Source organism: Apodemus sylvaticus, chromosome 4 (genome assembly GCF_947179515.1).
Source record: "Apodemus sylvaticus chromosome 4, mApoSyl1.1, whole genome shotgun sequence".
Taxonomy (NCBI): Eukaryota; Metazoa; Chordata; class Mammalia; order Rodentia; family Muridae; genus Apodemus; species Apodemus sylvaticus.
In genome coordinates, this window is record NC_067475.1 from 127,661,359 (window position 1) to 127,805,537 (window position 144,179).

At 41.5% G+C, this 144,179-nt stretch overlaps 3 protein-coding genes across 7 annotated transcripts in view; all 3 read right to left on the reverse strand.

Moving 5' to 3' along the window:
- Nucleotides 1–18,336: 18,336 nt before the first annotated feature.
- LOC127683382 (la-related protein 1B-like) lies at nucleotides 18,337–85,118 on the reverse strand. Its single transcript, XM_052180581.1, has 7 exons — nucleotides 84,999–85,118; nucleotides 37,186–37,292; nucleotides 25,040–25,197; nucleotides 24,499–24,643; nucleotides 23,035–23,144; nucleotides 22,082–22,209; nucleotides 18,337–19,128 (listed from the first exon to the last, which is right to left on the reverse strand). The coding sequence occupies exons 1-7, from the start codon at nucleotides 85,041–85,043 to the stop codon at nucleotides 19,066–19,068; spliced, it is 756 nt and encodes a 251-aa protein (XP_052036541.1). The 5' UTR covers nucleotides 85,044–85,118; the 3' UTR covers nucleotides 18,337–19,065.
- Nucleotides 85,119–94,562: 9,444 nt separating this feature from the next.
- On the reverse strand, nucleotides 94,563–127,968 carry Larp1b (La ribonucleoprotein 1B). 3 transcript variants are annotated; one of them, XM_052180577.1, is made up of 10 exons: nucleotides 127,105–127,968; nucleotides 113,199–113,257; nucleotides 112,671–112,730; nucleotides 110,753–110,927; nucleotides 106,103–106,243; nucleotides 103,498–103,641; nucleotides 102,912–103,077; nucleotides 99,746–99,890; nucleotides 97,638–97,812; nucleotides 94,563–97,130 (listed from the first exon to the last, which is right to left on the reverse strand). In XM_052180577.1, the coding sequence occupies exons 1-10, from the start codon at nucleotides 127,628–127,630 to the stop codon at nucleotides 97,111–97,113; spliced, it is 1,611 nt and encodes a 536-aa protein (XP_052036537.1). In that variant the 5' UTR covers nucleotides 127,631–127,968; the 3' UTR covers nucleotides 94,563–97,110. The 3 variants fall into 3 exon arrangements, with proteins under 3 accessions (XP_052036537.1, XP_052036539.1, XP_052036538.1); XM_052180579.1 differs by lacking the exon at nucleotides 127,105–127,968 and adding an exon at nucleotides 126,831–126,979; XM_052180578.1 differs by lacking the exon at nucleotides 127,105–127,968 and adding an exon at nucleotides 126,756–126,979.
- Nucleotides 127,969–139,003: 11,035 nt separating this feature from the next.
- The window catches only part of Abhd18 (abhydrolase domain containing 18), a 38,296-nt gene continuing 33,120 nt past the window's right edge, over nucleotides 139,004–144,179 (reverse strand). For all 3 annotated transcript variants that reach the window (XM_052180585.1, XM_052180586.1, XM_052180587.1), the window contains 3 exons: nucleotides 143,121–143,499; nucleotides 141,983–142,145; nucleotides 139,004–141,644 (listed from right to left, as the gene is read on the reverse strand). In XM_052180585.1, coding sequence (XP_052036545.1) covers nucleotides 141,593–141,644; nucleotides 141,983–142,145; nucleotides 143,121–143,499 — 594 coding nt within the window. In that variant the 3' untranslated portion in view covers nucleotides 139,004–141,592. The remainder of the gene's footprint in view (nucleotides 141,645–141,982; nucleotides 142,146–143,120; nucleotides 143,500–144,179) is intronic.

A 144,179-nucleotide genomic window follows, 5' to 3' on the forward strand; every position in this document is an offset into this window, starting at 1 on the left:
AGAAGTTAGACCCCAGGGAACCAAATAACCCTATTAAAAATGGGGTACAGATCTAAACAAAGATTTTTCACCTGAAAAAATTCAGATGGCGGAGAAGCACCTTAAGAAATGCTCAACATCATTAGTCATTAGGGAAATGCAAATCAAAACAACTCTGAGATTTCACCTTATACCAGTCATATTGACTAAGGTTAAAAATTCAAGAGACAGCAGGTCTTGGCGAGGATGTGGAGAAAGAGGAACACTCCCTCACTGTTGGTGGGGTTGTAAGATGGTACAGCCACTTTGGAAATCAGTCTGGCAGTTCCTCAGAAAACTGGACATGACACTTCCGGAGGACCCTGCTATACCTCTCCTGGGCATATACCCAAAAGATTCCCCAGCATGCAATAAAGACACATGCTCCATTATGTTCATAGTAGCCTTACTTATAATAGCCAGAAACTGGAAAGAACCCAGATGTCCCTCAATGGAGGAATGGATTCAGAAAATGTGGTATATTTACACAATGGAATACTACTCAGCGATTAAAAACAATGAATTCATGAAATTTTTAGGCAAATGGTTGGAACTGGAAAATATCATCCTAAGTGAGGTAACCCAATCACAAAAGAATACACATGGAATGCAATCACTGATAAGTGGGTATTAATTAGCCCAGAAGCTCTGAATACCCAAGGCACAATTAGCATAAGAAATGACTCCCATGAAGAAGTAAGGAGAGGGTCCTGATTCTGGAAAGGCTTGATCTAGCATTGGAGGGGAATATAAGGACAGAGAAAAAGGAGGGAGGTGATTGGAGAATGGGTGGAGAGAAGAAGATTTATGGGACATATGGGGAGGGGAGAACTGGGAAAGGGGAAATCATTTGGAATGTAAACAAAGAATATAGAAAATAAAAATATATAATTAAAAAAAAAACCTTGGGTGAGGCCCTGAGCATCTTGTGAGTCTCACGCACTGCTTCAGCCGGATGGGCCTTTTATCTCCCAAGTCTTGTGATGGCAGTGCTTTAATTTGGAAGAAACTGTGACACCGCACCAGCTCCTCAGCCAACAGACACCCTCACACAGCTTCACTCGTGTGCCACAGGGCCTTCGGGAAATGTGGTGCCCAGGTTGTCATCTGGCTAGTGGGTGTAGGCATCTTGAAGTGCATTCCCTAGCTAAGCATTGCCTTATGTGTGCATTGTTGGGAGAGTCTTTTCCATAGCAATTGCTTGTTGGTGTCATTTTCTTATGGCCTCCCTGTCTTTCTGGATCATCTATATTTTCTCCATCATCCTTCTTTCCCTCCCTTCCCCTTCCCTCTTCCTCCTTTCCTTCTTTCTTTCATTTTTGCAGTGCTGGAGATAGAAGCCACAGCCTTGGGCACGCCCGCCAAGTGAGCTATGTCCCCAGTACCCTTGTCAACTTAAAACCACTGCAAATTCTCCTTCCAATCTGTCAGCACCAAGTACCTTTGTCCATGATGTGTTTCATTTTATGTTGTTAATACTTTTTGGCACTGCATGCCTTGTAATCTTTAAAACTTTTTATTGATTCTTTTTTATTTTTTATTTATTTATTTATTTATTTTTTGGAGGGGATGGACCAACGTAATACGATAGGCAAGTCACATCTTGAGTCCTTGAGTCACACCTCTAGATCAATAGTTTTTTTGTTGTTGTTTTTGTTTTTGTTTTGATTTTCAAGACAGGGTTTCTCTGTATAGTCCTGGCTGTCTTGAAACTCACTCTGTAGACCAGGCTGGCCTTGAACTCAGAAATTCGCCTGCCTCTGCCTCCCAGCGTGCTGGGATTACAGGTGTGCACCACCACTGCCTGGCCTTTTTATTGATTCTTTGTGAATGTCACATCGCGAACCTCAATCTCACTGATCTCCCCATCCCTTCATGTCTACCCTCTGTTCCTGCAACCTACTTCCCTAAAAGAAAATGAAAAAAGAAAAAAAGAAAAGGAAAGGAAACATTAAAAGAAAAATCTCACCGAAGGAAGCTGCGGTGTGCCGTGGTGTCACACAGTATGCCCTTTTGTCCAAAATCTCTACTTGCAAATCGTCATTGCAATGAGTCAATGGTTTGGGCCTCCGGCTTCTGCTACATTATCAACACTGGATCCTCACCAGCGTGTTGTTTGTTGCCCTGTGTCAGGAAGATCTTGTCGCTTTGAGTCTGCATCAGTGGCCCCATCATGTGCTCCAGCAGTAGATACTGGGGTGGGACAAATCAAAGCCCTGGGTTGGGGCCTGGGTGGTAGCTGAGTTGGTCAGTCCACAGGCTCCCCTGAACCCACACTTCCAGGGCCAGCTCTCCAGAACTGTGAATGTATAGCCTCTTAAACATTGGGTTTTAGTGTTCTGTTGGATTTCACTTTATTGCTTGTTTTTGTGAGATGGTGAATCGTTATTTTGTCGGGCTGGCCTCAAATTTGGGTTCTAGTGAGCCTCCTGCTTCATTCAGCCTCTTGGTATCTGAGGCTCAGGCCTACACCCTCCAGCAGTGCCCTCCTTGGTTTCCAAGACAGGATCTCACCCTGTAAACCAAGCTGCCCTGGAACTCCGTAAGCCAGGCTGGCCCTGAACGTGCAGTTTCTTCCATCCAAACCTCCCAGGCACTAGAATTATGGGCAGGAACCACACCTGGCTTCATGTTGTCTTTAAACAAGTGTGAACAACACGAGATTCCCTACCCCACTATGCATTAATAAGCAAACAAAAGAAAACAATCATCTAGGCAGATTTTAGTATCTCCTGGTTTCCTCTGCCCTAAATATTGAATCTCATTCCTTTCCTCAGACTAGTGAACACATGAGAGTCCTAGACAAGTCCTCGATTCAGCCAAGATATATTTGCAGATTTGGGATTTGGGGAAAACCAGTGAACGAGAGGACGGAGACCATTAAAGACAGGCCCAAAAGCAGGTTGGTGAGCTCAGGCTGCTCCGTGCCTGCCCGGTCTGGACTGCAGAGCTCACAGGCTCCGGCACGCTCCGCTTTCCTTTGATTCAACAGACATTCAAGCATTGTATCCCAACTCTGGTTTCCATGTTCCCAACATGCATTTCTCCACGTCTGTTGAAATCCTTTGTGTGTATTAGAGTTGGCCCTACTATTGTTGGTTGTTTTGTTGTTGTTGTTGTTGTTTTTCTTTTTTTGGTTTTTTTTTTTTTTTTGAGACAGGGTTTCTCTGTTTAGCCCTGGCTGTCCTGGAACTCACTTTGTAGACCAGGCTGGCCTCGAACTCAGAAATCCGCCTGTCTCTGCCTCCCAGAGTGCTGGGATTACAGGCGTGCGCCACCACCGCCCTGCAAAACACTTTGTTGATAAACGAGGGGCGGGCGTCTAGAGAGATCTCCACCTCCTGGCCCTACTGTTGTTGAGTTACACCTCTCTCTGTATTCTAGAGAGTGACTTCTTATCAGATGTATGATTTGAAACAATACAGATGTCTCTCAATAGAGGAATGGATACAGAAAATGCAGTACATTTACACAATGGAGTACTACTCAGCTATTGAAAACAATGCCTTCGTGAAATTCGCAGGCAAATGGGTGTAACTTGAAAATATCATCCTGAGTGAGGTAACGGAGTCACAAAAGAACACACATGGTGTGCACTCACTGATGAGTGGAGATTAGCCATTCAATATACAGTCACCAAACCAGGACACTATTGTGGATGCTGGGAAGTGCTTGCTGACGGGAGCCTGATATGGCTGTCTCCTGAGAGACTCTGCCAGAGCCTGACAAATACAGAGGCAGATGCCTGCAGCTAACCATTGGATTGAGAGCAAGTCCCTGAAGGAGGAGTTGGAGAAGAGTCTGAGGAGCTGAGGGGGCTTTCAGCCCCATGGAGGGAGCAACAGTGTCAACAGGCCAGACCCAACCCCCCACAGAGCTCTCAAGGACTGGACCACAACCAAAGAGTACACATGGAGGGACCCATGGCTGGCCTTGTCATCAGTGGGAGGAGAGGTTGGGCCTGAGGGTGTTCGATGCCCCAGTGTAGGGGAGTGCCAGGGTGGGAAGATGGGAGTGGGAGTGGGAGCACCCTCATAGAGGCAGGGGGAGGGGGGATGGAATGGAGGTTTCTGAAGGTGAGACCTGGAAAGGGGAAACCATTTGAAATGTAAATAAAGAAAATATCCAATAAAAAATGAAAAAAAGAAAAAAGAAAATGTTTTCTACTGTGTTTGTTTGTTTCTTTTTCATTTTCTTTATGGTGTCCTGTGATACCCAGATGTTGTTTGATTCTGGTTCCTCCACAGGCTCACATGTCTGAGCATTTCTTTCCCAGACAGTGGCACTGTTTTGGAAGACTCTGGATCCTTAGAGGGTGGGTCTAGCAGGCAAAAGAAGCAAGGCACAGGGAAGGCCTTTGAAGGTTACATTCTGCCCCAGATTCCGGCGCCACGCTGAGTACTGCCCCTCTGAGATGTGAGAAGCCTCCCTGCATGTCCCTGCAGACCTGCACTGAGCCGTTCTGACATCCTGTCCCTACCATGATGAAGCGAGACTCTGCTGAGCCAAAGTCTCCCTTTTCCTCCATTAGCTTAGTCAGTTCAGGTTTTAGCCGTGGCGCTGTACCTAACACATCACTCACAGACTTGGTAAAGTCAACCTGCTGATTTTTCTTTCCTTTTGCTGCCCTTGCTTTTGTTAAGATACTATCGTTAAATCTAAGGTCACACAGACTTTCCTTACTCTTTGTTGCGAGCGCTTTATGCGTTAGTTCTTTAGGTTTTTACTCCATTAGGAGTTAACTTTGTGCCTGGTGTCAAATGTCCAGCCTCACTCTTGTGCCCACAGACCAGCTTCCCAAGCACTGCCGCCAGAACTCACTGTGCATGTGGAGATTTCCTTCCGGTTGTCTGTGCTTATCTGTTTGCATGTCTACATACCATGCACCTATAATGTCCAAAAAGGCTGGAAGAGAGCAGAGGGATCCCAGGGACTGGAGTTAGAGTTGAGTTGCCACGTGGAATCTGGGAATCAAACTCTGACAGGAGTCAGTATGATCATAACCCCTGAGCCTGTGGTTAAGATCAAAAAACAAAAAAACACTTCTAGCCTTGAGCTTTCCACCTTTTGAAAGAGCCAATCAATGTCTGTTCTCAGTATGATTCACACTGCACTCCTAGAAGAGTAAGGGAGCTATGTAATGTAGTCACGGTCACATGGGTGTGGCTAAGGGTTGTGTGAAAATTTATAACAGTAACAAAACTACAGTTATGAAGTAGCAAGAAAAATAATTTTATGGTTTTGGGGGTCACCACGACATGAACTGGGTTAAAGGGTCACTGCTTTGGGAAGGATGAGAACCACGCCCAGTGAAATGGGAGAGTGTGAACACTAGCTAGAGTTCTAGCTAGCCGTGTGTCTGAGTCAGGGTTGCATTGCTGGGAAGAGACACCCCGGCAACTCTTATAAATGACCACAGTTAATTGGGGCTGGCTTACAGTTGCAGAGGTTCAGTCCACTGTCGTCATGGCGGGAAGCGTGGTGGCATCCAAGCAGATGTGGTGCTGGAGAAGGAGCTGAGAGTTCTCCATCTTGATCTGAAGGCAGGCAGGCAGAAGACTGTCTTCCACACTGGGTGGAGTCTGACCTCAAACCCGCCCCTATGGTGACACACTTCCTCCAGCAAGGCCACACCCACTCCAAGGCCACACCCCCTAAATAGTGCCACGCCCCATGGGCCACACTGATAGCGCATGCTTGTTACTCTAGCACTTAGGGAACTAATAAGGTAGGAGGATTGTGAGTTGGAGGTAGCCTGGGACACACAGGATAACTGTCTCAAAAAAAAAAAAAAAAAATCCAAAGCAGAAAATGAGGACAAGTCTCAGTTCTTCACTGAAAAGGAAACCAGGCTTGGATCTGGAGAGGTGGCGCATTCAGTAATGTCACTGCTGCAAAAGCACGAGGACCTGAGTTCAGAATCCTGACACCCATGTAAGAAGGCAGCACGGAGTGCTTATGTGTGGTCCCAGCTCTAGCAGGGTGAAGACTGGGAGACCCCAGAGCTTGCTGGCTAGCTGGTGCTGCTGAGTCGGTTCCTGGCTCAATGAGAGACTGTCTCAACACATAGAGTGGGGAGTGAGAGGAAGACACCCAACATTCACATCTACCTTCACACGCGCGCATACACACACACACACACACACACACACACACAGAGAGAGAGAGAGAGAGAGAGAGAGAGAGAGAGAGAGAGAGGAATGAGAGTCTGAGTAGCTCTCTTATTTTTATTTCATTTCATGATCTATTCTATATGGAGGTTATATTACATGCTCCGCCTGCCTCCCCAAAATACACTGGTGCCCACCTGACACCCAGCATGTGACTGTCCTTGCAACACCACGGTGAAGCTTGCTAACTTAGAAGTTGATCTCATCCACATTGACTATTGATCTTCCATCTCTCCAGTCATGAGGCATTTCTGGTCAGCACTTTGACGACTGTTAAGTAGGCTTTCTGGTCTCCAAAGTTCATTGCTAAGAGTTTCAGCTGACAGGTTCTGACTCAATCAACTCAGGTGGATAATCAAGAAGCCACACTGTCACACACTGCTTTCAATCTTGTCACACAGCCAATGGAAGACCAGGGAGAAGCTGGGAAGTCTGAGGGAGAGGAATTTCCTGGTCATCTGGGGAAAGGTCCCTTTCCTCTCCTGAACCTGTGAGGAAGAGTATTAAGCTATTCATTTACCAGGCTGATGATGTGGTGGCTGGTGACGCCACAGCTGTGGTGTGGTCCCAACAGGAGGTCCTTTGAAAATAATCAGGCTGGACAGTGGTGATGCATACCTTTAATCCCAGCAGCAGAGTCTATGAGATCGAGGCCAGCCTAGTCTACAGAGCTAGTTCCAGGATAGGCAAGGATACACAAAGGAACCCAGTCTAGAAAAACCAAAACCAAAACCAAAACAACAGAGGTTAGAGAAATGACTCAGTGATTAAGAGCACTGACTGCTCTTCCTAAGGTCCTGAGTTCAAATCCCAGCAACCACAGGGTGGTTCACAACCATCTGTAATGAGATCTGATGCCCTCTTCTGGTGTGTCTGAAGACAGCTACAGTGTACTTAAATATAATAATAAATAAATCTTTAGAAAAAAATTCTCCATAAAACAACAACAACAAATACCAAACCTCAGTCAGCCCAAACAACAAATACCACCCCTATTGGCTGTCGGCCTCAGAGCAACTGCCAGGGCTCCTGAAGTCACTTTGGGTCTCTTGATAGGATTCTCGCCACCCACAGAAGTAAGGAGAAATCTCTTCATCTCTGCACGTTAATTAAGGAGGACAGATGGCCCGGTGATTATTCAACCATATGTAGGTCATGACTAAATGAATTAATAAGCAACTTAATTCTTAGCCGCCTCCATGAGCTTACGGGCATCTATGGACAAACAATTGCAGTGTCCTGGGAGACCAGCTCAGTGGGCAGAGGGACTCCATCTCCCTCTCACACACCTAAAGTCCCATGGCCTAGGACGGGACATCTTTGCCTCTCCACCCCATGTTTCCTGCTAAGTAATATCTGGGATATTAAAATAAATCAAAGTTGCGCATTTCAGCTGTCCACTTATAAACCGCATAACTGCAGCTAGCATGGGGTCTCTCTCTCTCTCTCTCTCTCTCCCCTCCCTCATTTTTCTTTCCTGTCTATATGTTAAACTTCCCTTTATTGATCACCTAAAAACAACAAATGTCCCAGAGCCAAAAAAGCCTAAAACAAATGAACAAAATAATCCCAAAACTAACACAAAGTCAGCATAAAGAAAGGTGAGAAATCCCCAAACGCTCAAAGGACAGGAAGCTGGCAGCTGCGGCCACTGAAGGGCCATTCAGAACAGAGGGCCATAACTAATTCTTGCTTTGTTTTGATATTTTTAATTCTTCTTTGTTTTGACTTTTTTTTTTTTGATTTACTTATTATATGTAAGTACACTGTAGCTGTCTTCAGACAGTCCAGTAGAGGGCGTCAGATCCCATTACAGATGGTTGTGAGCCACCGTGTGGTTGCTGGGAATTGAACTCAGGATCTCTGGAAGAGCAGTCAGTGCTCTTAACCACTGAGCCTTCTCTCCAGCCCTGATTTTTTTTTCAGACAGGTCTTGGGATACAGCAAGGCTGGCTTTGCAGTCATGGCCCCTGATCAGGACTTGGATGTGGAAGGCGGGAAGCTGTGCCAGACACGAAAGAGGCAGGGGCACAGCTGAGGCGGGCATGGCGTGGCGTGGGTGCGGCTCAGCAAGAGGAGCCCTGCATGGCTGCAAGGCTGAGCCCTGCAAGGCTGCAAGGCTGTATTCAGTGCGACTCCAGCTTAATTCCACAGGGCAGAAACTTCTACCCCTCTTGGTATCTTCTGGGACAAGAGTCTTCCAGCGTCATCTGCCGTGTGTGTGTGTGTGTGTGTGTGTGTGTGTGTGTGTGTGTCTTTTATTGCACTCCATGTCTTCAGACATTCTTTCTATACCCCTGTAGCTAAGTTCTCTTCTGTCTGTAGGAAGTTTTTCGTTCATTTTCAAACACATGGGATCTGATTCACTTTTGCCTGAGTAGATACTTGTTTTACTTTCTAGAAGTACCCGCGGTATTTTAAACACCAAAGCCAGTTACTGTCAGATAGAACTTTATGTGTATTTTTTTAAATTTTGGAGCAGAATAATACCCATTGGAGTAGCCTGTTATGGACACGGTGCTTCTCAGCGCCAAAGTTCCCTCTTTCATACTGCTGCTACTGTGTCAAAAAGAATGTAAGGGTTATTTAAAAATAATGTATTTTATAGACAGACAATCAGAAAAGATGACATAAGGATTCACAGTAATCAAAAGATACTTGGGCTGGAGAGATGGCTCAGCGGTTAAGAGCACTGACTGGTCTTCTAGAAGTCCTGAGTTCAAATCCCAGCAACCACATGGTGGCTCACAACCATCTGTAATGAGATCCGATGCCCTCTTCTGGTGTGTTGATGCCCTCTTCTGGTGTGTTTGAAGACAGCTACAGTGTACTCATGTACATAAAATAAATAAAACTTTTTTAAAAAGATACTTAATATGATCTGATTAAGACATGCTTTGACCCACTCCCCCTTGTTAAATAAATAACACAGTGAACACAAGCCAAAACTCCACAAAGCTTCCTCCAGCACTGAGATATTCATAAAGAGAAACCCATTAACTCTTCAGGTGTGGCAGCTGCACACCTCTGTGGGCCTGGAACACTGTCAGGAAAACCGACCTTAGGAAAGCAGAAGATGTAGAAATGGGCGGCTTTAGAACATCTCTGCTCTTAAGTCTGTTCTGGAGAGTCTTATGCTGCTGTCGGAAGATCGTCCCTTTAAGACCCTCTATTAAACTGAGCTGACTTGACAACCCACAGCAGTAAGCCAGTGTGGCATTTCATTGCTGCTGTTGCCACTGTTTCTAAGACATGTCCGCTGTGCTGTCCCCTCACTTACAATCCTCCTGCCTCAGCCTCCTGAGTCCTGAGATTAAAAGTATGGACAACACAACAGTACTAAATGGGAGGGCTTTATTACATTGATTCTCCCTCTCTCTCTCCCTCTCCTCTTCCCCCTCTCCCTCTCCCTCTCTCTCCTTGTTTTCCTCCCCACTCCTCCGTGTGTGTGTGTGTGTGTGTGTGTGTGTGTGCGTGCATGTATGCACGATGCATGTGCTAGTCAGAGGGCCACATGCATGGAGTCAATTCTCTCCATTCACCATGTGGTTTCCGGGGATTGAACCCCAAATGGGGATTTTTGCCCCCACCTGTGAGGTATTCTGATGTCTTCCTTTGTCCCTTAACTTTGACAGTAGCTGGTTTATTCATTGTTATATGTAAGTACACTGTAGCTGTCTTCAGACTCACCAGAAGAGGGCGTCAGATCTCTTGACAGATGGTCGTGAGCCACCATGTGGTTGCTGGGATTTGAACTCAGGACCTTTGAAAGAGCATTCAGTACTCTTAACTGCCATCTCTCCAGCCCTTTGTCTTTTATCCTCTGCAGTCAGGTTCTGGTTTGAGGATTCTCCAAAGACAGAATCTTTGCCACTGGTGGTGCTGCACACAACAGCTGAATGTGAGTCTCGTGAGTGCTTCTGAAAGGATTTCCGCAAAAGCACTGCTATCTCTGTGCCACTAAGTTTGCCTCTCTCTGGCTGCTGTTTTATAGGTCGCGGTGGTGCTTGCAAATCCTTCGACGGTTTAAGAATGTATACAGGATACGGCCGTGTACGTGGCACATGGATTTCAGGCGTTCTTTCTTCCCTTTCTCTTCGTGCTTTGTGGAAGCAGCTGTGGCCAGAGACAGCACTTCTGGCCCTTACTTGCAGTGGTCAACTGTGATGGGAAACCAAGTTTTGCCTGGACCATAACTCTCCTGATAATAATTCTTCCTCAAAACACCTCTGTTGTGGCTATTTGAGCTCATACTTGGCATGATTTAGCCATTAATAGATCAAACCCAGTTAAGATGGGAGAACAAAATGCTTCAGAGACAGTCATTAAAAATTGTTTCTAGGAAACTGATATTTTAAAGTGAAGAGGCTGCCCACATAGCACAGCAAGTTTGTATTGTGTAATCTATAAACATTAAGAAGACTTGAGAAAATTGTGGAGATGCGTGCTTATAAGGCCAACACCCAGGAAGTCTTGAGGCAGGAGGGTCAGAAATTCAGGGTCATCTCAGCTAATAATAAATTCAAGGCCAATCTAGGCTGCATGAGACCCCAACTCAAAGAGAAAAGACAATGCTTACTTCTAGTGAACTATAGAGCACATGAGACTTCACCTGGGCCTCCTTAAAGTCTATATGATAATTTTGAACATTAACACCAGCAAGGCTTACTAAAAAGCAATACAATGGGAATGAAGCAGGCTGGGGCTGGTCATGACTTAGCCAGGGTGTCTGTTAATCAGTTAATCAGAGGAAAAGGCAGGTATACGCTGAACTCGATAAAACTGATTTACAGAGGACAAAAGACAACTTCTGTGCCGGAAACCAGCTACTGTTAAAGTTGTTATAAAAGTTGTAAAAGGGGCTGGAGAGATGGCAGTTAAGAGCACTGACTGCTCTTCCAAAGGTCCTGAGTTCAAAAGCCAGCAACCACATGTTGGCTCACAACTATCTGTAAAGGGATCTGACGCCCTCTTCTGGCGAGTCTGAAGACAGCTACACTGTACTTAGAAATAATAATGAATAAATCTTTAGGCCGGAGCCAGCCGGGGGGTGGGGGTATAGGGGGTGGGGGAAAGTCAGAGCGGGTGGGGCCAAACAGAGTGAGCAGAGGTCCTGATTTCAAATTCCTAGCAACCACATGATGGCTCACAATCATATACAGCTACAGTATATCCATATACATAAAAATAAATTAATAAATAAGTTTTTTTTAAAAAGTTATAAAAGCTATAGAAGAATTCCTGGGACAAATTCTCAAAAACAATTTCTGTAAAGCAGGAGAAGTCCAGGCTGGAATGTGTGGTGCCCCAGCTGGGTGGGAGAGGCAGTCTCCCGTCCTGCTCCCGGAGGGTGGCTGCCAGGCACGGAGAGTGGCGGTGTTTCAGATCGATAACCCAGTACCCACGCTTCACAGAACTCACCCTGGTCAGCTGTTCAGTCCTGCTTCTGATAAGCAGGTGAACCTGCCACAAACGAGGCAGGAAAACCAGTCCTAACATCATCTGTGGGCAAGTCCAGCACAAAGAACCGGGGCTTTAAGTATATTGATTCCACAGAACACTTAAAGGGACAAGGGACGTTTGTAACTTCCTAGAGGGAGCGAGCCTTGGCCAGCGAGCGCTTACTCTCAGCAGCTGTCTAGATGGGGCTCCCTGACTAAGGCGCCCTGTCAATTGCTCTGCTTGGGGTCTGGCCACACCCAGATACGCAGGACCTTGGTAACAGAAGGATGGTTAACAGCACGGAGAGCCCGAACTCCACAGATGAGCAGTTTCACAGTGGCGGCTGCTAACGTCTGACCTTCAAACTGCAGGAGTCTGCTAATTTATGTGGATTGTTCTAGTCAAAGCCCATACCTTAGTTTATACAAGCAACTGCAAACCAATTTGAACATTAAACATTAAACGTGGACTGAGGCATCCACGTTATAATAAAAATCAAATACCTTTTAAAACACTATGGGTGTGGTGCCGTGTGTGTGTGTGTGTGTGTGTGTGTGTGTATGTGTGTGTGTGTGTGTGAATGTGAGTGTGTGTGAGTGTGTGTGCACACTCGCGCTGGGGGGCTGTGGCTATGCAGAGGCTGGTTGGATTCAAGTCCAGCTTACACTGTGCAGTAAGGCCCTGTCTCAAACAAAATACCCACCTTGAAAAACAGACTCTGTAACCCCAGAACCACCTGGAAAAATCAAAAATCAATGGCACACTCTGGCTTAGAACTTACAGCAGTAATGTGTGTTGTAAGAAAGCATTCTATTGGCAACTCTTTCTTTATTGGCCAAGAGAAAAAAAATATTGGAAGTAGGGCTGGGGATGTGGCAAGACGTAGAATATTTGCTAAGGGGGGGCGGGGCTCAGGCTCAATCCTTGGTACCATAAAAGAAATTAAAAGTCAAACTGGCAAACAGTAAAAGGCTACGGATGATTCTTTTTAAAAAGTATTTTATTCTTAATACTGTGTACATGTATGCAGGTAACCCCAGAAGCCAGAGCTGGAGATTCAGGTAGTCATGACATGCGTGCTGTGGGGTCTGAGGACTCAAACTCTCTTTATCTGTGAGAAATGCCGCTCTCAACCAAGCATTTCTGCAGCCAAGCATGGTTCTTAATTAAGCTTGGAACAAATTCTTCATACCTTAAGGCCAGAAAAACATTACTTCTGAATAGTCTGGTATAAAAAATGGTCATGTTTGGTTTGTATTTTTTGGGGAAAATCGGGATTCTATTCTTTTCTAACAATTATGTCCCCAAAGACTTATCTAAGTCCTAGACATGCCTGCATCAGAAGCCACTAATCAGACAAAATGCCGTCTTACTAATGAGCACCCCGTCTTGATTTCCGGTTTCAGGATTGCAGCCCTGGCAGCCTTAACCGCCTATCTGCCTAGCTGGGCGATAATTTGCTCATTATAAAACAATGCTCTACTATTAGGTTCCTCATGTCCCAGGCAGGACCTCGTTGCCAATGATTTAATTATGTAGTTTGTGTTGGCCAGATATGGAAGCGAAAATTTAACATTTACTCTATCAACAATAAAATAGCTCAGTCTAATTTACTAATAACAGGGAAATGTATGTGAATATTAGTAATTCAAGTCATTGATATAATTCGATATCACCACAAGATGGAGTAAGAGTTCAACACACATTCTGAGTACACACACACACACACACACACACAGTTAGGTATGTCCTAAGTCTATAGCTCTGATGTGTTCTACTCTGCCATCTAGTGGTTGTACAATTGGGTATGATTCTATTGGATCTGTCTCCCATGAAAGAACAGAATGATTTAAGTTTCTAGGACCTAAGGAACTCGTTGCAGGAAAAGACTGAGCACACCCAGAAAGTGGCAAACATCACAGCATGACGGCAAGAGGCTAAGAAAATGCCAGGCTCGGGTTTCAGCTGTCAAAACAAGTTCAGAAAAATCAGGATCAAAGCTACAAAAGACAAGGTGGTCCACGGTGCCCCCCCCCCCCCCAGTGGAGGAAGAGCAGGAGTCAAAGAGCATCTTCAGCTACACAACCTGCTGGGCCTCGTGCCTGCCCCAGGAGAGGGAGGGCAGGATCTCCAGAGACTTAAATTGTGGATCTGATTTCATAGTCAGTCTATAGTATTTTCTTCTCATCAAACACCAATGTTTTGGGGGGTTTTTTGTTTTTGTTTTTTGTTGTTGTTTTTTTGTTTGTTTGTTTGTTTGTTTTTCCAGACAGGGTTTCTCTGTGTAGCCCTGTCTGTCCTGGAACTCACTCTGTAGACCAGGCTGGCCTTGAACTCAGAAATCCACCTGCCTCTGCCTCCCAAGTGCTGGGATTAAAAGCGTGCCACCGCGGTCACCACCACCACCACCACCACCACCACCGCCCGGCTAACACCAATGCTTTTATTGCTAGAATTTTACATTTAAAATTAAGAGAACATAATATTAACCTTTATAAAAAAATGTGCTTGGGGCTGGAGAGATGGCTCAGCAGTTGAGAACACTGGCTGCTCTTCCAGAGGACCTGGGTTCAATTCCCAGCACCCACATGGCACCTCACAACTATCTGTAGCTCCAGTTTCAGGGATCTGCTATCTTCAGACATACTTGCAGGGAAAAACACCAAAGCACATAAAATTAAATAAATGGTTTTAAAATGTACTTAAACATAAAATCAGACAGCAGAGGGTCAATATTCTTGGTAAGTAAAAATGTCACATAAATCAATCAATTAATATAATCATTCCCTCTCTGATTGCCCCTGGCAGCGAGATAGCAGCCCTGCTGTCATCAGTGTTAGCCAAGGGAGCGGAGACAGCAGCCACCCTGAGGTAGTGGCACCCTGCAGAGATTAAGCAAGAGGCAGTCCTGTCCTGCACAGTGGTCAGCAGGTCCCTAGAGGCCCACTTGGGCGCTGGACCCCAGCTCAGCAATGGCCACCGGCCTGACACACAGGACTTCCCCTGAGGCTGCAGCTCCCCACTAGGACCTCCCCTACACTGAATCCCGAGGAACTGCTCAACAGCAGGGACTGTCATCACCCTGGCCTGCCTCTTCCAGCCCCAGGATTCCATCCCCATCGGGGACCAACTACCCTTGTTTCCTGCCAGACCAGATGCAGTCCCAAGTCCCCTCTCTCCATTATCAAGAGCTCATGCCACAGGGTTGCTGCTGGCCGGAGGAGCCCAAGCCAAACAGGGGAAGAAGGTCGTGGCCCCAGAAAGCAGCCACCCACACTTGTGACTGTGCAGGCTGTGGTAAAACCTATGCAAAGAGTTCTCATCTCAAGGCACACCTGCGAACTCACACAGGCGAGCAACCTTACCACTGTGACTGGAAATTCGCAGGCTCAGATGAACTGAGCAGGTGCTTGGCAAACACACAGAGCACCGGCCCTTTCAGTGCCAGAAGTGCAACAGGGCCTTTTCCAGGTCCGACCAACCTGTCTTACACATGAAGAGGCACTTTTCAATCCCACATACTGGGAACGACCCACACTGCCAGGAGAGAGAGTTCAGTATTTGTTGTTGTTGTTGTTGTTGCTGTTGTTGTTAACCTTTCACACTGTCTTCCCACGACGGGAGGAGCCCAGCTGGCAAGCCCTACAATCATGGTCAAGTTCCCAGCAAGTCAGTTTCTGAATGGATAATCGGGAGAAAGAGTCCCAGAAACAAAACAAAAATACTAAAAACAAAACAAACAAACAAAACAAAAGAAAAAAATTATAGAACAGATGGGGTCTGAGACTGGATCTTCTGTCATGCCAATACCAAATCCAATTTGAACATGCCTGGACTTACAAAAAGGCAAGGGGTGACTGGAAGTTGGTGGATATCGGTGAGCTGGGGGGAGGGAAGACAGGAGTTCCCTTGAATTGTGTTTCGATGATGCAGTATATAAGTAAAGATCACCTTGTATGCGCTTTGCCTTCTAAAAAGCCATTATTACGTCAGAGGACGAGGAAGCAACTCAGTACAGAACATGTTCTAACAGCCTAAACGATGGTGCTTGGTGAGCCGTGGTTCTAAAGGTCCCAAACGGGGAGCCAAAGTTCTCCAACTGCTGCATACTTTGACAAGGAAAATCTAGTTTTGTCTTCCAATCTACATTTATGACCTAAGTCAGGTAAGTAAACCTGGTTTCTTTCTGTAACACTTTTATGCTGACAGTCTTTTATACACTGTGGTTTCAGAAGTACAATAATTTGGATAATGGTTTGTTATGCCTTTTAAGCAGAACAAATGTGTTTTTCTATATAGTTCCTTGCCTTAATATGTAATATAAATTTAAGCAAACTTCTATTTTGCATATTTGTAAACTACAAAGTAAAAAAAATGAACATTTTGTGGAATTTGTATTTTGCATACTCAAGGTAAGAATTAAGTTTCAAATAAACCTATAATATTTTATCTGAAAAAATATATATATAATCATTCCCCTAAGGAACAAGAGAGACATGACAAAGCCACCTACAAATAATATCATCAACAGGCAGTGCAGGTTGTCGCTCAGTAATTGAGCGAGACAACAACAGGGTCGGCAAGACTTTCAGGAGGTGGAGGCCTGCCAGCCGACCCCCATGACCAGAGTTCAGCCCCCAGACCTACATGATGCCGCTTGTCCTTTGACCTCCACATGATGCTCACTGTGGCATGTGTCCCCAAAATGTAAAAAAAAAAAAAAAAAAAAAAAAAAAAAAAAGATGACATGACAAGATGAAAACAATCCAATTTCCCCCAGTTTAATGGAGAGAAACTTGTAAGTGGTGCTCACAAGGATGGAAGGAAGCACACACAGCTGGACCCCAATATCGGGTATTGGGAAGATGAGATGCTTTGGATATAAACTTCTGGAGATTTGAAATTTCCTCTACATAATAACTCCAAACTTACACACATAGATCAGTCTGTGATAAGTTGGTTGGTTGTCTATAAAAGCCAAACCTTGGCCATAGCTGAGTTCAACAGGCAAATTGATGCATAAATTCAGTGCACAATATACTAGGACACTGTGTAAGTAATGGAGGTAACTATACAAAAATATATAAGTCATTACAAGGCAACTTCTCTGAGTAAAAACCAGCACTTTAAAATTCTATATGTGTAGCATAATACCAATTTTGTTTCCTGTTTTTTAAAAGGTTATTTTCTCTTTTGAGCTTTTCTGAATTTCTCAAAGTACAGGTATATGCAAAATAAAACATTGCAAACTGACTGCACCTCCACAGATAATAATGCATCATCACCTGAACAAAACGACTGGCTTAGGATCCCCTGAAGAACAGGACAGCGCCCACTTGTGTCTACAAGACCACGGCTTGCTTTGTACCCTCCCTATGACATAGGTCAGTAAAAATGCTTTTTTTTTTTTTTTTGAATACTTAAAGTTGTATTCTAAAGTTAAAACTTCAAAACAGTCACAGTAGTAATTATTATAAACTGCATTTTATTAGTATGCATGACGACCTAATGAAAAATTATTTATGAATCAACAATCCTTTCTTAAAAGATTGTGTTACCTCTGTCTTCGGTTTTCCTTTCTCCTCCTTTTCTCCTCTGCTCGCACCCACTTTCCCTTTTCTGTTAGGGACACAGTCCAGGCCTCACAACGCTGTGCAAGCATTTTACCCCAGGGATATCGCTGTATCTAGGTACTTTAGGGTTTTTTCCCCCAGTGGTGAGGATTGAACTCAGGGCCTGATAAATGCTATGGTAAGTGCTCTTCCATTGAGTCACATCCCCAGAGTATTTTAATATGTAACCGTATGAGAACAAGATAAGCTATCCAGTCTCCTCAGAAAGACAATAATCGATTTCATCATTGAAACTAGGTGCTTCTGCTAGTGCAATGAAGTACTTCTGAATCCTGCTGTGCTCCGTACTAAATGACCCCTAAGAACTTTGTCACTGGGAACTTCAATTAATGAAACATAGTGACAACTGAGGAACTGTAGAATTCAAACACCACAGCATTTTAAATATAGCATAAATAAAGTTTAAAAGTTGATTCAAAATAATTTATTTATTAAATTCCACACAATCAAAACTAGTATTTATTAAATTCCACACAATCAAAACTAGTGTTTATTTACATCAGTTACAATAGCACTAAGAATTATCAATCAATGTGTTACATCTCTTGAAAACCAATTATGACTTTAGGACAAAATGGAAGAGAAGCAAAGGGAAATACCAAGCACGTCCTCCTAGGTGAGCAGTTGTGTGACTGCTTGTGACACACCAACATGCACATGTAGTAAACAGCAGGCACATTCAAAACAAATTCATTTACTTACATGACTATTCCAGTAAAACTTAACTCCATTTTCAAGTACATGTGCAAGTTTTTGTAGAATCACAAAAGTCAGGTCTGTCTGAATATACATACCCAGCTTATGCCGGTTCAGAAAGTTCCACATCTACACAGCAGCGGTAAAACGGGGGTCTGACACGGGGAAAGCAGTGTCCAGAGCCACGGGCCTCACTACAGCTACAGTCGGCTATGCATTCCTTTGTTGAAGAAGAAAGAAAGAAAGAAAGAAAGAAAGAAAGAAAGAAAGAAAGAAGAGAAAGAAAGAAAGAAAGAAAGAAAGAAAGAAGGAAGGAAGGAAGGAAAGGAAGGAAGGAAGGAAGGAAGGAAGGAAGGAAGGAAGGAAGGAAGGAAGGAAAGAGAGAGAGAGAAAGAGAGACAGAGAGACAGAGAGACAGAGAGAGAGAAAGGGAAAAAAACTTTCCTTTGAATTATGCATATACAAGAATAAAATAAATGTATGTTTCATATCCATTTCTGAATTTAAAGCCTGCATACATATCCTCCCTTTCTTTTTGACATGTTCAAACATGGATCGACAGGGAGACAACAGACTCTGAGAGTTTAACAGAGGAGATGAATATAATACACATTGTTTGTCCCTGTGAGAGGGATGAGCTGAAACGCCAGAGACCGTGTGTGTGTGTGTGTGTGTGTGTGTGTGTGTGTGTTTAGATGTCATAAAGACATTTTGTTCTTGTAAACAGTAAATGAAAACCTGAGGGCAAAGCAGACCTTGTTTGTAAAAATCAGGGAAAACATGTGGAATTCATCTTGCTAGAAAAAAAGGCTACAATTTTTCTTCCTTTTTGTTTTTCTGATTATCACAATTAAACATCAAGAAGATCTACCCACAAACACATTGAAGCCAACGTTGATTTCAAGAACACATGGTGTCTGTGTGAGCATCTACTTCCCTGGTATTTCAGCCCTGGCGGTCAAGGCAGCATGGTCACTGTGGGCTTTTCCCCAGGCTCCTGTGGCTTTCTCCCCTGATATGCACAGTGAGGCAGCAGTTCCCCAGCAGATGCAGGCTCAGCAGCACCTGGTGGTGGTGTCGAAGGGAGAGATGGAAGTGTATGGTGACTACTCTTCTCCCCAGACGTAGATGAATGTCTTTTTCTTCCAAATTCCCTCGCTAGCAAGGGGCTGCAAGGCATGAAAAACAGCAGAGCAGTCATTTCACTACTCCTCGCAGAGCTGAAGCCAGACTTTCTAACGGGGCATTCCTGTTGGAGCTCATAGACTTTAGCAGTAGAATATGTTCTTACAGCAACTCACAGCACTATATTGGCATCGCTCTGGCAGACTGGAACTAGCTTGTTTGGTCAACGCAACCTGAGAAGCGGCTCCTGTCTATGGCCAGGCTGTGCTCAGGGTGTGAGCACAGAGGTTGGGCCCTCTCGCTAAGAAAATGTTTCAGTGAGGCCACTTCTTCACTGGCCCTTCTTTAGCTTCTTGTCCCTTCCTCACCGCCAAGCTCCTGTTGTGGGCTTCTCCAGTGTCCATGGCTAAATAACAGCTGAATGGAACCAGAAAGGGGGAAAAGGTGCCAGGTCAAACAGCCCCCAGCCGCTGTGACATTTCACCCAGGATTCCTGTGCTAGAGGGACTAGACAGTATTATTGAGGATACGAAAGTTAAATCCATTTATAATACAGGAATGGGGACATTTAAAATGTCTGCTATGGCCAGGCGGTGGTGGTGGCACACGCCTTTAATCCCAGCACTTGGGAGGCAAAGGCAAGTGGATTTCTGAGTTTGAGGCCAGCCTGGTCTACAGAGTGAGTTCCAGGACAGCCAGGGCTATACAGAGAAACCCTGTCTCGAAAAACCAATAAATAAATAAATAAATAAATAAATAATAAATAAATAAATAAATTTTAAAAAAAGGTGTTGGCGAGGATGTGGAGAAAGAGGAACACTCCTCCACTGCTGGTGGGATTGCAAGCTGGTACAACCACTCTAGAAATCAGTCTGGTGGTTCCTCAGAAAACTGGGCATTGACACTTTCAGAGGACCCTGTTTATACCACTCCTGGGCATATACCCAGAGGATTCCCCAACATGCAATAAGGACACATGTTTTACTATGTTCATAGCATCCTTATTTATAATAGCCAGAAGCTGGTAAGAACCCAGATGTCCCTCAATGGAGGAATGGATACAGAAAATGTGGTGTATTTACACAATGGAATACTACTCAGCAATTAGAAACAATGAATTCACAAAATTTTTAGGCAAAATGGTTTGATCTGGAAAATATCATCCTAAGTGAGGTAACCAATTCACAAAAGAACACACATGGAATACAGTCACTAATAAGTGGATATTAATTAGCCCAGAAGCTCTGAATACTCAAGACACAATTAGTATATCAAATGATTCCCAAGAAGAAGGAAGGAGAGAGAGGTCCCTGGTCCTGGAAAGGCCTGATGCAGCAATGTAAGGGAATACCAGGACAGAGAAGTGGGAGGGGGTTGATTGGGGAACGGGCGGAGGGAAGAAGGCTTTGAGAACTTATGGGGAGGGGGGAACCAGGAAAGGGGAAATCATTTGGAATGTAAACAAAGAATATAGAAAAAAATGTCTACTATGGAGTCTGTTTCAGTTTTGCAGTTATAGATCTAACCGTTAATATTCTTTTATCTGAAAAATAAATTAAAACAACAGCCATCTTCCCTTGTCCTCTGTTGTATTTAGAATTGAGGGTCTACGTTTGTGACTTGCATCAAGGCAAGCATAACATCTTTTTCTTTTCTACTTTTTAGGGTTCCCCTCCTAGTATTCTCCTTCTTTGTGGTTATTTTCTTGATTTAACCTTTTCTTTTCCACTTGAAATCAAACTACTTAAGGTACCTGCAAATTAAATCTTGTATTACGTTTTGATGCCAGGCACCCATCCAATCCAGACTACACATCCAGCAACATGCACACTAGGCTTGGCCTGACACTAATGCTCTTATGAAGAACCTCTAACTGCATATATCATCACACACTATATAAAACATTACATGGATAAAAGCACATTAGAAAGTAGACAGTTGCTACCAGGCAGTGTTCATGTTTTAATCCCAGCACTCTAGAGCCAGAGGCAGGTGGATATCTGTGAGCTCAAGGCCAGCCTGGCCTGCAGAGAGCAGAGAGTAGGACTGTTGCACAGAGAAAACCCTGTCTCGAAGAACAGAAACAAAACAACAACAACAAAACAAAAAAGAGGGGGAGGAAGAAGAGGACAAGGGGGAAGGGAAGAGGAAAAGAAGAAGGAAAGAAGGAAGAAGAAAAAGAGGAGGAGGAAGAAGAGGAGGAGGAGGAGGAAAGTTTGAGCCAGAAAGACGACTCTCTCCAGCAGTTAAGGAACTGGTTATTCCTGCGAAGGACCAGAGTTGAGATGCTTAGCCCCCACATCAGGCGCTCACACCCTCTGTAACTACAGCTCTAGGGGATCCAAAGCCCTCTTTTGATGCAGATCAGATTGTTTGATCTGCATCAAAACTCAAATGCAGTGACGACTGTAGCATCATGTGAGACGTTTCCTTTTGGAAATCCTGTGTGTGTGTGCGTGTGCATGCGTGCGTGTGTGTGTGTGTGTGTGTGTGTGTGTGTGTGTGTGTGAGAGAGAGAGAGAGAGAGAGAGAGTTCATGTGGAGACAGGAAGTTGATGCTCGCGGCCTTCCTCTGTCAGCCTCCGCCCTGTCTTTGCAGACAGGCTCTCACTGAACCTGGGGCTTACGGACTGGGGAGGGCCTGCTGACCACTGAGCGTCAGGAACACACCTGCCCCAGCACGCACACTCTCCCCAGTGTCAGTGTTACAGATGCACACTCAACTGTGCTTAGCTTTCACACGGATGCCAGTGATGCCTGATGTATGCTTGGCAAGTTCTTTACCAGCTGTGCTCTCTCTCTCTCCCCAATTTTTGGAAATCTAACTTAAGAAAGTATGTGTTAATTTTCTGATCTGTTTTTGGGCTTGTTTTCAAAGTTCAATGTCAAAAGTTCAAAATTATCACCCCAAAATTTTAAGATTAACATTATGAAAATCTGTTAAGTTATAAAGTAATACAAGTGATAAAACAATAGAGAAAGGAAATTAAAACTTACATCAACACGGAAGTCTTCTAACTTCTTAAAACTGCAGAGGTATTCCTGAAGTTTCGGGTCGACAGACTGGGTCTGAGACTGAGAATATTTCAGATAGGCCCAAAATTTTTCCAGTCCATATAGCTGGCCTTAATAACAAAAGAATATATGTCATATGGAACTAGCAAACCTATTATGCATATGGTCACACCAGCAAAAAACACACACAATGAATTAGCAATGGTGGCAGTTAATATCTGACCCTTCATTATATAACAGGGACTACTTAAGTTTTTATCAGATATCAAACTAATCTGAACCACATGTAACCAGCCTGGTGGGATCGTTCCTCCCGTCCACATTACAGATGGGAACCCTGGAGCTGGCAGGGTGGAGGAACTGGCCTAAGTCACATGGCTGCCGAGAAAGGGAAAGGTGCTGAGGCCTAGGATCCGGACCGCAGCCTCGCTCCTCAGAGTATAACTCTGCCTGGCCAAGCACACGTTATGATGCTCGTGAGAAGGAACACCGATGGGCAGCCATGTTTGTTGCTAAGTTAATGTTGACACACCTCTGTAAGGTAAAGGCACCTTACAGTCGGACCCTTCTCACTGCGGGGTACCCCACCCTCGTCAAGAACTACAACAGTGGGTGATCTTAAGTGATTTGTTCCAAAGACAAAACTCTGAACATTCCTTTCTTGTTTTTTAAATTACATGTGTGTTTATGTGTGTGTGAAAGAGTTTGCACACACACACACACATGTATGGACATGCAAGTATGAGCAGGCAAAGATGTATGTGGGAAGATTATTTTCAAAGGTGGCTCTTCCCTTGCACTGTATGGGTTACAAGGAGGTTGCCAGGTTGGACAGAGAGTGTCTTTACCCACTGAGCCATCCTGCCAGCTCTCCTTTCTATCTATTGACCGAGTCAAGTCTACAGCTTCCAAAGAGAGCTAGTGTTTGTTTTTACCAGATTCGTAGTCTTTTTTGGTTTCTTCTTGAAAATCCTTAAAAATTTCTTCTCTGAATTTTTTTTCCAGTCCATAACTATAAAACCTGAACAGACACTCTAACCCATACCTGTGGAAAAGGAAACGAGGGCATGACATTGTGGCTTTGCTACAATAATTCAAGCCCCTCCTAGTTAGACGCCATACAAGTGAACGTGGCGCAGACCGTAACAAGAGATCAGGTCAGTAGCCATTTGTTTTGTTTTCTAAGACGGGGTCTCACTCTGTACCCAAGGCTACCCTAGAACCCACTGCGCAGTCTTAGCTGGCCCTGAACTTGCCATCCTCCTGCCTCGGTGTTGTGATTGACGGAATGGTACACAAATTTCTAACTGATGTGCTAATGAGGGAAAGCAGTGTTATTTCCTAGGAAGTAGTGAAAAGATTCAGGGACATTTGAAGTGTTTTAGATTTTTCTTAAAGCAGAGTTTAAATGGTGTGCTTGTCTTCCATCTGGAAAAGTCCACGTTTACCTCTTCAAGTATAATGTTATAATGTAACTGGATGGCGCCTGATGGTTATAAACTACATTCATAGCAGATCTATTGACAAGGGTGCTATAAACTCACTTGACAAATCAAGAGGGCATTGCCCTGTATCTTCTTATAACCACTAGAGGACCTGGACCTAGATGACTGTGGATCAAAAACCAACAGGGACTCCACCACTCGGGTGGAGCCACTGAGGACAGCAGGACACACTGAGAATGAGGACATCCGGCAGGAGGAGTCTTGCTTGCCCCCATCTCAAGAAACCTTAAATCTGCATTGGCTCTAAGCATGCATGAATGTGGGGCTATGCATTCATGTGCAGGGGAGTCCAAAATAATGGGATCATAAGAGAACCGTTTTAACATTCCTTTTTTTTTTTTTAGGTGTGTGTGTGTGTGTCTGCTTGGCCGTATGCACACCCCATGTGTTTGAGCACTCTTGGAGGCCAGAGAGCATCGGATCCTCTAGGACTGGAGTTACATTTGTGAGCCACTTGATGTGAGTGCTGGGAACTGAAGTATACTGAGAGTTCTGCCTTAGAAGCTGATATTCTTTCTTGGATCACTGCTCTGTGAGTAGCTACAGTAAAAAATACTCTATCAAGAGGCAGCCAGGAAATGATACCCCAGTCAGTGGCCAAGGGGAGAAACCTGTGAAGACCCCGCAGAAAGGCTAGTCATGGAATTCAATACCTTGAATGAAACCTTATGAGGGGGCTTCAGGCTGGGGCTACCTGGTGAGATGGGTCCCAGCATCCCCTCCCCTTTAGGAGTTAACAAATGTTTGTTTTGAGTTTGGGAGTTATTATTTAACAACAAAAAACAAATATGACCCTCATTCCAGTTACTCTGTGGTTATCTTTACAGCTCAAAACCAGACTACTTGAAATTGTGATTAAAAAAAAAAAAAAAAACGCATCAGGAAGTGTTTGACCTGTACTTCTCCTTTGCGTCTTCCCAAGCAAGCTGTCTAAATTCCTCATACATTTTCCTATTGAAGTGTTCTCTGAGGAAGAAGGACCAGAAACGGAAGAGAGTATTCATTTCCTGTGACTGTCCAATTCCCAAGCGGTTTCTCTCTGGAAAGAGTTAATAAAATAACATCTTAAAATTAAACATGCCTTTAAATGCCAAGAGCATTTATATAACTCACAATGAAAACAATAAAAAACCCCACTAAAACCATAACAGATTGTCTCAAACAGAGGATATTAAATCCAAGACACACTGTTCAAGTTATAAATACTCGTCAATGGTAATAAGCTGAACATACTAAACTCATTTACTAGTGTGTTTGAATTTTAAAAAAGCAAAGGAAAACATAAATGAAAGGTAAGACTATCTTGAGATACGACAATTTAATTTTTAGAATCTCCTGTAACAGCAGTACAGCTAGGCAGAGCACAGACATCTTATCACTTAAACTGAGCGTTACTGTAACGTCAGTGCAGCTGGGCACAGGACAGGCATCTTACCACTTAAGCACCTTCGACGATACTTGTGGTACACTTGCTGGGTGAAGCCATTTTCCTTCAGCAGTTCATAAGAAGGATGCTGGAACCTTGGGAGTGAATGAGGCATGCTTCTGCTTCCTGTGAGTGGTTCATCTTCTGAAGGTGAAGCGTTTGAACCGCTGTTTGAGGAGAGGAAAAGGCCTTCAAAATGAAGTCTCAGAGGTTCACCCAAGACAAGAGAACTCATGTGAATGCTGAGGACTCGGAAGCTGCCTGCCCTTCCAGCTTCAGAGGTGGACACAGAAGGCCCCGTCCAGCAGCCTAGCAGCATTCGCCATATTGCTGATTCTAGGTTTGACCAGGAAAGCTCTGCCTTCATGAGTAGGTTAGAGAGTAATTGCAGAATAGTCCCGACATCCATTCCCATCCTTTCTGTACCTGTGCACGCAAGCACACATGTGGAAAGGAGAAAAAGGAAACCCCAAGAACACAAAGGAATCTGTACCGATCCTTCTCTATTACTGGCTGCCTGAGTGGTGCGAGCTAGCCTTAACTATTGGCACAAGCAGACAGAGGAATGATGTATAGGGCATACATAGGTCATATACATAGGATTGAACAATGTCACAAAGTCACTAAGTTCATTTACTCTCCAAGGCTAATCGCCAGTTTATCTGAGATTAGGCTTTGGTCGGCATTATAATACTGGAAAACCTCAACTTAATAAACTAGATTAAGATGGAAGATGGAAATGTGAGAAAACATCGACATGGTAAAACCAAAAAGTTCACCTTCTTAAAGTCACTCCTCCAGCTGCCTGAACCAGTCTCCCTCAGAAGCGCCTGCTGCCTGGCTCTGTTTCCATGTGAACCTCTTCTTCCACTTGGACTCACACAGAAGTGTGGATCCACCTCTACCTTGCCACCAAGACCTTCCTAAGACAGTAAGCCACATCAGCAGTTTTCAAAGTGGCCCCTGTGGGTATGGGGAACCCTTCCCAAAGCCAGCAGACCCAACTGTTTCCACATGACAGGGCAAAACGTAATGATGTGCTGGCATACGCTGAGGCTGTGCTCAAAGTTTACTAATGACTACTCTCTCCTCCTGTGTGCTTCCAATGAGGAAAAAGTACATTCACTTTTGCATGTTTTTGATTGAGTGGAAAAATTAACTTGACACAACGCCATAGAGCACTCATCTTTTCTGCCTGACAAAGGCGCAGGAGCTTCCGATTTATATGGTGAGAATGTTCTGAAAACCGTCATCAGGAAAACAGGCTGGGCTGGAGAACCGGCCCAGGCAGGACAGCGTATACATCCACAACCCCAGCACTTCAGGGATTGGGAAGCCAGGCCAATCCTGGGTGCCTGCTGCCCGACAATGTGGCCCAAATGACGAAAGATCATGTCAAAACCAGGAAAAGTGGAGAGCGACAGAAGAAGGCAACCAGTACTGACCTCTCCCTTTAGACACACCTACCCACACATGAATAGTTAAGACAATCAACTTTCTTGGTTTGTTTGTTTTTAACCACAATCTAAAGAAATGAAACAGAAACACTGCTTTTGTGGTCTGTTAAAGAACAACTGTCTTGCGGTAAAGCACTCGAGAGTAAGCTATGAGGTAAAGCACCAGCTTTCTCACGGAGCACTGCCTTTTAAAAACACGTATGTATCACGTGTGTGGGGGCTTCCACGGTGCGTGCATGCTGCAGTCCACAGGGAGGGCTCAGAGCATCATGTATTTGAGGCGGTTCTTTCTTTCCACTAAGTGGGTCCTAGGGGTAAGACACAGGGCAGCAGCGCTCGTGGCGAGTGCCTTTATTTGCTGAGCTATCTACCTGCCACAGCACCGTCTTAATTAAGTGAGCAGTGACTATACTCCCCAGGCTCCATTGTCTGTGAGATGCTGCCTTGGCTGGTTATTAACACCAAGAAAAATGACTGAGTATTGTCAATGATAAAAATGAATTTTCAAACAAAAATGAGACTTTACGAACTTGGAATTTGTTGGAGGCTAGTACCTAATGATTTTTTTTTCCCACTGATACATAAAGACCTTTCTAATAAGGTAATGGCCTTTTTATGTTTATGTTAAAACATGTATAATGTAGATGACCATGTTAAACACTATTTGGAAGCTTTTAATTCATTGACATTGCATATACAATCCCACACTATCCTGCCCCAGACTCCATTAGCATGTTCACCCTACCTACTAACCAGGAACTGTTACTCCCCTTCCTACCCCCAAAGTTATTTGGTTTATTTCCATGTTACTTTCATCAGACCAGTATGATAAAAAAAGATGTTTTTTAGGACTCCCAGAAAGGGCTGACCAGACCGCCTTTCGGCAAGGAGCTTGCTGAGAAGCACGACGGTGTGAGTTCAATCCCCAAACCCACATTAAAGAAAAAAAAATCAAGCCACAGCACATGCTTGTAATCCCAGGGGTGGGAGGGAAGGAGGGAGGGAGGGGGGAGGGATGAAGGCATATCTCTGGGGCTTACAAGGGAACCAGCCTGGTGAAGTCTATAGAAGTTTAAGGCTAGTCAAAGAGTCTGTATTGAAAATGGGCAGATAGTGCCTAAGGAATAATAGCTGAATAACTGAATTCCTGACCATGTCATGAGTGGAACACACTTACAAACACCTACATGCACACACAAACATGTACACATGTATATATACATATGGAATACCTCTGGGTAGACATCGAGGAGTAGTATAGCTAGGCTATACAGTAATTCCATATCTTAACATTTTGAGAAAAATGCTGAACTCAGCATTTTAGGTCTCTACTAGTGATGCAAGAAGATTCCAAATTTGTCTGTATCCTCACCAACATTTTCAGAAAGTTTCATACCTCTATCATCACCTTGGGCTATCACAAGACAGAACAGAATGGATTGGCTTAAACCACAGAAATATATTTTAGTTCTAGAGGCTAGATGCTAAAGAACAAGATGGGCAGTAGAAAAGGTATTCTGGTTTTCTGTCAACTTGACACACACTAGAGTCATGTGGGACGAGGGAGCCGCAACTGGAGAGTTACCTCCACCAGGGTCTATCTGTGGGCAAGTTTGTGTGAGCATCCTCTTCTTCAGTGATTGATGTAGAGGGGATCAGCCCCCCGGGTACATGAAAGCAAGCCAGTGAGTAGCATTCCTTTGTGGTTTCTGTTTCAATTCCTGCCTTGAAATGTCCTGATGTCACTAAGTGATAAACTATGACCTGGGAGTTGTATGATGAAATAAATTCTTCCTCTGCTTAGTTGGTCTTAGCCAGTGTCTTATCACCACAACAGAGAAACAGACTAGGACACTCTGTGTCGTGGGTGGCTCACACCTGTCTTCCTAGCACGCAGAGACAGAGGGAAAACAGGTCACACGTTTGAGGCCAGCATGTTTTATATAGTATGTCCTAGACTGGCCTGGCTTCCATTATGAATCCTTGTCTCAGAACCAGTGGTATGGAGAGAACTCACTAGCAAGCAATTGTCTAGTATGCATGGGGCCCTGGGCTTGGTCCTCAACATCTTCCTATCCCCCAGGCAACCAGAGCTGATTTCTGGTGAACCTTCTCCTGACTTGCATGTGACCGCCATCTTGCTACGTCCTCTCTTCTGTTTAGGCCTGGTGTCTCTACGTCTCCTTGTAAACCTCCTTATGTGGAAAATGCATTTCACAACAGGACTCTGCTTTCAGGGTCTCATTTATCACCTCTTTAAGGCCCTGTCACCAAACACACTCACACTAAGGGTTCGGCTTCAATACACAGATTCTGGGGCGCACAGCTCAGTTTTCTTGACCTAGTGGTATCTCATTGTAGGTTTTTTCTTTCTTTTTTCTTTTCTTTTTTAGCTTTCATCTAGCCAAAGACTATGTCACCATTTGTTTCATGTGCGGGTTTTCACTTGTATACCTTACCTTTTCTAGAGAAATGTCTATTTACGTTTTACCTAATCTAAAATTAACTTTCTTTTTTCCTTTAAGGATTTTCCTTTAACTGCGCATGTGTGAGTGCAGGTGCCTGGAGTGCAGAAAAGAATACAGGCTCCTGGGCAGCCTGGAGTTCTCGGCAGTTGTGAACGCTCATACACACTAAACTTGTGTCCTCTGCAAGAGAGGGCACCGTCAACCACTCAGCCAGCTCTCCAGCCCCTCAGACCTTAAGTTTATGTATTATTTATTTATTTATTGTTTATTTATTTATTTATTTTTAAAGTTATATTGTAGTTGTTGTTGAGTTACAAGAAGACTTTGTACATTCTGGACTTAAATTCTTAATCAGATACTATCATTTCTCCACTAAGGTATATTATTCTATTGATGGCTGCATAGCTGTTGATCATCTTGATATGGTCCATTTACCTTTTATCTTTTTATTGTCTGGGTTTTAATTGTCACATTCATGGAAATGAAGCCAAACCCAATGTCATGAGATTTTCTATGCTTTCTTCTTAAGAACTATGTAGTTTGAGTTCTTAAGATCAGGTTTTTAAAATTTAACTTTTGAGGTTTTTAAAAAATATGTTATACATAGGATTAGGGGTTGGGGTTGGGGGTTAAGGGTTAAGGGTTAGGGGTTGGGGGTTGGGGGTTAGGGGTTAGGGGTTGGGGTTAGGGGTTAAGGGTTGGGGTTAGTAGTATATCCATAGTATGCATGTGGATATTCAATTTTCCCAACACTATAAACTGAAAAGATAATCTTTTCCCCCACTGAATAGTTTTGACACCCCGTCCAAAAAAAAAAAAAACCAAAGCAAAAAAACCTCCAAGCTGACCACACATGTGAGTGTTTATTTCTGGGCTTCTGTTCTGTTTCGTTGGTCTGTGTGTGGGTTACTGACCAAGGAACTGTATGTAATGTAACATATGTATGTAAGAGTGTTACATCTTTCCACCCGTGAACATGGGATGCCTTTGCATTACTTAGGACTTCTGCATTTCTTTCACCATGTTTTTTTGAAATTTATTATTGTATGTATAGTGGATGCAGGGGCGTTCTCAAGCATTTGTAAAGTTCCACAGACTCAGATTTCTCTGTCTGTCTGAGGCTTGTGTAATACGTGCTTTAAGCACAGAAGCATCTTTCTTCTCCCATTCTAACCCCAATTTGATTTTTGTTTTGGGTTTCTCTGTGTAGCCTTGGCTGTCCTGGAACTCACTCTGTAGAGACAGCTGGCCTCGAACCCAGGGATCCGCCTGCCTCTGCGCCCTGAGAGCTGGATTAAAGGTGTGCGCCACCTCACCTGGCTGTTCAGAGTCATCTCATAGGCTTCATGGTTTGCAGTTTTGAATATACAAGTTTTTCACATCCTTGGCTAGATTTATTCTTGAATACTTAATTTTTGGATGTTAATGTAAATACTAATGCTTTGTAAATTTCCTTTCTATATTGCTCATTGGGGCTATTTTGAGAAACTATGAACTTTTTTTTTTAAAAGACAGTATTTTTCAAAAATGAACCTAAACATTTTTCTGTGGATTCCTGAGACTTGCACTATCCATAGCAGTTGTGCATCTCCCTTTCCAATTCGATGTCTTTCATTTCTTTGTCTTCTCCTCTGCCTCTGGCTAGCCCCTGTGGTACAGTGTTAAGGATCAGCAGGGAACACACACTTCCTTCCTTTCCGTGGTGAGAAACTCGGCATGACTCACCACTGAGTACGATGTTCTGATCTCTATCTTTCAAAAACACCTTTCCTCACACTAAGGATACTTCATTTTACTCCGAGTTCTCTGAGTTCTTAATCATGAAAGGCCACCTCAACTGAAATGGCCAAGTATACTTCTTTGTTCTTTAGTTCTATTAATAACATGGATTATATAGATTTATTTTATGTTACTGGGATGCCACTCTCTTGGCCATACTCAATACTTCTATTTATATGCTACTGAATTTTATTTTCTAGAATTTTTTTAAAAATTACTTTTGTGGAGAGAGGAGAGAGAGAGAGAGAGAGAGAGAGAGAGAGAGAGAGAGAGAGCTAGTTGTAATTTTATTTTCTTTAAATGCATGGTAGAATTCACTGATGTAGCTATTTGGTCCAAGACTTTTATTGGGAATATTCTGATTAGCAATTCAATCTCTTATTATAGCTTGGTTGAAATTTCACTTCTTTTTAATTCAGTTGACAGTGTTGCTCTAGTTTGGCTATTGGGTGTTTCTGAAGGCTTAGTCACTACCTTTGGGAGTCATGGGACCTTTACGAGGTAGATTAAGTGGAGAGCTTTAGGTCATAAGCCTGTGCAGGGAATTAAGGGACCCTGGCCTTCTCTTTGTTCTTCTGCTTCCTGGCCATGGGGAAAATGGCTTTGCTCTGTCACGATGTGCTTGCTGCCTCTGCCCACAGCCCAGGTCCATCTCAGACCACAGCCCAGGTCCATCACAGCCCACAGCACAGGTCCATCTCAGACCACAGCCCAGGTCCATCTCAGACCACAGCCCAGGTCCATCTCAGACCACAGCCCAGGTCCATCACAGCCCACAGCCCAGGTCCATCTCAGACCACAGCCCAGGTCCATCTCAGACCACAGCCCAGGTCCATCTCAGACCACAGCACAGGTCCATCTCAGACCACAGCACAGGTCCATCTCAGACCACAGCACAGGTCCATCACAGCCCACAGCACAGGTCCATCTCAGACCACAGCACAGGTCCATCTCAGACCACAGCCCAGGTCCATCTCAGACCACAGCACAGGTCCATCATAGCCCACAGCACAGGTCCATCACAGCCCACAGCACAGGTCCATCTCAGACCACAGCACAGGTCCATCACAGCCCACAGCACAGGTCCATCTCAGACCACAGCACAGGTCCATCACAGCCCACAGCACAGGTCCATCTCAGACCACAGCCCAGGTCCATCTCAGACCACAGTACAGGTCCATCTCAGACCACAGCACAGGTCCATCACAGCCCACAGCACAGGTCCATCTCAGACCACAGCACAGGTCCATCTCAGACCACAGCACAGGTCCATCTCAGACCACAGCACAGGTCCATCACAGCCCACAGCACAGGTCCATCACAGCCCACAGTACAGGTCCATCTCAGACCACAGCACAGGTCCATCTCAGACCACAGCACAGGTCCATCTCAGACCACAGCCCAGGTCCATCACAGCCCACAGCCCAGGTCCATCTCAGACCACAGCACAGGTCCATCTCAGACCACAGCCCAGGTCCATCTCAGACCACAGCACAGGTCCATCTCAGACCACAGCCCAGGTCCATCACAGCCCACAGCCCAGGTCCATCTCAGACCACAGCCCAGGTCCATCTCAGACCACAGCACAGGTCCATCTCAGACCACAGTACAGGTCCATCTCAGACCACAGCACAGGTCCATCACAGCCCACAGCACAGGTCCATCACAGCCCACAGCACAGGTCCATCTCAGACCACAGCACAGGTCCATCTCAGACCACAGCACAGGTCCATCACAGTCCACAGCACAGGTCCATCACAGCCCACAGCACAGGTCCATCACAGCCCACAGTACAGGTCCATCTCAGACCACAGCACAGGTCCATCACAGCCCACAGCACAGGTCCATCTCAGACCACAGCACAGGTCCATCACAGCCCACAGCACAGGTCCATCTCAGACCACAGCACAGGTCCATCACAGCCCACAGCACAGGTCCATCTCAGACCACAGCCCAGGTCCATCTCAGACCACAGTACAGGTCCATCTCAGACCACAGCACAGGTCCATCACAGCCCACAGCACAGGTCCATCTCAGACCACAGCACAGGTCCATCTCAGACCACAGCACAGGTCCATCTCAGACCACAGCACAGGTCCATCACAGCCCACAGCACAGGTCCATCACAGCCCACAGCACAGGTCCATCACAGACCACAGTACAGGTCCATCTCAGACCACAGTACAGGTCCATCTCAGACCACAGCCCAGGTCCATCTCAGACCACAGCACAGGTCCATCTCAGACCACAGCACAAGTCCATCTCAGACCCACAGCCCAGGTCCATCTCAGACCACAGCTCAGGTCCATCTCAGACCACAGCACAGGTCCATCTCAGACCCACAGCCCAGGTCCATCTCAGACCACAGCACAGGACCATCTCAGACCACAGCACAGGTCCATCTCAGACCACAGCACAGGTCCATCACAGCCCACAGCACAGGTCCATCTCAGACCACAGCACAGGTCCATCACAGCCCACAGCACAGGTCCATCTCAGACCACAGCTCAGGTCCATCTCAGACCACAGCACAGGTCCATCTCAGACCACAGCACAGGTCCATCTCAGACCACAGCCCAGGTCCATCTCAGACCACAGCCCAGGTCCATCACAGCCCACAGCACAGGTCCATCTCAGACCACAGCACAGGTCCATCTCAGACTCACAGCACAGGTCCATCTCAGACCACAGCACAGGTCCATCACAGCCCACAGCACAGGTCCATCACAGCCCACAGCACAGGTCCATCACAGCCCACAGCACAGGTCCATCACAGCCCACAGCACAGGTCCATCACAGCCCACAGCACAGGTCCATCTCAGACCCACAGCACAGGTCCATCACAGCCCACAGCACAGGTCCATCTCAGACCACAGCACAGGTCCATCACAGCCCACAGCACAGGTCCATCACAGACTCAGAGCCCAGGTCCATCTCAGACATGTCGTCAGAAGGGAGCACACACCTTTAATCCTGACACTTGGGGAGACAGGAATAAGGTGATCTGAGTTCGAGGCCAGCCTGGGCTACATAGTACGACAGTTTCTTACATCCACCACCACCACTACCTATTCCCCTTCCTCCTATTTCTCCTCCTTCTAATGGAAAGGTGAGTACCACATGTAAACAGAGAACTTGCTGAGGAGAGAATAGTATGTGTAAATATAGGTAAAAAGTGTCCAGTGACTATAAGGAGAGAAGAATAGGAAAGTTAAACACCAGAGATCCAAGCGCGCTGAGACATTATTAAATGCTATGACATGTGTATTGTGAATCTGAAATAAAAGCAGTAAGAGGTGAGGAGGGGCTGGGGAGGTGGCTCAGAGGTTGAGATCATTGGCTGCTCTTGCAGAGGTCCTAGGTTCAGAGCCTAGTTCCCACATGATGGCGCACAGCCACCTGTTCCAGGGGAGCCAAGCCATCTCTTGTTCTACAAGGGCTCCTGATCATACATGGTACACAGAAACTCACTCTCACACACACATAAACAAACAACAGATTAAAAAAATACTAAAGGCAGACCTATCAGAATCACACCAGACTTCTCACCAGAGATGATGAAAGCTAGAAGATCCTGGGCAGACCTCATACAGACCCTAAGAGAACACAAATGCCAGCCCAGGCTGCTATACCCAGCAAAACTCTCTATCATCATAGATGGAGAAACCAAGTTATTCCATGATAAAACCAAATTTACACAATATCCGTCCACAAATCCAGCCCTACAAAGGATAATAGATGGAAAATGCCAACACAAGGAGGGAAACTACACCCTAGAAAAAGCAAGAAAGTAATCTTCCAACAAACACAAAAGAAGATACCCACACAAACATAAAAATAACATCAAAAATAACAGGACACAACAATCACTATTCCTTAATATCTCTTAACAACAATGGACTCAACTTCCCAATAAAAAGAAATAGACTAATGAAATATTTCTCATGTAAATCTTCAGTTTTATCAGAAAATGTTTGTAATTTCCCTTTTAATTAATTTAGTAATTTATTTTATGTCTACCATTTTATCAGCACTATTTTTCATGATAATCTTCAATTTTAATATGTCTTTCTATATACTTCCTCTATTTTATCAGAAATGTTTTCAATGTAAATCTTGGATTTTATCACAAATGTTTCTAATTTCACCTTCAATTAATTTAGAAAGAGTTTTTACATCAACCATTTTTTATGTAAAATTTTCCATGAAAGTCAATTTTAACATGTTTGTCTATATATTTCGTGAATTTTACCAGAAGTATTTTCCATGTCAATCTTCAATGTTATCTGAAAATGTTTATAATTCCACCTTCAATCAACTTAGAATTATCTTTATGCCTATCATTTTATCTATATAATTTCTATGATAATGTTTAATTTTAACATTTTTTCTATATATTTCTTCAATTTTATCAGAAATATTTTCTATGTAAATCTTCAAGTTTATCAGAAAATGTGTATAATTCCACTTTTAATCAACTTAGGAATACTTTTATGCCTACCAATAGTATATCTATATAAAATTTTCCATAATAATCTTCAATTCTAACATGTTTTTCTGTATTTTTCTACAATTTTACCAGAAATACTTTCCACATAAATCTTCAATTCTATCATAAAATGTTTCTATCCCATATTTCAATTAATTTAGCAATGTTCTACATGTCTACCACTTTATGCCTTAATTTTCCATGAAAATTGTCAATTTTAACTGGTTTATCTGAAATATTTTCCATGTAAATCTTTAATTTTATTATAAAAAAAGAAAATACGAATCAAATATCTATAACACATTGTATCTCATTTGAGAAAGAAAAATGTCTTGAAAAGGCTTAAATATTTTATATTAAAAGCTTGAAATAGCAAAAAAAAAAAAAAAAAAAAAAAAAAAAAAAAAAAAAAGATACTGAAGACAGTGGGAAACTTTCCTTACCGAATATAATAAACCAGAACTATCAAAGAAACATAACAGGGTAAATACTACGTGCGTACAGATGTATGTCTGCGTATGTGTGTGACTCTAAATGCCTTGGAGAATATGGCTAAGCCAGGGTTAGTGGCTTGTAACTGGAATCTCATACAAGGAGGCAGAGGTGTGAGGACAGTCTGAATACGCGGTGAGAAAACCCCATAGTCCTGGTGTGGTAAGACAAGCTGGAGGTCAGTGTGAGTGCACAAAGGGATTTCAAAAATAAGGCAGAACACCCCAAATAAACAAAAGAAAACCCAAACGGCAACAGCTACAGTAGTATATGATAAGGCAGCTAAAAAGAGGAGGCCAGCCTGGTCTACAACATGAGTTCTAGGGCTACACAGTCCAGGGCTACACAGTGAAACCCTGTCTCGAAAAGCCAGAGATACTGGTCTGTAAAGATGCTGTAACAAAGCAACAGATAGACACCAAAACACAGGAACAACCTGCTCGCAGAACAAAACCCCTTCAAAGCCGTGGGTTGAACAGCACGCATTTTATCTGTTAAGGACCCTGTGCCCAATGAGTGCAGCGTACTCTAAGTAGGGACTGAGAAAAATATGTTTCAAGATTGCGAGTTTAAGGTGAAACCCCAGCACTTGTTTTCATAAAATTAATCTTCCCTAGGGCCTGCAAAATGCCTCGGCAGAATAAAATGTAAAACAGAAAAAATGATCAGGCAGCGATTCTGAAAATATCTACTACCAACATGAAATAGTTTTTACTTAATTTTTTTTTAACTCTTTATCGTGTGTGCAGGCACACCTGGAGAACAGATTAGGAGATGTTGGTTGTCCTTCACTGTGTGAGTTCTGGGGGTTAAACTCAGGTTGTTAGCAGGGGCCTTTACCCAGTGAGTCATCTCAGGGGCCCATGAAATAGGTTTTAATTACACAGCACTGTAATGGTTTATATTTTCACCTACTTTTGAGATAAATAATTCTTTTACAGTTAAAGCTAAAAGAAAAAAAAAACACATCCTGCTAATAGGTTATCTAAATGGTTTCTTCCTGAGAGGAAAACAAAATTCAAAATATTCTGTTCCTAAATTTTTAATATACTTTGAGAAAACCATTTAAGACAAAAATTCTCTTAACAATACCTCCGAGGAACCTACTATATGCCGTGAAGAATCTAGGTTCTTACTGAGGGAGATTTCCAGGACTCATGCCATTTACAAATCTGACACTTCCCCTTTATGAGAAAGATCTGAAGTGGAAACACATCCCACTGAAGCCTCGCTCTGCGCACCCCTTGAAGAACCATCCTGAGGTCTCTCCTGCGCATGCTCCGTGTGGACCTGCGCTCCTTTCCTGCTCCTGCGCATGCTCCGTGTGGACCTGCGCTCCTTTCCTGCCCCATGGTTGCTCACTCTCGTGTAATTTTCTAATATATTAATTTCCAAATGCTTCCAATAGCAACTTAGTACTCTTCAGAAAACTTGAAATGGGTGTGAGAGACAGTGCTGACAACCAGGTACCTGACAGAGGGTGGTCTTGGCCCCTTGTCCCTCGACTCCATCACCCACCCAACGTGATACTCTAGAGGGGGGTTTGTGGCGTGACTCGTCTTCCTCTTTCGTGGACTCTAAAAAAAAAGAAGGCAAACATTGCAATTTCTTTTGGTAGTATGAACTTCACAAGTGAATTAAAACCCTCTGACTGCAAACCCACTCACACATTTTCACACTGCAGATGGGACATTGTGAAATCACATGAAGTCACAAAACCCAAACATCTCTCCCACAAGGTACAGAGCTGAGCATGAAGGACTCGGATGCAGTCTGAGTACACGGCTACACGAAGTCAACACAGAAGAGCCCACTACATCCTGATTGTCTTTAATCACATGACTCCATGAAAAGGGGCACAGCTCAGCCTAAAGACATCACAACCGTGTGGTAAATACCATTGTAAAGTGAATGGTTACAGTTTAAAGATGCGCGTGTCGAAAAGCCACCTCTTGCACTGTTAGGCGTCATACAACTCAAGCCTCATATTCCTGAGTGTTCGTACATTCATGTTGGTGGTTCTCGGCTCTTTGACAACAGTACAAAATCTTGGTGCTTTGTTAGTGTCTTGCAGCCGGGGTATTTGATGTGCTGTGGGATGAATCCTGCGAGAGGCGGGCACTGCAGAGGGCATTGCGCGAGCCGCTGTTGCTGAAGTCATTTCTGAAAGATCAAACAGCTTCTACTCTCACTTATTAACCTCATCTGCAAAGTGGCTCCTTAAATTATTTAGATGCTAGGAAGTTATTTTACTTTGAAAGTGAAGACAAATCTGAAAAACTCTAGGCCCAAGAGTTTTTTAGTCAAATATTTCAAATATCTTGAAAAGAATTAAAAAAAAAAAAACCCACTTGGTAGTGTTAGCTAGGGTTACAGCATTCTTTTGTGTTCTATAGTGAGTGGGTAAGATGGCTCAGCAGGTAAATGTAACTTCTGCCAAGGCTGACAACCTGAGGTCTGCTGCAGGAGAGAACAGACTACAGCAAGTTGTACACACACACACACACACACACACACACACAGTACATAATACAGCTTTCGAGGGGAAGCTTATATCCCTGTTATCATTTGTTTCCATTTCCTTCCTCCTCAGAGAAGACCAAGCTCTAAGCAGTGTTTTTAATCTGTTACTACATGTATACAATATTTTTTCCTAATTGGCTATATATATGAAATCATACTTTCTCTATCATGCTCTTCACTGTTTGTACTTTATTCATTTGTCAATCTTGTGTTTTAGTAATGAAGAATATGCTGCTATATAAATGTGTCAAATCTACTGATTCTCCTACTGATAGACATGGCATTTCCAATGTTTTGGCTGAATCAGCAAGACTTGTAACACTGTTGGTGAACGTGTCTCTTGTACTGGTAGACCTTTCGTCAGGGATTTTATGAGTGGAAATGCCATCAAAGCAGATCTTCTGACTTCTCAAGACGGTCCTCACTATTCTACAGTGGCCTCCAGCTGACACTCCCAGCGGCGACCAACACATCAGACTTCTGCTGATTTCACATCCAAGTCAAAACCGCTTTTTCTTCAGACTTGAGAACTTTCCCACTATAGAATCTGAATGCTGCTTGTATTTCCTGGGTAGTCACAGCGACCTGGGGCATGTGGGCATGCACCTACTCTTCTGTGAGCTTACCCCTGACTTCTACTCTGCTGTTCGCCCTGTTGATCTGTTCATGAAAATCTCACAGCAAGACAAGGGAGCCAGAAGACGGAGCAAGCGGCAGGGTGTGCATGCAGGCTCTATTTCTGTGTCCCTTGTGAGTCATGAAAGTTTCTTCTTTCAGTCCATAAATATTATCAAGTGCTCGCTATCTGCACAGACTCGCACAGGTGCAAATCTCTCAAGCCGACACCAGACTTCCACGCATGCCACTGTCCCTCCTACGACCTCTCTCCCATTCTCCGGTTATTCTGAAGAGCCAGGCCATGAGCCGGCTTCCACTCAGAGCCCTGTGGAGCAAAAGCCCATCTGTGCTCTCCTGCCCATCTATTGCCTTTCTCCATTATTTCTAGTTTCCGGGCAGCTGTCCTGCTTCCCTGCTGTGCAGCTCTTCAGGCGAGCTTTCCCTTCTCTCTGAAATCCTGGCCTTCATCTTGTGTGCCACAGTTGGCCCTGGGTCTTTCAATGCCAGGCACAGATCCCGGGGCACAGGAAACACCTGAGCACCTCCTGCCAGAAGACTCAATGGTTTTGAGTCCTCTGGGTGTTATCCATGTGTTGCTTCAGCCGGAGCTTGGATGTGGAATACCTCCCGGAAGCCCATGTGCGACTAGCCTGGTACTCAGATTGGCACTGCTGGAAATGGTGGAAGCTACGACGGAACAGCCTAGTGGAAAGTCAGGCCACACAGGGGCATGCCTCTGTCCCTCCCCTTTCCACACAAGCTCCTACCACAAGTCCAAAGGCAAAAGCGCTGAGTGGCCATGGAAGGGATTCTTAAAAGTCTAAGCTTAAACTTCTCCTTCTTATAAGTTTCCCAGATATTTTGTCTCAGCACTAGAAAGATGAGTCGGTTTCATTAGCCTATTAATGTTTACTCTTATTTGTCATCTCATTAGGTCCCTGAAAACAGCAGCCGCAGTCTCACAGGACACTGGTGTCTGCTACAGTGGCTCTCAGAAGGAATGTCAAACTTAATTCAAGTGTGTTCATGCTATTTGACTTCTACCAAAATATCACAGAATCTTGAAAATAAGAATGAACAGAAATTGGGAAAATGTCATATTGAGCACTAAGGTGAAGGAAATTCCAAACACCTAGGATCAACAGTGATCTCTGATTTTGATTCGCACTCATCAGGGGCATTTGGCCAAGGAAATAATGTTGAAGTATTAAATAATGTAAGCCTCAGAAAGCCTGAGCCTAGAACCCAATAACATGAAATTATGAGAAACATATGTAAGTAGGAAGTAAGAACATTTGTCAAAGGACAGGGGGAAAGTTTAGAAATCCCACCAATTAGCAGCACCATGACACCTAAGAACAGTGGCTGAAGCAGGCTACCAGGAAGCAGATGAGATATGAATTCACGAGTCCACAATGAAAAGTTACTTCCAAAGGTTGTTTTGAATTTTTATAAACTGAATCACAAGAAACAAGGGTCTGTCCTACAAAAATTTAGTTTCATACTGAACAAAGAGTCAATAGAGATCTCCCCCCCCCCCCACCCTTTATTTTGTGAGACAGAGTCTCACTATGTAGCTCTGGCTGGCCTGGAACTCCCTATGTAGAACAGGTTGGCCTTTGAGTTCAATAGAAATTCGCCTGCCTCCGCCTTCCCAGTGCTGGACTTAAAGATATTTTGAACCGAATAATTCTGTGTAAGAGATGCAAAGGAACTGGGTTACTATTAACACGTGACCAAAGCGGAGGGTGAGGATATTCCCATGAAGCGCTACTGTAAAGGCCAAGCAAAGCCTGTGTCCCTCAGCCATCGGCATCCTGTGAAGAAGTCTTTCCAGAAAGATGATGCAACTGCGAGACTGAGTCTGAAGAGCGAGAAACAAGTGGTCGTGGAGGCGGAACGAATACGGAATGAACGCCAAAGCTACGAAATAGGTGACCTGGCACATGGCAGCCTCCGTGCAGCCTCCAAGGCTTTATCTGTATCTGTCTCAAAATCACATGGCAAAGCCTTTTCATTGCTTCTGCTCGCTGATGCGTAAGGGTGTGGGGAATGGGCAGGTGTGGACTGCAGAGGGCAGCTGGGGCTCCGCCCTCTCCTTCCATCACATGGGCTGGAACTCAGGTCATGAGGCTTGCTAGCAAGCACTTTTACACAAAAAGTTATCTCAACTGCCCCACAAAGAAAAGATTTTTTTTATTTCATGTTTTAACTTGATTCAAGCGTTAATGTTAATTTAATATACCAATAAGGATATAGCAATTTTATGAAGACAATGATCTAGATTTTTTTAACTTAAACATTTTTAAAATTTGTATAGCCTATTCTTTATAATACATTGACATAAAATTATTAAGAATAGTTCAATCCAAATAAAATATTTATAGCAGGCATTAAAATATTATTAAAATATGCATAATAGGGACCAGGGAGATGGCTCAGTGTTTAAGAGCACTGGCTACTCTTCCAGAAGACCCAGGTTCAATTCCCAGCACCCACATGGCAGTTCAAAATTATCTATAACTCCAGTCCTAAAAGATCTGACACTTCATTTTGGCTTTCATAAGCAGCAAGCACACATGTGGTGCCATACACATACAAACAAATCAAACACACATACAGACAAAATTAATCACTTAAAATATGTATATATAAGCTACTAGCCTGAAATAGATTAACATTAATTACTGTTAATCAAAACTATAGGTCTTGTCATATACATGATCATAATAGTATTGTTTAGAATAGACGAAACTGGAAACAATCCAAATATCCACTATCAATCAAACAAAATGTTTATACATACATTTTAATCCTTTTTATCATAGGCAGTGATAAAAAGGAGGAAAACGCTGGTCTGTATAATGGTCCTCAGTTGTAAGATTGGCTCTTGTATGAAGGCTGCCCCATAGCCACCTATAGTATGATCCACCAAGATGTTTCCTGGGAACTGCGAAGCCCCGGAGAAGCAAGTGTGTAGCCAGTGTGTGCTGCCCGGGTGCTGTTTGTATTTTGATATTAATCCTGCTTCCTCAAGACGGGCTGCCCCGACAAGGAGTGGTTCATGCACTCAGGTGATTCCATGTGAACAAAGACGGCAGAAGTCAATCACTGGGTGAAGGATAAGGTGGGATTTCCGGGTCCCAGGAGGAAGCGGAGGAAAGAGAGGGAGAGGGATTCTGATGAGACTGTGGAGGGGCTAGGACGTAGCAGACATGTAACTTTCTGGGACCAATAGTCTGTAGCCTCTGCAGCCACCTATGGGAGGATGGGGCAAGATATTCGATATTCTTCGCCCAGCCATTGAGCATCTAGCTGGTTTTAAATTATAAAGGCTTCCTGGTGTTTCCCATCTGCGGCGACTCAGGTGGGCCTGAGAAAGAGCACTGACTGGGCGGTTGTTAGTGGGCTTGGCGAAGCTAGCCGTGGGAACTGGGTGGGACGGCCATTGCCAGCAGCTGGACAGAGCAGGCTCTCATGTTAAAATTACAGTTACCTGCTGCCAATGGCTGACGGCAAGTGCTGACATCCCTAGCAGCGGTAAGAGGGAGCGCTCGGCATAGGGGCCCTACTGACCCCGGGAGGGCTGCGGATGTGCAACCAGAGCATCTACTGGAAGGCAAAGGATAGCCTTAAAGTGGGCAAATGTTAATGATATGCAAACTATACTTAAAAAATAATAATAAAAACCTGTAAAAACTAATCAGGCCATCTGCTCTTTAGTATACCACACTACAAACCAGCTACAATTCATCCAGATTTTGCTAAGAGCTTATGAAAGAATTAATATCTCATAAGTTAAATAGTGGCTAGCAAAATGTGACCCTAACAGCACCCCTGAGGGACGCTTGCTAGCCTTGTGCATGCTGGGATTCTACCTATAACTTACTATACCTTATATATGCATATATACCTATAACTTACTATACCTTATATATACATATATACCTGTAACTTACTATACCTTATATATACATATATACCTGTAACTTATTGAACCAGGAACTCGATGGAGAGCCCTGTTTTTGCAAGTTTCCCAGTGAATAACCCGATGCTTGCTAAATTTAAGGACCACTGAGTCTATGTTTCTACAAGTTGAGTTTTACCAAATTTTACCTTTGCCAAATCAAAGCACAGTCCAGTGCCATCCCTTCCCACGGTGCTGCTACCCACAGGACCTGCCTTGTATTAACAGCAACAACACATTCATGAGAGACAGCTTCAAAGGTTTTGTGTTTGTCTGTTTTTAAATCAATAAAGATGTCACTAAAGCCAAGTTCAGCAAACAACAGAGTGTAAATATTTTCAGCTTTTTTGGTCAGAAGATCTCTGTTGAAACAACTCAGGCTTTGCCTCTGTGTCATGAAAACAGCCTTTAGTCTTAATAATGGAAGGTATGACCAACTGACTGACCCACAGGGTCCATGGGTCAGAATATGCTGACCACAGGCTGAACTAGAACAGCGAGGAACATTGGACTTGGACTTTGCTTGTTAAAGAAAAAACGATGCTGGGTGGTAGTGGCGCATACCTTTAATCCCAAGCAGGCAGAGCTCTGAGCTGGAGGCCAGCCTTGTCTATAGATCAAGTTTCAGGACAGCCAGGGCTACACAGAGAGACAGACCCTATCTCAAAGAAACAAAATACAAATAAAAAGTTATGACTCTACTCCCTTAATTCAGTAAGGTACTAGGCAGCATGAGCACAGTAAAGAGAGACAGCATGCGGACCTGGCCGGACTTGAAGGGTAGAAAACCACAGCTGCTGAGACTAAAACCTCCAGTGGTACCCTGAAGCAGAGAGAACTGAGGGTGGAGGAGCACAGAGCAGGGCCTTAGTAAGGAACAGCTCTTTCAAAGCAGGCTGATTTATACATAACTGGGGTCTGCAAAGAAAGGAACAGAGAAAGCTATCAAATTTTCACTTGTCCTTTTGAGACGGGATTGTTATGTAGCCCACACCAGCCTGAAACTGGAGACCACACTGCATTAGCATCCTGAGTGCTTGGGTGACAGGATGCTTATCACACCTAGCTTAATTTAATTTTGCAACTTAAAATAACGGACGCTTCCTAAAATTTATTTAAAGATATATAATTATGTAAAAAATATTTAATGACCAGCATTTGGAGGCAGAAATAGGCAGATGTCTGTAGAATGGTCTACATAGCAAGTTCCAGGCCAGGCTAAAAAAAATAATAAAAAGCCTAGTAAAGGTACAAGAAGTACAAAAAAGGAAACTATGGTACCTATTATCTACCTATTACCTAAATATCTTTAAATGGGTGATAAAAATCAATTAAAAACAACCCTCCTCTAAACCAAGCAAATCAATGGAAACTGTCCAATTGCAGAGAAAAACAATTAGAAAACACTCGCAGAGCCCTCAGTAATTCCTAAGAAGCCATCCGGATGACTTCTCTCTAGAAAAGCCAGAGAGAAAGAATATTGTCTGCACTGAACAAGTGATTGAATGTCTGTGTCCAAAACCATGGAAGGTAGAAGGAAGTGGCAGAGCGATTGAACGCACTAAAAGAAAGAACTGCTAACCCAGAATTCTATAGCAGTGAATAGACATGTCCGCAGAGAAGGGAGGGACTGAGACACTGCCGAATGCACTAAGAGAGTTTCTCATCCTGAGTTTTGCAGGCAAATGGATGGAACTAGAAAATATCATCCTGAGTGAGGTAACTCAGACCCAAAAGGACATGCATGGTATATTCTCACTGATAAGTGGATATTAGCCAAAAGAAAGAAAGAAAGAAAGAAAGAAAGAAAGAAAGAAAGAAAGAAAGAAAGAAAGAAAGAAAGAAAGAAAGAAAGAAAGAGAGAGAGAGAGAGAGAGAAAGAAAGAAAGAAAGAAAGAAAGAAAAGAAGGAGAGAAAGAGAGAAAGAGAAAGAGAGAGAGAAAGAGAGAAAAAGAGAGAGAGAGAGAGAGAGAGAAAGAAAGAAAGAAAGAAAGAAAGAAAGAAAGAAAGAAAGAAAGAAAGAAAGAAAGAAAGAAAGAAAGAAAGGTTCAGAATACCCAAGATACAGTCCACAGAACTCAAAAAGTTCAACAAGCTGAAAGGCCCAAGTGAGGATGCCTCAGTCTCACTTGGGAGAAGAAAACAATCACAGTGGGGAGGGAGGAAAAGAGGGAGGGACCTGGGAGGAAAAGTGGAGGGGGGAGGGAGAGCTGGGGGGAGGGAAGAAGGGAACCTGATCTGGTATTAGGTGAGGGAATAGGACTGAAGAAGCCCTGAGGGCCTACAGAAAGAAGGGAAACAGGCAACTTCAGGAGATAGAAGGTTGGGGGAACTCTCCAGAATGCACCAGAGACCTGGGAGGTGAGAGACTCTCAGGACTCAAAGGGAGGGACCTTAGATGAAATGCCTGTCAGTAGGAAAAGGGAACTTGTAGAGCCCACCTCCAGCAGGAAGACAGGGCTTCAAATGAGGGAGAGTGGGGCCATCCCACAGTCACAACTGACCAATAATTGTTCCTGTCTGAAAGAATTACAGGGATGGAAATGGAGAGGAGCCTGAGGAAAAGAAGGTCCAGTGACAGAACCAAAGTGGGATCCAGCTCAAGGGGAGATCCCGAGGCCTGACACTATTACTGCGGCTACAGAATGCTCACAAAAGGAGACCTAGCATGACTGCACTCCGGAAGACCCAACAAGCAGCTGACAGAGTCAGATGCAGATATTTGCACCCAACCAATGGACAGAAGCAGCTGACCCCTGTTGTTGGATTAGGGAAGGCTGAAAGAAGCTGAGGAGAAGGGAGACCCTGTAGGAGGACCAGCAGTCTCAATTAATCTGGACCTCCGAGATCTCTCAAACACTTGACCATCAAACAGGCAGCATACACCAACAGATATAAGACCCCCAACACATGTACAGTAGAGGACTGCAGGGTCTGTGTTCATTCAGAGATGACGCACCTAACCCTCAAGAGACTGGAGGTCCCAGGGAGTTTAGAGGTCAGGTGGGGGGGGGGGGGAACATCCACGTGGAGTCGAGGGTAGGGAGGTGTGGGATGTGGTACAGTTTTAAAAACAACAACAACAAAACAAAAAAAAAACCCAAAAAAACAAAAAAGAAAAGACAGGGAAGGATACCAGAAGGAAACTGGACCACCAGAAATGAAGAGAGAGCAAGAGAAATATGTGGACAGACATAATGTCCTATGCTCTGTTTAGGTTCTCTAAAACATCTTTAATAGTTGAAAAGTAAGAGATGTTCAATTAATTGTATGAAGAAGTAAAAGGAAGACTATTGGGTGAAGAAATACACAGGAGGGGGCTGAGAGGCGGCTCAGCAGTTGAGGGCACTGGCTGCTTTGGGAGCACCAGGTTCCACTCTCGGTGGCCATGTGGGTGGCTCCCAAAGATCTCATGTTCTCTGCATCCAGCAGGCTCTACACACACACACACACACACACACACACACACACACACACACGATTCTTTTAAAGAGATAAATCTTTAAACAATAGGGAGACAGTGAGATAGATGGCTCAATGTGTGACTGTATTTGCTGTTCAAACCTAACAACCCAAGCTCAACCCCTGAATCCACGAAAAAAACCAAAACCAAAACCCAGATATCAGCACTCCTGAGATGGCGAGACCAAAAAACTGTCTAGAAGGTGAGAGACCAACTAACCTGCTAACCTGTGGCACAGAGGATGGCAGAAGCAAGGGAGGTACTCTGTCTCAAAGGGAGGCGAAGAGAACCAATTCCCCAAATGTTTCCCTCTGACTGACCTCCCTGGTGTGTCATGGCATCCATGTGACTGCACACATTTCTCTCTCTCTCTCTCTCTCTCTCTCTCTCTCTCTCTCTCTCTCTCTCACACACACACACACACACACACACACACAAGAGAGACAGACAGACAGAGACAGAGAAAGACAGATAGGGAGGGAGGGAGGGAGGGAGGGAGACGGGAGTAATGGTGGGGAAACAGAACAAATGAAGGAGACATTTTTTTAAACAATCTCATTGCAATAGTAAAATTGTCCATAGCCTATGAAAAGTTATGTTTCACAAATCCTAGAGCAACCACCAAAACCATTAAATACACACACACATAGGTCTAGTTCAAAATAAAAAGTAAGTATGCCCCCAACACTCAGGAGGCAGAGTCAAGTTGATCTCTGAGTTTGAAACCAGCCTGGTCTACAGGACAGCCAGGGCTACAGAGAAACCCTGCTTCACAACAATCAATGAATATACCAACTAATGTAATAAACATTACCCAACTATACAATATAGCAACTTTGCTTCAAATATAATGATTCAAGAAATAAAGGGATAAAAAACGTATATCACACACCATAAAATAATCAATAGAAGCATGGAGTAGCTTAACTAAAATCAAACTAAACTATATAAAATAAAACTGGCATCAAATATAGAAAAACTTTCAATTGCTTGGAAATTAAATAACACATTCCTAAGTAGAGATGAAAGCTTAAAACATTCTAGAAATCATTACAAATGAGCATTAATACACTGTATCAACATTTGTGGACTGCAGCTAATGTAGTATAGGGAAGAAAATAACAAGATTAAATGCTTTCACTAGCAAAGTCTACATTCATTCATTAAACTTCTCCCTCATAAAAAGTCTTATGAAAACACTCAAACTAAGAAATTAAAAAAAAAAACCTGAAATACTTGATATGTCAAAAACATTTTTAATTACAAAATATTAGGAACTGAATGAAGGACGATGAAAGCATATCTGAAATTTGTGAAAAGCATTCTTAAAAGGAAATGTGCAGCACTGCGTTCCCTCAGAGTTAAACTCTGCCGCCCCAAACCAAGGGCAGCACGTGCCACGGAGAAGCAGAGCAAACCACCGGCGGCGGGGCAGAGGGAAGGGAGCAAGACCGGAAACTAATGGGACCATAGGACAGAGCACAATGACTCAGGAAAAACTAAAAGGATGCCATCAAGAAGTAACAGGGATGCAAAGGATCCCTGCCTCCTGGGTCGGGACCTAGGGCACTGCTCAGGAGAGAGGACTCCGCTCCATTCCCCATGATGCAAAACAAACTTCAGAAACGTCTTAGCCAGCACAGCACAGCGTGCAGACCTGTCGGCAGGCTTTCCTTCTATACATAGCACAAACTTCTCAACTAGAGAGCCTTAGTGTTTACAGCGTGCACGCACACCTACTAATAAGACAACGCCACTGCGGCCGCAGTGGCCTCTGTTCAAAAGAGCTTGCTGCACATGCATGAGGGCCCAGCCGGCACCCATGTCAGTGTCATCCAGGTGTGACACTTGCCTGCAATCCCAGTGCCCGCTCCAAAGGTGGAGATACGACAGCCACTTTTTAAATTATCTTCAAGAAAAGTCAAACTGAGTAAGGTATGCAAGCCCCAGAGACAAATGTGGCATGGTACTCACTTAGACGTGGCTGTCGGCTATAAAGGATAGCAATGTTATAACCCACAGGCACAGGGAAGCAACACGGAGGGCTCTAGAGGAAGCCGGGAGGAGCTCCCGGGCAAGAGGAAATGGGTTAGATATCACAGGTGGGCTGGGGTGGGTGGAGTTGAGAACAGGAGGAATCAGTGGGGTGGGGGTGGGGGATGGGAATACTGGGAGAAACAGCTGGAATTGGGGAACATTTCAGGGTCAAGGTAGAAACCTAATACAATTAAAACTCCTTGAAATCTAATTAATTAGAGAGTAACCCTAATTAAGACTCCTAGTAATGGGGGCTAGGGAACCTGAACTGGTCATCTTCTAAAACCAGGCAAGGCTCAAGTGGAGGGATTGGGACACCAACCCAGCCATAAAACCTCCAACCTTTCTGTCATGCCTGCAGAGTGTTCTGAGACCAGAGCCAAGCATAATCATGATCAGAAAGACTTCATCCAGCAAGCGATAGGAGATGCAGATTGCCAGACAAATATTAGCTGAGCTCTGGGAGTTCTGTGGAGGAACCAGATGGGTCACAGACACCTTATGAGCATGGCCCAGAGAATCAGCTGACTGGGGTTCAGGAAGGATTGCAGAGACCAGGGAGCCTGAAGGGGTCTGGCCTCAGTCCTCTGCATATGTTATGACTGTCAGTTCTTGTGGGACTCCTAACAGTGGGAGCTGGGGCTGTCTCTGACTCTTTTGCCTGCTTGTGGGGCCTTTCTCCTCCTACTGGGTTGTCTTGTCCAGCCTTGATGTGATAACATGTGCCTGGTCTTTATTGTAGCATGTGTTTGGTTGATGTCCCCTCTTGTCTGAGGGGAGGTGGGGGGTGGATCTAGGGAAAGAGGAAAGGTGGGGGTGAGAGACTGGGAGGAGGGGAGGGAGGAGAAACTGTAGTCAGGATATAATATAATGAGAGAAAAATAAAAACTAAAGGGGGGAGGGGGATGGAGAGCTGGCTCAGGCCTTAAGAGCACTAGCTGCTCTTCCCCAGGACCCAGGTGGTTCAAGTCCCAGCACCCACATGGCAGCTCACAACTGTCTTTAGGTCTAGCTCCAGGGGATCTGATTCCTTCATACAGATACAAAACATGCAAAACACCAATGGAGAGAGAGAGAGAGAGAGAGAGAGAGAGAGAGAGAGAGAGAATAAAGAAATCGATTTCACCTGCCTGGAAATGTCAGCTTCTGTTTAGGACTACTACCTGCATTTGATTTTCACAGAGCAGAGGCCTCAAAACAAGAGTAAATTTCACGGTGTGCTCTAAGGACTGAGAAGTTTATCTTAAGAGAAACATTTCCAACAAACTGAAAAGTCGTTATCAGATGCACTAAGAACCAAGCATTTGAGCAAGCCTGCAGCACTGAGCACTGTGAGGTGCTGGTGTGGCACCAGACAAGGACCTGGCCACTGTGAGACTACCTGCCTGTTGGTGCAGAGCAGTCCTTCCAGACCTCCTGCTTTACTACAAGACTGCCTTCTCCCAGGCTTACAGTCTGTATTTTTGAATCACTAAAATGTTTAGAAGTTCAATATATATTTTTTAAATATATATTGAACTTTTAAATTCTTGTGTTTCTCGATAGCTGATGAATCTTTTAAAACAATGTAGAACTGATTCAAGTGTACACAGACCCAAAACAGGCATATGTACCTTGCCAGGATGATGAAGTTCAGGTGTTAGGTTTTCAAACTGCTCTTTGCTAGTGAGATTTACCTTCTTAAAGTTCTCAACCTCTTCTGCAGTAGAATTGAGGAATCTAATTACAAAACTGGCTAAAAATTGACCAACAGGAAACAATTGATACCGACCTCAAAACAACTTGAGCTTTAGAACAGGGTTTAACTCTACCTTAATAAAGATGTTCTACGAAGCAATTTAGCATTATATTCAACAACATTAAAAGCTTAAGAGGTATAGAGAACCCTAAATATAACTAAAAACATTGTGAGAGCATACATACTTGTCATCAGCTATGTATTGGGTATTTATAGACAGGAACGCTGGGCATTATTGAATTTATAGTTTGCTGGTGTGAATATGCTTGGCTCAGAGAGAGGCACTATTAGGCCTTATAAGCATAGGTGTGGCCTTCTTCTAGGAAGTCTGTCACTGTGTGGGTGGGCTTTGAGACCCTCCTCCTAGACATGTGGAAGCCAGTGGTCTCCTGTTGGCCTTTGAGACAAGATGTAGAAATCTCAGCTCCTTCAGCATCAAGCCAGCCTGAACACTGCCACGCTTCCTGCCACGATGATAATGGACTGGGCCTCAGAACGGTAAGCCAGCCTCAACTAAATGCTGTCCTTCGTAAGAGTTGCCTTGGTCATAGTGTCTCCCTACAGCAGTGGAAACCCTAACTAAGACACATAGTAATCGAAACACACTTGGCTCTTAAGAGATTTTTTTTAAGCTCAAAATTAGTGTACACATAAAAAGAAATGATTATCAGGTGGAATAATGAGAGTGGCATTTGATATAAGATTCAAGATCACTAGGAAGATATCACAGGAGAGACAGAACAGAAAACAGTCCCTAAGCAATGAGAATTTACAGGATGGGCAAAAAGCATTCTAAATAGGAACTGGAAGCAGACACAAGACACTTAGAAAAGGCACCACATTCATTAGAAAATAATTAAGCGAGTGTGAAAATGTGTGTGCAACATGGGCAATCAAAGGCCTGACAAGGAACCAGGAGAAAGCTACCAGAAGTCTTTGCTTCAATCTCTAGTGATGACTTGCGAATGGTGAGTGGGATATCTGAATGGGCTGGAGACTTGTTTCTAAACCCCTCTCAGAAGTTCAGCAGCACAGGAAGGAAGAATGGGCCCCTCCCTGCCTCTGCCCCACGGGCTCCTCCTGCTACATTATCATGCACAAGTCCACTGCACCGATCTGCAACCACTGGCAGCACTGCTAGAGGCAAAGGTCAGTCATTCTGGAAGGGAGAAAATGATCTCTAGTGACGGGTCACAATATACTACTGGAAGGCTAACCAAACAACACCTCCATCTCATTCAGGTGGACAATATCCAAAGAAGGCTTGTTTCTCAGATGGAAGCAAATTAAAAGCATCATTAGAGAACAGCTGTAGAAATTTGCTTTGACTAGCCACAGAATGTCACATCTTGAGGCATTAGTTACTACCAACTGGCACACACTGAATCCTGCTTGTGTTGGAGATGATCTTGTTTACATTTGGAAGGTGAATGTATTGGGGGCTTTGAAATGTGAGGGAGATGAAAAAGGGTTGGATAATATGTTTCATGGTATACATATAAGGAATTTCTCCAAGAATTAGAAATATATCTACTTCCAAAGCCTTTACTAGGGTCTGGGGGAGTTAGCTTACTATGTATGAGGCATTGGGATTCAATCCCTAGTACTGGGTAAAAATTGGGGAGGGGTCTCTAGTTGCAGCCTGTGGTAGAGGACTTGCCTAATATATCTGGTATATGCAATGCTCTGTGATTAATCTCAATACCAGAAAAGAAAAGGAAGGAAAAGGAAGGGAAAAGAAATTGTTCTTCACTGACTGTTCCTTACTGTGACCCAAAGGTCATTATTAGAAAGTCTTAATTCAAGTCAATAAACAATTACTCTATTACAAGACAGACTTAAAAACACAATCAACCTGGATAGAACCAGAAAGCGTATGTCCTCTGTTCAAATTTTAAAACAATTGATATAAACTGGAGAACTGATAAAAGCTATATAAGCACAGGAATCAAAAGTGTCAATCTTAATAGTAATCAACATGGGAGCTAGTGATGTGGCTCAATGGAGTGGCATTTGTATTGAGACCCCAATACAGCTCTGAGCAACCCCCCTTATATACATATGATCCAGAGAACTGTGTGAGCACCTCTCAGAGAGACCACCAGCACCCTCAAAGCTCCTGCCATGCCTCTACCTACCCTTCTGCTTTCGGCTTCTCCTCCTCCAGTAGCCAGCAATAGGGTGCTGACTTCATCACCAGATTCTGGTTTGTCATGCAGGACTGTGCAGCTCACTTGTGTGTATACTAGAAACAGTTTACAGTGCTACAGACCAAGCCAGCAAGCGATATACACAAGGCCAAGGTCTGCCCTCCTCCATAACTGGCACACAAGCTCTCATCATTAGTTGGAACACAGGCGCACACATTTGCTTAGCAGGTGAGTTTCATGAGTGAGACGCAGAACTGAGCCATTGCCATAGGTAGCACATGGCACTCGCTTACTTCCGTCCTGCTCTGCTGTTAGTATGGAGCCCTCTCTGCATTGCGGCTACTACAACTAAGCTGCTATTTTTAAAAAAATATGCTTCTTAAGAACTTTTTTTTTTTATTAACATGGATACAAATTTTTTGTTGGGTATTTACTTGTAGGAGGCACTGTGAAGTCAGTATGTTCCTACTTAGTTTTGAGAAAAAAAGGCCAGCTCTTTTCTAGGGTGCCATCCACATCTCACCAGCAGCCTAGTAAAGACCTCTGTCCTCTGCCTCTGCATCAACACTTGATAACACCAGCTCTTAAAATCCAGCCACCCCAACAAAGACATCAACAAACAGCAATGGAGCATGAGTGGCAGCAGTCCAAGCACGTAGGTTCCTATTGTAACGAATGTTCAATTGTGGTGAAGGTATTGTATTGATAATGGAGGAGGCTAGGTATAGATGGGGTATGGGAGTATGGAAAATCTGACTTCCTCTCATTTTTGCTGTAAATCCAGAACTGCACTAAGAAACAGGTAAAAGTTCAAAGCCATTTTGACAAACATTAACTACGGGCTGATGTAGTGCAGTGATCCTTCCACCTTAGCATCATCCATGAGGGGATGAGGCACAAGCCAATGTTCCCAACACTTTGCCGGGGCAGGGAGACGCTGTGTTTGGTTTCCTCCCAGACTGTCCTCAAGCTTAGTACACAGCCAGGGTTGGCAGGAAGGAAGCTCCCCGTCCTCCTGCCGTTAGCTTCAGCCATCTGACTTTCTGAACGTTCCAGTGATTTGTAAATATTAAAGTTATGTCTCTGTTTTCTCTTTTAAAAAAAACCTGAATGTGTTTTTTGTCAATTTTTATGTTATGTACCTTACAGTTTGTATATATGTATTTGAAATTTTATGTATTAGTAGATGTACATAGATTTAGAGGTTGAAACTTTTGGAGTTAAACCTGTGATTATAAAATGTCCATTTTTTATATTTTCAAATTTTATCTTTATTATGTATTTATTTTATTATGATGTATGTGATGCATTTGGGTGTCCATGTACCATCATATACAAAGATCAGAGGACAACTTTGTGAGGTTGGTTCTCTCCTTCCCCTTTTCTGTAGCTCCTGGGACGACATCAGGTCGCCAGGCTTGTGTGGCAAGCTCTTTACGTAGCTAGCATCTCACCAGCTATTTTTTTTTTATGATGAAAATCTGCTTCTCTCTGTTGACAGTTTCTTTTGCTGTGCAGAGAAAACATCAGCTGCAAACACAGACTGCGCCTAGAATTGGAGAAGTCCTCAACCAGATATACTTCAGATAGGGCTGAAATCCAGAACTTCAAAAATTAAATACTAAGGAAATAAAACTGCCAGTTAACAACAAATTTAACAGGCAGTTTTCAAAAGAAGAACTACAGGGGCTGGAGAGATGGCTCAGCACTGGCTGCTCTTCCTAAGGACCCAGGTTTAATTCCCAGCATATACATGGCAGAGCACACCTGCCATGTCTGTAACTCCAGTTTAAGGGGACCTGATAACCTCAGACAGACATACACATAGGTGAAACATTGGGGGCAATGCACATTAAAACTACTTTTGAGATACTAGAGTGCTGTCATCAGGAAGACCAACAAGAGGACATGTGGAAAGAGGAACTCTTCTTATTCACTATTGAGAGAGTGCAAATTAATAGATGTTATGATAATCAGATCGGAGGCTTGTCAAAATGTTAAAAGAGTAGTTCTGCTACCTTATTAAAGAGAACTAACCAGTGCTCCTATTCCTGGGTGTGTACCTTGAGAACTCGATGTTCTGCTATAGAGATATCTACACATCCATGTTTAATGTGGATCTTTGTATAGCAAGGAATGAAACCAGATTAGATGTGTGTCAATAGATGAGCAGAGAATGAAAACTGCCACATATACAAAGTAGAATATTATTAAGTTTGATTAATAAAAAAGGAAACTGCAAAATGTACAGGCACATAGAAGGAACTGAAAATGCACAGTATTACATGATGTAAACCCAAATGTGGGGGTGGGGGAACCTTCATGTTCTCCTTCACATATACATGCTAATTATGATGTATACATGTACATATGTAAACAATTGTAGGTGTGGACATAGTGCGCCATTTAGAAAGGAGATCAAGAAAGGGCAGTATTAGGTGATGAGAAAGCATAGGGGCATGAGCTATGAAATAGGATATAAAGCTAATTGGTTTTTTTCCTAGTTTCAACTCCATGAGATTTTTTCTTTGTGGTCATGAAGTCCATAAAAATGCAAGTGACGGAGAGCAGCGGCGGCCGCGGCAGCAGTGCAGCAGTGGCTGGTCCAGCTGAAGGGCCATCAGCAGTGGAACCAAGGCGACACAGGGTCCAGTTAGGCCCTGCGCCCACGACCACTGACCTTCGCTGGCCAGCCGGGCTGCAAGTACCTGCGGATTTACGGTGCCTTTCACCTTTCACCGCACAGAAGCCACATCAGAACTCTGCTTCCCACCAGTCACGAGAGACTCGCCTCCATCTTGGTTTCAGACTCCAGAGAGATCGGACAGACTGAGGTACACAAACATAACCCTAGGCCAACATCGCGGGGGTCTAAGCCCGACGGGCGTTGGCCTGCACCCAGGCCCTGGGCTGTTCGGGGGGCCATCGGGGTCCCAACCCAGCCAGGAGGTTTTTTTGCCCGCACCGGCGCGCGCGCTGCCATTTTGCCTACAGGACAGCAGAGAGCTCTAGCAGGCAAAGCCGTAACAGGCATAGCCTGAGGCTAACAAAGCTGGGGTCTAGGCCCCAACAGGCCCTGGACTGACCCCAAGAACTGGGCGGCTTGGTGGGCCATCTGTGTGTCAACCTGCTCAGGAGGTTGTTAGCACAGCAGACTCTCCCGGAACTTTCAGGGAGCGCGAGCACACACGCCCGCCATCCTGGCCACCTGACAGACCCAATTAATAGTCATAGCCCGAGGGGAACTTTTCTTGGACCTTGGCCTCCCAGGCTTCTACCTGGACCCAGGGCCTGAGCAGCCAGGCTAGCCTTGTGTGCACCAACCCGGTTGGGAGATCAGCTGCCCAGCAGAGTGATCAGCAGATGGAAAAGGTCCCAGCAGCATACACCATCAGCACTCCCTGAAGGAGCAAACGGGCTCCATCTGGTTCACAGACACAATCTGGGGCAAACCACACTAGCGCTGCAAGGGCACCCAAGAGGAAGACAGCACATCAGCAATCAGCTACAGGGGTAACCCAGCCATATAGTGTTGCAGTAATAGCCCCAGAGCCCCTCAGGAGGCCCAAACATCAGCCAGGGACAAGATCAACTAACTCCAGAGAACAAGATGGCAAAGGTCAAACGCAGGAACGCTACTAACAGAAATCTAGGCAATATGGCAGCATCTGAACCAAACTCTCCAACATCAGCAAGTTCTGGTTATGCCAACACACCAGAGAAACAAGATTTGGATTTAAAATCACTGATCATGATGCTGCTAGAAGAACACAAAAAGGACATAAATGAATCTCTTAAAGAAATACAGGGGAACACGAATAAGCTAGAAACCCGTATAAGGGAAACAGAAAAATCACTTAAAGAAATGCAGGAGAATAAGGCTCAAGAGACAGAAGCCAATAAAGAAGAAACGCAAAAAAAAAAAAAAAAAAAAAAAAAAAAAAAAAAAAAACCTTAAAGAAATGCAGGAGAACTTGAGTCAAGAGGCAGAAGTCATGAAAGAGGAAACACAAAAATCTCTTAAAGAATTACAGGAAAACACAAACAAACAAATGATGGAACTGAGCAAAACCATCCTGGATCTAAAAACAGAAGTAGAAACAACTAAGAAATCACAAAGGGAGACATCTTTGGAGATAGAAAACCTTGAGAAGAAATCAGGGGCCATAGATGCAAATATAAACAACAGAATACAAGAGATGGAAGAAAGAATTTCAGATGCCGAAGATACCATAGAAACCATTGACTCAACAGTCAAAGAAAATGCAAAATGCAAAAAGCTTGTATCCCAGAACATCCAGGAAATCCAGGATACAATGAGAAGACCAAACCTAAGGATTATAGGTATAGATGAGAGTGAAGATTTACAACTGAAAGGGCCAGCAAATATCTTTAACAAAATTATGGAAGAAAACTTTCCCAACTTAAAGAGAGAGATACCTATGAATATACAAGAAGCCTACAGAACTCCAAACAGACTGGATCTGAGCAGAAATACCTCTCGCCACATAATAATTAAAACCCCAAATGCACTAAACAAAGAAAGGATATTAAAGGCAGTAAGAGAAAAAGGCCAAGTAACATATAAAGGAAGACCTATCAGAATCACACCAGACTTCTCACCAGAGACCATGAAAGCTAGAAGATCCTGGGCAGATCTCATGCAGACTCTAAGAGAACACAAATGTCAGCCAAGACTACTATACCCAGTAAAACTCTCAATCACAATAGATGGAGAAACCAAGACATTCCATGACAAAACCAAATTTACACAATATCTTTCCACAAACCCAGCTCTACAAAGAATAATAGGAGGAAAACTCCAATACAAAAAGGGAAACTACACCCTGGAAAAAGTAAGATAGTAACCTTCCTTCATCAAACCCAAAAGAAGATAATCACTCAAATATAAAAATAACATCAAAAATGACAGGAAGTAATAATCTCTATTCCTTAATATCTCTTAACATCAATGGACTCAATTCCCCAATAAAAAGACATAGACTAACAGACTGGATAAGGAAACAGGACCCTACATTTTGCTGCATACAGGAAACACACCTAAATGTCAAAGACAAAAACTACCTTAGAGTAAAAGGCTGGAAGACAATTTTACAAGCCAATGGTCTCGGGAAACGAGCCGGAGTAGCCATTCTAATATCAGATAAAATCGACTTTCAACCTAAAGTCATCAAAAGAGACACTGAGGGACACTTCTTGCTGGTCAAAGGAAAAATCCACCCAGAAGAACTTTCAATTCTGAACATCTATGCTCCAAATACAAGGGCACCCTCATTCATAAAAGAAACTTTACTAAAGCTCAAAGCACACATTGCACCTAACACAATAATTGTGGGTGACTTCAACACTCCACTCTCCTCAATGGACTGATCGGGAAAACATAAACTAAACAGGGACACAGTAAAACTAATTGAAGCTTTAGACCAATTGGATTTGACGGATATTTATAGAACATTTCACCCTAAAGCAAAAGAATATACCTTTTCCTCAGCACCTCATGGTACCTTCTCCAAAATCGACCATATAATTGGTCACAAGAAAGACCTCAACAAATACAAGAAGATCGAACTAATCCCATGCCTCCTATCAGATCACTATGGTGTAAGAGTGGTTTTCAATAGCAACAAAAACAACAGAAAGCCCACATACACATGGAGGCTGAACAATACTCTACTCAATAACACCTTGGTGAAAGAAGAAATAAAGAAATCAGAGACTTTTTAGAATTTAATGAAAATGAAGGCACAACATACCAAAATCTTTGGGACACAATGAAAGCAGTGCTAAGAGGAAAACTCATAGCCCTGAGTGCCTCCAAAAAGAAAATGGAGAGAGCATATACTAGCAGCTTAGTGACACACCTGAAAGCCCTGGAACAAAAAGAAGCTATTTCACCCAGGAGGAGTAGAAGACAGGAAATCATCAAACTCAGGGCTGAAATCAATCAAGTGGAAACAAAGAGAACCATACAAAGAATCAACGAGTCCAGGAGCTGGTTCTTTGAGAAAATCAACAAGATAGATAAACCCTTAGCCAGACTGACCAAAGGGCACAGAGAAAGTATCCAAATCAACAAAATTAGAAATGAAAAGGGAGATATTACAACAGAAACTGAGGAAATCCAAAAAATCATCAGATCCTACTACAAAAGCCTATACTCAACACAACTGGAGAATCTGGAGGAAATGGACAATTTCCTAGACAGATACCAAATACCAAAATTAAATCAGGACCAAATAGATCATCTAAACAGTCCCATAACCCCTAAAGAAATAGAAGGGGTCATAGAAAGTCTTCCAACCAAAAAAAAGCACAGGACCAGATGGTTTCAGTGCAGAATTCTATCAGACCTTCAAAGAAGACCTAACACCAATACTCTTCAAACTATTCCACAAAATAGAAACAGAAGGAACCCTACCCAATTCCTTCTACGAAGCCACAATTACACTGATACCAAAACCACACAAAGATCCAACAAAGAAAGAAAACTTCAGACCAATCTCCCTTATGAACATCGATGCAAAAATACTCAATAAAATTCTTGCCAACCGAATCCAAGAACACATCAAAACGATCATCCACCATGATCAAGTAGGCTTTATCCCAGGGATGCAGGGTTGGTTCAATATACAGAAATCCATCAATGCAATCCACTACATAAACAAACTCAAAGAAAAAAACCACATGGTCATTTCATTGGATGATGAAAAAGCATTTGACAAAATTCAGCATCCTTTCATGCTTAAAGTCTTGGAAAGAACAGGAATTCAAGGCCCATACCTAAACATCGTTAAAGCAATATACAGCAAACCGGTAGCCAGCATCAAACTAAATGGAGAGAAACTTGAAGCAATCCCTCTAAAATCAGGGAATAGACAGGGCTGCCCCCTTTCTCCTTATCTTTTCAATATTGTACTTGAGGTACTAGCTCGGGCAATTCGACAACATAAGGAGGTCAAAGGGATACAAATTGGAAAGGAAGAAGTCAAACTATCATTATTTGCAGATGACATGATAGTCTACCTAAGTGACCCAAAAAACTCCACTAGAGAACTCCTACAGCTGATAAACAACTTCAGCAAAGTGGCAGGTTATAAAATCAACTCAAGCAAATCAGTGGCCTTCCTATACTCAAAGGATAAGCAGGCTGAGAAAGAAATTAGGGAAATGACCCCCTTCACAATAGCCACAAACAGTATAAAGTATCTTGGGGTGACTCTTACCAAACATGTGAAAGATCTGTATGACATGAACTTCAAGACTCTGAAGAAGGAAATGGAAGAAGACCTCAAAAAATGGGAAAACCTCCCATGCTCATGGATTGGCAGGATCAATATAGTTAAAATGGCCATTTTACCAAAAGCAATATACAGATTCAATGCAATACCCATCAAAATCCCAACTCAATTCTTCACAGAGTTAGAAAGAGCAATTATCAAATTCATCTGGAATAACAAAAAACCCAGGATAGCTAAAACTATTCTCAGCAACAAAAGAAATTCTGGGGGAATCAGTATCCCTGACCTCAAGCAATACTACAGTGTTAAAAACTGCATGGTATTGGTACGGTGACAGGCAGGCAGATCAATAGAACAGGATTGAAGATCCAAAAATGAACCCACACACCTATGGCCACTTAATCCTCGAAAAAGGGGCTGAAAACATCCAATGGGAAAAAAAGATAGCCTTTTCAACAAATGGTGCTGGTTCAACTGGAGGTCAGCTGCAGAAGAATGCGAATTGATCCATCCTTGTCTCCTTGCACTAAGCTCAAATCCAAATGGATCAAGGACCTCCACATAAAGCCAGATACTCTGAAGCTAATAGAAAAGAAACTGGGGAAGACCCTTGAGGACATCGGTACAGGGAGAAAGTTTCTGAACAGAACACCAATAGCATATGCTCTAAGATCAAGAATTGACAAATAGGACCTCATAAAATTACAAAGTTTCTATAAGGCAAAGGACACCATCAAAAGGACAGATCGGCAACCAACAAATTGGGAAAAGATCTTCACCAATCCTACATCAGATAGAGGGCTAATATCCAATATATATAAAGAACTCAAGAAGTTAGACTCCAGAAAACCAAACAACCCTATTAAAAAATGGGGTACAGAGTTAAACAAAGAATTCTCACCTGAAGAATATCGGATGACGGAGAAACATCTTAAAAAATTCTCAACTTCATTAGTCATTAGGGAAATGCAAATCAAAACAACCCTGAGATTTCACCTTACACCAGTCAGAATGGCTAAGATTAAAAATTCAGGAGACAGCAGGTGTTGGAGAGGGTGTGGAGAAAGAGGAACACTCCTCCACTGCTGGTGGGGTTGCAAATTGGTACGACCACTCTGGAAAGCAGTCTGGCGGTTCCTCCGAAAACTGGGCACCTCACTGCCAGAAGATCCTGCTATATCACTCCTGGGAATATTCCCAAAAGTTTCCCCAGCATGTAATAAGGATACATGTTCTACTATGTTCATAGCAGCCCTATTTATAATTGCCAGAAGTTTGAAAGAACCCAGGTATCCCTCAACAGAAGAGTGGATGCAAAAAAATGTGGTATATCTACACAATGGAGTACAATTCAGCCATTAGAAACAATAAATTCATGAAATTCTTAGGCAAATGGATGGAGCTAGAGAACATCATACTAAGTGAGGTAACCCAGACTCAAAAGGTGAATCATGGTATGCACTCACTAATAAGTGGATATTAACCTAGAAAACTGGAATACCCAAAACATAATCTACACATCAAACGATGTACAAGAAGAAAGGAAGAGTGGCCCCTTGTTCTGGAAAGACTCAGTGAAGCAGTATAGAACAAAATCAGAACAGGGAAGTGGGAAGGGTTGGGTGGGAAAACAGGGGGAGGGAAGGGGACTGATGGGACTTTCGGGGAGTGGGGGTCCAGAAAAGGGGAAATCATTTGAAATGTAAATAAATATATCAATAAATTTAAAAAAAAAGAAGTTTGGCTTTTGGTAACAGAAAGCTAGAGTACACGGTAGCAGAGTAAAAGGCATGGCAGCAGGAACAGCTGAGAGCTCTCATCTCAAATACATACACATACACACATACACATACAAACATACACACATACATACACATGCATATACATACATATACACACAAATATAATATAATACCACAAATATAAAATGATTTTAAGAGATTACTAATAACCATAAAATAGTAAGTATGGGCTAGGGATATAGTTGACAAGGTACTTAATTAGCATATGCAGAACCCCACACTCCTTCTCCAGCACCTCATGAACCAGGCATAACACAAGCCTCTCACCCATCACTAAGGAGGTAACACTGGAAGAATCTGAACAAGGTTACTCTCAGCTATATAGTAAACTCAAGGGCATCCTTGAGACCATCTCAAAACAAACAACAAAGAAAACAAAAAACACCAGAACAAAAAAGACAAGGCGTTTATTCTGGATTGAGTCAAGATAAACTTTGTATGTTTTCTCTCATATATAGACCCTAGATTGTACACATATACCACACCACAGGATGAAAGCAGACAGCATTATTTGGGGATAGGAGAGGAGTAATAGTAGAACACAGGTGAGAGTAATGGTGGATAGGATATGGTCAAAGCATATGACATACTTGAACAAAAGTGTCATCTGAAACCCATCAGCTTGTATTATGGATATATGCTAACTATTTTTGAAACATTAAAACCTTACAGGGTAGGTTTGGAGCTATACTAATTTGATTTATTTATTAAGTATAGAAGTTGGATTGCAGGTTGCTGTGTTCCTGCACATTTCCTGATTCATGCTGACCACATGGGAAAGTACTCCAGAGAAGTACTATTACAAGGACCACATGGGGGTCAGGCCAGTATAAGGCTTCTTTAGGCAGTTCAGATTTCAGTCTCACTCTCCAGTTGACTGCTTTAGCACATAGATCATTACTGAGAATAGCAAGATGACCTTGTGGGTAAAAGCTCCTGCTACCAAGCCTGGTTGATGACAGAAGTAACCAGTTGCTGGGACCCTCATAGTGGAGAGAAAAAGCTCCTGCAAGTTGTCCTCAGATCTCCACACACAGGCATGTGTGCATGCATACACATCCATATTAGTTCATCATTAAATTCATGAATAAAAAAGTAAAGACTCCAACAGGATACAATACAATACAAGCTACAAATCCTAACACTTTGGTTTGAGCCTATGAGGATAAGCACAGATACCAGCCTTGTTCACCCGAACATAAATTTGTTTTGTCTCAGCATTTCAATTTTTTGATGACTAACCAGTCATAGAAAACAAGTTCTTCATGACTTTCAAACTATCATAGACATATTTGTCTAAGTTACTTTTAATAAATGCTTTGAAATTCTCACTATCCACTTGTAGAATTCTTTGGATTCTCTACTTACAAATTCATAAGTTTTATTTTTCTTTCCATCTTTATCCATTTCACTCTTATTGGACTAATATAGATATAAAATAGATGTGACATATATCATAGATATAAGAGAGTAACTTCAACTTCCACCATTCAGAATGTTTGCTTTCTAGGACACTTCATAGAAACCTAATTGCAAAGATACTACTTTATATTATATTTTCCTTCCAGTGTACATACTGACCTTTATATGTAATTTCTGCACTTACTCATGATTATAACTTTAACTCAATAATGTGAATTATAGTAATTTTTCTAATGTACAATCAACATGTCTTATTGGAATGAATACAATATCGTTATCTCTTTTTTTTTAAATGGCTGAATCTGGTTGGCTAGAGGATTTGGAATGTTTGTGCCTGCCTCTTCCCCACCATCTGAGCTACATTTGTGATCCAGTGGATTTCAGACACCAGTTACACCCTTTGTGGTGTAAGTAAAGTGGCCCACACATATACACACTCAATCAGCATATAACATTCACTATGCTTAGGACTAACCTAAGCAGGACTGAAATTATTCATCATAATAATTAAAAACACATTAATAAAAGCATTTGTCTACATCTGAAGTTATTGTAGAGTTTGAAGTTTTTGTAAAGAGAGTCTCATTACTTACAAAATCCACATATTTTTCTAAGAATTTGTCTTTATATAAATGTCTAATTATTTTACTTTTCAGTTGGTGTTTTTTTTTTTTTTTTTTTTTTTTTTTTGAGTTCTCTGTGTAGCCCTGGCTGTCCTGAAACTTGCTCTGCAGACCAGGCTAACTTCGAATTCAGAGGTCTACCTGCCTCTGCCTCCTGAGTGCTAGGATTAAAGACAAGTGATAACCACTGCCTGATTACTATTTTTAAAAATCGATATTTATTTTAATGTGTACACGTGTATGTCCAATTGTAAGTATGAACATGTGAGAGAGTTGGATCCCCTGGATGTAAGCTGCCATGTATGTTCAAATCCAGGCCTGCAGGAATTGCTCTTACCAACTGAGCCATCTCTCCAGCCCTTAGCTTCTGGTTGTGTAAACTAGGCTTGCCTTGAACTTAGGTTTTCCTGGCTCAGTCTCCCAAACGCTGGGGTTACAGATTGCTCAGCTGTTAACAGTATAACCTGCTCTTACAGAGGATCTGAGTTTAATTCCCAGCACCCACTTTGAGCAGCTCAAATCTTCTCAACTCCAGCACAAGGCAGATCAGATGCCTCTGGCCTCCAAGAGCACCAGCAATCACATGCACATAGCCACAGGCACCCACATAATTTTGGAAATACAAAAGCCACAAGCAGATTTATTTTTAAAAGGAACTCTGCACTCTAAGGCACAGAACTTTCTACTGTATGATTATCTATTTACTTAAATAATTAATCACTAAGACAATGGATTTGTTCTGCCAACTTTTTCATTTATCTAAAACTTCTGTTATTAAATATAACATAAGTTACACCTTTTTGATGAGCTTCACCTTATATTTACATTGATGGGGATGAACTCAGGCCTGGAACATGCTGTGCACATGCTTTACCATCAAGTGCACCCCCAGCCCTCAACTTGCCCCTGTGCCACTCAACATGACACAGCTCAGCACGAGTAACGTCTTGTCTCCAAGTTTCTTTTTAAGTACATTCTGCTGAGCTTAAATTTCCTTTTGGTGAGCTGGGCGGTGGTGGCTCACTCTGGGAGGTAGAGGCAGGTGGATTTCTGAGTTCGAGGCCAGCCTGGTCTACAGAGTGAGTTCCAGGACAGCCAGGGCTATACAGAGAAACCCTGTCTTAATTGGGATTTTTAAAACCATGTAAAAGTTACTATCTTAACTCCTTTTGTGTACACTTCATCACTGTATATAGGGACTTCATCACTGAAGAGGGACACTGTTACAGCATCTCAAATTCATCCAACAAAACTGAAATCATATATCCACTTAATAGCAATTTATCATCTCTTCCTTCTCTCAACCTTTATAGATTTTCATCTCTAGCTAAAATCTCAATATAAGTAGGGTCATAAAGTGATCCTTTTTGTAAATGAGTAATTTCCATAGCATAAAATCCTCAGGTTCATCTATGCCTATTTTGTAGCAATCAAAGCACTCACACTTGGGTTTTCCTTCTTGAGTTTCATGCGGTCTGTGAATTTATGTTGTTTATTCTGAGCTTTTGGGCTAATAACCACTTATCAGTGAGTGCATACCATGTTTGTTTTTGTGACTGTGTTACCTCACTCAGGATGACACTTTTTAGTTCCATCCATTTACCTATGAGTAAATGGAACAATGAGTTCATTGTTTAGTACTCCATTGTATAAATATACCACATTTTCTGTATCCATTCCTCTGTTGAGGGACATCTGGGCTCTCTCCAGCTTCTGGCTATTATAAATAAGGCTGCTATGAACATAGTGGAGCATGTGTCCTTGTTATCTTTGGAGCATCTTTTGGGTGATATAGCTGGGTCTTCAGGTAGAACTATTTCCAGTTTTCTGAGGAGCCACCAGATTGATTTCCAAAGTGGTTTTGCCAGCTTTCAGTCCCATCAGCAATGGAGCAGTATTCCTCTTTTTCCACATCCTTACCAGCATCTGCTGTCACCTGTGTTTTTGATCTTAATCATTCTGATTGGTGTGTGGTAGAATCACATGGTCATTTTTATTTGTTATTTCCCTGATGACTAGATGCTGAACATTTCTTTAGGTACTTCTTGGCCATTCAAGATTCCTCAGCTGAGAATTCTGTTTAGTTCTGTATCCTGTATTTTAGTAGGGTTATTTGGTTCTCTGGAGTCTAACTTCTTGAGTTCTTAATATTTTGGATATTAACCCTCTATTGGATGAAGGATTGGTAAATCTGTAGGTTGCTGATTTGTCCTATTGACAGTGTCCTTTGTCTTACAGAACCTTTTCGATTTTAGGTGGTCCCATTTGTCAACTGTTGATCTTAGAGCCTGAGCCATTAGTGTTCTGTTCAGGAAATGTTCTCCTGTGCCAATGTGTTTGAGGCTCTCTTCTGTTAGATTCAGCATATCTGTTTTTATGTGAAGGTCCTTCATCCACTTGGACTTGAACTTTGTACAAGGAGATAAAAATTGATCTCAATTTGCATTCTTCTACGTCAACTGCCAATTAGACCAGCACCATTTGTTGAAAATACTTTCCTTTTTCCAAAGGAAGGTGGTTTTGACTTCTCTATCAAAGGCATGTGACCATAAGTGTGTGGGTTTATTTCTGGGTCTTCAGTTTTACTCCACTGATCTACCTATCTGCCTCTGTACCAATACCATGCTCTATAGCAGAGCTTGAGGTCAGAGATAGTGATTCCTCCAGAAGTATTGTTATTCCTCCAGAAGTGATTCCTCCAAGAATTGTTTTCACTATCTTGGGTTTTTTAGTTACTCCAGATGAATTTGAGAATTGCTACATCTCTGTTAAGAATTGAGTTGAAATTATGATGAAGACTGCATTGAATATATAGACTGCTTTTGCTAAGATGGCCATTTTGACTATGTTAATCCAGCCAAACTATGAGCATGGGAGATCTTTCCATCTTCTGAAGTCTTCGATTTCTTTCTTCAGAAACTTGAAGTTCTTGTCATAAAGATTTTTTTACTTGCTTGGTTAGTCACACCAAGATATCAGATATTTCTATTTTTTAAGATTTACTTGTTTTATTTATTTATTTATTTATTTATTTATGGTTTTTGGTTTGTTTGTTTTTTGGATTTTGGTTTTTTTCGAGACAGGGTTTCTCTGTATAGCTCTGGCTGTCCTGGAACTCACTCTGTAGACCAGGCTGGCCTTGAACTCAGAAATCTGCCTGCCTCTACCTCCCAGAGTGCTGGGATTACAGGCATGCGCCACCACCGCCAGGCTATTTACCTGTCTTATACAAATACAATGTCTAACTCTGTACCCCATTTTTTAATAGGGTTATTTGGTTTTCTGGGGTCTAACTTCTTGAGTTCTTTGTATATATTGGATATTAGCCCTCTATCTGATGTAGGGTTGGTGAAGATCTTTTCCCAATTTGTTGGTTGCCGATTTGTCCTTTTGATGGTGTCCTTTGCTTTACAGAAACTTTGTAATTTTATGAGGTCCCATTTGTCAATTCTTGATCTTAGAGCATAAGCTATTGGTGTTCTGTTCAGGAACTTTCCCCCTGTACCGATGTCCTCAAGAGTCTTCCCCGGTTTCTTTTCTATTAGCTTCAGAGTGTCTGCTTTATGTGAAGGTCCTTGATCCATTTGGAGCTGAGCTTAGTACAAGGAGACAAGGATGGATCAATTCGCATTCTCCTGCATGCTGACCTCAAGTTGAACCAGCACCATTTATTGAAAAGGCTATCTTTTCTCCATTGGATGTTTTCAGCCCTGCAGAACTTCAGATGGCGGAGAAACATCTTAAAAAATGCTCAACTTCATTAGTCATCAGGGAAATGCAAATCAAAACAACCCTGAGACTTCACCTTATACCAGTCAGAATGGCTAAGATTAAAAACTCAGGAGACAGCAGGTGTTGGCGAGGATGTGGAGAAAGAGGAACACTCCTCCACTGCTGGTGGACTTGCAAATTGATACAACCACTCTGGAAATCAGTCTGGCGGTTCCTCAGAAAACTGGGCACGTCACTTCTGAAAGATCCTGCTATACCACTCCTGGGCATGTACCCAGAGGATTCCCCAGCATGTAATAAGGATATATGCTCCACTATGTTCATAGCAGCCCTATTTATAATAGCCAGAAGCTGGAAAAAGCCCAGGTATCCCTCAACAGAAGAATGGATGCAAAAAATGTGGTATATATACCCAATGGAGTACTATTCAGCCATTAGAAACAATGACTTCATGAAATTCTTAGGCAAATGGATGGAGCTGGAGAACATCATACTAAGTGAGGTAACCCAGTCTCAAAAGATCAATCATGGTATGGAATCACTAATAAGTGGATATTAGCCTGGAAAACTGGAATACCCAAAACATAATCCATACATCAAATGAGGTACAAGAAGAATGGAGGAGTGGCCTCTGGTTCTGGAAAGACTCAGTGTAGCAGTATAAGGCAAAACCAGAACAGGGAAGTGGGAAGGGGTGGGTGGGAGAACAGGGGGAGGGAAGGGGGCTTATGTGACTTTCGGGAAGTGGGGGACCAGAAAAGGGGAAATCATTTGAAATGTAAATAAAAAAATATATCAAATGAAATAAAAAAAAAAAAACAAAAAACAAAAAACCAAGTACAATGTCATTGTCTTAAGACCTATCAGAAGAGGGCGTCAGATTCCATTACAGATGGTTGTAAGCCATCATGTAGTTGCAGGGAATTGAACTCAGGACCTCTGGAAGAGCAGTGCTCTTAACCACTGAGCCATCTCTGCAACCCCCAATATTTCTATTTCTTAAAGAAAAACAATTTAGATTTTTTTAGAGATTAAAGTAACTCTAGATTACTTTAATGGAGCTGATAAACTAACAATGTTATCCATCAATTTAAGTGTGTCATTTGTTAATGTGCTTGTTAAGACAAGGTCTTTTGTGTGTGCTACCAAGGTTAGCCTCAAACTACTGGGCTCAATCTTCCTGTTTCAGCTTCACAAGTAAATTGGAACTATAAGCACATACCACTGCCACACTCTCCTGTTGTTTCCTATAATAACCTTTAAAATGTATAATTCATAAAATTCAAATGTATAATTCAATCATTTTTACAATTCAATCATTTAGTTTGAAGGATTTTTTTTTATTTAGTTCTGCAACCATTTAGAACATTTTCATTATCCCCAAAGAAACCAAGCTCTCATCAGCATCCACTGCACATAAGCCCTCACAAGCCCAACCTACATCCAAGGAAACCACAAAATATGCTCTAACCATGTGGACATTCTTGTTCTGGGTATTCCATATAAACAAACTCAAAACATATGACCCTTTAGGAGTGCCCTGACTCATGTCTCCACAATCTTTCATATTGTGCCAGCTCACTCATCAGTTCACACTGTCACCAAGTACTCTGCTCCATGGATACATCACACATATCTGCTGCTGAGATTTGCACTTTCACTTTCCACATCCCATGATGAGTGTTTGTACACAAACATAAGTATTTGTTGTCGCAGGATATTTGATTATTCTGTGAACCGTGAGATTGTGTTATTTGCTGGAAAAACCTGGTTTGAGTTGTAGTATGGCTCAGCCTTTCCACATACCTTTTATCTAGGAGCTTTCTGCTTAACTATTGTAAATAGGGTTAAATAAAGTCAAGAGGAGGAGAAAGCAAACTTCTAGTTGTCAGATAGCAAAATTAAGATTAGTAAAAAAAAGGGGGGGGACCCACAGAATATAGAAGAGAGGGACATTTAGTTTGAAGTGGTTTTTTTTGTTATTTATTTATTTATTTATTTATTTATTTATTTATTTATTTATTTTTGAGACGGTGTAGGAGAAGGCCATTCCAGGTCATCAGTTGAGGAGAAAGGTCAGCCAGGTGCTTTCTCTGCCTCTATGAACTAGCAGGCTTTCACCCCAGCATCTGGCTCCTGGATCTTCATTGGTAAAACTGAACCATTGAGATTTTGTTTAAAAAAAAAAACAATTGGTGTGGACTTGTTTTCATTTGTATTGGTTTATACATGTAACAATGGAATTGCTGGGCCATGTGATAACCAAACTGTCTGCCTCTGAAGATCTATTTTAATATGGGGGGAGGGGGCTGGGGACAGAAGGCTTCAATTCCTCCCCATCCTCAATGGCATTTCCAGTATCTGCCTTCTGTAAATAATAATAAGCATGCCATTGTTCTGAGAAGGTATCTGGCTATTGTTTTAGGTTTGCACTTTCCTGCTGTATAATGCACCTTTAGAAAAATGTTTAAATTTGCCCCAGTTTTTGAGGTGGATTGTTATACTGACACACACACACACACACACACACACACACACACACACATTTCTAAGTACTTTAACCTCAATCATGTTCTCAAGGTTTTTGTATTTAGTGTAGTTTTATAAACAAAACACAACTTGGCAGAAGCAGGATTATTGCAACACATCTCCTGCACCCACACAAACACATCCTCCCTTTCATTATCAGTGAGCAGTACCAGAATGATACTTCTGACATCAAAGTCCACAGTCCATTCAAAAACGGAACAAATCTGAGTTTTGACAAACAAAAGTTTTCACCACAACACCATCGATGACACTAGCTACACTGCTCTAGAAAACCTCTCTAGTCTTTACACATGCTGGCAAACAGTTTTTATTGTCGTCAGTTGATTTTCCAGAATGCTACAGCTGGAGTACATACATTGTTCAGCTTTTTCAGATTGATCTCAAAAGCACAAACTTTTCCCAACTTCATTACATACAGTAACCATTGTCTGAATGTACCATGGTTTATCTACTGACCTTCTGAGAGTAACCTTGGTTACATCCAAGTTTAGGAAATTAGGTTAAATTAAAACTGTTGTAAACATACATACATAAGTTATTTATTGTATGGCTATAAATTCCAACTTTTAGCAAATTTACTGTTTTTTTCTATATTCTTTGTTTATATTCTAAATGATTTCCCCTTCCCTGATTCCCCCCTCCCCATAAGTCCCATAAGCCCTCTTCCCTCCACCCATTCCCCAATCAACCTCCTCCCACTTCTCTGTCCTGGTACTCCCCTACAATGCTGCATCAAGCCTTTCCAGGATCAGGGCCCTCTCCTTCCTTCTTCTTGGGAATCATTTGATATGTTAATTGTATCTTGGATATTCAGAGCTTCTGGGCTAATATCCACTTATCAGTGACTGCATTCCGGTAACCCAGACTCAAAAGATGAATCATGGTATGCACTCACTAATAAGTAGATATTAACCTAGAAAACTGGAATACCAAAAACATAATCCACACATCAAATGAGGTACAAGAAGAACGGAGGAGTGGCCCATTGTTCTGGAAAGACTCAGTGAAGCAGTATAGGGCAAAACCAGAACAGGGAAGTGGGAAGCATTGGGTGGGAAAACAGGGAGAGAAGGGGGCTGATGGGACTTTTGGGGAATGGGGGTCCAGACAAGTGGCACAAACTGTGACACACTATCGCTTCTACAACAAGCTTTCTCCCTCCCCCTTCTTATGCAGGAGATTGCAAGGGAGGAGGGTGGGTATGAAGGGATGGGAAGATGAGTGGGATTGGGTTTACAAGGAATCAGTAAAATTTATCGAATTAAAAAAAAAGAAAAAAAAGAAAAGTGACTGCATTCCATGTGTATTCTGTTGTGATTGGGATAACTCACTTAGGATGATATTTTCCAGTTTGAACCATTTGCCTAAAAATTTCATGAATTCATTGTTTTTAATTGCTGAGTAAGTATTACATTGTGTAAATATACCACATTTTCTGTATCCATTACTCCATTGAGGGACATCTGGGTTCTTTCCAGCTTCTGGCTTTTATAAATAAGGCTGCTATGAACATAGTGGAGCAGGTGTCCATATTGCATGCCCGGGAATCCTCTGGGTATATGCCCAGAAGTGGTATAACAGGGTCTTTCAAAAGTGTCATGCCCAGTTTTCTGAAGAGCTGTAAGACTGATTTCCAGAGTGGTTGTACCAGCTTGCAATCCCACCAGCAGGGGAGGAGTGTTCCTCTGTCTCCACATTCTCCCCAATACCTGCTGCTATCTCCTGAGTTTTTAATCTTAGCCATTTTGACTGGTGTAAGATGAAATCTCAGGGTTGTTTTGATTTGCATTTCCCTGATGATTAATGATGCTGAACATTTCTTAAGGTGCTTCTCAGTAATTCAAAGTTCTTCAGGTGAAAATTCTTTATTTAGTTCTGTACGCCATTTTTTAATAGGGTTATTTGGCTCTCTGGAGTCTAACTTCTTGAGTTCTTTGTATACATTGCATATTAGCCCACAGTTGGATATAGCATTGGTGAAGATCTTTTCCCAATTTGTTGGTTGCCGTTTTGTGTTTTTGTTTGTCCTTTGCCTTACAGAAACTTTGTAATTTTATGAGGTCCCATTTGTCAATTCTTGATCTTAGAGCTTAAGCTATTGGTGTTCTGTTCAGGAACTTTCCCCCTGTATCCATGTCCTCAAGGGTCTTCCCAGTTTCTTTTCTATTAGTTTCAGTGTGTCTGGTTTTATGTGGAGGTCTTTGATCCACTTGGAGTAGAGCTTAGTACAAGAAGATAAGAATGGATCATTTCGCATTCTTCTGCATGCTGACCTCCAGTTGAGCCAACACCATTTGTTGAAAAGGCTATCTTTTTTTTCCACTGGATGGTTTTAGCTCCTTTGTCAAAGATCAAGTGACCATAGGTGTGTGGGTTCATTTCTGGGTCTTCAATTCTATTCCATTGATCTACCTGTCTGTCACTGTACCAATACCATGCAGTTGTGTTTCTATTTTTTTTTCTTTAAACACTATTACTCTGTAGTACTGCTTAAGGTGCGGGATACTGAATCCCCCAGAAGTTCTTTTACTGTTGAGAATAGTTTTAGCTATCCTGGGTTTTTTGTTATTCTAGATGAATTTGAGAATTGCTCTTCCTAACTCTATGAAGAACTGAGTTGGGATTTTGATGGGGATTGCATTGATTCTGTATATTGCTTTTGGCAAGATGGCCATTTTTACTATATTAATCCTGCCAATCCACGAGCATGGAAGTTTTTTTCAATTTTCTGAGGTCCTCTTCGATTTCCTTCTTCAGAAACCTGAGGTTCTTGTCATACAGCTCTTTCACTTGTTTGGTTAGAATCATACCAAGATTCTATGTGGCTATTGTGAAGGGTGTCATTTCTCTAATTTCTTTCTCTGACTGCTTTGAGTATAGGAAGGCAACTGATTTGCTTGAGGTGATTTTATAACCAGCCACTTTGCTGAAGTTGTTTATCAGCTGTAGGAGTTCTCTGGTAGAGTTTTTGGGGTCACTTAAGTATACTATCATATCATTTCTAAATAGTGATAGTTTGACTTCTTCCTTTCCAATTTGTATCCCTTTGATCTCCTTATGTTGTCTAATTGCTCTAGCTAGAACTTCAAGTACTATATTGAAAAGATATGGAGAGGGGGGCAGCCTTGTCTAGTCCCTGATTTTAGTGGGATTGCTTCAAGTTTCTCTCCATTTAGTTTGATGTTGGCTACAGGTTTGCTGTATATTGCTTTTGCTATGTTTAGGTATGGGCCTTGAAATCCTGTTCTTATCAAGACTTTTAGCATGAAAGGATGCTGAATTTTGTCAAATGCTTTTTCAGCATCTAATGAAATGACCATGTGGTTTTTTCTTTTAGTTTGTTTATGTAGTGGGTTGCATTGATGGATTTCCATATATTGAACCATCCCTGCACCCCTGGGATGAAGCCTACTTGATCATGGTGAATGATCGTTTTGATATGTTCTTGGATTTGGTTGGCAAGAATTTTATTGAGTACTTTTGCATCGATATTCATTAGGGAAATTGGTCTGAAGTTCTTTCTTTGTTGGATCTTTTTGTGGTTTTGGTATCAGCATAATTCTGGCTTCGTAGAACAAGTTGGGTAGTGTTCCTTCTGTTTGTATTTTGTGGAATAGTTTGAAGAGTATTGGTGTTAGGTCTTCTTTGAAGGTCTGATAGAATTCTGCACTAAAACCATCTGGTCCTGTGCTTCGTTTGGTTGGAAGACTCTCAATGACCACTTCCATTTCTTTAGGGGTTATGGGACTGTTTAGATGGTCTATTTGATCCTGATTTAATTTTGGTATTTGGTATCTGTCTAGGAAATTGTCCATTTCCTCCAGATTCTCCAGTTGTGTTGAGTATAGATTTTTGTAGTAGGATCTGATAAATTTTTTGAATTTCCTCAGTTTCTATTATTATATCTCCCTTTTCATTTCTAATTTTGTTAATTTGAATACTGTCTCTGTGCCCTCTGATTAATTTGGCTAAGGGTTTATCTATCTTGTTGATTTTCTCAAAGAACCAGCTCCTGGTTTGTATGGTTCTCTTTGTTTCTACTTGACTGATTTCAGCCCTGAGTTCTACTCCTCTTGGGTGAATTAGCTTATGTTCCAGGGCTTTCAGGAGTACCGTTAAGCTGCTAGTGTATGTTCTCTCCAGTTTCTTTTTGGAGGCACTCAGGGCTATGATTTTTTCTCTTAGCACTGCTTTCATTGTGTCCCATAAATTTGGTTATGTTGTGCCTTCATTTTCATTAAATTCTAGAAAGTCTGTGATTTTTCTCTTTATTTCTTCCTTGACCAAGATATCATTGAGTATTGTTCAGCTTCCATGTGTATGTGGGCTTTCTGTTGCTTTTGTTGCTATTGAAGACCACTCTTACTCCATAGTGATCTGATGGGAGGTATGGGATTAGTCCGATCTTGTTGTATCTGTTGAGGTCTGTCTTGTGACTAATTATATGGTCGATTTTGGAGAAGGTACCATGAGGTGCTGAGAAAAAGGTATATTCGTTTGCTTTAGGATGAAGTGTTCTATATATGTTAAATCCAATTGGTCCAAAGCTTCACTTAGTTTCACTGTGTCCCTGTTTAGTTTGTTTTCCTGATAGGTCTGTTGAGGAGAGTGGGGTGTTGAAGTCCCCCACAATTATTGTGTTAGTTGCAATGTGTGCTTTGAGCTTTAGTAAAGTTTCTTTTATGAATGAGGGTGCCCTTGCATTTGGAGCATAGATGTTCAGAATTCAGAGTTCTTCTTGGTGGATTTTTTCTTTGACCAGTGAGAAGAGTCTTTCTGTGTCCCTTTTGATGACTTCAGGTTGAAAGTCAATTTTATCTGATATTAGAATGGCTACTCCAGCTTGTTTCCTTGTTTTCCAGCCTTTTACCCTGAGGTAGTGTTTGTCTTTGACACTGAGGTGTGTTTCCTGTATGCAGCAAAATGTAGGATTCTGTTTACATATCCAGTCTGTTAGTTTATGTCTTTTTATTGGGGAATTGAGTCCATTGAAGTTAAGAGATATTAAGGAATAGTGATTATTACTTCCTGTTATTTTTTATGTTATTTTTATGTGTGAGTGGTTATCTTCTTTTGGGTTTGATGAAGGAAGATAACTATCTTGCTTTTTCCAGGGTATAGTTTCCCTCCTTGTATTGGCGTTTTCCACCTATTATTCTTTGTAGAGCTGGGTTTGTGGATAGATATTGTGTAAATGTGGTTTTATCATAGAATATCTTGGTTTCTCCATCTATGGTGATTGAGAGTTTTGCTGGGTATAGTAGTCTTGGCTGGCATTTGTATTCTGCATGAGATCTGCCCAGGATCTTCTAGCTTTCATGGTCTCTGGTGAGAAGTCTGGTGTAAGTCTGGTAGGTCTTCCTTTATATGTTACTTGGCCTTTTTCTCTTACTGCCTTTAATATTCTTTCTTTGTTTAGTATATTTGGGGGTTTGATTATTATGTGATGGGAGGTATTTCTGTTCTGGACCATTCTGTTTGGAGTTCTGTAGGCTTCTTGTATGTTCATGGGCATCTCTCTCTTTAGGTTAGGGAAGTTTTCTTCCAGAATTTTGTTAAAGAGATTTGCTGACCCTTTAAGTTGTAAATCCTCACTCTCATCTATACCTATAATCCTTAGGTTTGATCTTCTCATTGTGTTCCTGATTTCCTGGATGTTTTGGGTTACAAGCTTTCTGCATTTTGTATTTTCTTTGAGTGTTGAGTCAATGCTTTCTATAGTATCTTTGGCATCTGAGATTCTTTTTTTTCTATCTCTTGTATTCTGTTGTTGATATTTGCATCTATGACCCCTTTTTAAACAAGATTTTAAATCCAAATCTTGTTTTTCTGGTGTGTTAGGGTATCCAAGACTTTTTGTTGTCAGAGAATTGGGTTCAGATGCTGCCATATTGCCTTGATTTGTTAGTAATGTTCCTACATTTGCCTTTTGTCACCTGGTTATCTCTGGCGTTAGTTGGTCCTGTTGTCACTGTCTGCTGCTTGAACCTCCTGTAAGCCTGTAAGGCTATTTCTGCTCCTCTGGATGACTGGGTTTCCCCTGGCACAGATTGCTGATGGGCTGTCCTACTCTTGGGTGCCATTGGAGCCCTGGTGTGCCTTTCTCCAAGCAATGTTATACTGGGGGTTGTCTCTGTGTACCTGCTGTTGCCTGTCCTGTCTGTCTGGGAGCGAAGATGGTGGCAGGGAGCCCCTCCAAGTGCTGATTATTCTGCAGGGCAAACGACCCATGACAGGGCTGGCACAGACATCTACAAAGCTGCCCAGGTCTTGGGCGCAGGCAGAAGCCTGGCAGTCTGTGTCCCAAGTGATGTTAAACTCAGGATATCTCTGTGAACCCAGTGCATTACTTGTTTATTTTTTTTTAACTTGTTTAACTTTTTTGTTTTAACTTTTTAAACTTTTTTTAATAGTATTTCAATTTGTAAGAAATTGTTAAAACAGTCTTCATTTGCATGTCCCATGACAAGCTGACCCTCTTCCAGTCTTTGCATTTGGTATGTTCACTAACTTGGTGCTTGGTCATCATAATGGCAGTGTTACAGCATTTTGCTGTTCTGACTGGAACTCCCCAGTAAAATTCCACGTGGACCATCTTTTTCTACTTTCACTTGCCACCTGTTTTTCTTTGAAGTCAGTCAGTCTAGGTCTTGGGCAATTTCTTGCCACCTGTTTTTCTTTGATGAAGTCAGTCTAGGTCTTGGGCAATTTTTGTTTTGTCTTGTCCTTTGAGTCTCATATATTCCCAGGCTGCTGTAATAATTGTGATGTAGTAGAGGCTAGCCTTAAGCTCTTGATCTTCTTGCTTCTTCCAAGTGCTGGGATTTCAGGAGCCTGGAGCCGTGTCTGGCATTTTTAACCACCTTTAAACTAGTTTGATTTCCTATTTTAAAAGGCCTTTGTATACATTTTTGATAGGAGTGCTTTGTCAGACATATCTTTGACAAATATTTCCACCTACTTAGCTTTTTTCTCCTATATCTTGGCAGTGACTTTCAAAGAGGAGCTGTTTTGTTTTATTTTTTTAATTTAATTAAGTCCAGACCATAGTTTTTTTTTTTTTTTTTTTCTCCATAGATACAACTTTGGTGTTACACAAAAACCTTGGCAATCCCAAGGCTATTCAGATTGGGTTTTACTGTTCGTATTTTATATTTATAATCCACTGAGTTAAATTTCATCAAGAATGTGAATTTGCATATAGATTTTCTGTATGTGAATCTCCAGTTGTTTCAATAACTTTTTTTTTACTGTATTTCTTTTCCCCTTTGTGAAGTTCAGGCCAGGCCAGGCCAGAGGTAGCATAGTTAGGAAGAGCACAGGGTCCATCCTCAGCACAACAAAAACAATACCAACAGAAAGCTAACAAAAAGAGTTTCATGCCTTTTGCATTTACATTGAGACATTTAATTCCTAGTAATCTTTTTGTTTTGCGTTCTCTCTCTCTCTCTCTCTCTCTCTCTCTCTCTCTCTCTCTCTCTCTCTCTCTCTGAGATTAGGGTCTCATTTGCTTAAAGTTGGCTTCAAACTTGTTCTGTAGCTGAGGACTGCTGGGAACTCCTGATTCTGCAGCCTGTACCTATGAACCAAATGCTGGGATTTACAATCATGTGGCACAGGCCTAGCCTGAATTAGTTTGTGGTTTTTTTTTTTTGGTTGTTTTTTTTTTTTTTTTTTTAATGTGATATAGGGAAGGCTCAAACAATTTCATTATTTTGCATGTAGATATCCAGATGACCCACCACTACTTGTTCAAACTAATATTCTTCCCTCATTAAATGTCTTAAATGCATTAAAGTATTTAACTTGGTTAATAATGATTTCTGATATACAAGATTATTTTATTTGGATTCTCAATTATATTCCAATTACCTTTATATCTATCCTTATGTGAATCCTATTATCTTAGTAACTTTTTTTTCCTGCTTTTAGGAACTTTATTTTCCTTCCACCTTTTTTTCTCTTTGCTCAGGTATCTGCAGAGCAGCTCAGGACCCACTCAGTGGTGGCTCCAACCCACTTGGTGGCCTGCACTGTGGGAGCTGCTGACCAGTCCTCAGTGGCTGGCTGCATACTACAGTCTTCCGTTCTTCTATGGGGAACTGATGGATGGGCAGAGAGGGCACCTGCACACTCTCAGACCAGCTGGCCACCTCAGGCTGGTGCTGTCCATTCATTCTGGAATTCCTCCTTGGTCACAGCCTTCTGAGCAGCAGCCTACTGCTCCTTCTCAATCTCCTCTGTGGAAGTAAAGGTCAGGCATAACCTCCCATGGGTGTTCACGGGAGATAGTACCTCGCATGCGGAGTACTTTCCAGGCCAGCATCCACCACATCTGACCCACTGAGTGAGCTCCCTTGTTGTTGTATGGGATGGCAATGTCCACATAGCACAGGGGAGAATCTGTGTCACACAGAGCAATGGTGGGCAGGTTGACATAAGAGGCCTCTGTCATGGGATCAGTCACCACCAGATACCGTGGCTCCCTGAAAGCTACGTGGATCTAGTTAGTGAAGGTCCCAGGTGTGAAGCAGCCAGCAACTGGAGTGGCTCCTGTGGCAGCAGCAGACTTCAGCACAGCTAGCTGGCCAGCATTCCTGGAGATGATGATGACATAAGCAGGGTTCTGAATGGCAACAATAGCTCAAGCTGCAAGCACCAGCCTCTCCCAGGTCCTCTTCAGATGTATGATGTAGATGCCTTCACTTTTCCTTTTGTCGATGTACTGCTCCATCTGAAATCAAGGTTGATGCCCCTAAGTGGGCTCCTGCAGCAAGGAATTTGATTACATCCTCCTCCATCTGTAGGAAACCAAGAGTTCCGGACACTGTGTGTAAGTTTCCCTCTAAGTTATGATGGGAATCAAGAACAACATCATACGGACCCGTCCCCAGGTAGTGGAGAAAAGCTTTTAATAACTTTTAAGAACAAGACTTCAAGTTTCTTTATCCTTTGGCTGCTGTGCTAAAAACACAATACAATTGCCAGAATTCAAGGTAATCATTTTCCCAGTGAAGTGCATCTACAGCCTAACTTAGTTGTTTTTACATTATTTTGACTATTCTGAATTATTTAAAACTTCACATGAATCTCACATCACTGCGTTAAAACACTCACACAGACACACACCCCAACCCTAACCCTGCCATACATACGCAGACGTACAAAGTGCTAATCTGATGGTGTACATTTTCCTGTCCACCTTTGCTTTCATCTCTTCAATGTTTTGCATAAATTCTGACAAACTGCTTCCTTCAGCTACTTAAATATTTTTGTTAAAACCAACCACCCCAGGATCCATGTCTTTTCTTTCTTAGCATTTCCTGTGCTATCACCCTATATTTCAAGTTTGTGTTGCCGTTTGCTCATGCTTTTTTAAATAAAAAGCCTTATAGTAAAATCTACTCAATATTAGATTATACGAGAGAAATGGTAAGATTTTGCACCAGGGAGCCAAGGTGGCTCCACAGCTTTCTGGGAATGACCCACCAAGAGAGAGCGATTTCCCAGTAGTGCCTCCACTTCTGAGTGCTGAGGTGAGATCTCCCTCCACCTTCTCTCTGGAGGCGAACAGCTAGGGGCAAACAGCTAGGGGCGAACAGGGCATATGATCAATGGAGCAGCTGGGACAGGAGCCTTCGGGTTGCCATTTGCACCAGGGAGCCAGGCAGCTCCACAGCCTTCTATGTACAGCCCACCAGGAGAGAGTGATCTCCCAGGAGTACAGACACAGGCTTACAGGCCCACTGGAGGGACAAGCTCCAGCCAGAGACAGCAAGATCAACTAACACCAGAGATAACCAGATGGCAAAAGGCAAGCACAAGAACCCTACCAACAGAAACCAAGGCTAATTGCCAACATCAGAACCCAGTTCTCCCACCACAGCAAGTCCCAGATACCCTAACACACCAGAAAAGCAAGAGTTGGGTTTAAAATCGCATCTCATGATGCTGATAGAGGACTTCAAGAAGGACATAAATAACTCCCTTAAATAAAGGAGAACATGGGTCAACAGGTAAAAGCCCATTATTTTTATTTTTTTATTCAATATATTCTTTATTTACATTTCAAATGATTTCTTCTTTCCTGGATTCCCCCGCTTCCTGAAAGTCCCATAAACCCTCTAATCCCTTAAAGAATTACAGGAAAACAAACAAGTGAAGGAACTGAACAAAACCATGCAGGACCTAAAAAATGGAAATAGAAATAATGCAGAAATCACAAAGGGAAACATCTCTGGATATAGAAAACCTTGGAAATAAATCAGGGATCATAGACACAAGCAAAAACAACAGAATACAGGAGATAGAAGGAAGAATCTCAGGTGCTGAAAATACCATAGAAAACATTGACTCAACAGTCAAAGAAAATGCAAAATGCAAAAAGCTTGTAACCCAAAATATCCAGGAAATTCAGGACACAATGAGAAGACCAAACCTAAGGATTATAGGTATAGAAGAGAATGAAGATTTACAACTTAAAGGGCCAGCAAATATCTTCAACAAAATTATGGAAGAAAACTCCCCTAACCTAAATAAAGATGTCCATGAACATACAGGAAGCCTACAGAACTCCAAACAGACTGGACCAGAGCAGAAAGTCCTCCTGGAACATCATAATAATCAAAACACCAAGTGCACTAAACAAAGAAAGAACATTAAAAGCAGTAAGGGAAAATGGTCAAGTAACTTATAAAGGCAGACCTATCAGAATTATCACTAGACTTCTCACCAGAGACGATAAAAGGTAGAAAATCCTGGGCAAATGCCATACAGACCCTAAGAAAACACAAATGCCAGCCCAGACTACTATACCCAGCAAAACTCTCAATCACCATAGATGGAGAAACCAAGATATTCTATGATAAAACCAAATGTACACAATATCTGTCCACAAATCCAGCCCTACAAAATGCCAATACAAGGGGAATTAAACCCTAGAAAAAGCAAGATAGTAACCTTCTTTCATCAAACTCAAAAGAAGATAACCACTCAAACATAAAAATAACAGGAAGTAAAATCACTATTCCTTAATATCTCTTAACACCAATGGACTCAATTCCAATAAAAAGACATAAAGACCAATAAAAAGACATAAACTAACAGAAATATTTTTCATGTAGATCTTCAATTTTATTAGAAAATGTTTATAATTCCTTTCAATTAATTTAGTAATGTTTTAATGTCTACCATTTTATCTATATTTTCCATGATAATCTTCAATTTTAACATGCTTTTCTATGTATTTCTTCAATTTTATCAAATATTTTCCATGTAAACCTTCAATTTTATCAGAAAATGTTTATAATTCCACTTTCAATCAACTTAGAAATATTTTATGCCTATCAGTTTATCTATATAATTTTCCATAAGATACACAATTTTAATGTGCTTTTCTACATATTTCTTGAATTTTATCAAATATTTTCCACATAAATCTTCAATTCTATCATAAAGTGTTTCTACTTCCTTTTTCAATTAATTTAGCAATGTTTTTCTGTCTACCATTTTACTTTTTAATTTTCCATGAAAATTATCTATTTTAACATGTTTTTCTATATATTTCTTCAATTTTATCAGAAATATATTCCATGTAAATCTTCAATTTTATCATAAAATGTTTTTACTTCCTTTTCCAATAAAAAAAGGAGAGAAATGGTAAAAAATCCTTTTGTTCCTGTTTTTCATGTTGCTTCTGATTATGTGCAGTTCATGTTTTCTACTGAATCTAATCAACCTCTGTTAATTATCTGAATTTTTTTGTTTTTTTGTTTTATTGTTGTTGTTGAAACAGTCTCACTATGCATCACAAGCTGATCTCAGAGATCTGCCAACCCTGCATTCCAAGTACAAAATTTAACCATATTAAAGGCATCTGCCACCACACTCTGCCCTCTGAGGAAGTTTATTTCCTTAAATATAACAAACACAGGTAATGTACATTTGTTTAGTAATTCCACCATCAATTATTTTAAGATATGGTCTGCCTGTGTCATAATTTCATCATTCTCACACACAGCAGTTCATTTAGTTAAATTATTAACTTTTGACTACTCTTTCCTTTTAAAATAATTGAATAAATACCTTGTGTTCCAGGAATAAAACTGATTCAAACTGATCTAAATTTGTTTATAGTAGGCACTTGTGAAATTGATAGAATAAGGTTAACTTTAAAAAAGAACTTATTTAACAATTTTTGTATATGTGATATCATGTCTGTGTGTATGTCCATGTGCACGCACATGTATGAGGACCTTCTCCATCTTAATGTTTTTCTAGGATTTATTTATTTTTATTCTATGTGTATGAATGTTTTGCCTGCATATATAAATGTTCTCCATGTGTGGGTCTGCCACTCTCAGGGCCCAGAAGAGACTTTTGGGAACTGAACCCAGGTTCTTCAGGAAAGTAGCAAGTACTTTTAAATCTCTGAGCTATCTCTCTAGCCCCCAGTCATTTCAGTCATCTAAAAGTACTTGGGTTGTGGGACTATATCTCTAGTGTAATTTCTTTCCTTCCCTATTCTGCTTAAAACAACCAAGAAAATATTCTATTCCCTAGGGGAGTTCTAGTAATGAGAATCTATTTTTTAACTTTTTTTTAAGTTAAGGGAGAGCATTAATGCAGTACCCCCAACCACAACTTATGCAGCAGAATTTCCTAAATTTTGAGAAATTTCAGGGATCAACACAAGTACAATGAATGAACCTTGCCTAAGAAACCCACATTCTTGACTATTCCCCCCTGCCAACAAAGTACACAATTTGTCCTTTAAGGCAACAATTTGATGATGAAAGGCCTCTTACTAGAATTGTCTGGTCTCTGAGGTTGTTGTTTTGTTTTGTAGTTTCTGCAAGGTTGAACTTCTCAATCCCTGCCCACCACCATCAATAAAATTCCACAATGATCTTCCAGAAAGCTCTGGCCTTTCTCTAATCACTCTCCTTGAATATTTTTGGAGATTCTAACATGTCCCATCATCTATCATGTGGCTATTTCACTGGTCTTTAGCAGTAACGATATGTGAGCCTGCCCCTGTCACCCGGATCAACACAGCTTCTGGAACTACAAATACTGTTTCATTAAAAACGCCTTGTCATCTTGGCATGCTCTCCATTCTACCTAACCAGCTGTCAGGTTTCTGACACACCTGATTCTTCTCTCATCGATCAGGGCTCAAATGTAGTTCTCATTTCCATACTTCCTGTGCTACCAGTTTAAGTAAGACTACTGTTCTCCATCTTCTAGATGGACAGCCTGTTAAGAGCTTCCTGCCCATTTTTTCCCTTACAACCTATTTTCTGTCGTAAGTACCAGAGACATCTTTCAAAATTAAAAATAGGATCATGTTACAGCCATGCCACAGACTACAAAGCCTCATCTGCATTCACAGCCATCAGCTTCTTATAAGCTATGAGCAAACAAAAACTGACTTCTCAGTGTCTCAAATAATGCCAGTTGTTGGAAGTTTTTCAGATCCTAGATAGTTTACTGACCCCTCCCCTCCTGGACTACTTTCCCTGCTTTTTACAAGTTTCATTCTTACCTTTCCCAGGGCCCACTCTGTCTAATATGAAATGTCTAATATAAAATATCATGTTTATTCTTTTAGATCACTTATCATTATCACTCATGAGTAATTACTGCAAATTGTGGGATTATTTTAATGTCTGTTCAGTTTTAAATGCTCACATCTTGTGCCCGGGACACTCTGTGAATCAATTACTGTGTTACTCTGCTGACCCACAGGAACAGCACTAATGGAATTAGAAACTGCACATTCAGCACAAAGTCAGAACCAAGGACAGTGATTATGGAATGGAAATAGCCTCAGTCATGCTAATCACCTACCACCTAGCCAAAGTCCTTTTCTATTTTGAGGCAGAGTTTTGTGAAATTGATCAGGCTAGCCTTGAACTTGCACTACTCCTGCTGATAGTACTTCCAAGTAGCTGGCATAATACAGGCCTGTGCTACCATGCCCAGCAATTAGTAGAATATATTTATATTTCTGTTACAAAATGATTTCAGATAGGCATCAACTCTCGAACCAAGCATCAGAGATAATGTTAACAGGGTGGGCGAGATAGCTTAGCAAGTAAGGGTGTTTGCTGACAAGCTTGAGGAACTGAGGTCAATTCCTCAGGACCTATATGGGAGGAGAATCAACGCCTTCAAGCTATCCTCTGATTTCTACACTTGCATTGTGACATGTGTACGTGTCCCCCCACCCTCTCTCATTCAATGAATATGTTTTTATGAATAAAACCCTACTATCTAAACTTTATTTAAAAAAAAAAAAATACTTCTTGGGCTGAAGAAGATAGCTCAATTCCCAGAACCCATATGGCAGCTCACAATTGTCTGTAACTCCAGTTCAAGGATCTGACACCCTCACACCAATGCACATAAAATTAAATAAATAAAAAAAAATCTTTCCCACGCAGCAGGATAGGCAGAAAACTATCCAGGCTTTCAGTCATTGGACATGATATATCAGAGGCATGTTCTCTAAAAAGGCAGTGACTAAAAGCAAAAATGACAATTCCAAGGTCATGCCCCTTGTTCACACCACACGCATTACAGGCCATCCCCTCTGTTCAACCACTAGTTTTCCTACAACTGTTTTCTTTCTAAGTTTGCACTCCTGTTTGAGGTAACATGTCCTCATTGTTCAATTACTCAAATATTTAACTTTTGAGGCTTCTCCAAAAAAGTTTAGCAGCAAAAAAATATACCCCCTTACATTCCTAACTGTACCACCATAATTTAAGAGATTTGGAGATCAGACAACAATTCTGGTTCTCTCTTTTACCTTAGCTTAATAGGGTAGAGGCCAGAGTCTGTGGTGAATGCAAGAGAATAAAATTAGAATGAATACATCAAGTAGGCCTGTCCATAGTAACTTTTTTCATTCCTTCATTAGACACTACATTTTCCCCACAAGTTTTAGTGAGCAAATAATATTTTTTGATGCTGAAATTATTCATTATATCACTTAAAATTATCCCTTAATGGTTGTGACTATCAAATATATTTGCAAGAATTTTCAAATTGGGTAAAATTTATTTATACTTAAAATTTTATGAAATAAATCCCTAAGTTTAAGAAAACAAGCAATAACATACAATCAGTACAAACTATCAGCTGAAACATGCTGCCAGAAATCATTACCTTTATAGTTTTGTGTGTATTTTACCCTCCATGCACAGAACCTGTTCATAGCAATACAAGCCATCATTGATACTTTAACAAGTTCTGACATAATTTTTGTTTGTGATACATGTGTGCCTGTTCGGTATCCTCCATGATGCTTTCTCATATAAGGTGGTACCCAAGTTACAATCAAATCTTGTTTAAATCTTATAATTTCATAATCTGAATCATAATCAGACCAACCAGTAGGTGTGTTTTTCTTCCTTTCTGTCTGTTCTGTCTCTTCATCAAGCAAAAAGTAGTATTTCTTGTTCTGGTTCCTCTGGCAAATAGATGATTTGATGTCTCTTCAGGTACAGATGTTGATTCCTGAAGAAATAACGTAGTATTTTATATATAATATTTAAAAATTTTTATCTTTTATCCCTATAAAACATTTATTTTTTGAGGAAAAATGTCCTCCTATAAGAGTGTCATAAGTATTCAACAGGAGGTTTGTATACTCAATTAGTAGGCAAATTTTAATAGAAAACTAAGCAGTTGTTGTGGCTGGACTCCAAAAACACACAAGGTTGAGTAAAAGGATTGATGCTGACTTCCTAAATTTGGGGTGGCCCTCACTAAGCCGCAAGGAAGCAAGGCCGAGACATGGAAATTATTTCCTGTGCATTCAGAAAGACAAGAAAAATAAAGCCTTTTGGGTTTAGAGTTAGCAAGCTCTCCACGGCGTAGCCTGTGTACATCACGATGCACCATGTGTGGAGCGGTTTCCATAGTTCATCTGCTCTAATGCTAAACTGTACACTTCCTTGTGCTCATGTAAAATAGCTATGGGTGATGTAACAGGCCCAAGCCTGGGCTCTAGCCATCCTCCTGGCAGAGCCTAATGTCTAGCCTCGCCTATCTGAGCACACCAAACACTTCTGCTCTGCTGACACATGCCACTCTCTGACCCAACTTTATCTTTCAGCCTCATATACCTGGAACAAAGCGATCCTTTTCTTTCAGAATTCTTAGTCATGTAGATTTATGGTCAGGGAGTTACAAGGTGAGCCAGGCGTTACCCTAGGAAAACTGTCTATGTGCAAATATATTTTATAATGTGCAGAATACATTGAGTACATGTGTATGTTTTAGTAAGAAACTGTTTTCCACATTATTAATTTTTAAAAAAAATTTTTTTTGAGACAGGGTTTCTCTGTATAGCCCTGGCTGTCCTGGAATTCACTCTGTAGACCAGGCTGGCCTTGAACTCAGAAATCCACCTGCCTCAGCCTCCAAAGTGCTGGGATTACAGGCATGCACCACCACTGCCCAGTTTCCACATTATTTTTTTAATTATCACTAGTACTTGAATTCAAACAGATTTTTCAGAGTTGCTGCTTTTATTTATTTTTATGTGTATGGGTACTTTTCCTGCCTTTATATGTTTACACTACATATTTATTGATTTTTCTGTCATATCCTTTTGCTAAAGTTAGGCTACACGTATGTATGTGTGTAGAATTATTTATATATATATATATATATTATACATACATATGTGTATATATATACGTATACACACACACACATATATATACACATATATATACACACATAGAGTTCATAAATCTCACACACACACACACACACACACACACACACACACACACTACTAATGACAAATAAATGTTACATAATAGATCAGAGCAGACTCCAGGTACTAACTTCACTAAGGGCTCCATGGAGAACACAGTGCACAAGCGACTAGGGTGTAGTACTGTGGGAATGTACAGAAAGCCAAGCACAATTTACAGGTGAGGTTGAGACTCAGTGGGCATCCTTGGGGAGCTGTAAAGCTGTCTTCTCACATAGGTGATGCACTAGAGACACACTAGTGCCTGACATAGCTAGAGCCCTGTGAAATGAGCGAGAGATGCTACACAGGAGAAAGCAAAGACAGACTTAGAGCATTCATGTGAAAACAGAGAGGAAAACCTTAAATCAGGCTAGGACTCAGCTCAGTGCCTTGCTTAGCCCTCAGAGGCTTCTTCAAAGAGTTGAGAACAGAGACCCACAACTGGACAGTGGGAGTTGGAGGGGCATGGATCTCTGAGTTCAAGGTCAGCCTGAACTACAGATTGAGTTCCAGTATAGACAGGGCTACAGAGCAACCCTGGGGAGGGAGGGAGGGAAGGAGGGAGAGAGGCAGGGAGAGAGGGAGGGGGGGAGGGAGGGAGAGAGAGAGAGAGAGAGAGAGAGAGAGAGAGAGAGAGAGAGAGAGAGAGAGAGAGAGAGAGGGAGAGAGGGAGGGAGAGAGAGAGGGAGGGACGGAGGGAAGGAGGGATAGGGAGGGAGAGAGGGAGGGAGAGAGAGATGGAGAGGGAGAAGGAGAGAGAGGGAGTGGGAGGGAAAGGAAGGGAAAAGAAGGAAAAGGAAAGAAAAGAATAGAAAGACAATCCTGAATATATTTTTAAAGACTATATAAAGGGTGAATGGGGGCAGAGCCTAAATGTATCAAACACTAACCTTTCAACTTGTAAGGAATGATTTTGTAATGAGCTAAAAGGAAGGCACAACAGCTAAAAGTACTTGCCTCTAAGTCTGAGGATTTGAGTTCAATCCCCAGGACCCATACAGCAGAGCACTGACTTCCTTCTCAGATTTTCTTCTGACCTCCATACCTATGCCCTCTCCTCATAAATAATAAATAAAAAAATTAAATAGATTTTTATTTTGGGTTGAAAATTATCTAATTACATGCTTATATTCAATAATGATATACAATAATGTATAAATAATGTATAAACTTCACTTAACAATGAATAAAATAATTAGGTCAAGAACTATGAGTGTCTAGAAGAAAGCACAAAGTACATGTGATTACACTCAAGACACACAAGAACCAGCAACCAGACAGTATTACAGCAAGGAAGCCAGAAGACACTGCTCTCACCATGACCCTAGAAAGCTTTCAGATGGAAAGCCCCAACACAGGACTGCAGTGGGCAGCAACCACAGGCAGCATTTGGGAAACAAGTGCACAGCAGCAGCTTTCCTTCCCGTTACTTAGGAACATGAAGCTTTAACATCTGTCTTATGTAGTCAGGATAAAGGGGTAGAAGGATAAAACATAATCTCATCAGTAAATGGGAGAAAACTACTACTTGTTTTTCCAATGGCTGAGATGTAGAGTCAGCATGTCTATTCTTTTCCAAGGTGTGGGACAGAAGCCCAAATCTGTGGAAATGCTCATTCAGTTAAGTATATGGGCTGTACCTGGCATTCATGAAAATGGCCCAAGGCTCAGCAGGCTGTATTCACAGCCATTAGACAAAGTCTACAAACTAATACTGGCAAGAACCACAAACCAGTATCCACAAATAATTATTAAGGGACAATAAATATTCCAAAAGAGAAGACTTCAACACACAAACAAAATTAATAGGATAGAGGGGGAGAGATGGTTCAGTAGGTAATACCACTTGCTAGTAAGCCCTAGGACTTGAATTTGATCGCTGGGAGCCACTTAAGAGGAAGGAGAAAACTGATGACTGAAGTTGTTCTCTGACAATCTATATATAGTCACACAAAAATTATAAAAAGTTATCTTTTTGTTGTTGCTTTTTGAGACAGGGTTTCTCTGTGTAGCCCTGGCTGTCCTGGAACTCACTCTGACCAGGCTGGCCTTGAACTCAGAAATCTGCCTGCCTCTGCCTCCCAAGTGCTGGGATTAAAGGCATGTGCCACCACTGCCCAACAAGTTATCTTTATTATAGAAATTATCAGTTTTAAGATGAACTATAATCTCTGAAAAACTACTTTGAAATGTAGACATTTTAGATATGGAAGGAGATATAAAAATAACTCATATATAGTAATGTCTTCATGCCTTAGTATAGGAATACAATCCCCCACAACTACCCAGGCAGGCTGTAAGGGATCAGAGATGACCTGCTTTAGCCTTTGGAGTGCATCTTTGGAGTGAGGTGCTTTTCTGGCAGCATTTAAATACACTGTGTCTAACTGTTTCAGGGGCTGGGAGGTAGTTCAGTGGTAGAGCACTTGCCTAATATACTTGAAGCCCTGACTTGTATCTTTAGTATTAAAATAAAAAAAAAAGATTTTTTTTTCTTCCCTTCCATTTTTTGTTTTTCTCAAGACAAGGTTTCTCTGTGTAGACCTGGCTGTCTGAACACACAGACCCGCCTGCCTTTGCTGGGAGTAAAGTTTGACCTGTTTCTTAGGGTTCTTCCAGTCGGCACTGTCGACCTTGGACTTGGTAAGACTTCAGACTGAGTGGGGCCGTTTGAGCCCTGGGGCTCATCAGCTGTACTTCTGGCCACACCAGACACAAAGTACCCTCCCAGTTACAACAAAGGTGTTTGCAGACCTGGACAAATGCAGTCTTTGAAATCCCAGTTTCCTCTCTGTACCTCTGGTTTCCAGGAAAAAGAATCTGGCTTATGCCTTTAAAACTCCAGCAGCATTTTCTTCTTTGCACAGTTGAGCTACATATTTTTGATTACCTTGCCTTGGAAGCTCACCTTTGGCTTCTGAGCATCCAGCAGCACTCATTCTAAACTTTAATGAACTTATTTTGCAGTAACTGTAAATTCACATAATTGTAAGAAATGGTAGATCTGACCCATCCTTCACCCATTTTCCCCATTCTGTAATAATAAGCACTCTATACATCTACTACACCCATCACAGGACAAGTTACTTCCACCCACATAAGCCCAAAATTTTACTTGTTTTTACTAGGTAGTTACTTAGTTAAAGTAACAACATTTTATAGTAAGCTGTGTATGGGTCAATAAAAAAAAAAAAAAAGCACAATCATCAGATTTTTTTAAAGTAATTCACCCTAAAATGCTGAAGCCTGCAATGTGCCTTAAGAGCTTTATGAATAATTATATTACTTCAAATTTTGAAAAAATTTAAACACTCGAAAAATAGAAATATTATTCAAATTTAAACTAGTCACTTAGGGAAGAATAGTAATAAATGAAAAGACCAAGTCAAAGCATTCTCAATTTATGCTAAATATAAAAGATAAATCTTGGAGCTGTAGAGATGGCTCAGTGGTTAAGAGTGTCGGCTGGCCAGGCAGCGATGGCACATGCCTGTAATCCCAGCACTCTGGGAGGCAGAGGCAGGTGGATTTCTGAGTTTGAGGCCAGCCTGGTCTACAGAGTGAGTTCCAGGACAGCCAGGGCTACACAGAGAAACCCTGACTCGGAAAAACAAAAAACAAACAAACAAAAAAGAGTGTTGGCTGATCTGGGTTCAATTCTCAGCACCCACATGGCAGCTCACAACTGTCTGTAACTCACACCCTCACACAGATATACATACAAGCAAACCACTACATGAAATAAAAATAATTTTTGAAAACATAAATGTTAAAAAAGAGAAAACAACTTACTTTTTACAAAAGTAACCAAGTTTCTCTTGAAGGCCACAATTCCAATTTTTAAAACCTTTCAAAATCTATGTATATGACAAACAGAAAATCCATGAATTATATATTGTAGCCAAGGCACACAGTCATTTTGATTTGTACACTTACATTCAGTGTCACCGGGGATGGGAGATGATTCGCATTCACCCTCTTTCAGAATCCATGGTTCTGAGTCCAGGTCAGATAAGCTGGTAGACAAACCTCTGATATCACTTGGAGGGTATTTCTTTCAGTAATTTTTGGGAGGTCTCTCAATTCTTGGAGAGTTTGGGACAGAAACTAAAATTTTAAATCAGTTCTGCAATTAAAATATTGGTTCTTCTTACCTATAAACTGTATTTCATCTTGCCTTAATATGGATTTTTTCTGCATAAAAACATGATAATCAATTTCAAAACCTTTCCATGATTTTCAAGTATGAAAGGCTTACAAGATTCACTCTTTTAAATATTCAAAAGGAAAGCCATTGAATGAAGGAATTTCACCAACACATCACATTCGTTACAGCTTCAAAAATATCCTGTCACCAATTATGATGGTCAGTCCACTAGAGAACCAAAACTATCTTCAGCCTGAACATTGAATTATAAGATTTCAACTGCTATTAAGTCAGAGAGTCTAAATACATACGATTTCCTAACAGACTGACAAAGATCTAAACGACAGGAGCTATTACTCCCACACCCACATTCCCTGCATGAAAGACAGTGTGCCCACGTACTGCATACCTTTTGCTGAAGACTGCAAAACACATCACCACTGTAAAGCACACAGCTTCAGCAATAGCATCTAACTCTTTCAGAATTTCAAAGGCCTTTCTTGGGGTTGGAGTGGTAGAGATATGGCTTAGTGGGTAAGAGCATCTCCTGTTCTTTCCAGGTCTCAGCATCTACATGGCGGATAACAACAATCTCTAACTTTAGTTTGAGGTTATCCGACTCCCGCTGCTGACCTCCACCAGGCACACACATGGTACACATGCATACAGGCAGGCAAATATTCACAATAAAAATGAATGGATCTTTTTTAAAATTAAGACCTTTCTTCATCTTACTTCAGTTATTTTTAACCAAAATAAACTCTATAAAACCCAGATTGTTTTCTTCAAGTTGTTTTTCAAAAGTTTTTTAAGTTACAATTCCATCCCTGGGTCAGAGGATAACCTGTTTTAAACCTTGAATAAACAAGAAAATTATTTCATAAGTGTATGCTCTAAAATTCTAAGCATCATTACTTTCAAATCTCATTCATTAAAATATACCTGAAGGTAAGTGCTTTATGCAAAAATCTGAGAGAGATGAACACTGAGTCTTTTACTGACTAAAGGCACAAGAGCAGGAATGTGTGTGATGAGGGCTGCATAGATTAATTTCCATAAACATGCTAGAACTGGATTTAGTATCTTTGCCTTTGACACACGGATGTATATATCAAATCACTGTTACTTTTAAAAAGGCAAGTAGATTTAAAATAGAAAAGGCTCCAGAATATCCCAGTCAATACAGTAGGGCATGGACTTACAAACATATGGCTCATGACAGGCCTTTAGATACCCAGAACCACAAGAAATGAAAAAAATGTACAATATAATAAACTCTATTGAAGTGAGGCCAGTTTTTAAATATGCTCAAGACAATTGTAAAGTGCTGCTTTAAAAAATAAAACAAAAAACCTGGTACCTTCTGCTCTAAATAAGCCAAGATTTGTATTAGGCATGTTGTAATAATGTAGCTATATTAAATAAAAGTATCTGCAAGAATAATACTGGAACTAAATGTTTTTGTTTAGTTGCTATTTTTGTTTTTAGTCTTGCTCTGCAGCCCTACCGGCCTAGCACTTGATAGGCAGACCAGGCTAGCTGGTCTCACAAAAGATCTGCCTCCAGGAGCTAGGGTCAAAAGTGTACATTCCTACACCTAGCAAATATTTTGCAATTTATTTAAGACTTCTACAAACTTTGCAATTATATGTAGGGTTCACAAATCCCTCCTGGGACACTGATACTCCTTAAACAGTGCATTTATCACCAAGTTACTCATTAAAACTCATAAAACCAATTTATACACATGAAATAAGGAATTATACTTTCTCACACGGATAGAGAAGAGTATAGAAAAAAAACCTGACTTCTGTTTTCTTAATGCTCAAATATTTATACAATGACCAAAGAACACAAAGAACCACTATCTTGTTAACTATAGGGATGGGATGACTTAGTTCCTTACACAACTATCATTAAATTTAATTGAATTAGTACATATCAATAGGATTTAAATAAAATTAAAGCTGTCAGCTTTTTATTGTGTTTGTTTTTATCTAAGGAGATGGTGCCACATGTTTCTGGGGTGCCTGAGGAGGTCAGAACAGGGTCCTGGATCCCTTGGGGCTAGAGTAAGAAGCTGTCTACATGAGATGAGTCTTCTGGAAAAGGAACAAGTGCTCTCAACAGCTAAAACTACCTTCTCTAGCCCCAGTGTTTACTATTTTACCACACAAATTTATCTTTCTTTTACACACCTAACAGTTATATGTAGTCATCTCTTAAAGTCATCTAAGCTTAATTATAGGTTTATAGTTACAGGATTATAGTTGTTTATGTGCTTAGAACAGTTATGTGTTTATGGAATATTAAAATATTTGGCAAAGAGCAAAATTAACAATATTAGGATGAAACTTTGAAGTTGTTCTCTTTATGCTTAAACTTACACATATACCCTGTCATGTTTTCAGATTCCTAATTTCTTTTATAACTAAAATATTTTCAATTACATATTTTTAGTAAACTAAAAATCAAAAGATTGAGATTCAGAGTTTCTGACATTAATTTATGTAGATAAAAATTATTTGGTCATATAACACTTTGGGTACAATTTGTGAGAATACAGACAATTTACCTTTGCTGATTTTATATTGAATAAAAAATGTCAGCCTGGGTCTCCAAAGAAAACATAGATCTAGGGTGGCTTTTCCCCTCACCGTGGGTTGACTACAGTTCTGAGTAATGAGGATTTCTTTAAGAATCTCTATATATAGCTTTCAAAGGAAGTCCCACAGCCTATTCAGTAACTCTTTCCTCTCACACATCATGAGCTGACAACACCCACACAGCAAACCCTGCATTCCAGAAGTCATCTTACCAGTCTCAAAAATCAACCTTTTGTGCTGATTAAGATCTTCTGCTCAGTTGCAACACCAACCCATGTTACACAATTCAACCTCCAAAGAGGAAAAAGTAGGTATTTAAATTTCTGTGATTAAAAAGGATCCGTTATGTTATAATATTTTACTATACAAATGGCATAGAAAACATAATCAAAAGTTTTTAAGACACTCTAATTTGATATTAAAGGGTATAAGATAAAAGCCTCCATCCTTGTCTCCACCATAGTTACCTAAGGCTGTCTATAGTCTTACCTAATTTCTTCTCCAGTCTACAGGGACACACTATTTCTCTAAGCAATGTACAAGCAGACTAACAAGGTCAAATGTGAAGATTATAGGAAATGGAGGACACATTTACTCCTACGAGCTAATGTGAACCAGCATGTTTCTATCAGCATTCCATACATTTAGCATCTGCTTGCTCTTTTGCAATATAAAGAAGCTGACATCAACGTGACATTTATTTATACTGACTTATTTGTATGCATCTGAACATATCTTTAAAAGGTAAAAATGTATAAAACTTTGATTTTATTCTTATAATTGTATTAATAATACATAAATTGTTACTGGAAAATCATGTCCAGCTTGACTGACCTATCTTGGCTATCTTGGGGGAAAAATTCCATATAATCAAACATTCCCAATTACTTGTTCATAAGCTGGCTAAAATACCATCTTGAACCCCTAGTTTACAGCTATCTGGTATAAAAAGTATTTTTTATTACAGCTATCTGGTATAAAAAGTATTTTTTATTATTATCCAATGTTCCTAACTAGTTGCTCATAAGCTGACTAAAAGGATCCCAAGTTTACACATACTTTCTTTTGGTTATTCATTCGATCTTTAGGAATAGAAACCTAATTTTCACTTCTCTTCAAAAACATACTCTAGTTATTGCAGAGAGACAAAATTATGGGTAGAAAACATCTATGGAAAGATAAAAACTATGGGGCACAAAACATCTGAAACTAGTTCTTTGTGACTTAAAGAGTAACAAGTTCTATGTATGATTTATAATTATAATCCAAATACCTTTATAATATAGACATATGGAGTTTAAAAGGAATAAAACCAAAGGAAATATTTTGGCCTCAAACAGAAATATCTACAAATATCCATCACTGTTTACTGATAGGCAGTATATTAGCTGTCTTCTTATGCCGCTGCAACAAAACACTTGACAAGAAGCAACTTAAGGGAAGAAGGATTTATTTTGGCTCACAGTTTGAGAGGCAGAGTCCATGACGGCAGGGAAGGCATGGTGATAGGAACATGGGGTGGCTGGTCACACTGCATCTGCAGTCAGGAAGCACAGAGAGATGAATGCTGGGACTCAGGCCAAGCACCCAGCCCATGCTTAGGATGGGTCTTCCCTCTTTAGTTAAATCTTTCTGGTAGTGTCCCCACAGACATAACCAGTCAAGTTGACAATGAAGATTAATATCACAAGTACATTCCTTGTCAACTTGACAAACAAATTACTTTTAAACCATTACATTTCATCTCTGACTCCCATAGGCTCATAAAGCAAAATAAACTCAGTCTGACTTCAAAAGTCACCATAGTCTTTAATTTAACATTGTTCAAAGGCCCAAAGGCTCTGAGATGCAAGGCAAGGTCTTGAGTTTCTATAATTTCAGAAAACAAGTTACATACTTCCAATGTACAAAGGCATAGAGTAAACATTTCCATTCCAACAGAGAGGAATGGGGTATAGCAAAGGAAGGCTGGATCAACGCAACACCTAAACCTAGCGGGGAAAACACTATACCATGATCAGCATCTGGGGCTTGTTGTACTATCATCTGGGATCCAATAACCATGGACAACTCCACCCCTTCAATTTTGTCACCTGTAGTATATATAGCCTCTCTCATGGGATGATTCTACTCCAGTTTTCCTTAGCAGCTGTTCCACAATTCTGGAACTCCCAACAGCCTGGAAGTCTACTTTGCAACTTGGCCTTACAGAGCTTCAACAATGGGGTTTCAGACCCCATTACTAAGTGTCAGTGGCTTCTCATGTAGTAAGCCTCCATGACCCTGTAACTTGCATTTACATGCTGATGAAGCATCCAAGTTCTACTGCCCGACGGAGATGCTGCCTGACTCCTATTACCTGTAAGTAGCTTAACAAAGTTGTAACTAGTCTTTCAACACTCTTGGGCTTCCAAAGCTGGGAAACATTTCTTATATTAGTCTGTTTACATAGCAGAAACCCCATCAGGCAGTCTCAGTTTAGTTTCTCTTCTTTCAAATCAATTTCTATTTTCACAAGTTGGAGACTTGCATAGATTTTACTCTCAGGGCACCTGTCCTTCCTATTAAACAATAGTACTAATTTCCTTAATTATAAAAAGCTCTGTGTGCACTCTGCTTGGTGCACTCCTTTATTCCCCAAACATTTTCCAGTCTTTCTGCTTTCTCTTGCTATAGATCTGAATAAGCACAGTGAGTAGTAAACATGCCTCAGCTGAAACATAATTCTGTCTTGAAACTACCACTGCCAAACAAACTGCAAATCACTCATGACTTACATTTTCAGGAATGGGCAGAATATGCCCATATTCTCCATCAGAAGAAAGTGCAAACAGTCTTTAGCTCAACTCTCCACAAAGTACTAGCCCCTCTCTGAAATTTCCTGAGCACATTGTTCACTTTCTAGCTCTTCATTGGCATGCTGGTCTCCCATAAGCCTCTCAGAATGACCCACTGGGCTCTGCATCTAAGTCTTTCACATTCCTTCTGAAGACCAGTTCCAAAAGCTTACATATCATATGGTCAGGTTATCACAGCAGGTTATTCTTGGTACTAACTTTCTTTATTAGTTATTTTTTATTAATGTCCCCAAATTCTTAACAAGAGAGATTTATTCTGGTTTACAGTTTGAGGAACATAGATAGGCAGGCAGTGTTTTTATGCCAATGTATGAAATACAATTTTGAAGCCAGCAAAATGGCTCAGAAGGTAAGGGCACTTGCTGGGCAAATCTAACCACCTGAGTTTAATACCTGAGTCCCATAGTGGAAATAAAGAACCAACTCTGTAAAGTTGTCCTCTTACCTCCACACATACACACCATGGCACACATATGCCCGCACTCAGAAAACATACATATCATATGTACACAATAATAAATAAACAATAAAAAAGAAAAGCCCTTAAAAACAATTTTGAAGCATAAAGGAAAAATGCCCTTATTTATTTAACTTAAATTTCTTACCCCTTAAGTATTCACATTAATACATCTTATAGTACATGTGAAATATGACAACATGTGAGTTATGCAAAGTATACTATATTAAAGAGCAAGTCAAATAGCAAAGGACCTAACAATTTTGGAAATGCTACTCAATCCTCTCTTTTTCTGCTTTATTGATCTGGGCAAAGTATAAATGCCTGGAAACAAAAGATAGAATTTGCAGTATTTCCCCAATGATAACAATTAACTTTCCCACCATGAATGAAGTAGCCCGTGCAGCCTAAGCTAATGACATAGAAAGGAGAAGCTCCTACAGTAACAGCAGTCCTCTGGTCTGTCTCACATCATTATCGTAAAGCTGGTTTTCTCACTGCAGGCTGGCCCAACCTTCTCCACAAGGGGGTGGGCGTAGACATTCTTGCACAGAAGACAGTATGGTCACTCTCACTTCTGCAGCACGATTTGCTCTCATATTTACATGGTATTTCATGGAGTCACCTACTCCACTGTATATTCCGGTCATATGACATCCAAGAGCATCAGTAGATCATCACCCTGACTGAAAAAAGGTTAAGCACACATATTTTTCCCAAGAGCAATTATCTTTAAAATGAACCAGGCAAAAAATTCTTAACACTAATGTAGTTTTTGGAAACTTAACAGAACCAGGTTGCAGAAAATCCCGATACTATTTTAGAATATGGGTTATGTTATATTTTCAAGACAAGGTTAAAGTACATTGGTAACAAAAGTAAAGGAAGGCCAACCCACCTAGAGTACAAATTTTGGCTCTTTCAGTTTTAGATGAAGGGAAGTGGCATGATATATAGTCATTTAGTAGAATTTAAAAGATAGGAAGAAAGTCTACACAAGACAATACACAAGATCAAGAAACACTAGGATTCTGCATAACTATGGTCTAGCTGGGAGATAAGTAGGATCTGGAGGACCAAGAGTCATTCATTAGTTTTAGTTTTGCTATGAAAACTCAATAAACTATAGATAAAGAGGAACCCTCACCAGCAGCCCACTGCTACACTGACTGCACTAGACAAAAAGCAGTTACCTGTATGGGAGCCAAAGGCCTGGCCAGGTATGAACTCTGGACAATCAATCAACTGAGAGAAGTCTGTTTGTGGCACATTTCGTGGAGGAGGGCCTGGAATTGGCCATTTTTCTGGTTCTATCTTTTTCCTCATTTTCTCATCCACAATTTCTACTTCTGTGCTATCCTTAAGTGCCTGGCAATAGAAATTTTAAGCATTAAAGTTACATTCAAAATGTAGTTGTATGTCTTATATTTCTAATATAAAAATTGCAAAGTTTTGCATTAGAAGACTGTAATAATATAGTTAATGTATCTAAGACAAACTGTGAATAGTGTTAGCAATAGAACAATTTTTTAGGCATATTGGCCCATGACTGTAATCTCAGTGATCAGGCAGCAGAAGCAAAAGTATTGTGCTAAGTTTGAGGCCAGCTTGTTCTATACAGAAAGCTCTGGGCCAGACAGAGCTAATAATATATAGTAAGACTCTGTCTCAAAAAACAAAACCAGAAAATAGAACTCAGGAAATGGGGGTAGGAGACAAACGGAGGTAAGCAAAGATCTCAACGTCCTTCTAGGCTCCATAGTGAGCTTGAGGGTAGGCAGTGCTCCATGACAACCTGTATCCCCAACTCCCACTGTCAAAAACATGAGTGGACAGGCTGAAGGTACAGCATGCTTCCTAGAGCTCTTCCGACAGGATGGATCACAAGTACCTCTAGAAAAACCAGGGACGGTAATGTGTGCCTGGAATCCAGCACTCACTCAGGTAGTAGGGGTAAAAGGATCAAGAACTAAAGGTTATCCAATGTTACATTGTTTGATATGAGTTTAAGTCATACCTGTCCCATGTAAGACCCTATCTCAAGAGGAATATACAAAAAAGAAATCACACTGATTACTAACAAGGGAACAACTGACTTATTACTGACTGGCCAAAGGTGAGGTAAAAACTGTGTCACAGATCCTGTGGAATTTATTTTCTATGTAGAAAACAACCTCTGGAATCACTTGGTGGTCTATGCACAAGACTTTGCATTCTTTTTTTTTTTAATGGTTTAAGGCTATTTTAACTATTAAAGGAAAGAGAAGAAAACTATAGCAATCAAGGTAAATGAACAAATAATCATGGAGATTTACATACTGGAGAGACAGACAAGACTTTGCATTCTGTGTAGTAGATTTTGGCCTAATGTTGCTTGTATTTTAATGTTAATTTGGGTCCCCCAAAATGCTTACACTAGTGTCTGCATGTAGCTTCTGGTTCTGACTGGTGAATAAAGATGCTGGCAGTCAGTGGCTGGGGAAGGCAAACAGAGAAAGGACTTTTAAGATTCCTAGGCTTGGGACCTGGAGGGGAGAAGGAAAGGGAAATCCCCTATGCCAAGACAGTGTGGAGGACATAGGACATGCGAGTCAACGTGTAAAGGAGCCAGAAGAATGATGCCTGGTTGTGCAGCCCTTTGGGTCCAGAGCAGCCAAGATAGAACACAGAGTTTAGTAAGTTGTAACTTGGAATTATCAGAGGGAGGTGGAGTCTATCAGTAGTGGAAGTTAGGTAGTAGCCCAGCTATTATGCTGATTAAGGCATATCAAAATATAAAGGCTGTGTGTGTATGTGTGACTTCTGAGTGACTTTAGATTTCCATGCCTAGCATACTTTTCTAAGAGTTAGGAGTAGGGAGGGTGGTTAATTTTGAGACAGGGTCTTGCTCTCTAGCTCAGACTTGTCTTGAACATCCCAAGTAATTCTTAGCAAACTTCTTAGTTAGCATACTTTTTAACACATGTAACCATCTGTACAGTGTGGCCTTGCATACATATGCCATGCTGAACATGTGGAATTAGAGGACAACTTGTACATGGCTTTCTCCTTCCACCACCACATGGATAGGGATAGGACACAGGTCTTCAGGGTTGATAGCAAGCACACTTACTCATGGAAGCATCTCAGCAGCCCACTTTCTTTCCTTGTTTTAGGGCTGGGAAGCTACTTCTGGAGATAAACCCAGGATCTCCTGTATATTGGCCAAATGCTCTACCACTGAATAGTCCGCTCTTTTAAACACTTTTTAAAGGACAGTTTTAAGTTTAACTGTTTTATTCTTTTTTAAAAGAACATTTACCTCCAAGATGAGATTAAGGTTTGTGGTGAGAGCCTGCACACGGTGAAAACCAGCAATCAGGGAAATAGGCAGGAATCCCTGCTCATCCATCTTTCTTCGGAGAAAGAAGTCCCGTTCCAAGTTCTCTATGCTGAAGTAATACTCACTATGAAAAGAGGACATGAGTTCATCCACTCATTCAGCCACACAGATGTGTACTGACCGCTTATAACAACTGTCATCAGATTATTCTCCTCTGGCTAATACTACTACTATATTACAGATTAGGTAAAATATACATGGAATATAACAGCATGTGGCAAACATGAGACCAAGCAAAACCCTGCTCACTTGATAATTTCTTTTACACACAAGTAGAAAGTTATTAATAATTAATGCTAATCATTTAACTAAACTTAAGTATAACAAATTAAAATATAATTTTAAAATCCATTTGTTTATAAAGTTCAGAATCCAGCCATGTACTTTCTGGGTTAAGTGAAAATTCTACAGCCCTGAATTTTTCAATGAGTCACTCAATGAAAGATTCCATTACAAAGCTTCCTCCACCTGCTTCATTTAAACACTAAATAATAATAATAATAATAAAACTAAACATATCAGTTTACTGCCTCCCAAACACTGGGAAGAACAGTGTACTTGAGAATGTCTTTTGTTGATTCATGCTCAAACATAAGGTATTTTGGTTCCCCCTGCCCCCAAACTAACACACTAACATTGTATGTTAGGACCCCCTAACAACCAGCACACAACTAAGTGAAGAACATGCCAACACAGTAACACAATCATGCATAGCTTGTAGAAATCCAGGCTTTGATTTTCATCATTTCCAAACAAAGGCAAGAATGAATATAATATAGCTAAGAAAGAACTATCACTGACTCCATGAAGCCCATGGAGTGAAAGGACACAGACTAACTTAGGGTTAGAGTTATTTAAGCACAGACCCACTTAACCTTGTCCCAGACAGATTATAAACAGACAACTATCAGTCCAACCAAAGACTCTAAACTTAAAGATAAGTCATAAAAGACTCAGAAGGAAAAATATGAAAGAACTTGGAAAACATACACTTAAAGTATCTACATAATAAAATGAAAACAAGACTCTAAAGACAAAGATCAGGATTCCAGATGGGATAAAGAGAAACCACGGCGACATTGTAACAGGCAATCCTACTTCCCAGGCCCAGAGAAAGTTCTCTGGTAGCAGCAAGTTAGGAGAGAGCACACAACTCACACTCTTTAGTGTACAACTCCATTACTTGGTAACCTTGGACTACTTAGGACAAATTCTAACCTTGAAGAACTAAGCATGTCTAAATATTAACTGATTTGGGGTAACATTTTACTTGTGGGAGAGGGGAAAATTACCCTACTTTAAAAATGTAAGATCTAAATCTGTCCTGTGTGATATCTATCAGTCAAAGTACAAAGTTCTCATAGAGCTTGTTTACTGACACCTTGGCAACACAAATAAATCAAAGTCATACATTCTGATTTTTATTGCATCTCAAATGCCTGATCCCACTGCCTCAGAATCTTGTCTGAGATTACAAAAACTGGGACATTACAGTAGACATCTGATGTCGTCATAAATTAAAACCATACTTAAGTACAGAGTCCTAAATCAGTAGTAAGCTTCCCTTTAAATCCATTATGAAAATCAAACTATGTATGTAAATCCATAAGTCTCTATTAGCTATAGTCTATGTTGGGTTACAAACATACTAATCTGTAAGTCTGAATGACAAGAGATTGAATGACAAAGAAATAGCCAGTGTTAAAATTTAGCCCAGTGTGGTGACAGAGTAGTGTGCACTTGAAAAGTTGAGGCAGGAGGGACCAGAAGTTTCAGGTACTCCATTGTGCCTATCTCAAAAGGAAAAGATAAAAATAAAAACTTAATTTAAATATTCTTACATCAAAAAAATTGTTATAAAATTTTCATTTAAAGTGACTAAGACTATCCATTAGGAATAGTAAAATAGCCAGGCAGTGGTGGCACACGCCTTTAATCCCAGCACTTGGGAGGCAGAGGCAGGCGGATTTCTGAGTTCAAGGCCAGCCTGGTCTACAGAGTGAGTTCCAGGACATCCAGGGCTACACAGAGAAACCCTGGTTCAAAAAAGAAAAAAAAAAAGGAATAGTAAAGTAACTTTAAAATATATTTTCATCTGCCTAGTTAGTTCAGTTGCTCATAATGTAGTAATAGTAAAATAATATTTAGCACCAAAGTACAATAAAAACTTTAAATAAAGAAAAAAAGACAAAAATGCAAACCCTAATCCACAACCTCTCCAAGCACTAGACTAGGAACTACCTGACAGCTCAGTGAGCAAAGTGTGAGCCCGCTTCTCTAAGAGATATTCCATGGATGTTTGCCAAAACCCTGCCTGCCAATGAAACAACAAAAAGGAGGCATGACCAATGTCTGACAGTTTGCTCAGTGTCCTAGGGGACATACATGTCCTACTTAGCAGCTCTGCATTCTACACTGCATGACCAGAAACTGTCAACAGGGAAGCAGCTCTGCTCCTCCCTCCCTCCTGAGCACAGTGGAGCCTAAGATCCTGACTTAAAAACATTTCTCCTTTAATAGATGTCATGAAGAATTCAGAGTTTAAAAGATAAAAAGACAATGCAGCATTCAGTTGCTATTTAAAATTTTTGAAATATCAGGTACTATTTTAATCATTTACAAGTGTTTTATTGTCTTTTTCATATTTGTTTTGCTTTTTTTCATATGGGTTTTACCCTCTGTCTCAGGCCAGCTTTGAACTCACAGCAATGCTGCCTCAGACACCTAGTCCTGGAATTATATGCATGTACAACACCCTGCTCATTTACAAATTGTAATATAAATATCTACTTGCAAATGAGACACATTTTACTTATTTTAAATTAATATGTAGAAGTTTTAGCCTTATATTTTTTCATACTTACTTATTATGCAATGACATTTTAACTACTCCTTGGAAAATAACAGGAATGTGAATTTGTAGATACCTATTTTTCTCAATCTCTTAGGGAAAAAATCAAAATAATTTCCCCATCTACAATTTTACTATTGCAGCTTTGAAAATGTGATAATAGTCAGATATATAAATGTGCTGCAGAAACAGACTTCTGTACCCTCTTTCTTTCTCTGACATGTATGTACTTACATTTGGCGCTTAATGTACTCTTTAAGCAGTGTTTCTTCCACAGGATACACCTGCACACCTGTGCCATCATCGTAATAATACATCATGCTGGTGTTAAGCTCTGTAGGAAATGGCTGCTCAGTCCTTTCCCCTGGCTCTCGATAACCATATGAATAATCAAAGTTCACTGGATACAAAGTAAAAGAAAGGTGATCACAAATTTAAAAAATAATCAGTAACCATAAAGGGAAATCCATAATGAAGAACTGCAAACACAAAACCGAATTTACTGTCAAACTAAAATGATTAGCTGACCCATCGTGCCAGATGACCACTGAGCTAGCTCAGCAGGGAAAAGGCCCGTGCCACCAAGCTAATACCTTGCATACAACCTCCTGGTCACACGTGGTAGAGAGAACCAACTCCTAAAATTTATCCTCAGATTTCCCCATGAACACCATGGCACCCTGACCTAACCCACACATATATAAATAAAATTTTTTAAAAATTTAACATAATATAGGGTAACATGAAAAAACAAGACTATTTGTTATTTTTTTCAAAGCTCGTCTAATTTAACAGAGAGAAAAAACTCCTCATGTCGTACATCTTGGGTTTCCTCGGCCTCGGCCTCTTCCTCGGCCCCGGCCTCTTCCCCGGCCTCTAGTGGAACCTCGGATGGTACCACCCTCACTTCTCACACTGGATACTTCATCTTGATCATCTCTCTTTTCTCTATCCCGTCTCCAACCTTCAAATAAAAACATTCGAATTTACAATAAATACAATAATCTCTATGAAAATATAGTAACTACTTTCTCCCCCAGTTTTTTCCTTTGGATTTTAAAAGCACCTTTTATTTATTCTTTGATAATTTCACGTGTAAACAATTTATTTTGACTATAGTCACCTACTACCCACTTCTCTTTGATTTTCTTTTCCAGACAAGGTATCACTATGTAGGTGGGGCTGCTGGAATTGCATTCAGATCTGCAGTGGGCTACCTCCCAAGTGATGGGATTAAAGGCAGGATCCCCTTGGGGGTTTGTAAGGTAGTGTCTGATTTGCTAGCCCAAGTTGGCAACTCTTAGAAATTCCTGCGTAAACCTGCCACAGTGATGAGATTACTAAGCAGGAGTTACCACATCCTTCCTCTCTTCTATCCTAGTTGATAGTAGTCAGGCTGTATTTAAACAGCAAGAAATCCAAGCTGATTGTCAATATCCTTGGCATAAAAAGTGGGTGGAGATAAGGAGGTGCTTGAACATATATAGAGAACATTCTATATAAGTAAATGACACACTAGAAAGACAGAGAGGTCCTCTGCTAAGAATATGCTGTTATATACATATTTACAATGCTCCACAGTTACTGTATTTAAATGTAGAACTTCCCTAAAAATACACTTTCTATAAAACAAGTAAGGAAGAAATACTACCAAACAAAAGGCATGATTTTAAAGAGAAACAGAAAGCACATAAAAAATTTAGATGAAGAACAAGAGGAATTGTATCTACTGTATTCAACAACTCTCACTCTGTAGACAGGAGGCTATCATCAAACTCACAGAGACCCCCATCCTCTACCTCCCGACTGCTGTGATTAAAGGCATGGGCCACCATGGCCTGCAATAAGGGCTTTTCAACCTCATGCTTTTGATGCTGGTTAGACAAGAGTGAGATGGAATTACTCTGCATGCTATTCAGATGCTTTGCATCATCCATCACTCCACTCATTAGACAATACCCCTAGCATCTATTCATTCTTCAGCAAGGACATCCAGCATTATCTCTCCTACTGAAAGCCAATGCCCTAGACCCTATAACTCTATCTTCTATGCCAATTTAAAATTCTTTGTAATTTATGTGTCTGTTTGCATATGGATTTATGTCTACCACATGTGAAGAAAAGCCCACAGATGTTAGAAGAGACGCTTCGATCCTTGCACCTGGAGTTACAGGATGTCATGAAGGTGCTCATCGCTGATCTTCAGGAGAGGTAAACATTCTTAACCACTGGGCTATCACTCCAGCCCCTAAAATATTCTTAATAAGAATGGTTACACATCTACAATCCTAGCTATTGGGAAGTTAAGGTAGGAGGACTTTGAGTTCAAGGTCAGACTGGGCAACAATATTCAGTGAGATCTAAGATAGCTAAACCAAATAGTCCTTCCTTAACCCAAAGTAGGCCTTATTTTACACCATACCATACTCACAAAAAGCTTAAAGTTATTTAAACATAAATGTCAATTCTAAAAAGTATTTAGATGCCAGGTACTATGGCACACCCTTTTATTCCCAGTACTTGGAAATAAAAGAGGCTGGTAGATTGCTGGTTTATATAGAAGACCCTGTCTTTAAAAAAAAGTATTTCTACTAAAAATTTGTCTTTAAAAACTAATCATAAGGAAACATGGCCCAAAACATAACCCAAAGTAAAGAGTATCTGTTTAAAAAAACCAAAAAAAAAAAAAAAAACCTTATTATCTTGCAGAGAACAGTTCATGCCTTTAGTTCCAAAATTTTAATTGAAGGTAGAAGCAGGCCAATCTGTGAGTTCAAGGTCAGCCTGGATTACACAATGAGTCCCACACAGAGATTGCTACACAGAGACCCTATCTTGAAAAACCATAACCAAAGCAGAGGAACTATTAAGACAATGGTGGAGATTAAGGAGAAAATCAACTAAAGCAATGTGTAATGCCAGACCAGATGGGGAGACAGAGAGCTTAAGAAAGACTAGAAGCCTAGAGAGATGGCACTTGTCTGTAATCCTAACACTTGGAAGCTGAGGCAGGAGGATCACAAGTCTGAGGTCAGATATATAAGTGCCTGGCTAGATAGTGAGCTAAATAGTGAGGCCCTGTCTCAATGTATAAAATAAGATATAAAATTAAGCCAGGAGATGGTGGTATACACCTTGAATCCCAGCACTCAGGAGGCAGAGGCAGGTAGATCCAAGTTTGAGGCCAGCCTGATCTACAGAGGGAATTCCAGGACAGCCAGGGTTGCACAAAGAAACCCTGTCTGGAAAGACCAAAAGGATAAACACCAACATTGGAATGAGGTTATAGGCAGTTACACTGTGTTAACATTCAGCCTTGTTAAGTGCCATGTCCTCTGCAAAGTTGTAGAATCAAAGACACAGTTCTGACAGCAAGCACTACAGCTGTTTGTCTGACTCCATGGCGCTCTTGGCGTGACACTTACTTCGTGCATCACTCTTCCTATTACTGTGCGCTGGTTTGTTTGCTTCAGGTTGACATCTAGAGCTGTTCCGGGACCCAGGTCTCTCCTGGCTGTCTGGTCTCACATCATCTAAGTGGAGTGGTACCCATTTGTGCTTATTAGCTTGAAGAAAAAACCAAAATCATTTCATAATAATATACAACTTTCATTAAGGCTCTGCAATTCTAAAAGCAATCTGAATTTTAATTAAGGATTCAGTCTGCCTTTGAACAGATTATCTGTAGAATACCAAAAGAATTCTTTTCATTCTTATAGACCAATCTTTGATTAAGTTTGTTAAAAATATTTCTCACTAGCAAGTGAAAAGCCAGTAAATTAAAAAAAAAAAATTAATCGAACCAATATCCCGGGGGTTGGGAAGATGAGCCCATTAGTAAAATACTTGCTACCTATGCACACGGACCCAAGTTTCCCTCCAGCACCCACATAAAAGCCAGGCCTACGATGCCAACACTCAGGGCTGGGGAGGCAGAAACAGGAGGATCCCTGGATCTTGCTGGCCAGCAAGTTTCATGTTCAGTAAGAGAAATAAAACCGAGAGTAACTGGTCTCCATACACTTATGCATGCACACACAAGCCACATACACAAACATAAATACATAAACACACAAAAATCATAAAAACAAACCTAAAGGCTTTAGCTTCAGAACACTGAAGTAGTCATTTGTCTAGTATTACTATTAATAAGAAGTTTCTCAAAAGCATGTGAGGAATGAGCATGTTTATCTAAGTACACCGTAGCTGTCTCCAGACACACCACAAGAGGGCATCAGTTTTCACTACAGATGGTTGTGAGCCACCATGTGGTTTCTGGAATTTGCACTCAGGACCTTCAGAAAAGCAGTCAGTGCTCTTAACCACTGAGTCATCTCTCCAGCCCAACACAATTTTCTTTACAGACATAATATTACCCCTATTATAGACACACTGAAAACAAAAGAAGACACACTGAAAACAAATGAGCCAAACACAATGGCTCATGCCTGTATCTAGTTCCTGAGAGGCTAATGCAGGAGGATTTCAAGTTCCACTCTGTCCTGAGATACTCAATCTCAATCTCTCTCTCTCTCTCTTTCTCTCTCTCTCTCTCTCTCTCTCTCTCTCTGTAGCTCTGTCCAGAAACTCAATCTGTAGACCACGCTATATTCAAACTCACAAAGATCCACCTGTCTCTGCCTTACGAGTACTGGGATTAAAGGTGTCCACTTGATGTTAAATTTCAATAGTCAACCTGAAGGTATTTGGAATCATCTAGGAAATAAGTCTCTTAGCTATACGGTTTTTTTAGATTCTGTTAATTAAGGTGGACTAGAGTTAACAGTAGCCAGCACTAATTTATAGGCCAGGGTCATGAGAAAGAGCAGAGCAAAAGCTTCCTGACTTTCTGCTGCCTCGGAATGAAATACAGCCAAGTAACTCCCAATCCTGCCACTGTGACTCCCCCACCAAAGACTGTATTTTAACCATAATCAAAAATAGATTCATCCACTTGTGTGGCTTTTGCCACAGCATCAGGAAAAGGAATTAATACACCAGGTGAGGTGGGTGGTTCAGGCCTGTAATCCTAGCACCTAGGTGTTGACTCAAGAGGATTAACAGTTCAAAGCCAGACTGGATCCAAGAAAGACCATAAAGGACAAATGACAAGGGAAGGCAGAAGTAAGAAGAGGAGAGCACAAGTAAGGACAAAGGAGAGAGGATGAAGGATAAAGAGAGAGGGCAGGGGAAGATACAATCGTCTTCTCTTGGGGACTGGTAACTTTAAAATTATCTTGGTTTCCAGGCATGGTGGTGCACGTCTTTATTTCCAGCACTTGGGAGGCAAAAGTAAGGGGATCTCTGTGAGTTTTAAGTCCAGCCTGGGATAAACAGTGAGTTTCATGATAGCCAGAGGTAGATTGAGAGACTTTGTCTCAAAAAAGAAAAAAAACGTTACGGTTATACAAAGGAAGATGACCAAAGTACTTAACAAAAAAAAAAAAAATGAATATTATGGTGGCAAGATGGCTCAGGTAAAGGCACCTTCCAAAAAGCTGACAAACTGAATTTGATCCTCAAAACCCACATAGTAGAAGAGAACCGACTCCTGCAAGTTGCCTTCCACTTCCACATACATGCTGTGGATACACATACTCATACACATGCGGAGGTGGCACATGCTTTCAATCTGGGCACTCAGGAGGCAGAGCTGAGTGGATCTCTGAGTTAGAGGCCAGCGTAATCTATGGAGTTCTAGGATAGCCAGGGCTACACAGTTAAATCCTGTCTTGAAAATTCAACCAAACAACCAAATAACAAAAAACAAAAAACAAAACAAAACAAAACAAAAAAACCATAAAAAGGTTGTTTTAGAAAGTCTGCACAATGCTGCCCACCCTCCCAACCCCAATCCCACCTTTGACTACTTTGTCTTTTTGGTTTCTCAAGACAGGGCTTGACATCTAGTCTTAGCAGGCTCTGTACTTACTAAACAATGCAAGCTGGCCTTAAAGCTGCACCCCTGCCTCAGCTTTCCAAGTGAATGACAGACCAAGCTATTTGTGTATGCACATGCATGTCATATATGCATGCTGGACATGGTGATCAGAGAACAACCTTTGGAGTTGTCCTCAGAACTGTCCATCTCTTTTGAAATAAGTTTCTCACTGACAGATAAGTTGCTCACTAATTCTGCCCCTACAGAACCTGTCTCTAACTCACAAGTTCTTCCCCCATAACTCAACATGTGCTGGCTCTGCATACCCACAAAAGTGTTTCTGAGCTTCAGGACCAGAGTTGGATCCTTGGAACTCACATGGTAGAAGACAGAACCAACTCCTCCAAGTTGTCTTATAACCTCCACATGGATGCTGTGATGTGCATGGCACTACCCCCATCAAGAAAATATAGGAATATACATTTGTAACTGGGTGATGGCACACGCCTTTAATCCCAGCACTTGGGAAGCAGAGGCAGACAGACCTCTGAATTCGAGGCCGGTCTGGTCTATAGAGTGAGTTCCAGGAGAGCCAGGACTACACAGAGAAACCCTGTCTTGAGAAACCAAGAAAAAAAAAAGAATATAAGTTAATATTATCATCTTCATTGGAAAAAACATGCAGTAGGTGCACAATTCATGGCTTAAATATGACAAATTTATCTGGCTATCTATAAAACACCTAACTTAGTAGTGACCAATCAATTTCAACTAAAACAAAACAAAGACAAATCTTAAAGTAAAATGACAGGTCTTTCATATGTATGAATTCTAGCCAGCCATGAACACTATTATAGAAGAAGCAGGAAAAATGTTATGTGACAAAGCAGGTAATGAACAGGCAGAAATTTCTAACAGTTGTTTATTCTGTTCTAAGTCAAGCTTTGTTTAATAGATCAAAGGAACCTAGTCCTTAACTCTTGCAGCTATAATTATTTAATAAAAGACAAAGACTCAGTTAGTCGAGGCTGTGCACACCTTTATTCCTTTAGTCCTAGCATTCAGGAGGCAGAGGCAGGACAATATCTGTGAGAGGCCAGCCTGGTCTACATAGTGAGCTCCAGGACAGTCATGACTGCATAGAGAAACCCTGTCTCAAATAAACAAGTTTTAAAAGACAATGATTCAACTGTATGTGCGTAGGATATGATAAATTGGTCCTGACAGTCATGAAGTTAAGTGCCACGGGCTACACCATCAAAGATACCTTGGTGTGTCATTTCACCTCTGCAGAGTAAATGCCTTCCTAAGGCAATCAGACTCTCCATTTTAAGTTCCCTGAACATTGCCTGTATCTCTTGCTGCTCATCCTAGACTTAGAAACTTGAATTAATAGAGGCTTTCACCAACCTTGCCCCTAAACACATGAAGATATTAAGAGTCCAGAAAAAAATGGAAAAGAATTTAGGGCAGTACATTTCATAACTTTATCTTTTTGGGGAAAACCTTGGCTAAAACTGGGGCTGGAGAGAAATGATGGCACAGTGCTTAAAGAACATGAATTGCTATTCTAGAAGACCTAGTTCCACTCCTAGAACTCATGTGAGGGATCTCAGAACTGCCTACAACTCCAGGGATCAAACACCCTCTTCTAAATTACATGGGTACCTGTGCCCACATGCATATACCCATACATTGACGCACATGCACACACATAATTAAAAATAAAATCTTGAAAAAAATTGTCAGACAAATTTTTTCAGAAGACAAAGATAAATTCCAGGCCACTCTGTTACGACAACAAAAATATAACCAAAAAAAAAAAAAATCCTCAATATACTGACTAAAATGTTTTCACTTTTTCTCTTTAAAAAAGTTTTTTAATTTTCTCAAAAATGCAGAGAGTAATTTCAATGTAAATTTAAAAGAAGACTAATCTAAGAATATATCTGCAAGAAGATCTATAAAGAATTTCACTCCTCTTTTTTTTTTTTTTTTTTTTTTTTTTTTTTTTGTACAGAATAGAGTTTAAATGCAAAAATAAATACAGGGCAGGACAAGCAGGAAGACCAAACAGGCCAAATCAGTTACTACTACTGCAGGAGGCTGAACATATGATGACAAAGACTAATACAATTCGTTACAATGCAGTCCTGGAAACTTCCAGTTAAAATGAAGACTCCAGCTGGCTCACCTCTCTTCCGCTGGCTGCTTGACTGAGCCTCATCCTCGCTGATGTTCTCAATAGGACCATCTAGTTTTGCTTCCCGGTTCTCTTTGCTCTCACTGTTGCTTCTTTTTTCAATCTTCTCTTCTTTTTCTTTTCTAATTTGTGGCTTTTTATTTCCTTGGTTGATAACACTCTGAGACTGCCAAAAAAAATAAGTGTTCTGAATAGAATCATTTCTATTAGCATTTCACTTGAAAAAAAAAAGTCAATATGCCTATTTTAAATATTGCTTTAAAATGTAAAAGGAAATAACTTGCTAAAAGGAAAAACCTGGAGAGTAGGGCACTTGTCTAGTAGCATGCATAAGGTAAGGTTAGATCCCCAGTTTTACCAACACATGAATATGCTGCCATCATTCCTCAAAAGAATGGCAAATTAATCACAAATTTACCACAATGGATATAGTTTTAAAAAATTGACCAACCTGGGCTGGAGAGATAGCTCAATGCTTAAGAATATTGTATTTGGAAGAATATGTTCTTCCAGAATAAGGGTTTTGATTCCTAGCACCCATATGGCAGCTCACAACTGTCTATATAATTCCAGTTCCAGGAGATCTGAAACTCTCACACACATACAAGCAGGAAGAACACCGATGTACATAAAATAAAAAGAAATCATTTCTTAAAAAAATAAATAAACTGACCAAATTAAGAGTATTGAGACTATGAAGTAACTGAAATTCTAAGATACCATCAGTGGGAGCACAAGTTTGACAGTTTCTTAAAAAAACTAAATGATAGCTAGTATATGATCTTGCCACTCTTTTCCCTAGTTATCTGTCTACTATAGGGAAGAAAGGAAATTTCTGTGCAAAATTATATAGCATTTCATTTACAATAACTTAAATGTCCACCAAAGTAAAGTGAATGGACAGTGTTAAAACTGTGAATTGAAATGTATTACTAACACACAAAGCATAATCCTTAGATAATAGTACTTGAGTAAGCCAGAAACAACAGTGCTTCCTACCCTCCTCTACATCCACAGAACCTACAGCTTGTGGTAGCAGAAGGCTTCAGGATTTGCTAGACAGAAGGATGGCTGCAATCCTTGCAAGCAGGAGCCAAGCTCATTTTCTGGTTGTGGTAATGGGTTTACATGCACATTCTGATAACAACCTATCATGTTAAGGCTGGGCATGGTGATATACTCCTTTAATCCCAGCATTTTATTGGCAGAGGCCAGGAGATCACAGTGAGTTTGAAGGCAGCCTGGTCTACAGAATGAGTTCCAGGACAGTCAAAGCTATATAGAGAAAGACCCTGTCTCAAAAATAAAAAACAAACTCCCCAGCAAAAAAAGAAATAAATAAAAATAAAAATAAAAAAAGATTAGAAGACATGAGTTGAGTTCCCAGCACTCATTTTCTCACAACCACCTTTAGTAAGAGTTCCAGGCAGTCCTTCTGACCTCCACAGGCACCAGTTATGCACATGGTGCTATGCAGGCAGAATACTTAAACACATTAAGTAAATCTAGTTTCTTTAGTTAAAAAAAAAGTAAAATTTAATCCTTTTTGAAAAAAAGAAGTTATAGAACAAAATGTATATACCTTACGCCAACTCCTGAGGATATAGCCAGATAAGGAAATGTAAATGCAAGTATTATCTTATAATTGGGTAAAACTATAAAGAATAGCTGTCAAGTTTGTACCATCTTCTTATCAAGAGATATAGTCATATAAAATGTAAATATTGATTTAATATGTGATCATTATTACAAAAATGCACTCTAGGATAAATGTTAAGCCACCAAACTCATTACTAATATTACTTTGTGGGAAAGGATGCTGTAAGTCAAAATTGTGAGCCACATCACAATAATGCTGAAATAAGAATTTTCTTTTTAAAACAGAATTAAAAAAAAAAAAAACACTTACCCCCGTGTTAACCAATTCACCTGGTGTTGGCCAGTTTGCCATATCACTGAAGTCACTAGCCTAAAAAGTAATAAGTATTACAACTGAAAATGATTTTTTAGAAATTTTAAACAGAAAAAAAGAATTGCTAAAAGTAATTTTTGTAGCCAAGCATGTTGGTACATGCCAGAAATCTTAGTATTTAGAAATGGGAATAGGAATTCAGTATCAATGAGACTACAATGAGACCCTGTCTCAGCAAAAGCAACAGGCTAGATATAGTGGTACACGCCTTTTGATCCCAGCAAGAGGCAGAGGCAGGTGATCTCTGAGTTCCAGGCCAGCCAAGGCTATGTAGTGAGACCCTGATTCAACCACAAGGGGGAAAAATAACAAAATCAAATAAAGCAGTAGCAATTTTTAAAATTACCTATATATATTTATGTAGACTTTCAACCACTTTGAAATAAAAATTCAGTGGTCTTAGGATAAGACTTCAAGCAGAATTGTTTTAAAACCATTTAAAAAGTACTTCTTGTAAAAGCATACCTTGTTGGATTTCTTTGTCTTGAGTTTTCCCGCTTTTATAATTTTGGGGGAACTGAGCTCTAAAGAAAATATACAAAAGTGTTTTTTTTTTTTACAACCATTTCATTTAATAAACTTAGTAAATGAATATTATTTCAGTTTTAGCAAGTTAGCATAGTTACCACTCTCAACAAAATTCAAGTTTCTGGTTTTCAAATTCCTAGAAAGGCATCAACTGTAATATGCAAAATTGAAATGTTGCCCACATTTGAAAAGTGGAAGATATTAGCTGGGCAGTGGTGGCACACACCTTTACTCCCAGCACTTGGGAAGTAGAGGCAAGTGGATCTCTGAGTTCAAGGCCAGCTTGGACTACAGAAAGAGTTCCAGGACAGCCAGGGCTACACAGAGAAACTTTGTCTCAAAAAACAATAATAATAATAAGTTGGAAAATACTAACTTACATTAAACTGACAAATCAGTCCTTTTATTAATAAAATACAACAGAATAAAATTGTAACTTCTTTAAGTAAAATTCAACTCTACCGGCTTTCTTGTTCTCTCTCTCTTATTTTTATTATTTTGACATGTCATCAAAGGGAAGGCATGTTCTACTTACGAGTTACAGCCCAGCCCTCAACTCACTTTATAATAGGATAAATTATTCTACATAATACATTCACCAAGAAACATTTAGAAAAAGTTTTATAAGGCTTCAAACTAGGAAACAAACAGGTTTAGCGGCCTTTAATAGATTATACCCAGTGTCTCTATTTGGGATTCTGTTGCTGAAAAACACCATTACCAGGGCTAGAAAGATAGCTCAGGGGTTAAGAGCTCTTGCAGAAGACCCAGGTTCAGTTCCTATAGCTCACAACCATCCATAAATAAAATTCCAAGATATTCAACACCTCTGACCTCTGTGGATACTAGACACACACATGATACACATATACAAAGGAGGCAAAACACTCACACATGTAAACTAAATAAATCTTTAAAAAACAAATAACAAAACTACCATCACCAAAAGAAACTTGGAAAGGAAAGCACTTGTTTAATCTTAGACCTACAGGTTAAGAGTCCATCACAGAGGGAAGCCAGGGCAGGAGGCAGGAGCTGATTCAGAAGCAATGGAAAGCTGCTACTTACTGGGTTGTTCCTAAGATAATTAGAAAGTTATCTTCTCAGATAATGTTAGTTCCAGTCAAGTTGACTGAACAAGCAAATAAACTGAAATAACGAAAAATAAATCAACAACAACAAACTAACCAGGATACCCAGAACCCAGTCACACAAAAGAAAGTTAACTGGTCTCTGTATATTGTGGGCTAGGGCTGTAGAGAGCTTATCCAACATGCACAAGGTCAGTGCCCCAAATACACAACACAATCATTGATTCACCTTTCATTCTCTTTTAAAAAAAGCACGTGGCAGGTCATAATGCTTTTAACTCTAGTAGTTGAGAGGCAAAGACAGGCAGATTATCCAAGTTGGAGGCCAGCATGATCTAGAGAGCAAATTCTAGGACAGTCAGGGCTTTACATAAAGACTCTGTCTCAAAAAAACAAATGAACAAAACCAAACCAAAACAACAAACAAAACCCCAACTGTATTTAATCCAAGTGATAGCTCAGAGGTAGAGCTTTGCAACTTTAAGGCCAACGTAGCCTACAGAGCTAGTTGTAGAACAGCCAAGGCTACATAAAGAAACCCTGTCTTGAAAAAAACTAAAACTAAAAATAAATTGTTTTAAAAAAGGAAAAAACAGTTGAAGACCCAGCCACGGGGCCAACCTACAGTGGGAACTACTACAATGTATATGGTGGAGGAACAGGAAAGAAAGAAAAGTGGAATGGTTTGAGCACTATGAGGAGAGGTAGAACTGGAGACTCAGCAGGGCGGAGAGGCAGAGTCTGATGTGAGTAGCTGACCCTGTCACCTGAGGCCATGGTGAAGTGCAGGCCTGTGCAGAGGGCCATGTCTGAGTCCTTGGCCATGAAGCAGCAGAGGTCTGTGTCAATGTACATGGCTCATATTACCAATAAAGTCCATGTAAATTCCCTAGTCTGGGCTGCCAGCTGCGACCATATTGATGTCTAAAAACTGTGCAGAGCTGGCCCCATTCCTTACTGGCTGCAGCACTTGGGAGAGAGGACCCGGCACCTGGTCTGGATACCACAATAGAGCTGGCCCTGCTGGTGGGGGCATAGATGAGCCAGAGAGAGCTGCCCTTTTCCCCTTTGCTGCCTGAGGCAGATGGGAAAACTGGCCCCCCAGGTAATGAGAGTGAGAGAACAGGCCCTAAGACCTCACACGGGCAGCACAGTAGAGTTGATCCTGGTGCTGGGAGAAGAAGATGAGCTAGCCCTGAGGGTGTGAAATCAGGGGTTAGGGGGTAAGCAGGTTCTGCTGCCCCTAGCCTGATAAGACCTTGAGTGAGCAAACCAAGGCAATGCTGGAGAGCTGGCAGTGGTGGTGTGGGTGTAGGTGAGCTGGCCAGCTGACCAACTCAGCTACCACACAGGCCCAGATCCAGGGCTTTGAACTGGCCCACCCCATCATCTACCCCAACTGCTGGAGTACATGAAGGGACCAGTTCTGCAGATCCAAAGCTGAAGGATCTCCATGATACAGGGCAACAATAGGACAGCTGTTGAGGATCCAGTATTGATAGTGTAGCAGCAGAAGCCTGAGGCCTGGAACCTGACTAATGACTCAATACAATGAACATTTACAAGTAAAAATGTATAGACAAAGGGTTATGCTGTGTGACACAATGTGACATACTATAGCTTTCACAAGGAGACTTGTTTTTTGGAGGGGGTCTTTTTAAAAATTTTATTTTGGGGGTGGGTGGCAAGGGTGGACAAGGGATGGGGAGAGGAGTGGAATCGCAGTGCACAGTGTGAAGTTCATGAAGAATCAATAAAAATATTAAAAACAAAAGAAAAAAGAAAACTGTCTTTAAGCTACAGTTGTATATTTTATATTTATCCACTCCCTCCCTCATGTTTTGAGGCAGGGTCTGGATGTGTAGCCCCAGATGACTTGAACTGCTACAGACAGGTATCGAAACTTTGCTGATCCTCCTCTCTTTGCTTTCTTACCTAGTCTTGGGATTACAAGGTAAACCACCACAACTAGCCATACCAGCCTGGGACTGGGAGAGTATGTGCTATAATAAGTATATAATAAGAGTATGTTCTATAATAAGTATATAATAAGAGTATGTGCTATAATCAGTATGTGCTATAATAAGTCTCTCTCTCTCTCTCTCTCCCTCCCTCCCTCTCTCTCTGATCTGCCTACTTCTGCCTCAGCCTCCTGTGTGCTGGGGTTAAAGGCAGGTAGTGCCACTGCCCAGCTACCTATAACTTAAAAAGATTTATCAAAGATGGTAACATGGTATAGTAGCATGTGCCTGTAATAATCTACAAATACATGGAATAGATAGCATGTGTATGTGCACACAAACATATATGTATGGATAAAACATATGCCATAAAACATATACCTTATCTTGGTGGTAATCAATATTTAACTGGACTTAAGTTGATTTCTAAATGCAGAGTTAGGGAGCCCAGTCCTATTGGATATAACTACAATACAACAAACAGGGAAATCATGCCTGGTACAGGAAGCTTACACTAACTATCCTGGGTTAGTGAATCACAGATTTCAGAGGAGTACCTACAACCAGCATTTTACTAAGCCAGCATAATCCCTAACTACATTCTAAATATTTGTCCTTATACCCAAGTGTAGTTTTCCCTCCTCATCTAGGAAACTTGAAACTTCTCTTTAAGAAAACCACAATCAGCTTCTGGCTATTATAAACAAGGCTGCTATGAACATGGTGGAACATGTGTCCATGTTATACATTGGAGCATCTTTTGGATATACGCCCAGGAATGATATAGCTGGGTCCTCAGGTTATGTCCAGTTTTCTGAGGAACCTCCTGACTGATTTCCAGAGTGGTTGTACCATCTTGCAATCCCACCAACAGTGGAGGAATGTTCCTTTCTCCACATCCTCGCCAGCATCTGCTGTCACCTGAGTTTTTGATCTTAGCCATTCTTACTGGTGTGAGGTGGAATCTCAGTGTTGTTTTGATTTGCATTTCCCTGATGACTAAGGAAGCTGAACATTCCTCAGGCGCTTCTTAGCCCTTTGAGTTTCCTCAGTTGAGAATTCTCTGTTTAGCACTGTACTCCATTTTTTAATAGGGTTAATTGGTTCTCTGGAGTCTAACTTCTTAAGTTCTTTGTATATAGTGGATATTAGTTCTTTATTAGATGTAGGACTGGTAAAGAAAGATCTTTTCCCAGTCTGTTGGTTGCCTTTTTGTCCTTTTGACAGTGCCCTTTGTCTTACAGAAGCTTTGCAGTTTTATGAGGTCCCATTTGCCCTGCGAGAGCCTTACAAATAGTCAAATGCTGACAGCCAACCATTGTACTGAGTGTGGGGTCCCCAGTGGAAGAGTTAGAGAAAGGACTAAAGGAGCTGAAGGGGTTTGCAAACCTATAGGAAGAACAATAATATCAACCAACCGCCCCCCCCCCCCCCAGAGCTCCCAGGGACTAAGCAGTACACATGGCTCTGGCTGCATATGTAGTAGAGGACAGCTTTGTCAGACATTAATGGGAAGAGAGGTCCTTGGTTCTATGAAGGTTTGATAGATGCCCCAGGGCAAGGGTATTAAGGGCGGGGAGGTGGGAGTGGATAGGTAGGTGGAAGAACACCCTCATAAAAGCAGGGAGAGGGGGGATAGGAGGGGTTTCCAGGAGAGGGGGAAACCAGGTAAGGAGATAACATTTGAAATGTAAATAAATTTAAAAAAAAAACACACACAATCAACCAAAATGCAGAGTTAGGGAATCTTATTGGATACAACTACAATACAACTCACCCACCTATAGTTCAGAGAACATTGCAGAAGAAGGGGTGCAAGACCATAAGAGCCAGAGGATCATAGAGTTTGCTGTGAGATCAGGTCTTATAGGAAAGTCAGAAACTACAGCCATAAAGTCTTACCAATATGACTACCTAAACATGACTTAAACAAGGACAATTTCTATAACAGACATGCCAAAGTAGACAGAGCAATGACCACTATGCTTCACTACACAGAGTTACAAACTACGAGGCGTAGTTTGTTTCATAAAGTTGAAAGAACATTGAGAGGTATATAGGAGGGTTTGGAAAGAAGATAGAAAAGGTCCTGAAAAGGCTCAAATACCAGGACTGGGAAGCAGGAGAGGGTTGATTGGGGAACAGGGGGAGGGGAGATAGCTTATTGGATGCCGGGGGAGGACCAGGAAAGGGGACATTTGAAATGCAAATAAAAAATATATCTAATAAAAAAAAGGAAAAGAAAAAAGATAGAAAAGGAGGAAATGAAGTAATTATAGTATAGTTTCAAAAAATAAAAGAAATAATAAAAAACATTCCATGAAATAAATAAGGGGGATGGGCAGCCATGGGAAAAGAACCCAAAACCTCCAATAAAAATATTATTTAGGGGCTGGAGAGATGGCTCAGTGGTTAAATTAAAAGCACTGATTACTTTTGCAAAACAGGTTCAATTCCCAGCACCCACATAGTGGCTCACCAACTGTAACTTCAGTTCCAGGGGATCCAATGCCCATCTTCTGACCTCTGAAGGTATCATACACAGGTAGTATAGACATACATACATACATGTAGGCAAAACACTCAAACACATAAATAAAAATATACCAAAAAATCCAGGATGGTGGTACAGACTTATAATCCTAGCAATGGAAAGGCTATGGTAAGAAACTCAAGTCAATCTAAGCAAATTGAGTCTATACAAAACTCTCATCTAAAAGAAGAAAACTCCCCCGACTTAAAAAAAAAAAAAAAAAAAAAAAAAGGAAAGGATTAATTTTCTCCTATGCTAACAAAGAAAATATCAATTTATATAGTCTAACAATAATACCCTGTGGTATAACAGTTGATTTCTACATTTTCCCTATGGAAAAACATAAGACAAGATACATATAAAATGTTACTCTGTCAAGATAAAGAAAGGGAACACTCAAGACTTAATAGGTCAATGCTCAATTAGCTATGTGAGCTATATTTATGGATTACTATACAATTTAAAAGTGAGTCTAGATGATAAAGGATTAGCCAGACAGGTGGGCAAAGGGTCTGTAGTCACAGTACTTAGAAAGAGGAGGCAGGAGGATCAGAAATTCAAGGTCTGCCTCAGCTACTTAGTTTCAGGCCAGCCTGAGGTACACAAAGCCCCGTTTCAAAAAATTAAATTAAATTTAAGCCGGGCGGTGGTGGCGCATACCTTTAATCCCAGCACTTGGGAGGCAAAGGCAGGCAGATTTCTGAGTTCGAGGCCAGCCTGGTCTACAAAGTGAGTTCCAGGACAGCCAGGGCTACACAGAGAAACCCTGTCTCAGAAAAACCAAAAAACAAAAAAGTAAATAAATAAATAAATAAATTTAAAAATCACCCAGTACCTTTTTGCTTTTTGTTTTCTGTTTTTCAAGGCAAGGTTTCTCTGTGTGGATCTGGCTGTCCTGAACTCACTCTGTAGACCAGGCTGGCCTCAAACTCAAAGATCCGCCTACCTCCTGAGTGCTAGGATCAAAGGCACTCACCACCATCCAGCAATCATCCAGTATTGTGAATCAATTTTTTGTTTCATATGTTCTATAGAATACACTTGTTAGAAAGTAATTGTTTAAAAGGTCTTTAAAAAATTAGTAAATGTAGTGGTGGTACATGCCTTTAACCCTGCAGATTTCTGAGTTCAAGGCCAGCCTGGTCTACAGAGTGAGTTCCAGGACATGCCAGGGCTACACAGAGAAACCCTGTCTCAAAAAACAAAACAAAACAAAAATATTACTAAACAGATTAATCAGTAATATGTCTCTTTTTGAAAGGAATATAACAAGATCAAAAAGTTATGGGTTGTCTGTGTGGTAAGTGTGCACAAGCTCCAAGAGTTTTATTTTTATAAGTTATAAGGATATATAATATATATATTTACATCTTTATATTATATATTTATATATTTTATAATAAAATAGAATTTGCTTAAGAGGTATTTCATGAGGACACCAACAGCTAACTTACGGTTTCTTAAAAAGAAAAAAGGAAGTGGGTTGATAAAAAGCAACAGAGCCAGACATGGTAGCACTCGCCTTTAACCCCAGCACTAGGAGGCAAAGACAAGGTGATCCAGGTGGATCACTGCGTGAGGCCAGTCTATTCTACATAGTGAGTTCCAGAGCAGCCAGGGCTATATAATATAGTGAGATCTTTTTCTCAAAACAGCATACGGTTCAAAGAATAAGAATGAAAAAATTGGACAAAATATTAATATCTTCATACTCTGTTTCTGAAAAATTATACTACAAGACTGATTTTTACTGTACAACCACAGCTACAAGCAAGCAATTAACAAGTCTTAGGCTGTTATTTAATTTTAGGCTTATTAAATAATTACAACTACTTAACACAAGGTTAAGATGGTTTGGGACGATCTCAGGTCAGAAGTCTTAATACTGATCTCAAGATATTCCTAGGTAGGCCTGACTTTGGCTGAAGTGTTTTATCTCGTTTCCCCAAAACAGCAATATACCAGAGTCATCCTAAAAGTGGAGGAGAGTGTCTGCAAACATGGGAGCTATCAAGAATCTGTCTCACTTTTTTGTCTAGAGAAAGCTAGGCTGCTGAAATGGCTAAGAAGGTAAAGGAACTTACTACGAAGCCTGGCCTGAGTTTGATCCCCAGAACACATGATTTAAGGAACACTCCCCCAAAGCTGTTCTCTGATCTTCACATAAACACCATGATGCATGTACACAGACTAAACAAATAAATGTAATGAATAAAGCCCATGATTGTATTCTTAAAAAATACTGCTCATAATTGTATCATAAAAAAAGACTCCCCATGCTTCCTATAATGCATCTACCTCTAATAATGTTTATGGTAAAATATTGTGGTGGAATTAATTCCTTCACTTCATTAATAAGAGTAATAGTTTGGCCGGGATAAAAATCCTCTCTCAAGAGTATCCTATTTTAGATAAATTCTAGAAGCATTCTATCAATTGACTGATAGTTTAATATAGCTCAATCTGTATTCTTTGAATCCTAAATGATCTCTGGACATATTTGATAGTTTTTCTTTTTCTTTTTTTTCCCATCACTTTATAAAAAATATTTTAATTGAAAAGGGAAATAAAAACAATTTATGATAAAATTAAAGATTTACATGGAAAATATTTCAGATAGAAGAGATACATAGAAAAACACGTTAAAATTGACAATTTTCATGGAAAATTAAAGAGTAAAGTGGTAGACATGTAAAACATTGCTAAATTAATTGAAATATAAAATAGAAATATTTTATGATAGAATTGAAGATTTACGTGGAAAATGTTTCTGATAAAATTGTAGAAAAATGTAGAAAAACTTGTTAGAATTGAAGATTATCACGGAAAATTTTATATAGATATACTAATGGTAGGTATAAAAGTATTCCTAAGTTGATTGAAAGTGGAATTATAAACATTTTCTCATGAAGATTTACATGGAAAATATTTCTGATAAAATTGAAGAAATATATAGAAAAACATGTTAAAAATTAAAGATTATCATGGAAATTATACAGATAAAATGATAGGTATAAAGATAATTCTAAGTTGATTGAAGGTGAAATTATAAACATTTTCAGATAAAATTGAAGATTTGCATGGAAAATATTTCTGGTAAAATTCAAGAAATATATAGACAAACACGTTAAAATTGGTTATTTCATGAAAATTTTTACATATAAAATCTCTTTCTAAATTAATTGAAGGTGGAATTAGAAACATTTATAATAAAATCAAAGATTTACATTGAAAACATTTCTGATAAAATAGAGGAAACATATAAAGACATATTAAAATTGAAGATTATCATGAAAAATGCAGACAAAATGGTAGACATAAAAACCATTACTAAATTAATTAAAAGGGGAATTACAAACATTTTCTGATGAAATTGAAGATTTACATGAGAAATATTTGTTAGTCTATGTCTTTTAATTGGGGAGTTGAGTCCATTGTTGTTAAGAGATATTAAGGAATAGTGATTGTTGCTTCCTGTTATTTTTGATGTTATCTTTATGTTTGTGTGAGTATCTTCTTTTGGGCTTGTTGGAAGATTACTTTCTTGCTTTTTCTAGGGTGTAGTTTCCCTCCTTGTATTGGTATTTTCCATCTATTATCCTTTTGTAGGGATGGATTTGTGGACAGATATTGTGTAAAATTGGTTTTATCATGGAATATCTTGGTTTCTCCATCTATGATGATAGTTTTGCTGGGTATAAGTAGCCTGGGCTGGCATTTGTGTTCTCTTAGGGTCTGTATAAGTTCTGCCCAGGATCTTCTAGCTTTCATCATCTCTGATGAGAAATCTGGTGAAATTCTGATAGGTCTGCCTTTATAAGTTACTTGCCCTTTTTCCCTTACAGCTTTTAATATTCTTTCTTTGTTTAGTGAATTTGGTGTTTTGATTATTATGTGCTGGGAGGAGTTTCTGTTCTGGTCCAGTCTGTTTGGAGTTCTGAAGGCTTCTTGTATGTTCATGGGCATCTCTTTCTCTAGGTTAGGGAAGTTTTCTTCTATAATTTTGTTGAAGATATTTACGTTGTAAATCTTTGCTCTATACCTATAGGTCTATACCTATAATCCTTAGGCTTGATCTTCTCATTGTGTCCTGGAGTTCCTGGTTGTTTTAGGTTACCAGCTTTATGCATTTTGCATTTTCTTTGACTGTTGAGTCAATGTTTTCTATGGTATCTTCAGCACCTGAGGTTCTTTCTTCTATCTCTTATATTCTGTTGTTAATGCTTGAATTCTTTCCAAGGGTCTCTACCTCCAGAGATGTCTCACTTTGCGATTTCTTTATTATTTCTACTTCCACTTTTAGATCCTGGATGGTTTTGTTCAGTTCCTTCAGTTGATTGTTTGTGTTTTCCTGTAGTTCTTTAAGGGATTTTTGTGTTTCCTCTTTAAGGGCTTTTACCTGTTGACCGATGTTCTCCTGTATTTCTTTAAGGGAGTTATTTAAGTCTTTCTTGAAGCCCTCTATCAGCATCATGAGATATGATTTTAAATCCAACTCTTGCTTTTCTGGTGTGTTGGGGTATCCGGGACTTGCTGTGGTGGGAGAACTGGGTTCTGATGTTGCCATGTGGCCTTGGTTTCTGTTGGTAGGGTTCTTGTGCTTGTCTTTCGCCATCTGGTTATCTCTGGTGCTAGTTGGTACTGTTGTCTATAGCTGGAGTTTGTTCCTCCTGTGGGCCTGTAAGCCTGTGTGTCCTTACTCCTCTGAGCTCAGAAGTGAAAGCACTGCTGAGAGATAGATCACTCTCTCCTGGCGGGCTATGCACAGAAGGCTGTGGAGTCTCCCTGGCTCCCTGGTGCCAATGGCAGCGGGAAGACTTCCGTCCCAGCTGCTCCACTGATTTTTATGTCCTGTGTGCTCCTACCTGTTCCCCTCCAGAGAGAAGGTGGAGATCTCACCTCTGTGCTCAGAAGTGAAAGTGCTGCTGGGAGATCACTCTCTCCTGGAGGGCTGTGCACAAAAGGATGTGGAGTCTCCTGGCTCCCTGGTGCAAATGTTGGTGGGGAGACTTCTGGCCCAGCTGCTCCATTGATCTTATGCCCTCATGCCCTCATTTGATAGTTTTTCATTACTATTATTCTCTTTTTGATATAGGGACTCATTGTATTTTTCAAATATTTATTTCACTTTAATTATGTGTTTATCTCTGTGTATGTGCATGTAAGTAAGTGCAGGTGCCCAAAGAGGTGAGAAGAGTGTGTTGAGCTTCTCTGGAGCTGCAATTACACATATCCTCTAAAAAAGCACTATGTCTAAAGCTCTGAGCCACCTCAGCAGCCCTGCCTCACTGGTCTCAAACTACTAGGCATGGTTGATCCTCCAGTCTCAACTTCCGAGTAGCTTGGACTGTAGGCATGTGCCACTGCACAACTTAATATCCCCCCTTTTAAAATTTCATCTTTTAGAAGATTCCTTATTTTTATTTTTGTGTATGTGCACCACCCATGTGTAGGCTCCCTCAGGGACCAAAGGGCGATAGATCCTCTAGAACTGGGTGAGCCAGATGTAGGTCCTCTGTCAAAAGCAATAAGCATGCTGGGCAGTGGTGGCGCACACCTTTAATCCCAGCACTTGGGAGGCAGAAGCAGGCAGATTTCTGAGTTCATGGTCAGCCTGGTCTACAGAGTGAGTCCAGGACAGCCAGGGCTATACAGAGAAACCCTGTCTCGATAAACAAACAAACAAAAAGAGCAATAAGCACGTTTAACTACTGAGCTATCTGCCCAAGCTCTAGCTCACCCTATTCATTTTTCTTAGGAAAACAAGGAGGAGGCCATGGCATCTGACTTGCATGTAGAACGGACTGTTGTTTTAAGTACTGTTAAGATTTGGGAGCAGCCAGGTGGTGGTGGCACACACCTGTAATCCCAGCACTCTGGGAGGCAGAGGCAGGCAGATTTCTGAGTTCGAGGCCAGCCTGGTCTACAGAGTGAGTTCCAGGACAGCCAGGGCTATACAGAGAAACCCTGTCTCAAAGAAAAAAAAAAAAAAAGATTTGGGAGCAGTGGTTCCTTCATGCCCATTACCTCAGCTACTGGGAAGGCTTAGAGGGAAGTCTGGGTTTGTTGCTAGCCTCCATAATTCAGAAAAAGTGCCTTCTCAAAACAAAGAACAAATAGAAGACATGAACTTATCCATGTCATTAATTTACAAGACCAACAATCTTACCGAAAGTTAACTAGCTAGTTAGTAATAACTACACTATCACCCATTTCTTTCAGCAATACATTCCTACATCACTCTAAGTTACCCATTAGTCACTGTAGAGGAACAGCCTAAGAGTCAGCATTGCCACCCTGCCACAGATCTGAAGAAAAGCATTCCTAATATTGCAGTGACCCCAGGATGCAAGAACTGTTAAAACAGAAACATCGGTATAACTGGAGCTCTTTTTCATTTTGAGAAAGGTCTGTCTACATAGTCCTGGCTGTCCTGAAACTCACTAAGTAGATCAGGCTGACCTTGAATTCAGAGATCCACTGCCACTCCCTCAAAAGTACTGGAATTAAAGGCCTGGCTTCTGATTTTCTGAGACACTGGTCTTGACTATAATCCAGGCTGGCCTCAAGCTCATAATCCTCCTGAGATGGCCTTATAGGTATGGGCTGCACTCCCAGCAAGTCACTGTATCCTTAATCTAAGGAGGACTGGAGAGCCAAGGCGCAAGTAGGTTAAACTGTCAAATATTTTTCCAAGTAATCTGCAATAAAATTCTTGGGGAGGAGGGGAGAAATCATACAGCTTGAAGATAAAGCACTCGCCCAGCAAGCACAAAGCCCTACTCTCATGTCCATATGAGGGGGTGGGGGGTGGGGTGGGGGAGAATCTCCAGTTTCACTTTGAAAAGTTTTAAAGTCTAGAAAACTGGGTTTATAAAAACTGGATTAATATTTGATATTTCAATAAATATTATAATGCCTAATACTATGTGTTAATCTAGATATGGAGGGATAACAGTTAATGAAGGGATCGACAGGTTTTTCTACTAAATTTTAGGAAGACTTGGTATACTATGCTCTCTTCACTTATTTAGCAGTGGTTAGTACACAGCTCTTTTCAGCGAACCAGAATTATGCTAATACAAGACGGTCAGCAAAATTTAGTGTTTTTGTTTTGTTTCTTCTGAAAGTGCCAAAAATTTAGTAAGAATTAATGAGCGCAGAATGCCTATAATCCCAATAACTGGATGGAGGCAGTGACAGAAGGATCAAGAATTCCAAACCTGCCTGGGCTACACAAGTAGATAGTGTTTCAAAGAGCAAACAAAATAACAAAAACAAATAAGTTAGTGAGCATTTCTCCATGCAAAACCTAAGAAACCAAATCGGTTCAACATTTATCTCCCCCTACAGGAGAGATACAACAATCACAACTGTACACGATGATCCCTTCACCGCCTTTGACCCTCATAACCCCATAAACACGCTCAAACTTCGGCTGTTCCACCAACTCTCGCCAGACCAGCGAAAACTTGCCAACAAAACAGCAGCAATTTGCACCGAAAAAGCCCAGCTATTTTAGTGCAGTTTAATTTTTAAAACAAATGGAGACTTTTACTCAGCCCTTCCATTCTAACTTTTTTTTTCTTTTTGAAAGACCTTATTAAATAAATAGCTCTCTCTGGCTTCGAACGCCTAATCCTCTCCCATCAATAGGCCTGCGCCACCAAATACAAGCCAATTTTATTTTCTAAACTGCAGTTGCTGCAACCCGAGGGCCATATTGCATTGGTCAGCATTCGAACGCAATGGCCCAAGCCAATTTCTAACGCGCAAGTCTAGCGTGGGACCGGCGGTGCGATCCGGACTCTCAATCGGCTGTCCCGTCTCAGGCATTCTGAAACACGGCCACATAACCACAACCGACAGACACCCACTACCAGCTGCCCCACAGCAGAGCCACAGCTACCTAGCAGCGCTCCTGAGACTTTCCTTTCACCACTTGACTTGAGGAGCGAGCCCGATCGCGCTCCCTCCTACTCACGAATCCGCTCGCCCCGGCTCGCTCGCTTCCTTCCACTCCGTGGCAAGTGCGCGGAAACTTTTCCACAGTCTCCACCGCGTCTGGGACGCCGACGCGTGAAGGCACGAGCCCAGCACAGCCGCGCTGCCCAGTCACCCACGTCGTGCCCCTACCCGTCAAGGAGAACCTGAGGTCCCACCTCTTCCTGTCGCTCCCTCTCCTAGATGTCCATTTATGTAAATCGGCCCGGTGAATGACACCTAGGAGCCAAACACCTCCCGCGGACCGCACTCACCGGCCTCCGGGGAGTCCTGAGCGGGCGGCGGCACCCCGGTGCCCGCGGGGGACAGGTGCTGCGGCAGCTTCTTGGTCCACGGGTTCCCCTTTGGCGGCGGCGGCGGCTTGTCCTCGGGGCCGGCTGCCGCTGGGTCCTCGCGGGCGTCCTCCGGTGGGTCCCGCGGAGCTGGCGGCGGCGGCGGCAGCGGTGGTGGTGGAGGCGGCGGCGGCGGCGGGGCCTCCCCGCCGAAGGGACCCCCGGACGCACGCGCCTTGTGCGCCAGGTGCAGCGCCAGCGGCCTCACGGGCACGGCCGCTTGCGGCACGCTGTGTCCCAGCACGAGCGCCGGCGACGGCTCTCCCCGCGCCCCCGCGCTGGTGGCGGCCGCGGCCCGCTCCTCCCTCGCCTCCTTGCCCTCCCGCTCGCCGGGCGCCGGCTGCTCCGCCCGCCGGCTCGCCGCTGCCAACAGCGCGTCCCGGTCTCCGGCCACGGCGGGCGGGTCCTCCCGGGGGGCAGCGGCGGGCACCGGGGCGCGAGCGGACATGGCCGGCCCCTGGCCCCAGCCTCCTGCCCAGCCGGGGACCGCCCGGGTCCAGGGAGCCCGGCCGCCCCTCTCTCCACACGGGGGCACCGACCCGCTTCGGTCCTGGGACGCGGAACCCGCCCGCCGAGGCGTGCAGCGCCCGGCGTGCCCGTCCTCCCCGCCCGCCGAGCGGAGCGCTAACCGCCCGCCGCCCGGCCTCGTCGCAGCGCACGGCCGGAGCTCGCCACACGCGCCGGGCGCGCCCGAGCCGCGAGCCCTCAGCGGGCGCGGGCGACTACGCGGAGCTCCAGCCAGTCTGAAGGCTCTCTGGCGAGCTGCGGAGGCGCGCGCGGCCTGAGCCGGTAACTGCCCCTGAGGGCGGGGCATGCAGAGGGCGAGGCAGCCGGGGGCGGGGCGTGCAGAGGGCGAGGAAGGCTACTGGGCGGGGCTGCAGAGGGCGAGGAGGGCCAATGGGCGGGGTGGTCAAATAGGCGGGGCGTTTATAGGCTGAGGCGGGCCGATGGGCTGGGCATGCCGAGGCGGAGGTGTCAAAGAGGCGGGGCGCGCAAGGGGAAAGGCGGGCCAGTGGGCGGGGCGTGATGAAGGCACCACAACCAAGAGAATCAGCGTTCAGTAGGCCAGGTGCCCAAGGACCAGGGCGAGGGCCAGTCAGGGTGAGGGGCGGGGCGGGTAGAGGGCGAGGCAGGTTAGGGGGCGGGCACCCTGGAGAGTGACGTGGCTACTCACCGGCATTCCCTAAACGCTGCGGGCGACCGCGGCCTGGGGAGTCTTCGCCAGTGCGGCGGGCGTGGCTCGATGAGGGCCCCGCCCTAGCGGACCGCGGGGATGAACCTGCTACTCTAGGGGAGCACCCGACATCCGTGACCCAAGGACAGGGAGGACTTTCTTCGGGAACCGGGAGGATCAGATAGTCCATTTGTGCTAAGGTGAAGCCCTTCGGGCTTTGCACGAGGGCGGGTCCTCAGGACCCGGGAAAAGTTTCCCAGTAACGACGTGGGCTCCGTATGCACTCCGGATCCGGAGCCAAATTCAGGTGAAGACCCAGCCGCGACATTGCAAGAAGTGCACCTTGCTGGGCGGTGGTGGCGCACGCCTTTAATCCCAGCACTTGGGAGGCAGAGGCAGGTGGAATTCTGAGTTCGAGGCCAGCCTGATCTACAGAATGAGTTCCAGGACAGCCAGGGCTACACAGAGAAACCCTGTCTCGGAAAAAAAAAAAAAAAAAAAAAGTGCACTTGTTCGTACGGATTCTAACCCACAAACAACGAAATGTTTCTTGAGTAAAACAAACACTAACCACTTCGCTACCTTTTTCACTTTTTCAGTGGGTTTTGATGTTTTCAAACTAAGGTCTCCTCGATCTCGAGGCTGACCATGAGCTTACTATTGAGACGGCTTACCACTCTAGTCCAGGCTGCCCTGGAAGCCCGACTTCGATCAGTCTGGTTCTGAACTCAAAGGAATGCGCCTGCCTCGGCCTTTTAAATGTGGGGATGAGCACAGGCGTGAGTACTACACACCAGCTAGTCTTGAACTTACTTTTTAAAGATTCTTTTAGAGTCCCTAAGGCTGGTATTAAAGCATAAGGACCACACCCAAGTGGCTTTGTGCATTCACTCCTAGATTTCTTTTTTTTTAGATCTGCCTTCCTCTGCCTCCCAAATGCTGTGATTAAAGAAATGCACTGCCTCACCCAGCGTGAATTATTCTATTTTTAATTACAGGAATGCGAGAAAGTGTGTGTGTGTGTGTGTGTGTGTGTGTGTGTATACACAAGTGTGCAGGTGCCCTGGAGGTAATGGATCCTCCTTGAGCTGGGGATACAGGCTGTTGTGAACTGCTGTGAACTGCCCAGCACCGTGCTGGGAAGCCAGAGTGACAAGCGCTCCTAATCTTCAAACCATCTCTCCAGCACCTTAGCTTTGAACAATTGGAAAAAAGAAATGACAGGAGAGGACATGGCTGCTCCTAGGTGTGGTGGAGGATCTGGAGTGGACATGGCCAGACTGAGACTGAGTTGGAAGTGTGTGGAGAGAAGGGGAAAGGATAGAAGAGGGGAGAGAAAGGGACAGGGACAAACCAACAGCCAGGAGGCCAAAGGTACAAAAGGGACAGCAACCAAAATGGCTGCATTGTGTAGGGAAAAGCAGTCCAGTTACCTGGGCTGGGGAGTTGAGTGCAGGGGGTGGGGTATGGCAGCCAGGAGGGCCCTGTACTTAGCAGCCAGGTCCCCTTTAATATGTTAGACACCTCAGCCATTTGGCCCAGGGTTTGAGATTTAAGGTTGACCTTGACTCCACCCCCCCCCCAAGTGCTGGGATTGGAGGAGGGGAGCCTTCATCTGTGGGAAAAGCACTTGATTACAGCTTAACTAGATTCCCAATATTTCTCCCCAGTGATGGGAACTGACCTGGTACAGATACATTTTGGTAGACCCAGCAAGTTTTTTCTTTTTAGCATTGAAATCTGATCTGAGGTGATATTGGCCATACACGCTCCTGGCTTAGTGAAGTTCAATTCTGCAAGTTCAATCCTCATTGAGAGCTATTCCTACTGGGGAAAGGTTTTCTCCACCTCTGGCCACCCCCAACCATGTTAAGCACCACCTCACACATTTCATCAGCGATACACAGTGAGGTTTTGCTGGTTTTCTACGTGGAAACCTCCAGGTTACTTGACCCTAAGCAACCTCCTGAAACTGGCTGCTAGCCAATGCGGACTATACTTCCAACTCTATTGCCCAATGCCAACTTTTTTTCTTTTTTTTTTTTTTTGAGACAGGGTTTCTTTGTGTAGCCCTGGCTGTCCTGGAACTCACTCTAGATCAAGCTGCCCTCTGACTGGCGGAGATCCTCCTGACTCTGCCACCTGAATGCCGAGACTGCCTGGATGCTAGCTGTTCTTGTAATCAGGTTTTGTTTTGTTCAAGACCAGATGGGGAATACTTAATTCTTATATAAAATTGCACCAGCAAGTACCAGTCAATGGAATTCTGAACACATTGTATTTATTGTATTTATTTTTTACCATCAGCTTATTAAAATACAAGATTGAGTCAGGGGAGGAAAAGGACATATAATAGTGTCTCTCTAAAATCCCATTTACTTGTGCTGCTGTCGATATTTGCTGCATGGATGTGTGTGTGTGTGTACGCACACCAGTTCATGTATGAAGGTCAGAGGAAGACTTTAGGCAACATCCACCCATTTCTATTAATTAATTAATTAATTAATTAATTAATTTATTTATTTATTTATTTTGGTGTAAGTTCTCTTGCTATCTAGAACTCACCAACTAGGCTAGGCCAGTGTTTGGTCTTTTTTGGGCACAAACTCAAATCCTCACAAGTAATTTACCGACTGAGCTCTCACCCCAGTTCTCTATTGTATTTAAAGGTCACCAATTTCTCAAAAAAAAAAAAAGGTTCAGCTGGGCATGGCACACACACCTTTGCTCCCAGCACTTGGGAGGCAGAGGCAAGCAGATTTCTGTATCTGAGGCCAGCCTGGTCTACAAAGTGAGTTCTCGGACAACCCTGACTATATAGAGAAACCCTGTCGGGAACAACTCCCTTTCCCCCCACCCCTCCCCAAAAGGAAAGAGACAGACAGACTCCTTAAGTCAAGGTGAAGAATGAAGAAGACACAATGTTTCTAGGAACAGTATTTGCTTTGCTAGGAGAGAACTGAGAGCAGTCGTGGTCTCGGGGACTCCAGAAAACAGCCACAGGGTTTAAAGCCTTTATTGTCTTGCTTTGTTACTACTTGGGCAGGAGCTGACTATTATCTGTCTTTCAAGTACTTAGAACTCCTGCTTCCTCCTCCTCCTCCCCCTTCTCTTCCTCCTCCTCCTCTTCTCCTCCTCCTCCCACTTCTCTTTCTCCTCCTCCTCCTCCTCCTTTTTTTTTTTTTTTTCTCTGTGAGGCTCTGGCTGTTGTAGAACTCACTCTGAAGAGCAGGCTGGCTTCGCACTCAGAGCTGCCCCTGCCTCTTGTAGGTGGCCATGCCACGCTGTCTGGCCATAACTGTTTCTTGTGAAGAGCTTTGATGTTTTTGTTGTTGTTGCTCACTCTGACCTTTTTCTGTTCTTTCTATTTGTTTCATGTTTTGTTTTTGAAGTGCAAGCAAGAAAACTTTTATTAAGAGGTAGAGTGGGGGCTGCAGAGATGGCTCAGCAGTTAAGAACACTGACTGCTGTTCTAGAGGTCCTGAGTTCAAATCCCAGCACCCACATGGCCCTCTTCTGGTGTGTCTGAAGACAGCTATAGTGTACTTATATAAATAAATAGATGAAGAGGTAGAGTAATATTTTCCTAGGAAGGGTCTAGAAAATGGGTTGTCCTGTGTTTTATTTGGTTGCTTTGTATTTTTTTGTTTTGTTTTATTTTGGTTTGTTTATTATGGTAGAGTCACACTAGGTAGCCCAGCCTGCCCTGGAATTTGCTATGTAGCCTAGACTGACCTCAAATTTAAAATCTACCAGACTTAGCCTCCCAAGTTCTTCCTGCAGCTATAGTCATGTGCCACCCAACTTGGCAATCCTCCTTCTCCTGACCTTGTACCAGAGAAGTCTAACCTCCCTAGATAGTAGCAGTGTGCAGTCTTGCCCTCTAGTATCTGAATATTAGAAAGGTCTGAAGATATGGAAGTTCACAGTCCTCATTCCCCATGGCAGATCACCAAAGGTTATCAGCAGAGTTTTCTCTCTACCTGTTCTGTATTTCTTATCTTTGCCCTTTTAGCCATAGAGATAATAACCACCAGCTCCCAGGGTACTGTACTAGCTGGTCCCAGATTCTCTGAAGATAGTCCATACCTCTGTAAATGGTCCTTTTAACAACTTCAAATTATGAACTTTGAGTGCTCCATCTGTTCCTGGCTGAGCAGTCCCTAGCTGAGCTAGTTTGCCATTGCTAACCACCATTTTGTCCCTTGACTTTTCCTTTATAGCTAGAATATAGCTTATATCAGATTCTTCCTCCATTTCCTAGTTCAAAACCACAGAGGAGCCAAGCAAGGTGTCAGGCACTTGTAATCTTAGCTACTCAGAGGTGTGGGAGGATCACTCAGGATGATGTGGCCAGCAGGGACAAACAGGGAGAGAGATCTGTGTCTAAACAGTGCTGGCAGTGAAAGCCCATGGCAGGGGTTGCCATCTAGGCCTGTTTTCCTAGTAAGAACAAATGAGTCACTAGCTAATCTGTGAATTATTTGTCCTTGAATAGGAGTTATCCATCCTAGCCTAGAGGAACAAGTTATTTGGTGCAAAACTCTACTATGAAGGCAAATGGACAGAGGATGAAGGAATGAGCTCTCCTCTATGAATGTGAGAGGAAGCATCCTCTAGCCAACAGCTCCCCTTCGAGACAGTCTCCTGTGACCTAGACTAGCACTGAATTCTTAAAATACCTGGGGGAAAACTATGAGCTCCTAATCATCTCACCTGTGGTTCCCAAGTATTGGAATTACAGGCCTGTGTCATCAAACTCAGTTAAAATCCTTGGTGAATGGCAACCACTTTCTAGTCCTCACAAGTTGAGACATGGTCGCCACCTGCTTCCCTCCCTCGCCTGCCATACTAGTTCTGTGAGAGCCAAAGTTCTATTGTAAGTTTTGAGATTACCCCCTTAATGCAATGGGACTTAAAATCTAGAGAACACAAGGTTGTCTCTTGAGAATGGACCTTTGGGCCTTGAAAGGTTATGACAACCTTGATGACGGGATTGTTCAAATAAGCCTTGGGAAGAAAAATTCTGTTTAGAATTTGCTACCAACCCCTCAGATAATCGATGCTCCCTTTCCCACTCCCCGACTCTTCCAGGACTCATTTGCTTCCATGAGAAGATAAAAGGTCCTCTACTATTACCAAGCTACCAAAAACCAAAGGTTCATGGCGTTTTCCTGGGTGCTAGATATATTTCAATGACGGCATTAAATAGGATTTGAGTTGAAGACCTACAAATCCAAGGAGAAAATAAAATGGAAACTCAAAGATCCTTTTAACTTTCTGCAAAATAGCCAATTTTTTTTAGTTTTTTTTTAATTTGTTTGTTTGTTTTTTTTTTTCCAATACAGGGTTTCTCTGTCTAGCCCTGGCTGTCCTGGAACTCACTCTGTAGACCAGACTGGCCTCGAACTCAGAAATCACCTGCCTCTGCTTCCCAGAGTGCTGGGATCACAGGGTGTGCGCCACCACCGCCCAGCAAAATAGCCACTTTTAAGATAAGTGAAAACAAAATGTGGTGAATCATCCTTGCTTCCAATTGCAGAACTGTAGGCCTTCAGCCTTGTCTATAATAGTAGGGTCCAGGACCGTTTCTGTTCTCTCTAACCTATGAGCCAGAGTCAGCGCTAATGCACATCTGTTAGGCTTTCTATCCCTGCATAATCACTGAAGAAAAAGCACCTTTACAGCTGGCAGTCCAGCACTAGGAGGCTGAGGTGGGGAAGTGTGTGTTTCAGGCCGACCTGGGTTACACAGTGAGTCCTGTCTGGATGACAGAAGGAGACCCTGTTTTTTTAAAACAAAAAAAAAAAAAAACAAACAAAAAACAAGAAACAAAAAAACAAGGGCTAAAGAGTAGCCTTAGTGGCCAGGCAGTGGTGGCACACGCCTTTAATCCTAGCACTTGGAAGGCAGAGGCAGGCAGATTTCTGAGTTTGAGGCCAGCCTGGTCTACAGAGTGAGTTCCAGGACAGCCAGGGCTACACAGAGAAACCCTGTCTTCCCCCTCCCCCCAAAAGAGTTGCCTTAGCAATTAGGAACGCTTGCTGCTCTCACAGAGCACCCATTCAGTGGCACACTACCTTCTATGTTCCAGTTCCTGGGAATCCAGCACCCTCTTCTCACCTCCATGGGTGCCACGCACACATATGTTGCATATACATCTATGCACATAAAACACCCATGCATATAAAATCAAGATCAATGAAACTAAAAAAAAAAAAATCAAAATGAATTTTGAAAATAAACCCTTTAAAAATAAACTGTAAACCACAAACATGTAAAACTGGTTGCCCAGATCACTGTCCCTTAGCCCCTTCCTAAATAAGAATTACCCACATCTCTTCTCTTTTAATTTTCCCCTGTTCTTCCTGTTTAGTCATTGATGACAAAGTAGTAGCTTCTTGGACACTTCTTTTAAGTAACACATTACAGTATAGCTGTTAGAGCTACAGAAATTTTGTATATTAAGACTTGAACTTTTACTTTTGACTACAAATAGAAATGTTCTTTAAGAAGAAAACTTGGCCAGGGTGCTAATGGTGCATGTCTTTAATTCCAGCACTTGGAAGGCAGAGGCAGGTAGACCTCTGTGTTGGAGGCCATCCTGGTCTACAGAGTGAGTTCCAGAATAGCCAGGACTACACAGAGAAACGTTTCAAATCAACAAAGACAGTCTTACTGTTTAGGTAAAGCTGGACTTGAAATTTTCATTTCTACTTGAGACTATAAGGCAAACAAACAACTCTCCATCCAAGCTTAGGCAGCTTTCAATAGTGCAGTCTTACTACAATAGGAATTTAGTATCCCCAAAGCTTGTGTGTCTGGGCTAAGAACTTCCAGTCTGTAACAGCAGAACTAGAATTGATGGCTGTCTCTCTACCTTCCCATACTGTTTGGTGTCCTTCTATCCCTCTGTCCAGTGTTTTTGAGACAGGGTAACCCTAGAGTCTTTGAACTACTGGTCCTCCCACCTCCACATCTGTGATAGTTTATATATGCTTGGTCCAGGGAATGGCACTATTAGGAGGTGTGGCCTTATTGGAATAGATGATAGATGTGGCCTTGTTGGAGTAGGTGTGTCACTGTGGGCATGGGCTTTAAGACCCTCGACCTAGCTGCCTGGAAGCCAGCCTTCTCCTAGAAGCCTTCAGATGAAGATGTAGAACGCTCAGCTCCTCCTGACCATGCTGTCATGCTTCCCACCTTGATAGTGGACAGAAATTCTGAGCCTGTAAGCCAGCTCCAATTAAATGTTGTTCTTATAAGAACTGCCTTGGTCATGGTGCTCACTGCTTTTGCAGAGGACCAGAACTTGGTTCCCTGAATCTATAGCAGATTGCTTCCAGCTACCTGGACACCATGTTCTGACCTCCACTGGCGTCTTCACTTAGATGCACATAGACACACACACACACACACACATACATCTTTAAAAATAATAACACATAGCTGGGTGGCAGCAGTGGCAGCGGCGGCGATGGCACCAGCTCACGCCTGTAATCCCAGCCCTTGGGAGGCAGAGGCAGGCGGATTTCTGAGTTCGAGGTCAGCCTGGTCTACAGAGTGAGTTCCAGGAGAGCCAGGGCTACACAGAGAAACCCTGTCTCAAAAAAAAAAAAATCCAAAAAAACCAAAACCAAACCAAACCAAACCAAAACAAAACTTATAGGGCTGGAGAGAAAGTTCAGCAGTGAAGAACACTTGTTGTTCTTGCAGAGGACCTGGGTTTATTTTCCAGCATACACACAGTGGTTTACACCTATCTGTAACTCCAGCTCCAAGGGATCTATCTAATGCCCTCTTCTGACCTCTTTGGGCACCAGGCATGAATGTGGTGCACATATATACATACAGGCAAAATACCTATACACATGAAAAGTATCTTACTTTTAAAAAAAACTTTCAATAACACAATGGTAATATTTAATCTTTTAACAGTATTCTAATAAAATAAAAAATAAAGTAGACCCTTTTCTCTTTTCCCATTCTGAAGAAACCAATTTTACTTTTTAGGTTTATGTCTATGGTATTTTACCTTCATGTATCTATGTGTACGTGTATGTATGTGCATTATGCTCCCACAGAGGGCATCAGATTCCCTGAAACAGGAATTATGAATGATTGTGAGCCACCATGTGGGTTCTGGGAATTGAACCTGGGTCCTCTATAAAAGCTTCTTACCTTCTGAAGCTTCTCTCCAGCCTCAAGGAACAAGTGTTATTGTTCTGAGATGGGTTCTTCTTGTATATCCCAGGCTGGCCTCAAATTGGTGAACCTCCTGTCTCATCTATCAGTGTTGACATTACCTGCAGGTACCACCATACTCACTGACCGTTTCAGACTCTCTGATGGCCTAATCTAGCTTACTGTTAATTTCCATATAGAGAAGAAGTATGGATGGATGAAATCTAGGGTTAAATCCATTTTTACATTTAAATTAATTCATTGTATTTATCATTGCGGGTGTGTTTAAGAAACATGTACGCATGTGCCATAGCACACGCGTAGATCCATGGGCAACTTGAGGTCCAGCTCTCTCTGTTCAGGCAGGCAGGCTTGCAGAACAAGCATGGTTACCTGCTGAGCCATCCTGTGGCCCGACCATGTTTGCCGGTGACACTCGGATCACACATTAGGTAGCTGTAGCCGTGCAGATTTCTGGGTCTTCTATGCTATTGGTCTATGTGTTTTTGTGAAACGTTTCGCTGTTTTTGTTACTGTCTCTGTAGTATGCCATGAACTGAGATAACAAGGTCTCGCATGCAGCACTGCTCTTTGTGCCTACGACTGCTTTGACTCCTGAGGGTGTTTTGTGAGTCCATATGAATTTTAGGATTTTTTTTTTCTAATTCTGCTTAAGATATTGTTGGAATGGGCTGGAGAGATGGCTCAGTGGTTAAGAGCACTGACTGCTCTTCTGAAGGTCCAGAGTTCAAACCCCAGCAACCACATAGTGGCTCACAACCATCCGTAATGCAAACTGACACCCTCTTCTGGAGTGTCTGAAGATAGCTACAGTGTATTTACATATAATAAATAAATCTTTAAAAAAAAAAGGTATCATTGGAATTTTGGTAGGAATTATACTGAATCTGTAGCTTGTAGATGAAACCTTTAATTTCCTTAATAATTAGATTTCTTCTTAGGTTTCATTTTTTAATGAAAATATGAGTAGATGATATTTTCTTCTGGTTTCCGTCTCAGAAAGCTCATTATTTATGAACAGAAAGGCTTTTCGTGTGTGTGTGTGTGTGTGTGTGTGTGTGTGAGGATGCTGGATACCCTGCAGCTAGAGTTAGTTACAGACAATTGTGAACGCCATATGGGTGTTGAGAATTGAACCTGGGTTCACTGGAAGAACATTATAGTGTTCTTAACCTCTCAGACATCTCTCCAGCTCTCAGTCCCTTAAGAAAATCACTGTTGGAACACAGCCATGTTTACTCACTTCTGTTTTCTATGGCTACTTAATAATGTACTAATTCAGCAGTCACAATAAAACTGTCATCACTTTATGTTGTCATGTCAAGTATAGAGAACAATCAAGTCGAATTTTATAAACATACTACAAAGGGTCTAATATGTTCCAGACACCCAGAAAGCAGAAGCAGGAGATCCCTGTGAGTAGAGGCCAACTTGGTCTATCTATATAGTAAGGGCCAGGCCAGGCAGAGCTACATAGTAAAATAAAATCATTTACCTAGGGATTATCATCAGATTACCAGGCAGTACCTATCTGTGCAGACATTCTCAGAGCAAAATTATGCAAGATGTCCTGGTGGAACAGCCTTGACACACGAATATTTGCAAAAGATTTTGATGATAGGGAACAAAACTTTGAACCCCAATTAAATAATCTCCTTTGGAAAAAAAAATCCTCTTCTCAGTTCAGCATGGCACACACCCCTTTAGTTCCAAAGCTTGTGAGGCAGAGGCAGGCGGATCATGAGTTCAGGCCAGCCTTGTTAAATAGTGAGTTCCAGATCAGACTGGGCTATTTGGTGAAAACTTGTCTCACAAAAGAATTTATTACTGATCGTTTGAGACAGCTTCTCTGTGTAGTACTAACTCTCCTGAGTTCATTCTGTACACCAGGCTGGCAAACAACTCAGAGATCCACCTGCCTCTGCCTTCTGAGATAAAGGCATGTGTGCATGCAGATGCATGTACACTCAAGTGGTAAAGGCGTGGCGTCAGCCCAGCTGATTTTCAACTTTAGGTCCTCCTGCCTCAACATCTCCAGTGTTGGGATTACAGATCTGAGCAACCATCTCAGCCTTCCAAACCATTCCTAAGCAGCCTTTGTCCAGGATCCCATGCCTCCCAGCCAAAGGGAATCCCTGGTTAACTGACACCTTGAGGTTTTGTCTGCAGTAAGTTTACTATCTCTAATGTAATCACATCCGAGTTAAACACTGAGAATCATGTATCAGAATGCTTGTTCTTCTGGGATCACATGGTACAAAGCTGTCTCTGAAAAGATACTGATATTATGTTAGAGCCTCCCTTACTTATTTCTGCCTTACCATATGGGCACAGTATCTAGGGGCAAACAAAATTGGGTCAAATTTGGACAAATGAATGAAATGAAACATGTTTCTGATAGTTGGAATGATACCTCTTTACAAAGAAAAAACACAAAGCAAATAATTTCTAAAATAGATTTTTATTAGGAAATATAAAATTTGGCAAATATTTTAAAAATTGTTATGTTGTTAATATTATAATAGAGAAAGCACCACATTAAAAATACATTGATAAAATGATATACTTACAACAGTGGTAAATCATGAAGTCTAAGTACAGAACTACATCTCCAGGGTCTTTAGGGCTGAGTTGGAAATATAGAGTGGTAGCTGTATGTAAGAATGCCCACCCTTATGTATATCAAATAAAATTGGGTCAAACTGGCCCATGGATAGCTCCTTGTAACTCTGCTCTGAATTAATCTGTATTTCATACACCTAATCCACAAAAAGGCAGAAAAATGGCAGACAGGACTTCTTTGAGAATACATTAATTTCTCAAAGAATATATACAACTTTGTGTGTGTGTGTGTGTATGTGTGTGTTGGGGGTAGCAAAATTCATGGTAGGGGGGCTGGAGAGTTCAATATAGGAGGCAGGGTGTGGAAATCAGTTAGGAGCTGAGGGATGGTGGGAGAACCTGGTGACCAGGTTTGATTTGATATGTTAGATAGGCATTTATTAATGCTGTCTTGAAACAGCCACTTAAAAGATGAAAATAAAATTATGTGTGATACGTAGCCCTGGTTGATCTGGAATATACTTTGTAGATTATGCTGGCCTGAACTGTGTAGTTGACTGATACTCTGCCTCTCAGTGTAGCCCTAGTTGTCCTTTGTAGACCAGGCTGGTCCTGAACTCTGCCTCCCAGTGCTCGGATTAAAGGAGTGTGTGTCTTGGATTAAAGGAGGGTGTGTGTGTGTGTGTCTACATCCAGTTCTTTTGTTTTTTTATTTGTTTGTTTTGTTTTCAAGTCAGGGTTTCTCTGTATAGCCCTGGCTATCCTGGAACCTACTCTGTAGACAAGGCTAGCCTCCAACTCAGAGAGTGCCGGCCTCTGCTGGGATTAAATGCATGCACCACCACCACCACCACCATGGCCAGGTTTTTTGTATTTGTAGTTAAGTCTGAAAACACAAAACTGCTGTAGCTCTAACAGCTTTACTGTGATGTTACTTGGAAGCAGTGTTCAAGGGCTGGAGAGATAGTCAAGAGCACTGGCTTCTTCCAGAGGTCCTGAGTTCAATTCCCAGCACCCACATGGTGGCTCACAACCATCTGTAATGGGATCCAGTGCACTCTTCTGGTGTACAGTGGAGTATAGTGTGGAGTGAGTATACGGTGCAGTGACAGTATACTCATATACATAAAATAAATAAACCATAAAAAGAGTAATGTCCAAGAAACTACTATTCTGCTATCAATGGCTTCACAGTAAAGATGTTTACATAGTTGTTAGAAATTTTAGTTACAGACATTAGAGTGCCACAGCATCTTTTTAAAAAGCTGCAGAAGGCATGCTACAATCAACATATCCTTACTAGACCAGCATGACCTAATTTAAATTTAAGGACAATACAGATTTCAAAGTAAACACATTTACCTTTTAAACATGTTTAGCTCAGAGCAGTTTAACATTAGCACCAAATATCTATCCATATAATTTTCATTTAAAAAGTTAGCAGTGTGCAAAACCTCATGTTTTTCTGTACAGTGGTTTAATTTCATATGTAGCTTTTAAATTCTGATATTAAAAGGTCAAAGCTGTTAAGTCTGTAAGGAACTGAAGAACAGGGGTATAAGAAATGTCTGACAGAACCCACTATCTAGTACAATGTTCTTTTATTATTCCCATTTTTCAACATAAAACTCTCTTAAGTAAAGAAAACATATATAACCCCCATTTCCCAAACATCTCCAGCTTTTCTTTTCGTTTGGCAGTGCTGGGAACTGGCCTCAGAGTCTAGACAGGCTGGGCAAGGAAGATCCCAGCCCTGGCACTTCACGAGATCTGCTTAACCTGATAGGGTTAAAGGCATGAACTACTATGCCAGGCATATTTTTTGAGACAGGGCCTCAACGTAGCTCAGGCTGGCCTCAAATTTGCTATGAAAGAGAGAATGACTGGCTCCCTGACCCTCCTGTCTGCACTTCTCAAGTGCTGGGAGTACTGCATAGGGTGCAGTTCAGCACTCAGGATGTTGTCTTAATTCAAAGTTAACACTGATTTAATATCTTAGGTATTTCTATGGCAATAAATTACCTAAATTTGAAAACCAGATTATAAACACAGACAAAAAGGATAGACACAAGTTTTTAAAATCAAGTTAATAGCAAAACTGCCATAGAACAGTATACAGTATATGTGATGTTACAATCTTAGTTTCAACAATTCTATTAAAAACCAAGTTTCTATTTATTTTGAATCAATAAATTATTCACAATTAAAATGTATTCATAAATAGTAACAACAGATGTTGTATAAGGTATATGAGATTTTTTTTAAAGAGTTACAAATACTTCAGGATTGATTCAAGTATTGCTTTTACATTACTGAATTTATCTACAGTTGGTAACTGACCCGTAACACTGGCAACACAGACTAATTTGGCAACAATCAGGTATGTAGTGTTGTCTGCTTGTTTTTCACATCATCATAGGGTGAACTCTTTTAGTAGGAAATAGGATGTTATACAATACATTGATCCAATTAGTTAGCATATTTATGAAGGAAACGTTCAAAGGCATCGTAGATGGCTTGTCTAAAATGAAATGTAAAGAATTAGTCATTAACAAATATGGGGAAGGGCAGATAACTATTACATTTTTAAAATTATCTTTGGTTAAAACTATCTGATAAAATGTGCTTCTGATATCCCACATCCTTCATTCTTTAGAGGACAGAATAGGAGGACAATAGAGGAAAAAAGACTTCACTGTAAGATATAAAGAATTATGTATTTTTGTTTTATGTTCTAGTCCACTTAATTCCTTGCTAGCCTCCATATATTTCCTAAGGCAAAAAAAAAAAAAAAAAAAAAAAAAAAAAATTCCCCCAATCAAGCAACAAATAAATACCTGATTAGACAAATCATCTTACCTGAAGAGTCCTTGTTTAAAGAGATAAGCACTGATATGACCCCCTTCAAGATACCGGATTTCACAACCAGGCCAAATTTCTTGTAAGCTTCGAACTCCTGTTCGTGGAATATAGGCATCCTCTTTGGCTTGTACCACTATAATGAGGCTTGGGTCAACTGGAACTAAGTGTAGGATTTTGATACGTTAAAAAGTTGTTTGATTTTTTTTAATAAATACCTAAAATCATATTCCCAAAGAAAATGCACCATACCTGAGTCTGTAATCCTAGCTTCATGGGAGGCTACAAGTTCAAGACCAGTATAAACCACTTAGGCCCTGCCTCAGCCTGGGGTGATGGCTTACTTAGTAAAGTGCCTGCAACACTAGCATGGACACATGAACTGGGATCCCCAGAACCCACGTGAAAAAGATGAGCATAGGGCTTCATTCTATCCTCAGCTCTGGGGAAGCTTAGACACTGGCCAAGGCAGTCTAGTGGAATTATTAAGCTCCACCAGAAGACACTTGTGTTGTCTTCTGGTTTCCACATGTGTATGCACATACACACACACACACACACACACACACACACACACACACACGCACGCACGCAGACACACAAAGAAAAAACAATATACCACGGTACCACAATATTCATCTAGTAAAATGATTTTTAAAAAACTTTTCATACAGTCTAGACTGGCCTCAAATTCTCTTTGTAGCCCAGGAGCCTCTACCTCCTGTGTGCTAATGACAGGATTACAGGCATGTACCACCATACCCAGTTTATGTGCTGCCCGGGATTGAACCCAGACATTGTGCAAGCTATATCCCTAGCTCTAAAGTGAATATCCTAAAGATACACACAGAAACAAGAACAAACATAAATACAAGATTGCTAGGGAGAGGGCTCAAATGCTTGAGAGCTGGCTACTATTCAGGAGGGCCTACATTTAATCCCCAGCTCCTACATAGTGGCTACAATCACATATAACTCCAGTTTCAGGGGATATGACACCCTCTTCTGGCCTCCATGGCACCAGGAATGTTTTTGATATATAGACATGTGTGCAGACAAAACACTCATCCACACATGAAATATATGTAATGAATATTTACAGTCCACAGATGTTCGCAGTTTCCTAGACAGTTAGTACCTGAGAAGTTTGCTACGTGAGTGCACTCATCCATTACTCCTTTCATGAATATTAAAGATTCCTTTTGACGATTGCTTCTTCTTCGTTCTCTGCCGAGCAGGTGAAATGCCTGAGGGTTGTAACTTGCAAACCAACTTTTGTTAGTCGGGAGTGTTTGATTCAAGCATTCCATCTTAGCTGAATCTTGCAGCAGCTGTCCTTTTGAAGCAGCACTGATAGATGCTTTACCAGAATTGTGGCACTCGGCATGCTTTGGGGATACAACTTGGTCTGTCATATCTAAATGTAAAGTTCTGGAAGCCAGATTCAGGTTACTCAGCTTGTCTGCATTGCTAGGGAAGTGTTTCATGAACTCGTGTCCCATTTTGAAAGAATCTGTCTGAATAGATGATAAGAGAAACCATTTAATATATATTAGAACTTTATGAAACATTTTAAAAACAGAAAAGGTAAAAAGCATCAGTAAGTAAAATATAGCACAGCATACATAAAATGGCCTGGTCTTAGAAATTCAAGAACAGCTAGGGGCGGTGACACACACCTATAATTACAGCACTTAGGCAGAGGCAGGAGAACAGGATGTTCCAGGCTAGCCTGGGCTACCTAGTGAGAACTTGTCACAGAATACCACCACCACCACCATCACTGCCACCATACTCACAGGTAATAGAAGTTTCTTGTTCTCCTTTGTTCTGGCATAGGTCCTGCTACAGAGGCTCTCTCCCATTCTTGGTCCTCCTGCTTAAGCTGCCCAGGGGCTGAGATTACAGGCACAGGCCACCACTGCTAGCTCTAAAGTCCCATCCCTTTTAAGCCACACGGATAAACACAGTCATATGAATAAACCATGTACAAAGAAAAAAATGTGTATTCTGATTATTATAAAAGGTTCCCCAGCCAGGCAGTGGTGGCGCAAGCCTTTAATCCCAGCACTCGAGAGGCGGAGGCAGGCAGATCTGAGTCTGAGGTCAACCTGGTCTACAGAGTTCCAGGACAGCCAGGGCTACACAGAGAAATGCTATCTCAATGATGCAAAAACAAAGAGTCAAAGTTAACTGC

Excerpts from the sequence above, each read along its gene's own strand:
- LOC127683382 (XM_052180581.1), bottom strand. The coding sequence starts at position 85,043 with ATGAAGAGACAGAACAGACAGAAAGGAAGAAAAACACACCTACTG. Across the intron at positions 37,293-84,998 it reads GAAGAAAAACACACCTACTG|AGTCCACGAAAGAGGAAGAC; the intron begins GTTGGTCTGATT and ends CTTTTTTTTTAG. Across the intron at positions 25,198-37,185 it reads CCAAGACCACCCTCTGTCAG|CGGTTCAAACGCTTCACCTT; the intron begins GTACCTGGTTGT and ends CTCCTCAAACAG.
- Larp1b (XM_052180577.1), bottom strand. The coding sequence starts at position 127,630 with ATGTCCGCTCGCGCCCCGGTGCCCGCCGCTGCCCCCCGGGAGGACCCG. Across the intron at positions 110,928-112,670 it reads GTGAATTGGTTAACACGGGG|TCTCAGAGTGTTATCAACCA; the intron begins GTAAGTGTTTTT and ends TTTTTTTGGCAG. Across the intron at positions 97,131-97,637 it reads GGCCTTTGGCTCCCATACAG|TCAGGGTGATGATCTACTGA; the intron begins GTAACTGCTTTT and ends ACCTTTTTTCAG.